The 121,630-nt window shown below is 40.8% G+C and overlaps 1 protein-coding gene across 1 annotated transcript; it reads left to right on the top strand.

The window, feature by feature from the left end:
• The first annotated feature begins 30,238 nt into the window (after positions 1-30,238).
• TES (testin LIM domain protein) lies at positions 30,239-69,965 on the top strand. Its single transcript, XM_020789700.3, has 7 exons — positions 30,239-30,561; positions 44,683-44,768; positions 53,191-53,443; positions 54,881-55,216; positions 59,238-59,453; positions 61,269-61,427; positions 67,646-69,965. The coding sequence occupies exons 1-7, from the start codon at positions 30,535-30,537 to the stop codon at positions 67,835-67,837; spliced, it is 1,269 nt and encodes a 422-aa protein (XP_020645359.2). The 5' UTR covers positions 30,239-30,534; the 3' UTR covers positions 67,838-69,965.
• The last annotated feature ends 51,665 nt before the right edge of the window (positions 69,966-121,630 follow it).

Genomic DNA, 121,630 nt, shown 5'->3' with positions numbered 1-121,630 from the left:
GGAATAATTTCCAGCACATACACTCTATCCAAACAGCTCATACGCTTTATGTGGCAGGCCAGCAGAGCTTAAATAAACTTCTAATTTTTGCTGCATGCTTTGCACTGCAAAACAGACGAGTTAGTAAGTCCCTAAGATAGTAATCATTTGGCTATCCAGATGTTTTCATTTTCACAACTTCAAAAGGGTGCTGGTCCCAAACACCTGGGGAGCCAAAGGTTTCCAGTCTATGCCCTAAGACTCCACAACACCCAAGCAGTCACAAACCATTCACAAATCATTCACATATTCTGAACTGGTTAAGACAGCTGCAGCCTGGTACCCACTTTCGTGGGAGGGAGCCTCACTGAAGTAAATAAGCCTAGCTTCTCAATGGACATGTCTAGACTTTTACGAAGAGGAGGCACTCTGCCAAGAACCATGATCTCTTGTTTCCTTTTCCTATTAAGCTATCCACAGGGAGGCTGGGGGAGGGGGAAAAATCTGGCCCATCTCATAGTCTTCCTTGGTTTTGTGTCCTCAGTAAGGACTTCATTTTGTACCGTGGCAACAGCAGTCATTTTGTTTTATTTATAATCCCCTTTAGTGTAAATGAACATAAAGACATAGATGGATTTTAAATGACTAGCTCTGTCACATACATTTGCAGAGGACGCTAAATCTCCAGAGAGTTAGATCTGTGTTAATTAAATCTACCAAAAAAAAGAGTCTCCATAAGGTCCAAAGCATGCTTAATGAATTAACATGGAAGCCCTGTTGAGCAGCAGCCTTTTAAACTATAGTGAAACAAATCAACTCACACTTTATTACTACCCACTTAACAAATTAAATCTGTCACTTTATATCATAGGAAACCAGCATTTTTCATAAATGCTAATTAAAGCCATTAAAAATGGAAATCTTCCACGCAGCTTATGCAAAGCATGCCTATTGATGCAAAGAGATAGGTCCTGTTTGTTCTTATGAATGAGAGCTAGAGCTTCGACTCCGACAAGCTAGACTTGAAAAAACAGAGAGAGAGAGAGAAAGAGAGATACTTGTGGGAATAAGCATACAAGTCTAATAAAATGGATAAAGAAATAAAAGGGGATTAGGAAAGCATTAACATGAATGACTAAGAACCATCCTTTAAAGATGTTATGGATTTCTTCTCCCCCCCCCAAAAAAACATGCACTCTATATAGGTGATTGGGCAGACCACATTTAAAGAGACAGGTTTACCACAATGACTATGGCTCATTTAGTCTCCCCACCTTTGGCATCCCTACAGTCTACTGATTTTGTTCTGATCATATAAAGCAAAAGCTCATACTCAGAATAAATGTACATACGGGTCTCTGTTACTTGTAGCTTCCCCATCCTTCCTTCCTTCCTTCCTTCCTTCCTTCCTTCCTTCCTTCCTTCCTTCCTTCCTTCCTTCCTTCCTTCCTTCCTTCCTTCCTTCCACTCACGTTAGGGTTGCTGGACCTCAGAGAGAGGTTTGCTATAAGAATTTACAAAATTTCACACATTCCTTCATATTCAGTAGGTAAATAGCTGGGGACTTTTAAAAAATAAATGGGAAAGAAACGAAAATTGAAATTCATGCAGAACTTCAAGTTTTTTTCCTTAAGTCTTACAAGTTTGGACCATCGTGCTTACTTAACCTCTGTCTTACAACCCAGGAGTGCCAACATCAGCATGTAGATTGTTCTTGGCATTCTCCAGTTTCTACAAAGGGATCTGATGTGAAGCAAGAAGTTTTGTGGTTACAAGAATGTTTGCTGTATATTTTTTAGATTAAAATGTCCAGGATATACAAGTTGGCCCTTGTGCCAAAAATCAGTGGAACAACATGGACAGTTAAAACCTTCTAAGGCTGCAATGTAATGCATCCCTTATTAAGAGTAATCCCAGTTGAACTCAGTGAGGAAGCATGTATAGGCGTGCACTATCAAATCCACAAATACCAAAGAAACACATGCATACCTTGCCACTACTGGCTGCTACACACTGAAATATTCAGAATGTTGTAAGGCTAAGCTCGTAACATTTTTTGAACTAAAAATATCCAAGTGACATTTAAAAACCAGGAAGTATGTTTGGATGTCAAAAAAGGATTTCAGCATTGTCATGCTACATTGTTAAAATACTGGACAAAATAGCAGAACAATAATTGTCGATGATTAACAATCTGCAGCAAACCATTTAAATGACATTATGCATATCCACTATATAAAATATCTAAAGTTCATGCAAAACAATGTTTCTGCGTATTCATGCAAAGGTGTTATTCACTTTCTAAGAGTCTCAAATGGGGCAAAAAAATATATGGCTATTTCATATATGCCTATTGAGTGCTTGACTACAATATCTGTTAATAGCTTTAGTGTACAAGTGTATTTTCACAGATATAAATCCTCAGACATAATTTGTGCATCACTAAACGACATCTCGAATTGACCTGTACGCTGTACACGCCAGGTAGAGAACTGATGCAGAAAAGCATGTTTTCCACAAGTATCTAATTAAAAAGATTACTTCCTTAATTAAACCAGTAGCTGTTATATTGAAACCTAAACTTAGTATAATGTGCCAAAATAGTGTGGACCTATGTATGCCTCACTCCACGTGCATTTCTCTTGGCAGCCGGCCATCCCATTTCCCTTGACAGTCAGAAGCTTGAGAGGTTCCTGGTATTATTTGCTCCAGTTTGTATTCTGACATCCAATGCTACAGCTTTAAACTATTCACTGACTTCCAAAACATTATTTTAACACATTTTAAAAGCAATTAATTGAATTAATTGCTTTTAAAATTAAAATTAGTATGCTGGAATCTGAAGGGTAGGTGGGACTCGTCAGCCCTGGAAGGCAGCCCATCTAGGAGAAGGAAAACTCCAATTTCAAACCCCCACTGAGGTGCCACCATAGTCTTTCATGCAATGAGGGAGCAGGCTGGGTAGGTGGGACTCGTCAGCCCTGGAATTCAGCCCATCTAGGGGAAGGTAAATTCCGACTTCAAACCTCCACTGCCTTGTGGCTATATCCACCGATGGAAAAGGCTTCAGGAGTTAACCTCGAGGCAAAATCCGGAGCCAGATTCCCAGAGGCAGTTCGTGTTATTCTGTCAACTCCTGCAACATCCCTGAAACTAGTTGTATTGGCTCTTGCCTTTCCATTGGACTATTTCAGTGACGTGGAGAGGGGGGATTTGCTGCTTGGGTAATAGCCTATCCTCCATATTATTTTACCCAGGCTTCGTGCCCTGGAGAGGACACTCCAGCTTCGCATACAGCATCAAAACACTAGACGCTGTTCCAAGTCCTCCATACAGAGCATGTTACCATAGTCTCTCAAGACTGAAGGATGCTTATTGATTGATTGATTGATTGATTGATTGATTGATTGATTGATTGATTGATTGATTGATTGATTGATTGATTGATTGATTGATTGATTGATTGATTGATTGATTGATTCAGTTTTTACCCTGCCCCTCTAGACAATGTCTACTCGGGGTGGCTATGATGATTATTTGGATTCAAGCTTTATACAGGTGTTCCCCTGTTCAGCTATATGGCTATATTCCTTTTGGGAAGGGAATGCGTGCATTTTGTGTACTAGTTATTTTATATTCAGAGACTCGGTCTTTTCTTTCTCTGATGTTTTACTGGATCATTATTGTAGCTTTATTCTATGTCCCATGATATTATAAGCTGCCCAGAGTAGTGGCCTGGCCACTATATGGGTGAGGTAAAATTTAAATGAATAAAATACACCCTTCTGCCAGATGTCCCCACCACTTGTACGTGCGTTGGATCTTCATATAATCTCTGTAATTGCATTCAGTCAAATCTTTGTACAGAGTCATCTTCCAATTTTCACATTCAGTATATGAAGGTTTAAAATGTTGCCATGTGCATGGGGATGTTCCAGGCAAGGCTTTCATCCCCAGTATGAATATCGGCCTACATGAATTCTGTGAACTGAATGGTGCTTCAGATTCCAGCATACTAAAAGTTGGGCAAGAAAATGAGTTAGCATTGTTAGAGGTTGACTACACTGGTGTTTAGCCCACTGTAAGGAGTACTGAAGGGATGGGCTGGTGCACTCTTAAAAGATGGCAATCAGATGATGTCTTTACTAGAGCACACCATTCCATCCCAAGAGTATTCCTACCCACACCTTTATGGCTCCTCTCGAGGGGCTTCTACTTTTTTGGTGTGCATAGGATTACTCTGGTTTAAATCAGTTCTAGTGCATGTGAACACACCATTTAAACACAGCTAGAGAGCAAAGCTTAGGCAAGTTGGTTAGCTAGTTCATCAGTCATTTTGGACTATTATTCCCAGAATCCCTGGTAAATTCTGGTGGCTGTAGTCCAAAAAATTATTTATCTAAGCTGTGCTGGAGATACTACACAAACACTCCTACAAGCACCAGATCTCTTGCTTCACAACAGATCCCCAATTGCTCAACAAATCCAAGATATTTTTAGCCTCCAGCTCGCTTGCTCTCTTTTGCCTTGAGGCTCTCTTCAAAAGGCTGAGAACTGTTTCCCTGTCCTCAAAACTGTTTCCATTAGCGCACACAGACCTCAAGAGCCAACCCAGCCTCTTGCTGTGTACGGAGAGAGGACAAATGAGTCACCTTCTCCCAATGGCTCTCATCTTCCAGAGAAATCAACAACACTTTAGTAGCCATTAGTTCCATTGAAGCGCATCCCTGAGTCTTTCAAGAACATCAACTAGTCATTTTAACTTTAAAAAGGTTGACATTAGAGTTGGGTCTATTTGTGGTGCTGGTGGTGGGTTTTGGACTAGGGCCCATGGTTCCTTGGGAATTCTGGGAGTTGTCCAAATAAAACATAAATATGCACATCTCAAACTCCAGTACAACTAGGCTTTAAATACCACTGAATTCATTTGGCTTTCTTCTAAGTAAAAACACATAGGATTGCCCTGAAAGGGTATGGCCAGCCCAGCATTGATAATACCTACTTTAAATTCTTTATCTTTTTTTCCCTTAATCATATGCTTGGAACACACACACACACACACACACACACACACACACACGCACGCACGCACGCACACACACACACACACACACACACACACACAAATACTTACTATATGAATGAACTCTCATATATTGACTCTGACCTGAGTCACACTATTCCTATCTGCATATGAACAGAAACAAGAAAAAGGACTCTATCATATCATAGTTTGTCTGCGTATTACACTCACAATAAATAGACACTGCACCTTTTTCTTTTTGGCAATTTGTTGTAAGAGCTCTCATAGCTTCTGTTCACCCATGTCAATCACAAACATCACTATGACATCTGGCCTTTTTCAGGCGAGTGGGTTTAAAAGGGTGATTGTTTTGTGGGTGCAGGTTTGAGGAGTATGAATTTCAGAAGGAAGAAGAGACTGACTGTATCGGACATATTGAGGAAAAGACTGTCTTCTCCTCTGAGGCAATCTAATGTAAACCCTGGGGAAACACCTCCTCTGCCTAGACCAGTGGTTCCCAATGTTGGGTAACCCAGGCTTTTTTGGACTGCAGCTCCCAAAAGCCTTCACTGCTAGTTGTGCTGGCCCAGATTTCTGGGAGTGGCAGTCCAAGAACACTTGGGTTACCCAAGATCGGGAACCACTGCCAAACTAGACCACACGCTTGCAGCAGAGATTAGGAATCTTTAGTACTCCCAATGCTTTGGATTTCAACTCCCATAGTGAACGGAATTGGGGTAGTAGGATTTTGTTCAAAACTCTTCAAAGGCTACAGGTTCTGTGTTCTTGCTGTTCAATGAAATAATCCCCAGTCATTAAGATCAATGAGATTCTTGTGCCAAATTCCTGGTTATCATTACAAGACACTTTAAGATAGTGATGTCACAATATTCCAAAAATGTCTTGTTCTCTGCAATTTTCTAAGACTCTCAAAAGCAAAGCAAAGCAAAGCATGCTGCTTATATACCGCCCCATAGTGCTTCAAGCACTCTCTGGGCGATTTACAAGTTAATTATGCAGGCTACACATTGCCCCCCCCCCAGCAAGCTGGGTACTCATTTTACCGACCTCGGAAGGATAGAAGGCTGAGTCAACCTTGAGCCGCTACCTGGGACTGAACCCCAGGTCGTGAGCACAGTTTTGGCTGCAGTACAGCGGTTTAACCACTGCGCCACGAGGCTTCATCTCCACTGAGACTTCCTCTTGCACCGGTGAACTTTCTTAGTTTCTTGTGAATATAAGACTCCCCATTCTTTTGCACAAGATACTGCAAAATCCTGCACAACTTTACATCCTTTCCTTGGAATCTCGCAAAGGAAAGTTGCCATTTTGCTCAGGAATTCTGTGCAGATTGGTGTTTTATCTGGAAAAATATAACCATAAAACATCTGAGAAATCATACCAGATTTCTCAAAGAACAACCTCATACAGAGAAATCTTACTGCAAAGAGAAAGAAGGGTTCCACCCCCCCCCCCAAGAAATCATGACAGCCCAAACCCACAGCAGTGTTTCCCCCAGCCTTATACAGTACATTTAACCTAGATGGAATATTTCCAAATTACTGTAGGTGCCATCCAAGAATCACACACACTCACACACAAACACTTACCCTAAAGCAGAGGTATGTGATCAGCCAGGCATTACTGAACTACAGCTCCCATTATCCCTCACTATTGGCTCTGCCAACTAGGGTGATGAAAGCTGCAATTCAGCAAGATCTGGAGGCCATATTTTGCCCACCCATGCCATAAAAAATGAAGTTTTTAAAGTGGTTAAAACTTATATGCACAATTACATTCATTACTTAATTTTTACACCACAGACCTCTGTAACTTAAGAAGTATGTGCACATGTTAAGATCTTATTTCAATCCGTTGTGACAAACCACACATCTACTATATTTTACTCTACTATAATTTAGCCAACAGCTTTATACATATGTATCTAAGTACAAGCTTCACTGAACTCTACGGTATTTGCTTCCAAACAAACATGCATAGATCACGCTGTTAGTCTTTGCTGCAAAATGACAGCACTTGTAATTCTGCTGTGCATTAGTATCACAATAAACAGCTGGCTAAAAACATCCTAACAAGCTTCACGAACCACAGGAGGTGAATTGTAATTTGCACCCTGCTGGATTTGCTTCCTGCAAGATGCTCGAGCAATGATAAAAAAAAAAATTAAGTTACCTGCATAGTTACGCCTCTAGTGTCAGGTTCAATGCAGTTGTTTTCTTTGTTTGCTCCACACATACAGTGCACACCACAGTTTTAAATGAACATGAGGAGGTTATGCTGTTATCTCCCAGAGAGCAACTTCCTCTTTCCCACGTCATGCTGATTTTTCTAGTAGGGTTGAGCTAAAATATTAACAAAAAGGATGACTAAAGCTGAGTGTCACAAGGCTACTTGATTATATCAACCTTTCTCTCTATGGAGAACACAACATGTTAAATATTGCTCCTTGGAAGAAGTGTCATGGTTTAGAACTACCAAAAATGTGAATATGAATTAATGTGTCTTTATTGCAGTGCGAAAATACTTGATAAGACTTAAGTGCATAAAAGATAATGGAACAAGAATATAATTCACCAATACATCAGAAATGAATAGTGGGGTCCTATATATGTCTACTTATCTGACTGTGTTTAGCAGGTCTTACTGCCACCTAAGCGAGTATAGCCCATAAGGCTACAGCTAAACTTTGTGGGTTATACTTGTCAGTCAATTATTACTGTCATGCTGTAAAACCTATTAACTCACTGTTCATAATTTGTGAATTAGTGAAAATAATGGCCCTAATCCAATATAAAGAAAGTTGGAAAACCACCTGCTAGTGGAGTTCTCTTGTTTTTCTTCCAGTTGTGCAAGTCATAGTGCATTTGTCCTTAGAGTTCCTAGGCACGCTGCCACTTCTGCAATTCATTGCACAACCACTCACATAACTGAATTTCCCCCTCATGAACTAGGCCAAAATAGGCCCGTCAATGCAACACTCTTTCCACTAGTGGAATGACACAGCTGGATAGAGAGCCAGCACAGCTTTTCAAGTTGCCTTCTTATTCTACTTGATGTTACTGTGAATAAAGTTCCTCTCCCCCATTTGGACCATTTTGTTAGAGTAGATCTGCATGTATGAGTGAAGCTGGAATCTGTGGCTCTGTTAGTCGACATCACAACCATTGACTCTCTTTCCACCACTGCTTGTCCACACAGAGGGAAGAATAACTTCAGGAGCCTCAAAGCTCACACCCACACACCAGTGGCATTCAGTTTACACACCTCCAGCTGAACCCAGCCTGGCATCAAATGAAACATACATAGGAGGATAACATCTGACAAAATGTGAAAATGTTTAAGCCACTCATAAATTCAAACAAACTAATTTTTTTAAAAAAATCTGAAAACTCCACTCCAGCCTTCTTCAATCTACTGCCCAAGTAAAGTGTTGGCTTGTGACTGTGGGTAATGCTTACTGGAGTACCACACCTCTGCAATTTATCAACTCAGGGCAGACTATCTAGTACAGTATATGTGCGTCTTCACTTCCTATAGATTTTTAGCTGAGCAATATGTTGTCATCCTTGAACTTATTCCAAAGACTTTTTGTACATTATTTTTCAACACAAACGCCGGTGGGGCATTGATATTTGGGGTACAGTGTGTGGCCAACTCATTCATTTTACTCAGTGAGGAAATATTGCTACAACCAATTAAACAGGCCTTCATACTAGACGGGTTTGCCAAAGGACTTCCAAATCAGAACTTGGGATAACCTGGTTATAGGTCTGGTAGTTGCTTGTAACAACTTGGTTTGGACTTAGCAAATAATGTACTTATAACATTGCAGTAAACGCAATGTAAGAAATTATTGCAAAGTTATACACCTAAAAGTAACTTTGTAGAAGCTTTCTAGTTACTCTAAGGTCATTTTAAAGGCATTGTGGCATACCTTTTCAGGTTTTATGACATTATTTTCTCAATTCCATTTTTTCAATTCTAAGTGGCAAGGAAAGCATTCTTCTGTTTTATCATTTCTGTTCTGGCAAATATTTCCAAGGTGCGATATCAGAATTGGCCGCTAGAAGAATCAACGGGTATTGCCTTTTGTTCTTTTGGTCTGGCTACAAAAGAACACCTCAGCTATACTTGTTTGGGCAACAATAATGAAAATGGCAACCTGGCTCTGCACCAGCCCAGACTTGTGGGCAAAGAGAGGGTTGGGGGGGGCGGAGAGGCCAGAGAAGGCAATGGTGCCAAGTGATTACCTCTTTACTGAGTGCAAGCTGTGCATCACCAGGGAAGATAAAATGGATCACTACCAAGGAAATAGCATTCTTCATACTATCAATACTCTCTCTAAACACATTTGTTTGGCATACTCATTAATAGCATTTACACATCATACTACTCTTGCGTGTACCTACCAACCTCAGGCACCCACCACATCCTTTACTATGCTGCCACCAGCTGATCTCTTTACCAACTATGTTTACTGTGAAAGACTGAGGTCCATTCAGGACTTAACTTTGAAATAAGAACAGGTTTATTGGTTACAATTTTTTCATGAATAGTTCTTATGCACATTCTTAAAGTTACACAAAGCGTTCAGTATATTCCTTTAACATCTTCTAGACTTAACTAATACAGATAACGTTTTTTCCCCTCTTATCTACCCCTCTCTCTGCTTCAGCCCCCCTTTTATGTAGCTGGCTCCGCCTCCCAACAGCTCCCTATTGTTTCATGCAAATGCACTACTGAATACACATGACAGGGTGACTGCTACACTAAATACTGGCTACTGTACATTGTAAACAAAAAATCAAAAATTGAAAATAGCCAATATAAAATATAAAGAGGGACTTGTTTCTTTTAAAAAAATCTAAACAAATAAACCAGGTTTCTTATTATAAACTGACAAGTACAGATGTCAGGACTTGTAACTCCATCCACCACACACTCTCTGGGTGGTCTCTGCTGGCCCCTCTTCCTGAAGACATGGTAGGTATTCACACTTCTGCCCCCCCCCGGCAGGTGCTCCAACCCACCAAGCTATACCAGTTCCCTAGAATCTTGGTTACTATATGTATAAACTGTCAAGATCATGACTATATGAATTGATCACTACTATCCGGTCCAATTCACAACTAGTCTTTTAGGCATGACCATGGCAGAACAACAATGAGCCTTTGATCCATGCAGCGAATCAGTCCAGCAGCCATAGTAGCTTTCAGGCAATTTCCAAAGAGGTAGCTACGCTACGAGTATATATCTCAGCATGCTGGCAAAATGAAAGTGGAAAGAAAAAAGGGGGAAGAAAGAAAGGGAAAAAAACACAAAATATCGTGGCATTTTAAAGACTTACAGATTCACACTGAAATAAATCTGTTAATTAAAGTGCCAGACCCGCAATATTCCCCCCATCTTTTCCTTTTCGTTTCCCTTTAATTTTGCCAAATAGCATCAAGGGTTCTTTTTCCTGTGGACTCCCAATGCCGAGATGAAGTATCTCCTGCTATCCATTAGGTGGCAGCATATGCTTTCTCTTCAGATCTTGGGCACTGGCAATATTTGTGGACGATATTTTTCTCAAAAAGTGTTGCAACTCGATCTGGTCCAATCTGCAACAAAAAAAAGAGAAGAAGGGTTGAAGTTTCTTACAAGGACTATATGGTCCCTTAAAGGTACAATGCTATACACATTAAACTGGGCATGATTCCCATTAAAAGTTGCATGTAATTCCTTACTCTAAATATACATACACTTAAAAATGAAGGAGTTTTTCAAAACCTACCAACTTGCATCAAAAGCATGCTTAGAAAAAATGTCCAAAAGAGAACAGGTTAAGAGTCCCCTCATCTCTGTATATTGTAAAAATGGCAGGGTGAGGGAACAACTGCAGGAAAGGGGTTGAAACAAGGGTGCAAGAGTTAAGACCCTTCAGATTTTGTTAAACTACAGCTCTGGTCATTTTTTCACCATTGGTTAAATAGGGTTGATAGGATTTACCATCCGACAACATGTAGAAGGCCACAGTTGCCCACCTATTGGATTTCTACCACCATTTGTGCCGCCCAACCTGCATATAATGATTCTGGGTCACCCACAAGCACACATGCATTTGGGGTTCAAAAACTGCGGGACTTGCAAGACAAGAGACATATATAAAAATGTTGCAAATTGTCCAGAGTGGCTTTTGGTCAGATGGGCGGTAAAGAAAGAAAGAAAGAAAGAAAGAAAGAAAGAAAGAAAGAAAGAAAGAAAGAAAGAAAGAAAGAAAGAAAGAAAGAAAGAAAATGTTGTACATGCTACAAGGACTGCTGCAAACATGACACTGTTTCTACATAGGTAGGACCCTTAGCAGTTCAGCTTCTCAGTCTGTCTTCTTGCAGCAAAATAACTATTCAACACACAGTTTCAAAATGGTGGTTTGCGTTTACTGGATCCCAAAATGGCAGGGGGAATATATATTATGTGTGAACCGGGAAAAGAATAAAAGGGATGTGGTGGCGCTGCAGGTTAAACCGCAGAAGCCTCTGTGCTGCAAGGTCAGAAGACCAGATGTCGTAAGTTCCAATCCACATGGCAGAGTGAGCTCCTGTCACTTGTCCCAGCAACTGCCAACCTAGTAGTTCGACAGCATGTAAATGCAAGTAGATAAATAGGAACCACCACAGTGAGAAGGTAACAGGGTTCCGTGTCTAGTCACGCTGGCGGTAGGCCTTTGGATCATTCCCATTTGCCCCCTTTTTGATTAATTACACTCCCCTTCCCCACCTTTTCCCATAGCTGTCATTCAGTGGGCCACAACAAGTTTTCTTTCTCTTTTTTGGTTAAATAAAGGCAATGACATAGCGAAACATCAGTGCATCTACCTAACATGACACACATAATACCATCAATGTATCTCGTTTATCGAGAATAGAGTTGCAATAGTAAAATATGTATTTCAACCCTTTCAATTCCACAGCCTACCAAATACATTGCAGGGGTGTCACCTCAGATAATATTGTCCACAACTGTGAACTAACCATCCACATGCGCTACAGAACGAACTAATTAGGGGCACCCCGGAGCACACCAGAAAAACTGTAGCCCTAGCACTGTGCCAAAAAGGAGCAGGACAGCTCTAAAAAGGGGTGGGGTGTATCATGCAATATTTTATTTGAACCATACAGCAAAAAGTAATCCAAAGAGCAAGCTATATGCCCATCCAGACATGCCCTCAGTACATTATCTCCACAGAGGACAAAATTGTAGCTTTCTAATTTTAATGCAGATGTTTCCAACACTTGGATTTCTACTGATTTCCTGTTATGTACCACAGAACACATGCTTTTGACACACTCCTTTTCACTGAACAGTATTCACAGTCTCCTCAGGAGGTTAAGGTGTGAGGAACTACGTGTAGAAAATACAAGAAAAAAACAAGAATGCTTCCTCCAACTCAAGGTAAATTTGTTTCTGGTAAGTAATATTTAAGTCATCTGTTTTTACTCTGCTTGTTTGTGCTACAATAATCTTTTTTTTTAACCTTGCCATGCACAAAAGACCAATATAAAATAAGATTATTCACATCTGTTCAACTACCTAATTTGGTAGTCAAAAACTAATTTACTGTTTCTGGAAAACATTATCACTGAGGATACTTTTTAAATCATACATGTGTGCCTATCCACACAAACCTACAAAAATTCAGACACTCTTTACATTGGATTTTTTTTTTTTTTTGCTATCCAAGAACTGAGTTAGCATTGTGTTTTGCAGAAGAGTTGAGTATATATGAAGTCCTTAACAACCATTATGAAGTTCAAGTTATTTTAAGGGTTTCTTTCCACATTCCTAATTATGGTCTTGCTGCCAACACAACAGAAACATAGTTCAAAAGACAGGAAGTACTACCTCTTTGTTCTTTCGTTCCCATCAGCAGAAAACAAATTGGATCTCAAGCAATAGATTTCTAGTTCAGTCCTCTGCATGTTTTCTAGGACATTCAATAGCACCAATTCCTTATTAACTTTAATTAAGACTGCATCCTGACATGCAAATTCCAGAACAAAAATGGAGATGTTGTGATCTTTTGGATGTTGCTGGACTGCTGAAATTCCTATCAGCCCTAGCTAGCATAATCAACTACAGGGGATGGTAGGTATCATATTTCTAAAACTGGAGAGGCACATGTTTCCCACTGTCCTGCTGCAGGCTGTAATTCCTATCTCCTGAAGGATAGATCCCATGAGCTTTTAAACTCCATCCTAACCTTATCTAATTGGGAGCATGTCCCAGTAATTAAGAAAGTGTAGTGGATAGAGGCCTGGGTTCTAATCCCCACTTGTCCATGGAAACTCACTGTGGGTGTGGAACTGGTAAAACCACTCCTTAAATAGCTCACTAAACTTTAAAAGCCCTGTGAAGGTGAACATAAGTCATTTCCGACTTGATGGCACATAACAATACATGGGTGATTCCAGCCTGAGGAGTTAAGAACCAGTTTTTTCAATGGGAAAAAAGAACTCAGACAAACACTGCTTATGTGAATGCTGGAGAGTGTTTAAATTCATTCATCTGCACACAAAAGCAAATGAAAATATCTTCCAAAACGACACGGATAGACTAAAGCACAGCCAGATAAGCAGCTTAGGCAGCTCACTGTGGAGAAATGTATCCTCTCTGGAGCCCCAAGAGAAGCTTAATAGAACTCTAAGAATTCAATATTTCACCAAGTTGGAGAGTGCATTAAAGGAGCTTATACTGTCTGGAATAAAAAGCCTCTGCCTTCAAGCATCATTTCAGGAGAGATGTCTTTATTGCAGGGGCCAGCAGGCAATATCCTTGCTGTCTTGCAGTGTCATCCCGCCAGACACTGCCTCACTTTCTGTTATGTCTACACAGAGATATTTCCAAGGATGCCCGGAGAGCGTTTCTTTCTCACACTACTATTTGAAGCAAAGGTTTGCATACTGTGTCAGGGAAACCACTGGCAACCCTTGTTGAAATGTGCTTTTAATCACTCTTATTAAGCAACTCTTATTTTAGCACAATACCAAAAAAAAAAAGAATAAATAAAAATGCAAATAGTTTCATGTTGTCAAAAGCAACAAATCTTTGATGGTATAAGGTTTCATGGACTACAACCAGATCAGAACTGCTGCACCAAATATTATTTTCACAGGACCTCACTACACAACACACTGACACAGATGACTTCCTTTCAGCACTACAGAAAGCTGTAACCTGTGTGGGAGCATGTCCCAGTGATTGAAAAGGTGCAGTGGATAGAGTGATCCTCTAGGATTCAGGAGGCCTGCATTTGAATCCCCATTCAGCCCCTCCAGGCAATTTTAATATTTGACTTCTTTCAGTATACACTTAAAGAACTTGAAAACAAATAGGTTGGTTGTTATAGGGCTTTCGGGCTGTTTGGCCATGTTCTTGAGGTTTTTCTTCCTAATGTTTCGCCAGTGTCTGTGGCCGGCATCTTCAGAGGACAGGAGTCAGACCTCTGTCTGTGCTCTGGTGCACTGGTTCTTAACCTTGGGTTACTCAGGAGTTTTGGACTGCAACTCCCAGAAGCCTTCACCGCCAGCTGTCCTGACTGGGGTTTGTGGGAGTTGCAGTTCAAAAGCATCCGAGTAACAAAGGTTAAGAACCACTGCTCTGGTGTAGTGTGTGTGTGAAGTGCGTGACTCCTGAAAAACCTACAACAACCATCGGATCCCGGCTGTGAAAGCCTGCGAGAAGACATAGTTATAATTAGCTACTTAGTTTCTTTTCCAAATAACTATATTAGACAGAATCACATTACATTTTCATTGTTAATAAACAAGAGATAATTACTACTTTTACAATTAAAATTATAGTTACTGTAGTCTGATATAATGGCATTTGTTGTTTTCTTTCATAGTTGTGTGATCTCACTACATGGTGGTGGAGATATATCATATGATTCAAGGGCCTTGTCTTATGCTGCTGCTTCATGAGGTGTTGTGGGTGTTGAGGTGAATAGATATATGACAGGAAAGTATGTGTGTGGCACCAGTAAAGAAGGCCAACTCCATGCTAGGTATCATTAAAAAGAGGATTGAAAACAAAACAGCCAACATTAGAATGCCATTGTACAAAATGCTGGTAAGGCGGTACTATTGCGTACAGTTCTCATTGCTGCACCTCAAAAAAGACATAGTGGAACTGGAAAAGGTGCAGAAGAGAGCGACTAAAATGATGACTGGGCTGGGACACCTCCCTTATGAGGAAAGGCTACAGTCTTTGGGGCTCTTTGGTCTAGAGAAAAGGAGCCTGAGGGGGAACATGATTGAGATGTATAAAATTATGCAGAGGATGGGTAAAGTGGATAGAGGGAAGCTCTTTTCCCTCCCACACAATACCAGAACCAGGGGACATCCACTCAAATTGAGGGTGCTCCCAGAGGCATCTGGTGGGACAACTGTGAGATACAGGAAGCTGGACTAGATGTTCCCTTGGCCTGATCCAGCAGGGCTCTTATGTTCTTATGTATGTTTTGCACCATAGATCAAACAGTTGTAGCTACTGATTTCTCAAAAAAAAAAAAATTAAAAGTAACTTTTAGTTCCTACTGAGAAATGACAAAGAGTTTCTTTTAGAATATACCTATAATTGTAATGACATATTTTGGGAAGCCTTGAAACAAGTACTGTAGTTTGCTTTTTAGAAGTGACTTTCCAAGCTGTGAATGATTCCATCACAGTATTCATCGTGGGGTAATCAGTGAACAGCATCATATAATACCATAAAATCTCAGCCATGACAACATGATGCCATTTACAGCTTAAGAAACAATACTGACATAATTAATGAGGGTAACAAAGGGTTGTCATAATGAACAAATTGGACAAGATCAGTGGTTACCAAACTTTTCAATGCCACACCCCCTTATCAAGTTTTGAAAAAACGTTATGCCTCCTCGCCTCTCCTTTTCCAATTATCTCCTTCACTAACACCCCTAGCAGAAAACAGAATGAATTTAATTCAAAGGATGATAAAGAATTTCACAGACTTGCTCATCCCCCTTCTTTATGCCCTCCCCAAGTTGGGGAACTAATAGACTACATACATGACACTGAAAAGCAAGTCCCCATACCATATTCAGTTCTTCAAAACACCTCCACTTTATGAATATGGGAAACTGTGCTTCTATATCCATGATTAAAAACATCAGGGAACAGCCCAATATTGCTGCACAATATTGTGCCTGCATTGCTAGCAAGAAAAAGGATGCCAGGCTTTACATAGCAAATGACACCAATGACAGCAGGCAAGATGGTCTGATACCCTCTTGGGCTCAGTACTATTCACAAACACCATACAAGAGAAAATCCCAGAAGCTGACTCCTTTTTTTTTTCATCTGTTAACCACTTCTGACCCAAACACAAAGCAATTGTGTGAATGATAGCTTAACATGGCTATTTAGGAACCCGCTGGATTCTAGCTACTTGGACGTAGCAGGAGTGGACTCACTGGACGTAGGTGGGGAACATATTATACATTGGATGACACAGTGTTGAACGACCAGATGAGACCAAATTCAGGATGAGGAGATGCAATGAAGGATTGTGCTTATAATAAGATGAATTAGGAATTAGGCAGACTACCTGTTCAATCGAATTCATTTGACCATAACCTTAACAAGCTAGTATTAACTCTCAAGAGTTAACACTTTCATATGGAAGTGTCTTGATACTAAGTCAGACCAAGGCCCAACTTCTGTATTATCTTCCCCAGCCGATGGCATCTCTCAACTTTCAATAGAAGTATTTCCAATCCTCCGTGAAGATGTCGGGGGTTTGTGGAGCAATTTCTGATTCTGTATATGGAAGCTGGTCCCACAGTGACCACAATAACTTACCTTCTGCATGTACAAACCTGCTGAATATGTGCTTGACAGTGTGCTGATCATTTATGTAATTTAATATAACTGCATACTATAGACCAAATTAAATAATATGCTCAACACAAGGAAAGCTTTCTGTTGGTTTCTGAGGAGGATCCTCTCTGTGCAAATGTTTTGCTCCCTGCCTGGGCATCGCAATGTCCTTCTGCCCCCTTGCCCATCTTCAAAGTACTTTGCCTTTTCTTCTCCCTTGCTTTAACCTCTCCCAGCCTGTTTCTTCCCCAGTTTTGAAGTGGTGGTAGTGGAGTCAGTGACAGATGCAGTAGAAGAGTGAGCAGCAGCACCAATGGCGCCGCCATGTTGGGGAACAACTATGAGGACAGCCCTGGTGGATCTCACTACATGGCAGAGTTCATGCCTCCACCTAAGTGCTCCATCTTTGAGCCCAGTTGGGAGAAGTTCAGCAACCCCCTTAGCAATCCAACCTTGGCCACAAAAATCAGCATCTGCAAGATCAGGCTGCCCAAGGTACTCTGTGAACAAGGCTCTGGGTTATGAATAGACTTTCTGAGCTTACAGAAGAAGAAGCTGCATGAAATCTATTCTCTGTTTTCCTGAATGCAGCCAGCATCTCTGATGACGTACAGGATGTATTCCTGGATCTGCAGCACAAATCCATGGCAAATAATTAGTTCAGGTATGCTATGTATCAGTCATAGACAAATGTCACCATGCTTGCCTTTTAGACTGTTACTTCCATTTGCCTTCACATATCTCTGCAAGAGTGGATTTTCAATGCTACTTCACATCAAAATAAAAGCAAGAAACAGACTGAATGTTGAGAATGATGTGAGATTGGTTTCAGCAAACACTCAGCTGCAAATTTTAAAGCTGGTTGCCCATATGCAAGTATAACCAACACATTAAATGTTAGGTTATAATTATATTCTGAAAAAATGTATTTTTAATGTATTTTCTTTACCTCCATTAAGAATGCCTTTTTATGCAAACATAAGCATAGGAGTCGCAGGTTACTTGGCTATTATAAAAGGGGGTTGTGACTCAAACAAGGTTGGGAACCACTGCTGAGCAGTGCTAAACATGTCTATTTCTCATAGCATACTTGGCTCTGTGTTTGATCATTAGAAGGCAAACAGTACCTTAATTTGCATGCCTCACTGTTGTGACACTTGCTTCTGAGAGAATCCTATTCTTGGAAGGAAAACAAGGAGAAAGGCAGGGTAGAAATGTTTTAAATAAATATACAAACAAATAAATAAATCAGAGGCAAAACCACATTCCACTTAATATGTATTCTGGGTCTTCATAAGGGCCAGGATGGTGCTTAGCACTCAGATACTCTATATAGTCCTCAAGATGTTGTCCTCCCATCAGCATGAGCTGATGTAGACAAAAATAAGGGATGGTGGGACTTGCAGTGCAAGAATATCAACCCTAGACAGAAGGGATGGTGGAAATCCAGCCTCACAACTTGGAGACCACAAGTTGTCCATTCTCACTTGAAAGGAATCTTACTTTCTAGTGGTTATGTTCTAGAGATTTGCAGTTGCCTGGATTTAGAATGTGAACTGGTACTTCTTTTCTTGCTCTGCATGTGTGTATGTGTACACACTTTGCTTCTCAAAAGATATATATTTGCTTCTCAAAAGATATATATTTAGATATATTTTATGCAAATTAAGAAATGAGATCTTGCTTGTCTTCTTTGGGCTAAAGGTGAGGAATGAGAAGAGCTTCAATGACATAGGCGGCACTTTATTTTCTGTCTGAAATGGTAGGAGATCTCAGGTTGCCCAGAGTATGACCATGGCATGGTTCAAACAGCAGTGCAACTAACAACCCAAACTGTAGCTTCTCTCATTTCTTCCTAACCTGATTTAAATTTTACTCCTAGTTGGGGCAATTTAAAAAAGGTGGTAAACCTAATTTGGGCAGATATACAGGAATTGATAGCCAGACTTTGAAGAGTGAAGCACCCACACCCCTGGATGAAGTCAGCTGTCAGTTCTGAAGCAAGAACTCCATCCACATGACCATATCCAGTGCGAGGGTGGCAATGTATGTAAAAAGAACCACAGGGATCAGACCATCAGCTTGCAGGGAAGGAGTGGCAATGTAGGAAGGGACCACATATTTTACAACTTGGGAAGGGACATATGTGATGGGTATTGAGTAGGAACACAGTTGCCTGAACATATCCTACAAATAGCTGCATCTCCAGAAGAGACGTGAAAATGCTTACTCCCACATTCAGGTTTTTGTTTTTCATTTTAAGATCTCACGTTCTCACAAATTCCATGAATGAAATCATTTGCACAATTTGGTAAATTCTTATAAAAGGGCAAACCCACCCATCTATAGACTTTAGCAGGATCTAGTCTCAACAGAGTAAACTGGTCATGGATAAATTACCTGAAATATGTCAGAGTGTCTGGTGGTAATATCCCCAAGAGGCATTTTTCATTGCTCATTCTTAAGCCCTGTTTGAAGACTGTACAACCCTACTAAGAAAGTAAGAAGACAGTGACAGAAACAAGAGAAATAACAACGTGCCATGCTTGCTTTTATGAATACTGGCTTTCTTCTTTGCCTAGATTTTACAATTTTCAATGGCAGTTGCTTTCTTTAAAGGTGCAAAAGAACGCAGTATGATGACATCATGTTACTCAATTCTTCACAGAGCCAATAAATGTGTCTGACCTTATTTGGTACAATTTTGCTTGCCCAAGCCATTATGCATTTAAGGCTGTTTTTTGTGGATAACTTGGATTTACTGATTTTGCTCTTGAGATTGAACACAACAGTCTAAATAAATGGATTAAAATAGTGTTATATGGTATGTCATTCTACAGCACTAAAAGACATTGCATGAACTGTCATACAAAGCAGCAAGTGTAATCCCCTTTTTTGGGTCTGAGTTGCTTTCTAAAACCTTAAATGTGGTTTTTAATCAGCCATGAAGCAGAACAGGCTTCTGTACTTAAAATATACTTATTACTCCTTGGGGGAAAAGCACTGTAGTGGCAATGTTGTGCTCTTAAAACTATAAGATAGTTATAAACAATATTACCAAGGGAATTTTGTTCCAAATGCACAAGACACTTGATGTAACCAATGAAAGATCAGCACATTAATCAACATAATCTTAGTTGGAAAGGCAAATTAAACTTGGCACGGTTGGCATGCTTTTTCTAGACTTGGGACTCTTGGATCCATAAACACTTCTGTAAGATCTTATCATTCTCATCTGTCAGTTGCTAACAGGATACTAATCACTGGCATATCAGAATTCACCTACCATAATGATAAAAGAGATGTGAATTATTTTAAAGCTATGCAGTTGACAGCTGCACTCAATATCCGTAACATTTTTAAACTCTATTTAGATTGCTACATGTTCCCTGTTTTCCCAAGCCACAAGAAGTTTTGGAGCAGCATTTACAAAAATTACTGAAATCTTATTCTTATGTAATTGGGTTTCCCTGAAAAAGTTCATGCCAAGCATGAGTGATAAGAGACATCACAGTACTCCACAAGCAGAACAGCGATTATTCCATAACAAATGCAGCCAAGAAGCACCTTTAAGCTGGACCCCCCCACACACTGTTAACTTAATTCTGACTACAAGAACGTAGGTAGAAGTAGTGCCAGATGCTTCTACAATTCAAAACCCACATTGTATTCAAATTAATCAGTGAGGATGATAGATTAACAGTTAGCCAGGTTGACTTGAGTGACTGCTCAGTAACCACTTACGCTTTGGTTAATTTCCTCCTTCTTTCAAGAAATAGTTTCTTCTCTCTCCTCCTTTGCTTGAAACAGTCAGATAGCTAAAAGGGTGCTTCCATGATGGTTTTCAGCATGTTTTCGCACCTTGAAGCTCCAGCTCTTGTTTCATCCAAGAAGCTGGCTGGATAGCTTAGTGGTTTAGGTATCTTCCCCACTATGCCTCCTGTGAGTAGTTAGCCTGTGCAATTATGAGCAAGCTGCACAGTCTCAGGGTGCCCCCAGAAGAAGAAAAAGATAAGCTACTATTATCTACCTAGAAAATACTTACACCACAGAGATGATCCACATGAAGATTACCAGCTTTTCAGACTGTCCTTCAAGAGAAGACAATGACAAGCAAGGAGTTTCTCCCTGTTCATGTTTTCCAGGAAACTCTTTTATGAACCCCTGAAAAGGGCTGAAGGAACTGTTAGCAGGCATTCTGTCTTATTAACCTGTTCAAATTCTTCATGGGTACTTCTACAACTAGAGAAAATCTTAGGAACATGTTGTTGTTGTAAGGAGCTTCTGTTCAATTCAGATGCGTTTTAACTTACAAAACTTAAGTACCAATTAGAGCTCTTGACTTTAGGGAAACCCTGGTGGGCATCTGAAAATTTCTTTGTAAACTCCCTCCCAAACCACCTGCTTCCCTTCTTTCATACATACCACTTTCCCTTTGCTCAGACCATGGGCTGCCTATAGTAGGAACTGTAGCTATGTGATCTGTAGCTATCAGGCATATAAGAGAATCCAGCTCTAAAAAGCTTCAGACCAGGATGGACAGTCTTTTGATTTGAGAAACCTTCACACCTTTCCCATCCCACCATCCAACCGGCTTTTAGTGGCTGAAATCCGGCAACATAAAGTCAGGCTGCATAAGCCTGACAATGTTATCAATCACTGCCATCTTTGGTTAATAAGTTTCCTATCCTCCCTTCCAAGCTCCTGGTCTCTCTTAGGATTCCTTTGGTCTTAGGGAAGCATTTGGGAGCAGTGGGATAGGGGGAGGAGTCTTAAATTTCTGAAAATGGCCACTGCTACAACAGTGGTTTTCAGACATTTAAAGCCTTTTCAGGATCAAAGGGATCCTAAAGACGCCTAGCAACAGGTGAGGAAAGAGGAGAGGAAACTGTTTATTATTAAAATACAGGCATGGCTGATGACATCAGGTATAGGGAGTGTAACTTTACTGGATTTCAGCTAGTAGTTTAGATTAGAAATAAAAAAATAGGTTTTTTCTTGAGAAATTCTAAATTCTAGTGACAATAACTATAACAGAATTCTTTTTTTTTCCAAGCTGGTAAGAATACTCTTTTCTTTATTGAAAAGCATGCTTTTTCATTTTTAAAAATTCTTTAATTTTATATTATAACAAACAGACACAAAAAATGGAAAAAATTCTAACATAAACTACAATATACTCCTTAAATTCACTATTCTTATTCTTTGAACACCTATGTTGGAGGTGGTAGGGGGACTCAAAATACTCTGTTCTGACATTTACATCTCCTGCACTAGTGATATACTAGCAATGTTTTTATCTTGAAGCTCTACTAGCTAAATATTATCATTATTAATCCCTTCAGTACATTTTATTAATGCTGTATTTTCTCATCAATCATCAGTACATGAAGCCTACAGTGACCATATAAAATTGGCTTAGTAATACTTTATGCTATTCCTTGGAACACTATTTGCAGACTTGGCAATCACAGCTTTCCCCACTTTGATGTTCATAAATACAGCCTGCTCTGGTTATTGTCCTGTTAAAATGCCACTAATGCAGTTAAGATTTGGCTTCTCTGTACATTTTATTACTACCCCTTCTTTGCGTGGAGTAGCTCACCTATCAACAGGACTTATCAAACAATCTAGCAGCAAACCTTCTTGGATCACAAAATTAGCATCCAATCCTCCTGCTATGTTCATCCATAATTAAATTTCCCCAAGTAATTTCTACAGAACGTCTTGCCAGCTGAGAAATCAGAATCATGTTGGGCTACTGCTTTCAGGAAATTTGTTCAGGATCAGGCTGAGACTTAAGGCCAAAACTAAATCACAAACAATGACCAGAGACTCGAGACTTTTAAATTAAAAAACATTAAATGGCTTCTCAGATTTAATTTTTATTCATTTTCAATAGGGATAGGAGGCTGGGGGGCTGGGGGAGTGGACATAGGTAGAGGAAGGGTAAAATTTCAGAGAGTGCAAAGGTACTTTTACATCCACTTATAAAATTCTATTACATTAAAAAACAAACAAAAACCAAAAAACACAACTTAACAGGTTTTATGAGAATTACTATAGTTACTAATCTCTTCATTCCCTGATTGGACCTTCACGTTCTTCTTTTATCTATGCTTTCCAGTCTATATTTCAAATACAACTATAAAATCATTTCAGATTTTTGCATCCTTTTAAAGATAACCTTGTTTCTGTTTTCTTCTAATGTTTCCTGTATTATAGCTACAGTAATTACATGTATTATCAAATGTTTCATTTTTTTGTCTACAAACTCAGAAATAGCTTCTCTATAACACAATGAGAAAAGTGCAAACTTAAATGATTATATAAGAACATCAGAGAAAAATCACCGAATCATTGCCCTATAAGGAACATTCTCATAATAAAATATGAGAATATATAATTCTGATATTTCATTATGAGAATCAACTAGCAATGAGGGAACATAAATAAAGAACAAGCAGCAATTTACATAAGAATAATTGAATAAACCAGCTTACTTGGACTGGATAGTTATTTGGTCTGAACCTACTCTTTCTATCATGCACTTATTTCATATTATTTTTCAGAATAAAACCAAGTATTTTGTGGTTTCTTCTTCTGTTGCTACCACCTAATAATGTTTTGCCTTGACCTCTCATTACAAACATCTTCTTTATCCTTGCTCTTAATTTCTCACACTTACTATATACTTCATCTGAACAAAATGAACAAGCATCTTATATACAGCCGGACTGTTCCATGGCTGCAATCCATTTTAGTCCAACATGGTTGCTTTCAACCTTGCTGTGTCCTATGGCTTCATGGTCTTCCTGAAGCCATTTCCATAAGGCAGGCGTGAATATAACAATAACTCAATGCCATGAGGCCCAATGAGATCAGACGACTTCATGGCATGAAATGGGCTTTGGGCCCATTAAGTTCAGGCTTCTAATGAGCACGGAATGTTTTGACAAAATTGATGCTTTAGCCAAGCAAAGATTAGTCGTCTTAATGTCATAACATCAAGTAGCTACGTGTGGACTAAAACAATTGGTGTTATATAATTTATCATATTAAATCATTTCTGGCCTCTAAAATGTTGACTGTTACAGATGACATGTTTTTATTATGCAAGAATAATTCTGCAAGATACATGGCAAGGAAAGCTTCATCCCTTATAGCATGAGCTTGAAACCAAAGGTCTCGTTTGTTTAAAATCATGAATTTAACATCCACAACAGATAGCTGGATCAGTTGAAAACTTGTAAAACAAAACCTGGTTCAAAAAATATGTCAACATTAATTTGGTTCTCTCTTATGGTGGAGTCCAAAAATACTTGCTCAGAAGTAAGCCCTCTAACTGTGTCCCAAGGATTTTATTCCCTACTGTATTTAAGGAAGTGGCTTTCATCCCTGGGGCAAACAGGATACCTAACTAGATGTACTAACATTCCACTGGGGGGAAAAAGTTGTAATGTAAGTATGAGAGTAACTAATATAGTAGTCATAACCATTGTTTCAACATATTTAAAGGTAAAGGTAAAGGTTCCCCTTGACAATTTTTGTCCAGTCATGTTCGACTCTAGGGGGCGGTGCTCATCCCCGTTTCCAAGCCATAGAGCCAGCGTTTTGTCCGAAGACAATCTTCCATGGTCACATGGCCAGTGCGACTTAGACACGGAACGCTGTTACCTTCCCACCAAGGTGGTCCCTATTGATCTACTCGCATTTGCATGCTTTCGAACCGCTAGGTTGGCGGGAGCTGGGACAAGCGATGGGCGCTCACTCCCTCGCATGGATTCGATTTTACAACTGCTTGGTCTTCTGACCCTGCAGCACAGGCTTCTGCGGTTTAGCCCGCAGTGCCAACACGTCCCCACCAACATATTTAAAGGAAGGTAAATAAACTCAAACTCACTGGAATTAGGTCTTTGGCTACGGAACCAGACATTGGCAGTTTGATTCCCACTGTGCGTCCTAGAGGAAGAGCCAGTCTCTGCAACCTTGAGCCAGCAGTACTGTCCTCATGTTACCCCCAGAAGGAAGGAATGATTATTTGCTACCTGGGAAACCCTGAAAAGGGTCACCATAAGTCAGAATTGACTTGATGCCACATGAAGATGATTATTAAAAGATTCAGCTTTGCTTCATAAAGAAATAACAGACATGAAACTCTACACTGAAAGAAAGTATTGCAGACTCTTAACAGAGCCTTTCATATTTTTAATTTCTAGGCATCAACAATATATTTCTATGTGACAAGACACTAATATATGAGATATGTATGTAGACTCCCTTTAAGAAAATGATGTAAATCTAAAAGAACTTTTGTTCAAGTGACTTTCCTCTAACCATTCCCAAGCTGGTGCTCTAAAGATTTTCAAACTACAACTCCCATCATCCCCATCCAAAATGTGCAGAGGTTGATCACAATGAAATGTGGAGTCCAAAATGCCTGGGAGAGTAAAAGGTTGCTTTACTCATTAAGCGGTGTGGCGTTCACCCTTATTATGTTAAATAAGTCATGCATTATTCATGTTTCATGCTGATGTGGTTGAGAGGTGGGTCCACTAGGGATGTTAAAAGGCGGAGCCAGAGAGGAGGAGTTTAGTTTACAGTCTGGATCTGAGTTTGAAGGGAGAGAGAGAGAGAGTTAGTTTCGGAATCTGAGGAGATTAGTCTGAGGAGTGAATATACCTGTAAGATAATATAGAAGATTGTTATTGATGCTTTATGAACCTGAAGAAGATACTTATGAATTATTATAGAAACATCTGTAATCAATAAACCTGTTTTATTCAAAAGACAGTGATGAATGGACCTTTGTCTTTCCTAAGTAAAATACGTTGATAAAGAAATCAACTGGTGGCAGCATGTGAAAAGGTGTTTTATTTATTTATTTTTGGTTTGCCTTTGTGAGCTCTCTGTTTTGAGGAGACAAACAGGGGCCATGAGGGGCAAATGTCTCAAGCAGATATAAACAGTCAGCACAATGGCTAAAAAAGATCTGAATATACTGGAAAAATAATACTGTATTGAAAGTGGGGTTATTGATCCTGACACAGACAATTGTGTGGAGAAATTTTCATCTGGAAAGAACACAATGGGCATTCAGAATTGGTCAATCTCACTTATAACAAACTATAGTAATGATTAAATGTTGAGTGCCTGAGTCCAAAATATAGCTATCAAAGAATAAATGGGAGACATCAGAATGGTTGGAAGGAGTTTACAAAAGCCAGTTATAACCAGATGACCACCCCCAAAAAATTCAATTTGAAATGAGCGTGCGTGATATTGGAGTTATAGAATGTTATACAGAATGGAAGCAGGCATGTTTTTCTCATTGGAACCCTAAATTCAATGGTACGTATTTTCAATGCCTGTCTGCATTTCTTAGAGATTCTTCCTGTCATTTGGGAACCATATATCCTTCGCCACCTACTACACAGCTGATTATTTAAATGGCCTAGAGCCAAAATAGAGGATTCATAGCACACATTTATGAGATCTGCTCTCTTAAGTGAAGCCTCATGGCACAGTGTTTAAACTGTGGTGCTGCCACCAAAATTCTGCTCATTACACAGATTCAATCCTAAACAGCCAGCTCAAGGTTCACTCAGCCTTCCATCCTTCCAAGGTCAGTAAATTGAGTACCCAGCTTGCTGGGGGGGGGTGTAGCCTGCATAATTAAATTGTAAACCTCCCAGAGAGTGCTTTAAATGCTATGGGGTGGTATGTACTGTATAAGCTGCAAGCTTTGCTTTAAGCGCTGAAAGGCCATTTGTTTATCAGAGCACATTATTATCCTCATCCACATACCTTGCATTCAGCATGCTTTGCAATTGGTCCTTGGAAGGAAAGGACCAATTGCAAAGGATTACTAAGGCAAGTGTCTCCAAAGAAATCCCTTTGGGGAAAAGAGAGCAAATCCTTAGAAATATATATTCCCTTAACACCTCATTTGAAAACCACCACCCCCAACATGCAGGTAATAACCAATTGTATCATTTTCTGACATCTCTTCATAAGGCAGAGTTCTATTTCTGTGGGATAGAATCAGACAAACAGTACCCACTTGGTTGCATCTTTTAAACATTCTACAAGCTGGGCAGAAGTTGCTCAGTTATAAGTACTTACCAGAGAATAAGGAACAACTGTTTTCTCAAGTTCAAATTTTACAACACTTTTTTGAGACATCTGGACCTGCCTTCCTACAATTCCAATCTCCTCACTGCAATATTAAGTACTGTAGTGTTATTATTCTAAACCTTCTTTTCCTCATTTCTTCATCTTAACTCTCTAATCTCTCTGCTCTTTCCTTTATCCATACTCTTCCTTCAAATCACCTCTCTCTCTCTCTCTCTCTCTCTCTCTCTCTCTCTCTCTCTCTCTGTCTTAGACTGAAATCTTGACCACTGCCCTGGCTCAGTGCCCAGATGTTAAAACAGAGCTCATGCACTTATAAAGTGTCTGCAAGAGAAGACATTTCAGGAGGGGTAACACATCTTCCGGATCTGGCTATTCTACACAATTCTATGAATGCTTATTTTGACCCAAGCTTTCCCAGAGTGTGCCCTGTGTGTCTTATGTGCCATCAGGTTGCTTTCAACTTGCAGCAACTCTGAAGAAACATCTCCTTATACTCACCAGGTAAAAATATTATTTTAAGTTTTAAGACACAATTAGCTATCTTTGGTGGATAAACCAAATTATAACTTGCGCTAAAGGCTGCTATGCCTGTTTCCCCCACTCCCATAGTCAATAAGAACCATAGTCTTATTGACTATGGAAGAACCTGGGGTTTCAAAGCAGACACTGTGAGGAGGGAGCAATCGCAGAGTAATTGGCAGCCTTTTGGTCCTAGGAAAGGGGTGTAAAAATTCCAAACCCTGCCGTGATGCAATGAGACTTGAGACTGCAGTCTCAAAGGACTTACATCAACTCTCACAGACATGTACTATCAATTTTTGAATTGTTGTGTGCAATTTTTTCTGTACTACCTACGAAGGGGTTGTGCTAAGCCTGAAGAAGTGGGATTTTCTCCACGCAAGCTTGCAATTTGTTTGATTTTCAGTGCTCCAATAAAAGGTATCACCCATTCTTACATCTGTGTAATCTTATGAATCGACATTCCAAAAGATTCTGCCATGAACAGCCCTGTACACCTCTTGCAGGCTAAGAGCCATAGCTTTCTTAAGTAAATCAGTCCATCTCATGGTAAGGGAGGGGTGTTTGTTTTTTTCCTGCAGCAACCATACACAGTGAGGGCAGCCTAAAGCAAACAATGTATAGTTGGGATTAACCTCCTCTGAGTCATTGGAATTTATCTCCAAAGAAGCATTCATGGGATGCAGTTGAGTAACCTGAGTGAGAAAAAAAGAGTCACAAACCTAATGTTGCTGCCTGAGGCAGAGTAGCAAACAGTGCAATCCCAGGAGTAACACTTCCTGAACTCAGGGCTCATGCAGTGTTACTGGATCATTGATGAGCAGTGCTGGCAAATCAAGTTGTGCGGACATGTTAGTTGGCCCTTGAGACAGAAAAACCCACAACCAACTCTCCTTCATCTACAGCAGGGGTCTCAAACATGCGGCCCGCTGGCCATTTGCGGCCCACCAGATGATAATTTGTGGCCCCCACCTTGCCTGCCCTCCCCTGGCTGGCAGGCTGCAGTTCCAGATGGAGAGTACAAGAGGTGCTGTCTTGGGGGAGAGCCGGTGAGCTAGGCATACTGCCAACCTTTTCGCCCTGAGCGCCCGAGCCGCTGCCGAGCGATGCCTGAGAGCGGAGCTCACTCTCGGCCCATCCTCGAAGAGCGCTTCCAAGCCGCCAACAGCAGCTGCTGCCACCGCTTCTTCCAGGAAAGCAGCTGACTCTCTTTCTCTCTCGGCACCCACAGCACCAGCCTGGCCAGCGGACGCCTCAGCACGATGCTTCCTCCTCCTTCTTGTCCTGCTTCAGACACCTCGGCTCTGGAGGCTGCCTGGGCTTGCCTCGCAGTTTGCTCCTCTGTTGTAGTGGTGGGTAGCTGCTGCTGCTGAGTGCACCTTTTTTTGAGGCGGGCCCTCAGAGGAAGGTTGCCAGACCTCCGTGTGTGTGTGTCTGCTTGTGTGCATGCCCCATTCTGTTTAAATTCGCAGGTACCAGTGAGGGCTTTTCTCCTTTGGCAAGGCGAATTATGTGAGGGATTTTTTTAAATTTTATATCGTGCCCCACCCCGCTAGGTCGTCGCCGGCGCTCCCTCCCTTCTCCATTTCTTCGTCCTGCTGCTGGTGGTGTTGGTAGTGAAGAAGGAGCCAGAAGGGGTCATGGCCAGTGACAAGGGCTCACGACCCCCCCTCCTCGAAGCCCCAGCTGAGCTAAGGAAACTCCCCGGCAGCTTCCTCTCTTGCCCCGCTTGGAGGAAAATCTGATCCGGCCCAGCCTCACCCAGACTCTGCCTTCAGCGGCCCCCAGGTAAATTGAGTTTGAAACCCCTGCTCTACAGTGTGCTGACATGTTAGTTGCTGCTCTATAGTGTGGCAGTAACAAACACTGAGTAACAAAGCAAGCACTGTACCAATTTTCTACTACTGTATTTGTTAATATTCAAACTCTTCCGCCTGAGACCGCTGCCTCATTCTCCGAAATGACAAGGCTGGCCCTGGAAAGGGATGCATTGATACAGCTGGCTGGCTTTCCAATGCGTCCATTTTGCTCCAGTTCATGGAAGTGATGCAAAGGAGCAAACAAAATAAAAGGGAATACAGTATATAAAAGAATGATATCATAAAAATGCGGCGGGTGAGGGAGTCATTCGCTATAAATCACGGGACGTACCGAAGCACTTTTTTGAATCGAAGGGATTATCTTCTCATCGGCCACTGACTCATAATAATTGTAAATGCGCTCACTCGTTTAAAAAAAAAAAACCGGAAAAGAGAAAGAACGTATTGAGTCAAATCTGCCAGAAGCAACAGGCCGAACCGGGCGGCTGCGTCAGCAAATACCTTCGCCATGACCTTATCAGACGCCTCATTCACACATTCATTCATTCAGGGGCTCCGCCGGAGATGCGGGGAAAGGGGGTGGGGGGTGGACAGAGGCGCCCGCTAAAAGGTCCCGTTTGAAAATGCAGACCCCGCCGCCTGTGGGCCCACTCGCTTGCCCAAGAGAAATCCCCTCCGTGTGCGCGCTTTCCTCGACACGCGTGTACGCAGCCCGCGCTTTGCTATATAACCCACCGCGGGGGGGGCGGCCAGGAGAGAGAAAAGCACCCTCTGCGGCGCCTTCTCCCCGTTCGAGGGAGCCCCGGGTGGTTAAGCAAAGGTATTCGGAAGGCGTCGTGATTGGCTGTCCGACCCGCGGGCTGCTGAGCCCCGATTGGCTGCAGCGCTTCCTTTGTTCCCTTTCTCCCCTGCCGCAGGGAGAGCGGAAGTTTCACTCGGCTTATGCCACGGCGGCCAAGGCAAAGCGGCAGAAGCGCCGCCCGCGGGCAGAGGAACCTCCCGACACTCGTGGGCAGGGGAACCTCCCGACACTCACTTCCTTTCGAACCCGCGTCTAGCTTGTCAGGAGGGGGCGGAGGAGGAAGGAGACGGAAAGGAAAGCGCTTCTGCTCGCCGCCTGGGATCTCCCGCGTCTGCTGGAGGAGCCAACATGGATTTGGAGAGCAAAATCAAGAAGGTGAGGAGGGGAAAGAGACGCGCCCTTCACCGGCGCAGGGTTACCTGGCTGGGGTGGACAACGCCCCTGCCGTTCCCATTGTTCTCTTCCCACCTTTGGAAAAATCTCAGACCTGCCCTTTCCTTATCGATGACAGATAGTCCAGTGCCTCGCCTGCTTTCCTGGTGTTGACGACTTTTCAGTTTTCGCTTATCGAGCGTCCGGTTGATTGTGGGTCGGTATTTGTGTTGAGGCAGGAGTCTGGATTGATCTCATCTGGGCTGTGATTGTCACTTAATAGCTGGTTTTGATATTCGGACAACGGCACCGGGGCTTACTCCCAAAGAAGCATCCCCCCCCCCAAAAAAAATTGTATTGCTCAGATTTATTCATTTGCTTATTTATTGTTGGTCTCAGCCCTCTTCCTGAAAAAACTGGTTTGCTAACAAGAAGAAAAATGTGTATGATGGAGCCAGATCCACAGGGGTGAAGCAGTGGTACTTCAGGACTAGTTGTAATCCTGACAGTACAGGACAGAGTTTTCTTATACAGTAATATAAGATGGCCATTGGTACATGGCATTGTGAAACACTTTGTTCTTGAACTGGCAATTAAGACCCCTTAGCTTTACAAAAGATCAGCTCCTAGTGGTGATGGAAATTGCTAGAATCTTGCGCTTATTATGGGTTTTAATATGACATTTAATACTTTTTAATATTGTAATAATTAATTGTGTGGTTTTTAACTTTGTTTCTTTTAGTATTAAGAGTTGCTTTAGTTCCTCTAGGAAAAAGGCAGAATATAAATATTTTAAATAAATAAATAAATAGAATTGGTTTGTGGTGTCTGTTCTTGGCCATGGGGGTGTGGCTGTTGGAACTTCCACCCTAACCACCTCTTCCTCAGAACTTACCACTACACTGCTGCTTTTGCGGAAGCAAAACAAAACACATTCAACTGGCTTAGGCTGTCATGATTAAAATAAGATATTAGAGAGAATTTTAAAAGTTCTAGCCTGAAATTATCCAAGGCGCTGCCCCAGCACATCAGTTATTAAGTCATGTCCAACTCTTAGTGACTCCATGGACCAGAGCAAGCCAGGCCCTCCTGTCCTCCACCACCTCCCGGAGTTGGGTCAAAGTTGGTAGCTTCGATGACACTGTCCAACTATCTCATCCTCTGTCATCCCCTTCTCCTCCTGCCTTCATACTTTCCCAACATCAGGGTCCACACAGTCAAAGGCTTTTGCATAGTCAATGAAGCAGAAGTAGATGTTTTTCTGGAACTCTCTGGCTTTCTCCATAATCCAGCGCATGTTAGCAATTTGGTCTCTAGTTCCTCTGCCACTTCGAAATCCAGCTTGTACTTCTGGGAGTTCTCAGTCCACATACTGCTGAAGCCTATCTTGTAGGATTTTGAGCATAACCTTGCTAGCATGTGAAATGAGTAATCTGTGCTGCCTGGGGTAAGTTCTCTGCCTCTATCCTTGTAGAAAGTATACAAAAACTTGTTGACCTCTTATAGATTCATCCTAGTTCAGTTATGTTTGGAACACACCATCAAGCCATTTCTAAATTATGAGAACCCTTTTGAGGTTTTTCTAGGTATATGGTACTTCCAAGTAGTCTAGTGTTCTTTTCTTCTGGAGGTACTCTAGAATTGCTCAGGTTGCCCAAGGCTACACAAGCTGGCTTATCTCCTTGGAGGCAGAGTGGGGAATTGAATTCCTGACTTCTGACAATACAGCCACTCATTGAGCTATCTAGTCAGACTTTGAATAATGTTATTAAGCTTAAAAAAAAAAACAAGAATTAAAAGGAATTTAAAATTAAAAGGTATTCCTGGCGAAACGTCAGGAAGAACAACCTTCAGAACATGGCCAAAAGCCCGAAAAACCCACAACAACCAATTAAAAGGTATTTTTGTTTGTTCTTCACTCTAGTATTGTTGTCTTTTTATGCTATATATTTTTATCTTACTCTTTGTGCAGGTGCAGTTTCTATGTGGAGTACAATAGAGGAGTGGAGAGTACTTATTTATAGAATCTGCTTCTTGAGCAGCGGGAGTGGGAGCAGGTCAGGAAGCACTGGGGCAGGAAATACTACTAGCAGTATGCCCACCAATGATACAGAAGGGATTAAAAATGGAGTATTACTGGAGTACCAACAGTTTTGGAACTGCTGAATCCAAAGCCCCACAGATCTATCAAAGGGGCACAGTCCTTGAACCCCTCAGATATAGGGTTGCTGTTAGTGGCACAACAACAACAAAACATGGGGGATTCTCATCCAGCCACTCTGTTTTCTGTCCTGGCTAGTCTGAGCTGACTCGGCCTGAGATTTGGGGCCATTCCCCGCTCCACCCCCACTCCAATCCGATTGTGTGTAAGGTTGCCTTGGAAGCCATTTGTAATAAAATGCAACATTTTGAGATAAAATGCAAGGTATTTGAGATACTCTGAGATATTGCTTGCTTGCACTTTTTATTTGTTTTTAAAGATCCACTTATAAGATCCCAAGTTACTGAGCAGCCCTTCTCCAAAATCAGTATGGTCTGGTACTATCATGTTCATGAAGTTTTTGTTTCTTAATCCATGTGGCACATTAATACAGATTTCCATGCAGCAATTCATACCTGCTTTAGGGCTTATACCATCATCCTGCTTCTAGGATGATTATGTTATGGATGGCTGTTCGGCATGCCACTAGATTCATTCATTTTAATCACGACTTTCTTTTCTGAGGCGGGAGATGTGAAACTGGAGAGCTTTCTGCTCTAGACAGGCACAAGGTGTTAACGACCAGAATTTATCTCTGTCTGGTTGCTATGATGCTTCTGCCTGGGTGGCATAAGGAGAAAGGAGAGTGCATATAGACCAGATGGCCTCCTAGTTCTGTGATGCTATCAAAATTAATAGCACTGCAGCTACACTTTGACTTCCTGCAACATTGCTATTATCTTCTTAATCCACAGACTTAACTTTGTTCTTACTATGCTTCGAAGTCTCTTGATGGGCGACTTTATTTTAATGGGCCACTTAGTGCATGTCTGAGATCCCTGAGGCCTTTCAGAGGCTTTTTGGTCCCCAGTGGCTAGCCTTTAAAAAAGGATCATAGATCATCAGGATCTAGAGGCCCACAAGTTTCCCGTTCCTGATTTAGTGTCTTCATTGACTGGTGGACTGTCACATATTTTTGGTCTATAACTCTCATCATCCCTAGCCCATCAGAGCCATTCATAAGTATTGCAGTCAGAGATCATCTGGCATTGCAGTAGAAGAATATCTAGAGAGCAGTAATTACCCTGTCCAGACCATGTATTTTATGCCCCTCTGGAGGCAGGAGTGGGCAATTGGTACCTTTCCTTGGTGCTGCTTCATTGTGACTTCCATCATCCTTCACCTTTGACTGTGCTAGCAGGACCATTGGAAGTTTCAGCCCAACAGTATCTGGAGTGCCACTGGCTGGTCATCCCTGGTATAAGGGGCGATCAAATTCTTGCCAATAGGTTATCTAAGAAAGAATATTGACAGTACTTCTGTTGACAGTGATAGCTCAGTAACATCATTATGTCAACATCCTTGTATTTCTCCCGGATGTTTTACATGGAATGTTGAGTCTGTTGATGAATAAACGCTTGATTTCTTGTGGTTGTGCAACTAAAAACCATCAGGCAGAAGGAAACAATGCATTTTCTAGCTTGTATTACCTTTGACTTACCCGTTGATGAGCTTAGTAGAACAAAGGCTATAAAAAAATGAAATTTCTAAAAACTGTTCCCCAAAGAAAGAAATACTTGAGTATCAGGGATATTAGAATGTGGCAAGCAAGATTGTGTATTTATCATGTAAATGTATCCATGGAGACTGCGAAAAATGGTACCATGTCAATAACTTCAGATACCGTTGTCTCCAGAAATGTATCCATGGTTAGACAGATGTTTGGGAAGCTTCGAATAGAAATTTGTGAATGATGTTTTCATTCTTCTACCCAGCCTTCCAGAGTCTCTTTGTTTAGAAATAAGTAGAAATAAATGTTTATGAAAGATCTAAGAGAGCCAGCTCTCCAAGAATATCAAACCCCATAAAGGTAAATAATATGGCAATGTGAGCATAAACAACTGAGCAACTGTAAAAGAAACATAATAATCTCAAAACATCAAGCCAGAAAAGATTATGAAAGTATAGACAAGGAAAAAAAAATGACATTCTTAAAATTGTGGAGTGGGAGAGGGATTGTAGCACCAGTGTATTATGGGGCTGCCACTTTCATCACTTAGCAAAGTCAGTGGTGAAGGACAATGGGAGTTGCCATCCCACAAGACTGGCATTGTTGGTTCTAAATTTGAAGACTTGAGGTCAGATGGAAAAATCCATCCCAGGTTTAGCACAAGAACACTTACTAATATTCCTAATATGGTTTAAGCAGCAGTGGCTGAGGTGGGGGTAGAGAAACTCTGACTCCATTAACTGAGGCTTGATAGAAAACTTTGATGCTCTATGACTTCCAGGCTGTCGGATGCTATGATGTACATAAATCTCAGGCTTGAGGTGGCTTCCGATGACTTGACCTTATTTAAAATTAGAAGACCCATGGAAAAGTACATTTGGAAAACAAGTATCTGTAGTCTTCCCTCCTCCCATTTCCTCCCTCAGCTGTTAAAACACACATTATTGTGTGGTTGTCTGCCTAAAGTAATAATTGGGTCTTTATTCTTGAATAGGTCTATTAATTTTATGCACTGCTATATGTAGTGAAACTGTACTTGCTTAAAAACATGTTTTTAAACTGCTTTTTTTGTATAATGATTAGAGTGTGAACCAGACATGTTGTTTCTCAACATAATTTGCCTCACAAAGTTGTCATGTTATTAAAGTGGAGAAGAAGAGCAACAAGTACGGTAGTTTGAGCTTACTGTCAGCAGGCATGATTGAAATGAAACAAATGAAAATGTGTACATTTCAGGAAAAGTCATCACAGTCTAATTCTGCAATACTAATTATTTATACATTGTATTCTGGCATACATCATACTTTTTGATGCATTTTAGTACAGTATTGGCAAAATGGGAGAATTGAGCTTCCGTTTTCTCATTCACAGAAATCAGACAGTACTATTTTCTTATGAGATAAATCATGATATTACAGCACTTAATCATCATCATCACCATCATCATCTTAGAACTGCAGAGCTGGAAGTGACCTGATGAGTCCGGCCTTCATCAAGGAGGCATAGTGGGGAACCAACCATACTGAAGCCACTGAGCTTCAGTCTAACCTAGTATGTCAGAAATACTAGGAGTAGTTGAAGCATCCCAGCACTGAGCTTAATCTGCAAATGGAAGTATTAGCAGGTTCTTGGGTGTTGGAGATTCCAAACCATCTATTTAACAACTTTGTTTTTTAATTTTGTCTGCTTGGAAATAACTCCCCGTTATGAAGCTTTTTGTCCAGATAAGAAGGTACAAGATTGCAGTTTTATGTTTCTTAAATGTCTAATATTTAAGGGTTAATTGGAAGCAGGCTAGAAAAGAGCCACTAGATGATAATAGTTTGTTGAGTTTCATTTATTTTGATGGGTAGGTTTTATATGACAGTAAAGCCAATGTCTTAGACATGTGGAGAATAGAATGATCCAGAAAGGTAAGATATTCACCACTGCCATGGGGTTTTAAATAATGTAAAAATTGGGTTGGATTTGATTTAAATCACAACACAAATCAACTCATTTAAATAATGTGATTTTCCCAAGTCACGTGTACTTTTGCTTGCTGTAACTTTAATATGTATTTTTCCATAATCACCGTGCTCATATTGACTCCACCTCCAGTAATCCTCTATTCGTTCACATTTCTGATTCTGAAAGCATGTATTTTCATAAAGAGAAGTTAGGGCCTAAGAGAAGTAAGGGCTTTGTCTACACAATCTTGCAAAGAAACAAAAACTGAAGACATTGAAAGAATCTGAGGAAAGCAATCCTGGAAATATTAATAGGGTTTCCAAGGATTGTCAACATTGTGTTACGCGGAGAAGGAAAACAGGCTCCAGGAATAACTTCAATTGTAAAACAGGGCTGGTCACATCTGTTATTTCTCAATTCAGTATGATGTTGTCTAGAAGTATATATCTCTACAGACATAAACCAACTTAGATAATTGCAGTTTTTTTCCGGATTGTATTTACTAGACTGGATACCCAGTGTGGTGTAGTAGACAGAGTGATGGGCTTGGACTCAGGAGGCCTGGGTTCATATCCTCACTCAACCATGGTATGTCACTGGGAATGTGGAAATGGTAAAACCACTCCTTAAATATCTCACCTTGAAAGCCCTATTAGGGTTGCTATTAACAAGTTGGTTCCAACTTGACAGCACAGAATAACATCAAATAGATGAATGCTAGGAGTGGTAGAAGGCTTGGGGTCCCAGTCCAAGAATCGGTGAGCCCTATTTTTATTTTAAAAAACGAAAGGGTTATATGAATACATAACTTCATTATGCAGAACTAGATTTTATTACCTCCATTCCAGAATGAGATATTTTAAAATTTAAAAGATAATAGGAATTTTTTTACAAAAACATTTTAACCCGGAGTATGAGAAACAAACAAGAAGAATTGGACATTTTAGTTCAGGAATGTGACTTGATAGGACTAACTGAAACTTGGTGGGAGGGCAACAAGGATTATCAGGGGGCTGGAAACCAAGCCCTATGAGAAAAGATTGAAATAATTGGGCATGTTTAGCCTTGAGAAAAGAAGGCAGAGGGTGATATGATAATACTTTTCAAATACTTGAAAGGCTGTCAGAGGAGGGGGCAGGAACTGTTCTCGATCATCCCAGAGTGCAGGTCACGCAACAATGGACTCAAGTTACAGGAAGCCAAATTTTGGTTAAAGACCTCCTAACTGTTAGAGCAGTATGATAGTGGCGAGTGCTCCAGCGCTGGAGGCATTCAAGAGAAATTTAGACAACCACCTGGCAGGTATCCTTTGATTTGTATTCCTGCTTCAAGCAGGGGGTTGGACTACATTGCCATATAGGCCCGTTCCAACTTCACTATTTATTTATTCTATGATTCTATGAACCACAAAAATAAAGAACTCCAATTTAAATTTTGAAATCTGACCTTTTTTAATTTTGAAGAAAATCATTAATATTTACTCTTTAAAGAGGGCTCATAGATGATTGCGGACAATAAAACTAAACAACAGCTTCTCGGAAAAATGCTTTATATGTCCTGGAAAGAAATAGTTTTTAATTAGCTTGATTCTTGGTAATTATGATTACATTACTCATTTATTCCATCCTACAGTAGTTTTCCCACTGTATTAACACACTTGGAAAGTACTTAAACATGGGGCACAGCTTTCACCCAGATGAAATTTCATATTCATTAAAATCTTCATCTTTTAAAAGCTCAGATGCAGAACCCGTATATAGAAAATAATGTACCATATATGTGTTTGACAGAGGTTGATTTCCTCTGTGTCTGTGTTTCCCATTAATTTCACCATGGAAATTCTGAGAGTGAGACAGTTGGTGCTTTATGAAACCTTGGCGAGTGAAGCCTTTGTTCTGAGCTAGAATTCGCTTTGCCCTGTCTGTGACATTGGTGAACTCCATAAAATGTGTCAGTAGGTCACAGACGTGCTTCACATTTGCACGCTGTGATCAGATCATTTGCTGCCGGAAAGGAGGAACTGGCACTGAATTGGTGTAGGAATTCACTGTACAGGCTTTGTGGCTTTTGGAAGTAAGATGATACATTCAGATAATCACAATTTAAAAGGGGAATAAGTTCTGCTTTTCAATGAAAACATGTACTAAATGGATGATAAAATTTGGGATGCCCTTGAACAGAGAAAATGGAGGAATGAAAGGCAACCTGATTTTAAAAAAAAAACCAAATGTGTTGTAAGTAATATTCACTTAACATGCTGAAGTGAAGTTTCGGCTCCATCTGTTTACAACTAAATGCCTTTAGCCCTTGTTCTTGTTGTGCATTTCTTAATACTTGTTGTTTAGTGGCTGCTACCTTGGAAACCAGCTCCAAAGGAACATGGAAGTCCAGTCACAGTTTCACTAAATCTTTTTATGTCGGATTCAGTGTCTCTTGAACAGCAGAGCTCAAGTGAGACTTAACTGGAAAACTCTTGTTCTTAAGAAACTTTAGCATTCTTTACTATACAGGCAGTTTTATTGGTGGGGTGTGTGGAATTTGTAATGGTCAGGATTGCCAGATTGACAAGGTAGACCTAAATTTATTTGTTCACATGGGAATTTAATGAAGCAAGTTTGAACGACAATGTGAGGTTTCTGGGTGGTGGGCAAGGAGACATGGTAGTAAAATGATGTCATTAAAAATGTAAAACAATAAAGTCAAATAGCAAGTTTGCTTTCAGTTTGCAAGTTAAATAATCATGGTTTCTGCCCCATTTAAACCCCTGTAGTTTTAAAGAAACCTGTCTGTGTTATTTTATTTATATTGAGTGTAATTGCCATAGACTTTTAATACATCTGTAAAAGCTTTATATATATCCTCTAAAGCAGTGGTTCCCAACCATGGGTCCCCAGATGTTCTTGGACTAAATCTCCCAGAAGCCTTCACCACCAGCTGTGCTGGCCAGAATTTCTGGGAGTTGTAGTCAAATAACATCTGGGGACCCAAGATCAGGAACCACTGTTCTGAAGTAATCCTCATAGCACCCCTGTGACATTGACCAATACTATTACCTCATATTACAGCTAAATCAGAAAGTAGATGATCTGCTGAAGGCTGGGGTCTGGCAACCTGTGCTTTTAGTTGCCTTGGCCTACAGATCCCATTGGCCACAGCCAGCGTGGTTGATGACCAGAGAGTATAGGAGGTACAGACCCAAACTGCTATAATTTTTGTCACTATGGTGTTAATTGCCAATATGATGTACGGGCCCAGTGCTAGATTAAATGAATGCAAGTTCCATCTTTCCTTTTCTAGACTTCTAAGTAAGTGGCCTTCCTCCTAGTTCTTCATTGGTAGAGGGAGGGAGTATCATCTTATGGGTTAAAGAAGGAGCTGCTGCTCTTCCTGTGCAAAGGGAAGATGTTGGAGGTTGTCTGTTGGAGGCCTCTGTGAGCTTCATTTAGGCCAAAAGCACTTGCCTCTTCTGACATCACAAATGGAATGGAAGCATCTCCTTATATGTACCTGACTACATGTTTGTAAGCCATGAGGCACGGCTGGATTCCATAGTGATTGCAGTCTCAACTATAGTTAAATATGTGATCTTATTAGGATGCCAATGTATTTTCATCACTATGTGTTTCTGCAGCAGAACATGTGACTATGGAAGTGAGAATTTCTCTTGAGATTTTCTTTTCCCATGTACTATGAGAAAAGCAGTATAGAAAAATAAATAAGTAATGGCTGAAATCCTGGTGGCATGACTGCCTGCAGAAGGGGAATTTTTTTTCATAATGAAAGACTTCCCTCTTCTCTCTGCAATCACTTTGTCACATGGAAGCTGTGTGATCTGTGTGACAAATAAGTAATGTACGCTCACATGTTAAGTATAGCTGCCTGAATTTTATTGTTTTCCTTTTGCCATCCCTTTTTACTTCTGGGTATGCATTTGTAAACATACAAACTTTATAAACTGAAGGACAAGAATGGTCTTCATTAATGTTCCATAAGCTGCTATTTCAGACTGTGAAGTGGAATATACAGGTTTTAGAGAAATAAGAATGTGCCACTAATGAATAAGTTGTTTAAGACAGAGCTACATCAAGTATCTTGGGAATGACAAATACAACTCCCATCATTCTGTGCTATTGGGATGTGCAGGCTGAGGTTCATGAGAACTGGAATCTGACAGCATTAGAGCACCACAAGTTTCCTTACTCATGGGGTGCGTTGTCCAGAGAAAGGGATAATATTCAGCTTTTATTTCCCTAGACAACTGAATGGTAACAGACAAAGGCTGCGGTTTGGGCAGTGCTCTTTAATATAAAAAAAGAAAAAGCTTTGATTCTCCAGAAACATTCCAAGTTGATTAAAGCAAGCTTTCTTTTTCAAACATAAGGCTGGTCTGCAACCATTTATAACATTTGGCTCTGCAGTAATATTTTAGTTGAGAAGGCACCGTGCAACAGATGACTTCAATCAGTATACTTGTAATGCTTTTCATACATAGACTGCCTTGAAATCAGGCGGGGCGTGTTTGAAATACCAGATGTTTTTTAGAATTTTTAGCAACTGACATACAGGAACCTCTTTTGGCAAAATTTCAAATGACCTTTGCCTCTTGCATTCTTCCATGACTCCATTTATGGAGAAATTGATTCCATCCTGTTCTAAAAACATCTGCAGGCCAATCTATTATAGTTTTCAAATACGTAGAATGAACGGCAAATTTGGCGTTTAGTTAGAGATCCACACTTGTCCAGCATAATTTTTTTTACCAATCACAACATAAGCATTTGGCAGTGATCATTAAAAATATAACCATGTCTGTAAACTAGTCATCCTAAAGCTTGTTTAGAAGTTCAGAGCTGGCATCACATGCACAATGGTAAAATCCATGGAGTGACTTCAGTGGGACTTATTTGTGAGACAGGCTCGTATACCGTTCCTCATTTCCAGGGAGATTGTCAATTTCTACTTGCTGAGACACTGCCATGGAATGGAAGTTGCTCATGGACATTTCATATCATAAAGTCAATTTTTTTAATTTTTTTTTATTTTAACAGTTCCTGTCTTTGATTTTTCTACATCTCTCCTGACAATCATCATGCTACTTCTAACAAAAAATCAATTTGTATTTTTTTTTGAAAAACAGACATGAAAACTTCTTAAAAATTACTTTAAATGGAAAAAAGTAGGAGTAGTTTTTTTCTCTCTTGAGCTTCCAAATTTTATTACCGATGCCTATGACAAATTTGTTTAAGCTGGTAAAAATTACTTTTTTCCTGTATGAAAATCTTCATTTTGCTTCCTTCGGAATCTCTTCATAGCCTCCTGCGGATTGCAACACGAGTTTGGGAACTTTAGGTCTTAATATGTGCTTGTATTGCATAAGACTGTGAATTCTGTATATTATTGTCAAAGTAGCTCTTGATGTGACAAAAGCAATTACAGTAAAGAAACATTCACAAGGTTATAATATACAATGTAGTGCTGTTTTCTTGAAAACATAGTACAGTATAGCAGTCCAAACTAACCATATTCCATTTCAGTTGGGTTAAGATTGCAACATTTTAAATTCAGTGTGTAATAGGTAGTTCCCATCATTGGCTGGATCCAGTGTGCAGAACAAAGTGGGTGCTCCCATAAATGGAAATAGGAAGTCTTTTAATCAGATTTTAGCACCCATCCTTGTAATCCCTCCTCTGAAAATCTGTTCTGAAGAGTTGGAAGCCCTTCAGAACCAAAAATTGTAAGAGGAAGGTTGGGACTGGCGGCAGCAGGCCCGACCTGGAGAAGAGAAAATGTGTGATGATTTCTTCCTCCAGCATGGAGACTGTTGGGTCTTGGGGTCTCTCAGTTTATGGAGGGGCAATGCTGAATTCAACCCAATCATCAACAGCTATTGTCTATGCATTAATAAAATGCGTAAGCTAGCATCAGATATGGTAAAAAAAAATCCAGTGCAATGAGATGTTAATAAATGCTATAAGCCACAGCTAGTTTCTTAGAAGTGTCAAGCACAGGGAATGGTACTTTTCCTGATCTGTGTCTTCTGGATTCCAAAGAAACCAGGATAATTTTCTTTGCTGTGTTGCTAAATATTTAAAAACTTTCATGCCATATTGCTGTAGATTATAACTATCCTATTACATCTTTTGAAAACCTGTAATATGGGAGAATAAGTAATATCGCAGTGAGAAATGATTAAGGATATGGTGTTATTTTAAAGCCTTTAATCATGGAGTCAGAAGATTTATTGCAATGTTGAAATATCATGGTTTTGATCTGTCACTGCTGTACAGATTATGTTTTGGCCTGACTTTTCTTGTTTCATACCTCTGGCCAGTGGCACAGGAAAGATGAAATGAACATGCAAGCCTAAAATATGCATGAAGAGCTGCAATGAATGTACAGTCTTACCAACAGGGTTGTGAGGTAGAAAAGGTTGTATGTATAAACAGGTTGTTACAGAAAAACAAAATCTACATTGTATTGTATGATGCATAAAGCTGCAGTCCCTAAACTCTTGGTGATAGGGAACCTATGATTACTTGAAATTTCTTAGCATTTGAACCGGGTTACAAGAATTAGAAAAACATACTTAATTTGGAGTTCTTGTTATCATTTCCATTGCAGACAGAAGCAATTTTCTGTCTGCAATGATAGGGCTAAAATCAGTGACATCCTGAGCCCTCCATCCTCTGTCCTCCTCATCTTTTGTAGGGCTGAGGCTGCCTCTCAATCCTCTCTTGTGTCTCCATGCCTCTAACTTCCCTTCCCCCCACAAAAAAGCACCAATTGCAGCCACTTCGTGAGACCAGTGCCTCTCTTCTGGGAGGACAGCTAAGGAGGAAAGCAAGGGGGAAGGCAGGCAGAGATGAAAGTGTGAGGAGGGAGAGAGTTGAGGCAAAGTAACCGGATTGAGATACGGCAGTGAAATTGAAGCACAAGGCTTGAAGAGTTGAGGAGGAGAGTAGTAGAAGTGTGCTGATTCTGGTATCCTACCAACTGTGGTAGCTGCTTCACTAAGTTACATAACAATAAGCTTTTTGTCACCAATAGGTGGACTCCACAGATAGTAGCACTACAGTTCTCTTGTAACTTTTTCAAAGTTACTTCATGTGGATTAGGAAGGAAAGTCCTATTTAATTTTTTTTTAAGTCATCTTGAACACACTCACTAGGAAGTGAGACCTCTGATTCACCATATATAATAGGGGGTTTCTTCTGAGAAAATGTGCATAGGTGGCATTGTAAATAAATATACTGTATTCTAGATCCTTAAACTATTGGTCCAGTTATATACAGAATATGTGTGAGATGCTAAAACAGGCCAATGGAAGCAATGTAATTCTTATATTTATGACAGAACTTTCAAATACTTGAAAGGTAGTCATCGTGTCTTCTCTGATTACACAACTGCAAACAAATCAACACATCATTGTTATACAAGGAAATATGAATGAATGCTATGAAGGCCACCTATGTACACCTTTGTAAATATCTTGGGAGGAAAAGACGGTCCAAAGGGCTGTGCTTTGTATTGGAAATGCATAGATCAGTGAGCAAAGTGGAGATAATGTCTGGAAGAGGGGTAAATCAGAATACCGAGTTAAATCTCCAGGAGATCTAATGAGACTTGGAAGTTGCCAGGGCAGAGAGACTCCCAAGATGGACCAAAAAGTCTTCATCCTGAATATTCTTCTGACAAACCGATTCACCCCTTTAAGTCCAGAATTTCATTGCCTAGCCAGCTTTATTCGGCACAGTGAAGTATGTAGAATACAGCCCTTGACATCTCTGAGATGATATCACTGGCTGTATCACTCCTACCTCCAACAGGCAAGCAGTGGCTTGAAGTATTCTGGGAAGCTTTTCTCAATTGTTAGATTTTGAGGAGAGAATTGGAAAAAAAAACCTTGAGGTTTTGAGTGGCTGTCCCAAACTGTGCTGAGAATCAGTTATGTTCACTAAAGGGTAAGAAGAAAGTAATAGGAAGCAAGCTAAAAGCAAAAAAAAATTTTTTTCAAATAAAAGAAGCTGAAATTGAATGAATAGAAAGACTGAAGTAAGAGTGCTATTGAGAGGTAAGAAAGAGCCTTTCAGAATGTAGGTAAGAACCAACTGGCCTACAGAGGGTTATCCTCCCACTCAGGGGCTGATCAGCCAAAGTCTCTTTGGTGAATTCTAGATATGTTAGAGTTTAATAAGGAGGGGGAAATAAAGCTTGCAGAAAGAAACTTGTTCTGTAATCCTTCTACCTCCTTACCTAGGAGTATGTACCGCTGAGGTCAGCAGAGCTTACTTCTGGATAGACTTGTATAGGATTGCACTATTGGTATGATTTATCTTTGTGCAGGGAATGAAGTGATAGATTTTTAAAAAAAGTTTTCAGTATTTTTCACAACTCTTAGAAAATGTTATGCGTTCTGGAAAAAAGTTGTTCTAAAACTGTTCTTTTCCTTTCTGTCCCTCTCTAGATGGGCTTAGGACATGAAGAAGGATTTGGAGCACCCTGTTTAAAATGCAAAGATAAATGTGAAGGATTTGAGTTGCATTTCTGGAGGTAAGAAGAGGGCCTTCATTTTTATGTTGCAAGTAAACTTTGGCCAATCTAAACATTAAGCATGTACCGTATTTTTCGCTCCATAAGACGCACCTTTCAATAAGACGCACCAATTTTTTAGGAGAAGAAAACAGGAAAATATAATCTGTTTTCTTCGCTCCATAAGACGCACAGACTTTCCACCCCCCTGTTTTGTGGGAAAAAAGTGCGTCTTATGGTGCGAAAAATACGGTATGTGAAGACATAGACCTTGTTCAGATGCAGCACTAAATGATACGCATAAGGGTACAAATTTGGAACAGATTGCAGTGGAAAAACTGAGGAACTTGATGTCTTGCATGTTCATGTACGTCTGTGAAGCTCAAGTGAAAGTTCAAAATCAGAAGCTGCAACTTGCTCTGATTAGAAAAATAAACTTGAATTATGCTAGAATTCTCAAGGGAGATGAAGCAGGATATAAATAATGGGGCCAGACCACAATGTCTGCAGTTATTCAGAATGAGTTCTCAGACATTCTGTGGACCTGGCTCACAACTAAAGCTAAGTATAGTATCAGTTTTGCTCTACATTTTGATAAAACAATGTTTGACAGTGCTATGAATTTCATTCATCCAAATAATTAAGTGTATCAATGCTTTATAGTTAGCAATGTGGTCAAATTGTATGTTTTTTCTTCTTAACAGGGGCACTTGCTTTTTTCTGCACATCACACTCAGAACTAGAAACTCGTAATGGCTAAACAAGTTTTCAGAAACCTTGCACCTTCCTGTTGTATTGAATGCCATGTCACATTGCCCCAGGTAGTTGTGTGATCATACTAGTTAGGAACAAGGTGCAATCCAGTATGGGGATTGGGGAGAATGTTGAGGTAAACCAGCGTTTAGCTATTGGCTTACAGTTTCCCCCTTACTTTACCCTCTCCTATTTTTCATGTTTTGGTTGCCTTTTGGGCTTCTTGATTTAGGTAAACTATAGTTGATTTTTACATCCAGATTGGGCAAAGTACAGCTACACAAATCAGAGTGCAGAAACAGAATTGAAACAGAATTACTGTACTTACAGAAACTGGAGATGACATGCACCATCATAAGAAGATCCTCACTTTGGTTTTTCCCATGACAGACTGGCTCTTCAAAGATTTCTCTCTCTCTCTCTCTCTCTCTCTCTCTCTCTCTCTCTCTCTCTCTCTCACACACACACACACACACACACACACACACACACACACACACACACACACACACACACACACACACACACACACACCTTAAATAACAAAATATGCTTGTTGCTTCAGGGCAATGTTTTTACATAACACAATTTTAGTCTGTTAATTGAATGCATGACTAAAATTGTGTAGGCTTGCTAAGATTTCTGTAATAAAATAATGACCCTTTCTTTAAGGAAGGACTGGGCAGAGTACAGTGGTGCCCCGCATAGCAACGTTAATCTGTTCCGGATTAATCGTTGCTATGCAGAAACATCGCTAAACGGAACGGTAAAAGCCATAGGAATGCATTAAACTTCGTTTAATGCATTCCTGTGGCTCCCAAACTCACCGTTCAGCGATGTTCCTCCATAGCACTGCCATTTTCGTGCCCTCGGTAAGCGAGGGCAGGGCGTGAAAACACTTGCGGTGGCCATTTTGGGCACCCGGTGGCCATTTTGGAACCGCCGATCAGCTGTTTAAAAAAACATCGCAATGCAAAGATCGGTAAGCGAACGCTTACCGATCATCGCAATGTGATGTTTTACCTATTCAGAACATCGCAATGCGATCGCATTAGCAATCTAAAAAAATAGATCACTATGCGGATTCGTCGTTAAACGGTGCGCTCATTAAGTGAGGCACCACTGTATAGCCCTCTGAGATGGTGTTTCAAGCAGCCCTAGCCAACACAGCTGGTAGTAGGCATTTGAGACTTGAAATCCAGTAACATCAGGAGGGACACAAGTTGTCCATCTCTGCTTTAATTTTACAAATAAATCAGGCATTGTTGAGGACACTGTGCATTTGGTTATGCAGATGACCAGGTCTTGGTGCCAGACATGAGGTATAGGATCTCACTTAGCTCTAACATAACTCCTTCTTCAACACAAGTACAGCTCAAGGAAACCTAGGGAACTTCAGTGTGTATAAATGTATTGTTGTTGTTTAGTCATTTAGTCGTGTCCGACTCTTCGTGACCCCATGGACCAGAGCATGTCAGACCCTAACGTTTTCCACTTCCTCCTGGAGTTGGTCAAATTCATGTGGGTAGCTTCGGTGACACTGTCCAACCATCTCATCCTCTGTCGTCCCCTTCTCCTCTTGCCTTCACACTCTCCTAACATCAGGGTCTTTTCCAGGGAGTCTTCTCTTCTCATGAGATGGCCAAAGTATTGAAGCCTCAGCTTCAGGATATGGCCTTCCAGTGAGCACTCAGGGTTGATTTCCTTCAACATGGATAGGTTTGTTCTCTTTGCAGTCCAGGGGACTCTCAAGAGCCTCCTCCAGCACCACAGTTCAAAAGCATCAATTCTTCGGCAGTCAGCTTTCTTTATGGTCCAGCTCTCACTTCCATACATTGCTACTGGAAAAACCATAGCTTTGACTATTCGGACTTTTGTTGGCAATGTGATGTCTCTGCTTTTTAAGATGCTGTTGAGGTTTGTCATTGTTTTCCTCCCAAGAAGCAGTAGTCTTTTAATTTTGTGGCTACTTTCACCATCTGCACTGATCATGGAGCCCAAGGAAAAAAAATCTGTCACTGCCTCCGTATCTTCCCCTTCTATTTGCCAGGAGGTGATGGGACCAGTGACCATGATCTTAGTTTTTTGATGTTGAGCTCCAGACCATTTTTTGCACTCTCCTCTTTCATCCTCATTACAAGGTTCTTTAATTCCTCCTCACTTTATGCCATCAGAGTGGTATCATCTGGTTGTTGATATTTCTTCCGGCAATCTTGATTCCGGTTTGGGATTCCTCCAGTCCAGCCTTTCGCATGATGTATGCTGCCTATAAGTTAAATAAGCAGGGGGACAAAATACAGCCTTGTCGTACCCCTTTCCCAATTTTGAACCAATCAGTGTTTCCATATCCAGTTCTAACTGTTGCTTCCTGTCCCATGTATAGGTTTCTCAGGAGAGTATAAATGTATAGTATTGGTTAAACAGCACATTAGCTTCTGCACGTTAGAAAAGGAGAGAAAGAGAACATAAATCTTGAGACATTAATCTCTCCAGAAATTATACAAAGAAAGAGAAGGATGGATAAGTAGCCAAATATTTGTGTGCCTTGTACCCAAGGCGGGTACTCGGCCATATCACTAGTTTTAACATGCTGTTTCTGCTTATAATGTACATGGTTTCAATGAGTATTTAAAAAAACAAACAGAAACAACTACAATAACATTTAAAATTTCAAAAGAAAAACTATACACCAGAACTCCTGTGACTGCAGGGGATCAGTTCTACCATCTACCATGGATGCTTGAAACTGCAAATTGGAGGGAACCCTATACTGTATACAGTATATAAGGGGGCTTGACAGAGGACAAAAAGAGACCGGACAAATGCAAGAGGGGCCCGTGTATGTTGCATATAGGGCTGCAACAAGTCATGGATAAGCGATACCATGGATATCAGTCTTGCGGATACAGGGGACCTACTGTATAAAACTGACTTTCCTCAAAATATTTTTAGGCTCCTGAATCCCAGTCTGGAGTGTTTTTAGACTCCAGTCATTCTGAACTACCATAATCACTGGCTGGAGATGGTGGAAGTAGTAGACCAACTATGTCTCAGGATCTAAACCAAGGAAAGGCCTACCAAGCAATTATATCCTAGAATCAAGGCTGGAGAGGCAGTTACCTGAGGTGGCAAATGCTGGTTGATATGAAGGAGGAAACTCCAAGTGTTCTCTGATAGTTGCGGGGAAGAACTGTGTGTTGTGGGTAGCCTGGCCTGCACCCTCTTAGCTAGAAAATGCTGTTTAATCATCTATGTTAAAGTAAGCTTCCCCTGATAGTCCATTTGGCCACTGTAAATGATGTGGAGCATGGCATTCCTCACCTCAGCCATAAAAATTTCTTGGGTTAACCTTTTTAGCTTGTTAAAGAATAAGGGCAAGCAAGGCAACCAAGACAGTACTTTTTCTGCTTTTTTGTAATTCTAAATTATGAAATATACTATTTTCAGATTCTTGGCACTGGATTCAGTTTTGCATCTCCTATTCTATTCTGTTCCCACGCCTTGGGACGTGGTGGTGCTGCGGGTTAAACCACAGAAGCCTCTGTGCTGTAAGGTCTAATTCACGTGACAGAGTGAGCGCCCATCGCTTGTCCCAGCTCCTGCCAACCTAGCGGTTCGAAAGCATGCAAATGCGAGTAGATAAATAGGGACCACCTTGGTGGGAAGGTAACAGTGTTCCGTGTCTAAGTCGCACTGGCCATGTGACCATGGAGGATTGTCTTCGGACAAACGCTGGCTCTATGGCTTGGAAACGGGGATGAACACTGACCCCTAGAGTCGAACATGACTGGACAAAAATTGTCAAGGGGAACCTTTACCTATTCTAGCCGCTGCAATAATTTACTGAAATTTTTGAGTTTGCACAGAGCAGATTAAGTATAAGCATGAGTATAAAAAAAACAAACAGCTCAGATTCATGAATAATATACCCCCTTGATACATATGTGTGTGTGCCAGCAAATAAAAGAATAATCATTCAGTTATAGTAAACTTTAAGAATGTTTACTGGAAAAATGTTGAAAAATAAACTGACAGTAATTAAACATTTGACTTGGTATAGATTTGGTTTGTGCTTGACAAACCTATAACAGTTTCATAACGTACATTTATTCAGGCAGCCCTAGCATCATCTTTAGTAACATACTGAACAGTGGGCACCTAGCAACTAACAGTCCTAACTGAACACTAACATACCAACAGACATATTAACAGACAAGTCTCAGATTAACTGTCACTTTTTCTTATATCTGAGAGTTAAACATCTAAGCACCTATTGACTGACACTAGACACAATCTAATTGGTTTTCTTTTGCAAATAACACATTCATTCTTATATACACATATATACACATATACATGCTGGGTTGCATACTATTTATAGCATAACTTTCCCTTTTTACCTGTCATTAATAATAACTGCATACTGTCAAGTAAATTCCAACTTATGGCAACACTTTCCAGGGTATTCTAGGTAGAGAATACACAGAAGTTATTTACCATTCCCTTCTTCTCGGGTTGCCCTGGGACTATGCAGCTTGTCCAAGACCACACAGGCTGATTCTTCTCTTGTGAGATGTAGTACGGAATTGAAGTCCCAACCTTTGGCTTAGCATCCAGGTACCTAAACCACTGAGCTATTACATGTCCTCAAATATATATATATTAATATGACAGTTCTGGAGTGAATAATCACTTTTCCTTTTATTGGTCAATATTAGTACAGTACTTGTTTCCCGCTGGAAATGGAATCTAGGACCTGCTTTCTCTCGCAAAAAGGCTCCTTTGATAATACATCCTTCAGCTGGAGGATCCTCGCCTCCACCCCACATCACAGCTGACCCCATTCAGTTGGATTGTACTGTTCACCTAGATAACATTTTGGGGGATTTGGAAGGGTTGTTGTGGAATGGAGGAGAGAAAATTCTGCTTCCGCAAGGCCAGCTGCATATACCTGACTTTAGATCCCACAGAGTATCTCAGCCTCTTTCACTTGCTGCTAGCAGCGGTTATAATCACACCAACACCACACCAGTTAAATTTCAGAGTGGTTTGTCAATGATAGCAGTTAATATTCTCTGCTGAGTTTGAAACTAGTCTTTCATGCACACTGGGATGACCTAACCTGGATTTCTTCTGCCTGCAACATAGTTCTTTTGCAGCCTATTTATGTGTCCCAGTGAATATATATGTCTTTGCAAACGCTCTCTGCAAAATTCTCTTTAGGGAAATAAGACAGGCAAACTGTTGCTTAAGGGCCTCCAGTACAGTAATGTTATTTCCCACTAGATGGGAGTATAACATTTCTGACAGTAAAAAGCCAGCTAATATATCAGCGAAAACCAGCGATAACTCTCTTAAGCTACAGGGAATGTTCTTAGCATACCAGCTGAGGAATTCATATTACTAATAGATGAAATCAACAAGATAATAATCTCTTACTACAAATGACCTTGATGTGTCTGATGCAAAGCTCTGGATCAAATTCTGATGAAGTGCATATAATACAGCTCAGAGAGGCATCCTTGGTGCCAGCCCAGTCTGGAGGGGAGTGGGGGGGAAAGCATCCAGTTTTTAAAGACTAAATGTGTTTGTGCTCAGTAGTTATCCCCATTCCTTCAATTAGGCCCCATTTTGCTGCCTGAAGTGAAAAACAAGTGATGTTACACACCCCTCAGGTCCAGCAAAAACTTGCCAGGCTGGCAATTAAGATTTTTTGCAGCGTGACAATAGGCTACCATCTTCTGCCATGCCAAGCCAAGCCAACTTTGTGGCACCCAGCGCTACCATCCGTCGCAGGTCATTCTCCACCAACCACATCACTGTTGTTGCACAGTTGTGCAAATGTTATAGCTTTTGGAAGTGACTTGCTATAACTTCCACAGGCATTCTCTATTGCGTTCTGAGTTGTGTGACTCAGCGTGCAACAAGTAATATCTACATAAATGTTTTATTCAATGGCAATTCACTTCTAAAGATTACACCTTTTGCATAACTGTGCCACAGACTTTGAGCCTCTGTCTAACAGCAGTGCTGACTTTCTCTACAAACTAGGTCTGAAGTGGTATTTCTTCACACAATATTTCAAAATTGGGGATATACCCTCTTGAAGATCACAAAGAAGCATGTCCCTCCCAGTGCAAATTCCTCCCTCAAAAAACAAGTGGAAACTGAAAGAACAATAACTTTATTCTTGAGAGTACAGTATTCTGTGTTTCAGTCAGTTTTGTATTGAAACAAAATAAGATCTGGAGACATCATCACTTCAGTGTTTTGACAATAATTTTTTTGTACTTCATATTTAGCCTGTTCTAGGTATAATTTGTAGTGGTTTTGTATTTAATTGCCGCAATACTGCACCATCATATTTTATTATTATTAATCATCTCGGTTTCCATTGGTTCCTTCTCTGCTTTTGAGGTGGTTGCGTGGGGCACAGTGTTGTGATTTTGTTCTCTCATATACTCCCTAAATTATAACTGCATTTTAATTTAATTATTTCCAAAAGAGAAAAATAACCTTTAGTTCAAAGCAAAAGATTATTACAGAATCTGTATGCTGGCTCTAGAAAATCAGACTACAGATAATTCCCCCCTCCCAGTTTCTCACTTAAAACATGGGCATGTTGATGCAACTTTGTTGTGCTGACATCTTATTTCACAAGAAAGGAACTCCATTCTATTTTTTCCCACCCAGGAAGAATCTCTACTTACTTAGAAATGAGGTAATTACGTAACTCTGCATAGAACTGCGATGAGGATTGGCTGTTTGCAAATGATGATGCTAGCAAAGCCTGTGCTTCATTTCAGCTCCTCTGCACCAGTAAGGATGTGTTTAGATAGGCAATGGAGTGGCTGGGATTATGCTATAGTATTTTCCTGAAGTGGCTGAAGTACAAAAAAGCTAAATCAATGTGGCCATGTTTTGAGTGAGGGAAAAGGGTTGATCCATGGGCTGGATTTCCTTACTTAGGGTGGGTATATCTTCGGCAATAATGTTTTGCTTTATACCAGAGAGTTGGTTCCTTTGATGAACCTCCCTGTTTTTGAAAATATAGAAAGACATATAGGTCAATGTTGGTGGTGGAGAACTATTTTTACTAAACAGATAGAAGACGTTTTTTAAAACCCTCTGTGCAAATTCTATAAATAATAAAGCAAAATGTATAAATAAGGAAAGCTTTAAAAGCTTTTGGACTTAATTTTTCTGAACAAGCTAGATCTGTGAGGAAACTCACAAAGGAGAGGAAGTCGTCATTATCTTCCAATGGCAGGGCCTCTCTGTTCTGCAAGGTACTTCTTACTGATATCCACCCCATATGAACAGTTGGTACACAGTGCAAAGTTCCTCCCGGGAAACTCACTCCATAATCATATATGCTCCATCAAAAGCTAATCCAGCCCAAGGAAGAGTAGAAAGTCACAATTTTCACGCCATAATTGCTACTCTAAATTGCCAACTTTGGTAACAGACACAAACAGAGGTTTGAGTTTTTCAGAATGTGGTAGAGCTACAGAATCATTGAATAACAGCCATAATTAAAAGGATGTCAAAAAGAAAGCAAAGTACAATCTCCATTATTAGTTTCTTTAGGGAATAGAAATATGGAAACCAGTCATCAGCCTTATAGAGGGACTGATACCACCATCCAATGTGACACCAGCCAAATTGTGCATTTCTTTTGAACCACTAGAAAAATATGTCGAAACTGCAAGTGTGGGCAAGAGGAGCATGATGTTCCCACAAGCAATGAGGATGACCGTAAAGTGGGGAAACTCTTTGAGGATACAAAATATACCACTCTTATTGCCAAGCTGAAGACGGATGGTATCCCTATGTATAAGCGCAACGTGATGATATTGACCAATCCTGTGGCGGCAAAGAAGAATGTGTCCATCAATACTGTAACTTACGAATGGGCACCTCCTGTTCAAAATCAAACTCTGGTAAGATACCATGATATAAAAGGTTGTGTTTTCTTTAATGAAAATGAGAAGGAATAAAACTTCATCATGAAGAAGTGAAGTGCACAGGTCATTGAGAATGCATGTATTATTTTGTTCTGGATCACTGCCTTGTTTTGTTTTGGTGCAAAAGAACTTTCCTGAATTTGATACTCTCCAGATGTTTTGGGCTTCAGTTCTCGTCAGCCACAGCCAGCATAGCCCACGGCCAGGACTGTTGGGAACTGCAGTCCATAGTATCTTTGAGGCACCAAATTGGAGAAGACTGATATAAAATGAATTGAAAGTGTAAGTGCTCATCACAATAGCTAGAAGTCATGGATCCTACTGAAAATGTAAATTTGGTGGAATTTGGTTTGGTCATCCTTTTCTCTTGCCGGTCTCTGCTAAAGCAGGTGAATTCTGAACAACGAAGTACTTAACTAGCCCTGTGCAAGGGACAGAAGGGAAATAGGTGTGTTTGGTTATACATGGTAAGTGCGGTGAGGGAGAGACATTGTGTTAATGGCAAGGATTAAAAACTGCATTAGAGACCTTTACTACCACTTAGGGTGATTTATGAATTCCCAAGTGAAGCATTTTAAAAGGGCTTCCAGAAATGAGACGTAGCATTGGAAAACTGGCTTAGTTTATGTCATTGTTTAAAAGCTGAGAAAAACACTCAAGGCTCCACATTTCTTTTACTGTATATGGTCAGAACGAATTTGGAGTTGTCATCCAAAAAGACAAGCTCTCTTGGTATTATTAACAGTTCCTCTAGATGAGATAGTTGGATAGCCTTGTTGGGTATTTTTTTTAAAAAAAAAGTTAATCCTGAGTCAAGTTTATGTAGTGTCACATTGTGTGATCTAAAGCAGGAGGCTAGAGATCTGTGTAATCATACGGGAGCTTTAGGGAGTTTTAAGAAAAAAAATGTTTGCATGCAGGTATTAGTTTTTATTACTGTACATCTTTGAATTTTAATATCAGCTTGTTTAAACAAGCTAAGCAGCTGGAGATCACGTGCTCCTCATCCCATCCTACAAACATATAACGTCTCCTTTATGGAAGAAAAATTGGTTGCAATTACTCTGAAATCTAATGCACTCTAACTGCCTGAAGATACTCAGTGTTAACTAAACATTGTTAGAGCCGTTACTGCGCTGAAATAAACACTGGGTTTTATGTTATGAAACCTCTAAATGCAGCTTTACTTGTCATTGGCTTCTACTGTCTCAGTAATTCAGCGTGGCTTAATGTCCCTGCACTTTCACCACCACTCTACACCTTGGTATCCATTCCCAGCAAACAGTCCATCGCCACTGTGCTTAAATGCTACTAAATCTCCCTTTGGTTGCCTTCCCTTTTTGTCTGTTTAAAAAGCTGGGATCCCCCAGGCATCTGATCCCTAATGGTGGCAATTCTCTCCTGACTTTTTAGGCGAGACATTACATGCAGATGCTTCCAAAAGAGAAGCAACCCGTGGCTGGCTCTGAAGGGGCTCAGTATAGAAAGAAGCAGTTGGCGAAGCAGCTGCCTGCTCACGATCAGGATCCATCCAAATGCCACGAGCTCACTCCTAATGAGGTGAAGCAGATGGAGCAGTTTGTGAAGAAATACAAGAGTGAAGCGCTTGGGGTGGGAGACGTCAAGCTCCCGAGCGAAGTCGAAGGCAAGGCTGGAGAGAAGCATGTCCCGAATAATGGAGAGAAGGGCACCTCAGCCACTGTAGGAGCCATGGAAGACAAGCGGGCAGCTCAGAAGGGGTCCCAATATGTAAGTCTCTCTCTCTCTCTCTCTCTCTCTCTCTCTCTGTACATGTTCATGCATGCATCATGCAGATAAATGGTAGTAAAGCATCATATTTTTCTTTTTTTAATTTTGAATATCCTGCTGTATTCTTCCTGTATGCACTGCTCTGTTTATTGAAAATTGCTAGTGTTTTATTATTGGGGGTTACCGTGTTTCCCCCCCCCCCCACAAGCTCAAATAAAGAAGCTAAGAGTAAATGCCCCTGCCAGTCTTCTCTCACCATAGCTGCAAGTGTTCTGAAATTGTCATGTTGGGGAGATGAGAGGTAATGGCTAGCAAACAGAAACATGACATCTACAATTTTTCCCTGTTGCTCATATTTAACATGACAGGCTTTAATGTGAAGAGCATTCCTATCTGGAGAACAACCCTTGAATTAGTGGGATTAATGCAACTGCTGACCCCGTCCAATAACTGATTGGGTCTACTCTAGTCAGGATGTCTTGTTGGCCATACAATTTGTGAATTCTAGGTGATCCTTAAGGTTATCTAGTCTAGCCCTGGGAATCTTGCAGTTACAGCATCCCTCACAGGTGGCTGTGTGACTATCTACTTCAATTTCTCTATCAGACAAGAGGCGGCCACCTCCCATAGCAGTCCACTCTGAAACAGTGTTTACCCTTAAGGCGTTTTCCCCAAGGTTTAGCCAAAGTCCACTTCATTGCCATTTCCCCTGGTTCAGTTCCTACTCCTGCTTTCTGGAGCAATAAACAACAATTCTGCCACACCTCCTACGTGACAATCACTCAGCTGCTACCCCAGGACCTTGACATAATGTGCCGCACTCCATTCCTGCATAGAGATCAATATTTAGATTCTTGAGAAATGTTTTGCTATATTTAAACAGGAGCCATTACATTTCCAGAAAAAATAGTGTGGTGACGGTGTTTCCTTTTCAAGGTAAAAAGCCATTAAACCTTGCAGGAAAATAAACCTCCTTTGATGAAGAGGAAGGCAGCTGGATGCTGAGCAAAAGCTAGGGAAGACATGCAGGTTTTTTTCTCTTCCTTCACATAGTGTATGCCAGTGGAGAATGGCCATTAGTTTAATTTACTGTGAAGTCTCATGGCTTGACTCTCATGGCTTCATTTACTGCACACTAAAAGTAATAGGTGTGGAGTTAGCAGGGAATCTGGACAATAAGTTCTGAACGTACTAAGGGCTCAGTTAAGAGATAAGGCTGAACTATACTGTAGTTTAGGGCTATGAGATATTGTCTGGGAAAGCTTTGTCTTGCACACTTTCCCTTTCCTCTCTTCTTCCAGAGGCAACTTTAAAATGTCTGCTTCTTGCCTTAAACTGATGTTTCCCCTTAGGTTTGAATTGTGGGGCCTGGTGAGTTTAAACCATGGTCTCCGGAAACAAGCCAGAATGAGAAACCATGGTCTATCTGTGACTTGTTTCAATAAATTGCATTTTGTACTAACTGCTCTGCCGCCTTCTGGCATCCAGTGACAAACTACAGTCAGTGTAAAAATAGGTGTGGATGCATCCAATCTCTTCCCACCACCTTACACTAGGAAAACATTAGCATTACATCTGAATATTGCCTGTATAAAGAGTTTTCAGTGGGTAGAGTCCAAAGCAGTATCAGGTTAACTCCATCAGCCTCTGGGATCCTTTGGGCAAAACCCAGTATTTGAACAGCTAGAACAGATCCTTTTGAATCAGTGGATGTGTGTTGTTTGTGATTAACAAACATTATTTGTTTCAGTAGTTCTGTTCCAAGGGACGTGGTGGCGCTGTGGGCTAAACCGCAGAAGCCTGTGCTGCAGGGTCAGAAGATCCGGCAGTCGTAAGATCGAATCCACGCAACGGAATGAGCACCCGTCGCTTGTCCCAGCTCCCGCCAACCTAGCGGTTCGAAAGCATGCAAATGCGAGTAGATAAATAGGGACCACCTCGGTGGGAAGGTAAACAGCGTTCCGTGTCTAAATCACACTGGCCATGTGACCACGGAAAGATTGTCTTCGGACAAACGCTGGCTCTATGGCTTGAAGAGCGGGATGAGCGCCGCCCCCTAGAGTCGGACACGACTGGACAAAAATTGTCAAGGGGAACCTTTACCTTTACCTTTACTAGTTCTGTTCCAGTTAGATTTAGATCCTAGGCTTGAAAGAAAATGCACAATCTTGCTAGTTCCCACCTCTACCCATCATCCTACATAACAAGCTGCTTTAAAAACCGAGGGAATTATTGCTAAGCTCAGCAGTTTAGGTATCTGGCTGTGGAGCCGGATGTTGAGAGTTCAGTTCCCCGCTGTGCCTCCTTAACAGGGGCTGGACTTGATGCTCCATAGGGTACCTTCCAGTTCTATAGCTCTCAGATGAGTATTATAATGCTGATGAAGATTATGAGGTCATAAACTGGTTCATGGCCATGACCTGGCCTTAGGGATACAGACTGATAAACTGTGTAGTAACTTCTATAGCAGAAAGCATGCAGCATCACTGTGAAACAACAGTTCCGCCTATGTTGTCCACACCTAGTGGATCCTCCATGTTATGAATTATTTTGTTTGGTTGACTTCTGTTATCTTCCGTTCCTCCTCTCCTAGTTTATAATCTCTCTGCAGGAATCCAACTTGTGGAAATTCATAGTTCCTAAGGAAGATTCTTATCTTCTCTGGCTTTTCAATTTTTTTTAAAATCAGGCATGGATCTTTCCTCCCTTCCCCCAATCATATGATTAGAGCTAGTGTCAAGGGAATCTTGACATTCTTCAACCATGAATTGTCTGTGGTGTTAGTGGAATAAAATGTTGCTCTGTTTGAGATGTGGGGATTTTTATCTCTTTCTTGGTTATTTTTTTAATTATTTCTGTAAGCCTTTGGAACACAGTGAAAGATTTCTCAGAGAGATGCTTAAGCTTGAGTGCCTCTATTTGGGCCTTAACCTTTCTTTTCAACCATGAAGCTTCGTTTTCTAAAGCATTTTCTAAACCTCAGGCCCTGAGGTCCAGTCTAGCCCTCCTGGAGTTTCCCGCATGGTCATATTCCTTTCCCCATGATACCTTTGTTTGGTGGTTTCCTAGCTTCTGTGTGGTTTTTCCCTATTCTATAATGCCTGTGTTAAGGCTTATTTACTGTCTGTAGGAGCTTTGAGCTAAAATACGCTGTGAGTTTGGGGTCCTACAATTTTTCCTTTGGTCACATGAGCAGCTGGAACATAGGGCCTGACAACTTCCCTGAAGCTAAATTTGGCAGTGGCCTACAAGAGTTTTATCTCCCCCTCCCCTAAAATAAATGTCCTTTATGTCTTGTTATATAAACTACGTCAGTTCTTATGGATTAGTATGTAGTAATTACCATCGAGCAGACTTCTACAGTCTCTGTCTTGAGAATCTGGTAATGTCTCTTAAGAGCGTGGGACCCGAGAATAGAAGAGGATGGAGTCCATTTCTTGACCTGGATCAGATGTTGGAACCTCCAATTTCAGCATCCATTAGCTTATAGCAATACAGTGGTATCTCACTTGACGATGTTAATTCGTTCCAGCGAAATCGCTGTAGAGCGAAAACATCATCAAATGAAACGAAAAAACCCATTGAAACGCACTGAAAACCGTTCAATGCGTTCCAGTGGGCTGAATACCTGCTTGTCCAGCGAAGATCCTCCATACGGCGGCCATTTTCGGTGCCTGTAGAGCGAGGAATCTGTCCTAGAAAACAGCGGGGGGGCATTTTCTTCAGCTGGTTGCCATTTTGAAACCCGATGATCAGCTGTTTACTGATCGTCGTAAAGCGAAAATTGGTTCCCGAAGCAGGGAACCAATCATCGTTATACGAAAAAGTCCCATTTTAAAACATGGTTTTGCGATCGCAAAAGCGATCGGAAGAAACCTAATCGTATAGCGATTTCCTCATTAAGCGAGGCAATCGTTAAATGAGGCACGACTGTACCCTCTTTTTTTTTTTTTCTTTTTCTTTTTGGCATGCAGAAGTGTCTTTCTGATAGCTCTGAATAACTCTTATGGTTTCCTTGCAGTTCTGTTTCCGATGCAAACAAAGCATGAAAGAAGGTGACCCAGCTGTCTATGCTGAGCGGGCCGGGTATGACAAACTCTGGCATCCAGCTTGTTTTGTCTGCTGCACCTGCAGTGAACTTCTGGTAGACATGATCTACTTCTGGAAGAATGGGAAACTCTACTGTGGCCGACACTACTGCGACAGTGAGAAACCCCGCTGTGCTGGATGTGATGAGGTAAGCAAGGTTCGCTTCTGCTGTTTCCACTAGAGCAGTGGTTCCCAACCTTAGGTAACCCACATGTTCTTGGACTGCAACTCCCATAAATGCTGGTGCGCACAGGTGGTGTTGAAGCCTTCTGGGAATTGCAGTCCAACAGCACCTGGGATATCCAAGGCTGGGAACTACTGCTCTAGAGCTTGAAAAGGCTGTTTCTTTGGACTGAATGTTTGACAAGCACTCAGGAGACTTGGGTTCAAATTTCCACTTGGCAGTAAAGCTCACTGGAACACCTCCGGCCACACATACTCAGATTGACCTGCCTCACATGGTCGTTGTGAGGGTGAATTGGGCGGGATAGTCTTGTATTCTACCTTTCGACTCACTGAAAGAAAGGCAGGATGTACATGTAGCAAATAAATAAAGTAATAGTTCCCAAAAGTTTTCTAAATTTGGTCCTTCACGAAAGAAGCCATAGAAAATATGTGCCTGCAAGAATTGGCTTAATCAGTCCTATAGGGGATCTGCTTTTTTTTCTAGCACTGACCAATCAGATACCACTAACGGGCAGAACATAATGATGATTGCAATCTGCTTGCATCTACACTTGTGCTGGAAGCTAAGCATAGTCTGAGCACAGAGGTTCTGTTTAGATTTTACCGCTAGTAGACATTCATAAATGTCCAAACTTGGGCCCATCTCTATATCCCTGGTAATGAATGTCACAAGCTATTCTTATGTTGTGTGAAGAATTATTTCATTCCCTGCTCCCTTCCTGAATATACCATAATTTCTGCTAATCAGCTTCCAAGGATATTCCGACTGCCACCTTGTGACATACTTTAAGTAGACAGTGCGGCATTTGAGGAAAGGGGGCAGTATTCTGTTAGATATTACAAAGAATGGGGCAGCTTCATTCAGCGGCACTTCTAAAATGGAAGGACCTATTTCGCTGGTTTTCCCTGCAGGCCCCCAGGACCCCCTCCAATAATCTGAAAATTCCACCAGCTCCCCAAAGCAGAATTTCAAGAGCTCCTGAAAATGCTTGGGGTGGCCTCCCTCTTTTTCTCAGATTTTGTCTCGCCATCTTCTTGTTTGTTTGTTTGTTTGTTTGTTTATAGGGTCAAAAAACTGAGGAGGGGGAGCCAATTTCTAGACTGGTCTCTTGTTTTGATCTCTCTTGGACTTTACTTTCCCTTTGATTGGGTGTAATGGACCAATTTTGGTTACCATAAGCAGAAGAAAATTAAAGGATAGGCCGTCCTGCAGTTCTTCTCATGGTTAGGTTTTAAGCCAAGGAGGAGAGGGATTTGATGGTTTGTAGCATTCACTTGTTCTATCAATGTGGGCTTCAAGGAAGCCTGGGATTTCTTTCTTCAGTGTGGCTTGGGTGAACATCATAAATAACTCTAGGTTCTGGTGTATACAGCAGTGAAGGTGGGACTTGTTTTGCCCCTAGACAGGCTGCTTGAAATCCCTACTTCATCTTGGGGTGTCACATACTCCTCTAACATCTGTTACATCATAAGTACCATGTAAAGCACACTATCCCATTTTGCTGAACAGGAGGCATGACTCACAAATATAGCAGCAACTTCCATCAAGTAAATCTGTATCACATTTTCTCTTTGGGGGAGGCAGAGGTCCGCCGTTTCTACTGACTGCTTTCAGCAGAAATCTCCGGAATGCTCTGCTGGGGGCAATGAGCTCAATTCATAACAGAACTGGGCCGTTTATTAAATGGGAAATGGACCTCAGTTGATAAGACATTCTAGAAGAAAATAATTGTGCAGTTAAGAGTGTTGTGTCTCTGATATCCTTGTCTTTCTGCAGCTTATATTCAGCAATGAGTACACCCAGGCAGAAGGTCAAAGCTGGCATCTGAAACATTTTTGCTGTTTTGATTGTGACTCTGTCCTGGCCGGAGAGATCTATGTTATGGTGAACGAAAAGCCTGTCTGCAAACCTTGCTATGTGAAGAACCATGCCGTGGTAAGAGAACCAAAACCTGCCTGATACTTACAACTCCCATATCCAGTTATGCGCATAATTGCACTTTCTCATACTTTACATAGAGTAATACATTTGATGATGGTGGTGGTGATGAAAACAGGGATGTGGGCTGGGAAGATGAAATTGCCAAGATTATTCAACACTATTCATATCCAGTCAGAAGCAACTTCTATTAAGTTTTATGGAGTGTACTTCAAGGTCAGATTGCAGCCATACCACAGCACTCCCAGTGCAAATAAACTCCATCTTGTAAATGTTAAAATCCAAGACTTCATAATAGTATAAATTGGTGACTCTTGGTGTCGCAGTTATAGAGGCAGCAAATGTTGTGGTGATAGAAAAGGTAGCTTTTGTGGACTAGTCGTATTATAGAAAATGGTCATTAAGTGATAGAAACAATTCCATTTATTTTTCAATCAAGCAATTCTACCTTACAATATTATAATTTTATGCTGGTGAGTTCTGGCTTCTGCCTACTTTTCCAGGGTTCTCTAGGCATAGAGCCATCAGAAGTGGTTTACCATTCTTTTCTTCTGGGGTAACCCTGGGGCTGTGTGTCACTTTCCCGGGGGTTACAACAGCTGAAGTCCGATAAGCCAGTCCAGGGTCAAGAATACCAAGAATGCAAAGCCAATGTCCATAAATCAACTCACAGAATGAAGTCCAGTGTCAAAGTCCAGAGTCCGATACACAGCGTAGTCCAGGGTCAGAGTCCGAAATCCAATACCAGCGTAGTCCAAGGGCAGAGTCCAGAGTTCAAGGTCAGGAACACGGTACAAGAAGCGTGGATGCAAGCCAAGGTTTTGACTCTTTGCTTCCACAGAATTTCTGGCTTTACTGGGAGCTGTTTTATAGTAAAACAGCTCCTTGAGCTGCTGGAAAGCTTTCTATCCTGTTAATACTCAGGACTAGATGATCGTAGGTTTCTGTGGACAGCCTTTGAGCGATCCTCTGATCTTCTTGTCCTAAGTCTTTCCCGAAGCCTGGCCCGAAGCTTGTCTGCCATGGAAGGAGAATCTGGAGGCGGTTCAAGTGTTTCCGATCTCTCAGCATTCTCTTCAGCCTCAGTTAACCCATCTGGTTCCAGGTCTTCGGATGCACTCATGACACTGTGCAGTTTGCCCAAGGCCACACAGGCTGGCTCTACTCTCAGGAGGGACTCTCTTATAATGGTGGGGTATCCAACTCCCAACCCCTGGCTCTGTAGCCAGATACCCAACTTGCTGAGCTGTCCAGCCAGCTCTCTAGTCAACATAATTGTATATATATTAACAGATTAACTGACATGTGAAACTCAATATGTGTCACACTTGAGTGTCTATCATTTGAGTCCTGAGTATTCTTATAAAGGATTTCTCTGAGCTTCCAGGGTGGGGCATCTTGCAACCTAAGAAGCAGCATCCCTCCTGGGTCAGGTAACTAGTAGTTTTTGGCTTTCAATGTTCTGATTGAAGTACTCCTCCGGTGTTGCTTTGGTGACTCTGTCCTATGCTTTTTGACAAAACATGGTCAGAACAGGAAACTTCCATGGATAAATTGTTGAAATAGGCACAGCACACCTGAGAAATGAAATGTCTCCTCAGGATGATTCTCCATGTTTACTCTTTTTTATAAGATAGTCCCTCTTGTGTACTCCATGTGCAGCAACACTTTTCTATTTCTGCTAACTGGTCACACAGCTCAGTGAGTTGGAGTACCTGGTTGTAGAGCCAGGGGTTGTGAATTGACTGAGCTACGCAGTCCCAGAGTACTTGGAGAAGAAGGGAATGGTAAACTATTTCTGAGTAATATATATCTAGAAAACTCTGGAAAAGGTTTGCCATAAGTTTGAATTGACTTGATGGCATGTATTTACAGTGGTACCTCGACTTAAGAACTTAATCGGTATTGGGACTGCGTTCTTCAGTCGAAACGTTCCTCAGTTGAAGCACCATTTCCCGTAGGAATGCATTGAAAACCATTTAATCCGTACCTGCTGTTTTTCGTTCTTAAGTCGAGGCGCTGTTCTTAAGTCGAAGCATTAGTTCCCATAGGAACTAATGCAAAGCCGGTTAATCCATATCTACCACTAGGGGGTGAATTTTTCTTCTTCTTTTGACCTAAGGTGAACTTAGGTCAACAAAGGGCAGGAAAGGTTTTTCTTTTCTTTTTTCTTTTGGTTCTTTAGGCTCCATTCTCAAGTGAAAGCAACTTTTTGCGAACGGAGCCGTTCTGAACTCAAATCGTTCTTATGTAGGGACATTCTTAAGTCAAGGTACCACTGTATATTATTTCACTGAGCAGAATTGTTTGACTGAAATATAAATGAGAAGAGTCACTATAAGGTAGAATTGACTTCAACCACACATAATTTATTTCTACTAAAGTCCCATGAACACTTCTTTGAAATTGTTTCTGTATGCATGTTACCCCTGCTCTTATCAGGGTAAAACAGAGGTGGAGAAACATGTGCCTATCCAAATGTTGAATTTCAACCCCTATCATCATCACTCCAACATCTACAGGCCCACAGATTCCCACCTAAAAGATCAAGTGCATATTTATGAGAATATTTTCTAGACTCCACATCAGTTTGTCCAGTTAATGACTTCCCCAGGATGTTCTTTGATCTACCTACACTATTGTTTTAGCAGGTAGTATGCATTTTTTAAAAGGATGTTTATTAGCAAGGTTCAATATGTTGCTACTGTTTAGTTTTCCTCCTCTTAATGGGCTTTTTTTTTTTTGGTCTGCTTTGCTGTTTGGGATTTTTTTAATCTATAAATTATAGTTTCCCATCAACAGAACCTACTGTTCATAGGAGTATTTGATACTCCCATCCCACCCCAGTTCTGTTAATTATTTGAAATGAGCTGGCTTAACAACATTTCCTTGTGTCCTTCAGTACATTGTTTTCTAAAGAACTTGCTGGTGCATGACACCTCATTACTGCAGAGGTGAAGGGGTGGGGAGCACAGTCTTTAAGCTACTACAAGAGGCATTTCAGTGGCCTACTTCTTTCAGACAGTGGATGGTGTGATAAAGATTGTGAGTTGACTGTACCAATGTGCATCTCTCTTTCTTTCATTGCTTATTTAATCTAATGTTGTTTTTATGATGTTGCTGTGGACTTGCAGCAATCTATGAACTAGTGGCCTTGAAAATTTCCTGTCACGAAGAGCCCTGCTTAAGTTTGCACTCAAGGCTATGGCTTCCTTTATTGAGTCAATTTTCACCTCATATTTGGTCTTCCTCTTTTCTTGCTGCCTTCAACTTTTGCCAGCATTATCTCTTCTGGTGTACCTTGTTTTCTCATGATGTGCCCAAACTATGATAGCCATAATAAAATGATATAAACACAGAATCTCTGTATTTTTTTTTAAAAAAACCCAGCCTATTAGGAAATAGGATTCATTGTCAAGCATCCTCGCCACATAATTGAGGCTGCCATGCTATATCTAGGAGTAAGTTGCACAGAACTCATAATCAGTGGAGCTTACTTCTGGGTGAACATGTGTTGGATGATTGAAACTGTATGGAGAGGGAGAAGAGGGCCACAACTCGTGATCTCATAGAGCTCCCAGTTGCAGAGAGAGCCTATGCATATACAACAGGCTTCTCTATATGTAGATGGCGGAGGATGCATTCCTAATTGTGTAGAGTGATTACCTGGCAAGAGCTAGAATGTGACCTAACATTCTCCAAAGTGCTGATCAGATTTATAGGGGAGAATTAGGAGAGGGCCATGGCTAAACAGCCAAAGGGGGTAGGCTCTGCATGGACAAAGCTACATAACCTGCCCCTCGTATCTCCAAGTAGAATGGGGAAAACTGCTACTCAAAACTGTGGAAAGCTTCTACCAAGCAGTGATGATGACAGCATGTGGACAGACCTACCAAGGATCTTAATTGGGGAAAAAGCAGCTTCCTATGTTCCAAACCCTTTTTTTCTGTGTATAAGTAAATTTGTTTTATAGAAGATAGTTTATTCTGAGTCTTTATGGTACCAGGCTCCTGGTTTGTTGATGGAAAGCAGGGGGTGTTGAAGAAGCCTTGGCAGTTGACAAAATATTTTAGCTGCCATCCTATGCCTATGTACTTATTTTCGTTAAGCTGTGTGGGACCTCTTTCTGAGCAAATGAAGTATAAGGTCACAATCATCACTTAATAAATTGTGGCATTAGTCGTGGTGTCTGGGGAGAAAGGGAGAATGTGGAGGAACTGAAGTATGAAAGATAATATCATTATTATACTGGTAATGATATTAATAGTAGACATTTAACTGTTGCTGGTCAGTGACAAGGAACTCTTGGGTACAGGAGAGAGGGCCTTCTCTGATGCTGCTCCCAGACTTTGGAACTCTCTCCCACAGGAGGCCAGGCTGATGCCACCTTTACTGTCCTTCCGCAAGCAGGTGAAGACCTTTCTCTTCAGACTGACTTTCCTTTAGTGATTGGCTCTCCTGAGAGGGGTTGTTTTTAATGGAGTGTTGTACTTTACTGCCTGTAAATGTGTTTTGCTGTTGCTTTTGTATACCATTTCTAATCTGTTATTTGTTTGATCCTTTTAAATATTTGTATACTCACAGTTGTTAGCTTTAAATACTGTCTTTTAATGATGTAAGCCGTCTTGGGTCCTTTTTAAGGAGAAAGGTGGGATAAAAATATTTAAAATAAATAAATTGCCCTTATTCTTAATGTGAGTACTAGGCTGGTATCTTCAGCAATTTGGTAAGTGTGGTGTTTCCACTTTGCACAACATTGCCACCCAGTGGAGGCCTCTTCAAAGCATTCAACGTAGCGGTCAATAGATGCAGGACGAGAAAGCTGGTAGGAGGGCAAGACAGTACTTTTTGCCTGTCCCACCTATAGCGTCTCCCTGAATAGGATGGATCCTTATCAAGGAGGCAAAATTGTCCATTGCCACGACTGTTCCCCTCTTCAGAATGACTTCAGAGGGAAATTCAGAGCAAGGATATACTTGATTGCTCGTTTGTTGACATTTATTTCCACCTTCCCCCCACTGAGCTGAAGGCAACATACTTGGCCTCCTTCCTCATCCCAGCAGCCTGTGAGGTAAGACAAAGGGGAACAAAGGCCAGCATCATTTGGCAGGCAAATCTTAGGTTTTGCTAGAAGAATAATCAAATAATCAAATACAAGCTGCAAATGTATTGCCATACAAACTATAAATACAGGTGGTGACCCTATAGTCTTGTGATCTCTTTTGAATGGTATGAAGTCTTATTGTGTGTTTAGATGCAAATAATGTTACAATCTATTGATTCCATGAGCTACCAAGTGCTTGGACTAGAGCAGACATTTTCGACTTTTTTTTTGTTGGTTGGTTGTTGTTTTTTGTCATAACGTAAAGATAATATGAGAGAAATATAGGGCGAATCAGAACTGTGTGTGTCACATAACAAATCTCATAAGGGTATGTGTGAAGAATTGTCTCCAGTCTGTGTCTCTGTTCAGATGTGCGGGGGAGGCATATGGCCCCCTTTGCGAATAGCTGGACTAGAGAACTGCATAGCTATTTCCACATGCACAGGCATAATCTGGCTGGCATAATCAACTGAATGAAATTTGCAATGTGGATTGTCATTTAAAAAGCTTTTTCTAACATGAGATTTAAATTTCAGCTAAACATAAGCACGCATGTGTGTGTACATGCACACACACACACTTGGGAGAACTTCAAGTAGCAAAAGAGGGTTAGGAAAGACCCTTCACTTATTTTGCAATCTGAATCAGGGGAAATTGGCTGTCAGTTCTTGAAATCTATCTTTCTGTTCTTTCATTCCCCATCTTGATCACACTATATTATTGTTTAAATGTTTTATGATTGTGATGTTTTATTGTATTTAATGATATTTTATGATATTTGTAAGCCGCCCTGAGTAGACACTGCCTAGGGGGCGGGGTAGAAAATGGATGGATGGATGGATGGATGGATGGATGGATGGATGGATGGATGGATGGATGGATGGATGAATGAATGAATAAATAAATAAATAAATAAATAAATAAATAAATAAATAAATAAAAGTGATGATAATACAGTACTTATCACCATGATAGGTATTATCATCACTTATCATAGTGATAAGCGATGTGGCTGCAACTGTTAACACCATCCTGCCCTTAACGCACAGGGCTTTGTTGTCTTCTAAAACTTGAAAATAATGCATGCTGTTTTTTCTTCTTAACTCCCTAGGTCTGCCAAGGTTGCCACAATGCTATTGACCCTGAAGTTCAGCGTGTGAGTTACAACAGCTTCAACTGGCATGCTACCACAGAATGCTTCTTGTGCTCCTGCTGTAGCAAGTGTCTCATTGGGCAGAAGTTTATGCCAGTAGAAGGAATGGTCTTCTGCTCAGTGGAATGCAAGAAAAAAATGATGTCCTAATGGGGAGGCGATCAAATTGAAACCAAGCCTAGCCTTTATTTCAGAATCCTCTGCATTTCTACTGTACTGGGGCTTTTTTAGCAAAATAAAAAATGTTACATGGCGAATTCCAAAGATTTTATATTACTAACTTGATTACTTGTAATTAAGTCCCTGTGCCCTTCTGTGTTCGTAGTGCTTTTGATTAATTGTCTTAAGCTCAAAGCAGAGTCAAAATGTGAATCTGATTCAGGGCAAGATCGTTGTGGTCTGCAAGAAAGGGCTCAGTCTTTAGCAGTTCCTTAAAATAAAAGGAAAAAAGCTTTCTAAACAATATGTAACATATGAGAGGGAATGCTGAAATGAAAACTTTTTATTCTGATGTGCTGTTTTTATCAATGCTGAAAAATTTCACAATGGAAAGTCACATTTGAAACCCTGGTCTTCTGAAATAGCTGGTGCTGATTCGGTGCAGCCTCAATTATGCTGCTGTGATTTTTAAAACTATCCAGTTGTCTTTTATCATTTTGATCAGGCACCAAAGTCTCAAAGACGTGAGTTTCAAGGTACATAGTGAAATGTTTTTCTTCCCTAGATCAGAACTTAATTTTTTTAAAACTGAAATTCATATGGGACTTACGAGTGTAACTAGATGCTTGTTGAAATGAAGTTTTGCAAAAATGCAGAGCCCCCTGACTTTTTAAAAATCCCTGTACAGTATATATATATATTTCCTGTCATGTTTGTTGGCCTCTGTCAAATGTTTCACCCACCAAAAGAGGCAATAAGCAATATTTCTCTCTGTTGAAGCTCAATTACATGAATGAATGTGCTAGTGCAGGCCAACACTTCTCTTCTGCTTCCTAGATTGTCAAGCTTATTTTCATTACTTCAGGTATTATTTTTCTCAACAATTTTTAAAATGTAATAGTAAAGTGAGGCAGCCTTTTGTGGATGGCAGAACATGACCTCTGTAATAAATAAATAAATAAACAATCCCTAGTGACTGCAGAAATTATCTGGGGAGCAAACACACTACACAGTACATTGTGTAGCCCGCCCCTGCACCCCAGTTGGCTGTTTAAATGGAGAGACATTTTATTTGGTGGTAAGATCACATTAGTGCTATACTTGTGGGTGCCACCCTTCTCTATGGCATCTTTGTTGCCCATTTGATACGCTCCTCAGAGCCCTGATTTCTGAGAGTGTATGTAGTTACGTGACACAATTGCAGCAGTTTGATACTACTTTAATCATTATAGCTCAACTCTATGGAATCCTAGGTGGTGAGGGACTGTGAATTCTGTGTTGTAGTTCAAGGGAGCATACTGGAGATCTCTAGCAGAAAGTTCTAAATACCTAATCAAATGACAAGTTCCAAGAGTCCATAGGAAGAGCCACGACAGTAAACGCAGTATCTCATTTCTGTACCTAACCTTCAGAAGTTTGTAAAGGATTCTCTTCGAGTACACCTGGTTTCCACTATAGTGTTTGTTTGGTTTTTTGCCAAGCAGCATAAAGAATGGTGAACAAAGATGCAGTCATGATCTCGCAGGCGGCGGGGAATGTAACTAATGTGCCCTCCCACATTTCTCTTTCACCTTCTGCAGTGCCTAAGCTTAAATTACTAAAGCAAGCTTAAATTATATTGCTGGTGAAATACATCCCCAGGAGCTGTCTCTACCATTGAAAATGAAGATGGTAGATTTTTTTGACAAGGGTGGCTCTAAATCAGTTGGAACCCAAGTCTATTTTTGCATAAAATACCTCCCAATCTGCAGCCTTAGGAGGCCAAACAAAGTGTAAGAGAACATTAGAGAAGGTTGCAGGTCATTTGTGGAATGTGTACAGTATATGCCAAAGGTCCCAATTCAGCCTTCCTGTCTCCATGTAAGCTGGTGAAGGTATCTTGGCGGCAACCCCATTCAATCCTGGCCAGTCACTGTAACGGTAATTTTGAGCTAGATGAACCAACAAAAGCATGCTGGTCCTTCTTTACCATGAATGTAAGAAACTACGTAGCAAACGAATAGAGTAGGGCTGTTGACTTTGTTACCTATGCAAACTATTTCAGCTCAGCAGTTCTAACATTAAGGGGATCAATATACCTGTAATTAAAATTCTAAAATAAAATTCTTCTCTTGGATCATTTCTGAGTTTTTAATACTGTATGTTTTGTTTTGCCTTCTGATCATTGCAATTACTCTGCTAATCCAGCAGGGGGGGACAGCTTCAAAGATAAAACCAGCTTTCTGAATTTTCAGCATAGAGATGGAAAGAAAAATGAGGTCTTCACTTTCCTAGTTTGAGCTACTGACATTGGGGCTTCCATTTATTTAAAATAAATTGAAATTTATTTTCAGCCTTTGCCTAAAAAGGACCTAAATTGGCTTGTAGGAGCTGATATTTAAAACCTGAAGGTCAGAAATCCTCCATTACTGTTCTGTGGCGTCCTGCATGATTAGAGTATATAAATGCTGTCTTGTTATTAAAACCATAACCGTTAGGTTCTGCTTTGTTACTTAAATTATTGTTTGCATATTATCCCATGACTCAAGTCACCATTTTACCCAGCTCTGTGATGTTCTTAAGGTGAGGGAGAGTGACCTGCGTAAAACCATCTAATGAACTTGGCGACCCAGGGCATTTTAAAATCTTGATCTCCGAGGGTACAGTTTAGCAACCAGAATGCTTCCCCATACTGGATTTTTCAAAAGTGGTTTGGTTTTTTGTTATTTCATTCTGTAAGCATACTTCACTTTCCTCCCCTCCCTTTTTGGCAGGGGGGGTATTTAAAGCATCCTTGTTAGAAATTCTTTGTGCTGGTTATCATAGTTGGCATTTAATGTATTTATTACAGTTTTTTTGTTCGTTGTTGAAATGTTTTCCAGGTGCTTCTAAAATTCCTGCTTTCATAGATTTAACAATTCATATCAGGGTTAAAATTAGTACAGTATTCTAAACTTTCTTCCCTAACAAATACCAGCTTTTCAGACTATAAACATTTGTCTTCCTATGTTATTCTGCATGCTTTCAAACTTTCTTATCCTGTTTGGGAAACTCAAGATGATTTTCAGACTTTTGTCTGTCTGGATATTACTTCTGTCACTCTTTTTGTATGCATGGACTGCTTAAAATGGGTTCTTTGTTCATCTGGTTTCTTTCCACGGGATTTAATAAGCTTTTCTTGCCTTTTTTTCTTTTCTTGCTCACCTGTCCTGTAAAAGAGTACAATCGCCGTATATTCTATGTGTTGAATACTTTGAATATCTGACATGCAGCATAGGAGTATTTGATTTATACGTTTCCATTTGCTTTTTCTTTCTTAACCTGAAATAAATCCTGTGCAGTTAAGACTGCACTTGTGGTCTTAATTTCTTTTCTTTTTTTAATTAACAGTTAACAATAATTCATGCACCATTTTTATCTGTTTGAGAGAAAACTTAATCGCCTGTCCTTTTTCTACATTTTATAAACTGTTACTTTGTTTTTTCAATACATTGAAAATCCTGCTAAGAAGATAATTTTATGCATTACCTTGATAATTATAGTGATGTAGCAGAGTTACCATTGAGATAATAACAATCTTGCATGCTTTCTAACACTGGTATCAGTGGAAGAGAGGTTTTAGGAGCTAATAGGATTTTTCTTTCCTGCTGATCTATTGGCAAAGTTATTTTCCTCACCTCTGGCTTGCCCTTTACCTCTTCCTATTTATTTGTTTATTTCTTTTCCTTTGTTTATTAGTCTAGCTCTCCTTTTCCCAACCCCTGAGGATGCAGGAAGCATGTGGAGACCCCATTTTTCATATCTTACTACTGAGGGTAACTATAGACAACAACTGTAAGCAAATTTACCTCTTGTTTTTCACATAAAATGCTTCCTGCATGATTTTTAACATATAAAGTGCTAGCCATTGTGAAAAGGAGTGGGCTACTGAGCCTTGTGGCGCAGTGGTTAAACCGCTGTACTGCAGCTAAAACTGTGCTCACGACCTGGGGTTCAAATCCCAGGTAGCCGGCTCAAGGTTGACTCAGCCTTCTATCCTTCCGAGGTCGGTAAAATGAATACCCAGCTTGCTGGGGGGGGGGGCAATGTGTAGCCTGCATAATTAAATTGTAAACCGCCCAGAGAGTGCTTGAAGTGCTATGGGGCGGTATATAAGCAGCACGCTTTTGCTTTACTTAAGCTGTTCTCTCACACCTTCTCTGTGCAATTGTTGTTTGTACATGATACTCTCCTAACTAAAAAGAATCAACCAAATTTTCCAATAATTACATCTGAGGAAAAAAATGAACTGTAATAATGCCAAATGAAGCCAGTTGGTCTTGAAGGTGCCACAAGACTAATTTTGTTGCAACAAACACACATGGTTCCCCGTTGAGAAAGAAAGTGTAGCATTTACATTTTCTCCTTAAGAGTCTATAGTTAGCTGTCAGTATCCTGTTCAATATTTACACATCCAGAACTTCCAACTGTCTTACAATGTGCCATGGCTGCATGAGATTGGCACCTCCTCAAACTGCTGCAGTAGCTTCACTATTGGCGTGATACATCTGCATAAATATTGAACAGGATACTAGCCAATATATTTTTAAAAGTTAACGAATTAATGATGGAGGAAGATGGAGCTAGACTTCTTTTGCCATATTTAGTGGCCTTGGTGATGATTGGTTGACGCATGCAAGTTATTGTCTCCTGATTCTAAAAAAAAAAAGACTTCAAGTGAAACTTTCAGTGTTGTAACTTTGCTCTCAAATAACTAGTACCCTATGATCTAGATACCATAGTATATAAATGTTTTGAAACATATGTCTGTACAGAAGAATGAATCTTTAAAATAGACACTGTTGGCTGCTGGATGTAACAAGGTACAATTATATTTCTGAATACTAAACGCTACAAAAATAGCTCATATTCCTTCATGATCATGGAAGATACATTTGAAAGCACTGGAATTAGAAGCTAACAATAATATACAAGGAATTAGAAGCTGAGAATACAATTAGTCCCATACTTTAAGCCAATGTTAAAGAAGCTTAGTTCAAAGAAGGAAAACATCTGATGTGACTTATCAAAATGCAAGTATGGTTCACTTATTTGAGTTACAGTACGTTCATTTCTGTCCTTCTTATTGGACTGTGCACTCTCCCAAAGAGTCTTGCAGATAAATTAACAAACTACACTTTACTGAAATTGCAGGCTATGAACACTATGAAAAAACCTAGAATAATACTGAAACTGATCCTAGCCTTGCTTCCCTGGGAATTAATCCCATTGAATTCAGTGCAGCTTAGTTCTAAGAATGAAAAACCATGCATAAGACTGCACTGTTAAAAGCATTACAGATAGTTTCAGATAAAAACCATTACTCAAAAACATCTTCCAAAGCAAACTGAGATAAAGTTTTTAGTTCTCTAAAAGCCAGCAAAAGAATGTTTGCCATAAGTGTTTTTGCCTAGAAACGTACTTGACATGAGAGGCCGAGATGCTAAAATACGTTGGATTGGCAAAAGACCCTGTTCTGTTTCAAGAGTTCTGTTTAAAGGAGAGTTTTGCCAGGGTCTATATAGCCCTCAGCATAAACAGAAAACCAATCTGCTCTAAAAGGAAAGGAGCTGCTGATTGGTTGGTTTTCCCCTTTCCTCTGTAGTCCATTGTACCATACTGTATCTTAGTCCAGTCCCCAGCCTTCATGAAAATGTGTTGCGGGGGGGGGGGGAGACCGAAAGGTTTGTGGCATTTTGCTGTTTCTTTACCTATTCGTTTATCCTTTAATACAGTGGTTCCCAACCTTAGGTCCCCAGATGTTCTTGGACTACAACTCCCAGAGATCCTGGCCAACAAAAGTAATAGTGAGACCTTCTCTAAGTTTTAGTCCAAGATCATCTGGGGATGAAGAATTGGGAACCACTGCTTTGACCTATAAGGGAACATGTCTCATGAGAACTTACATAAGGCACGGCAGTTCCTGTCCTCAAATTGTAAGTCCAAAAAAACGTGATACATAAAGGAAAGGGGAAGGCAATGGGAAGGAAAATAAGAGTTTCAAGCACAACTTTTCGGTGCTGTGAGATTTCTTAGCATTGTGAAATGGCTATTGGATTTTCACATCAGTGAGAAATTCTTTGCACATTGATAAACTGTTGTGGGGAATGGAGCTTACCTTTGCAGTGTGGGAGGCTGTTGTAGCAAACAGAATTGTGGTTTGCAACCTGGGATTCTATTACATTGCCATTTACGTATGAATAACATACAGAGCTCTGTTTTGCAGTCCAGGAAGGTACTGTATCCCATTTCTGCTAGGTATTATTCCTGGTAGATGTACCTAGAGTTTGGCTTGCTTTATATGTTTGGTGGGGAAATGCCCCAAACAGTAAGAATTGTATCTGTTTCCGCCCCTTTAATTTGGCTATGTTGAATACCCTGTATCTCTCACACTTCTAGACTGTGACCCTCAAGATCTTTTCCAAATTGGAATTCAGCCCCTCCAGTGGAAGAAGAGAACATACCCCTGCCTTATATGAAAAAAATATATTACCTTTCCACCCTCCTTCCAACCTATTCTGATCACCATAGAGAATTCCCATCTCTTTTTAAATATTTTGTTGAATTTCGGAAGAGAATGACAAAACAGAATGTGTCTATTTACAAAGCTTTGTCATCATTCCACGAAGGTCAAGATGTTTGGCAGTGCTCTGGAAATCTTCGGAGGCAATAGGTTACCAGCCAAAATGCAGAGCTGCCTTGTATGGTAAGAGAGTGTATACTACTATATACAGCCGTAATATACTATGCACCTTCTATCATGGGCTAGGCCTTAGTTATGTAGTGCTAAGTGTTTAGGAGACACCACAAAATGTAAATAATATTTCTTTAATAAGAAAAGATGAAACAGTCATGAAGGAAAACCTACAAAACTTAAAATGTGGGAAAGGTTTTTTCTATTTGCTAAATTCATTGCCTAGAGTCCAGATCTCAACAGATGCAGTTTCAGATCCACAAATATTGGAAATCAGAAGATCTGGGAGACTCCCTCATCTGCCTCAAGCCCTATCTACCGTTTTCATTATTGTCCATCTGAAGTGTCTAATATGGAAGATGGGGACATACAATAAGTCTTAATTATTACTAGCATCCAAACACTGAAGCTCTTTAGCCATTATAAGGCTATTGTATCAATTGTCAGTTGAGTCCAGGCAACATGATTTGTTCCCATTCACTGTCATTATTGGGATTAGAATACAGCACAAAACCACTGATCCAATAATAAATCACCAGAGAAAAAAATTTAATTACTTTATTTCATTATCTTTGCAATGCCTCTCAGACATTCCATTATAGGATTTGCAGCAGATCTTGGGCTTTGCATTGGCTCTTGAACAGTCTCCTTCTGCTATAGTCTTCTTGGTTTCTGTTAAAGTATTGCTTTCATTTTCCATGCAAAACTTGATAGTGCCAAGTTTTTTTCTTTTTTCAAAATGTTCAGCTTTTCAAGCCTTCAAAGTGCCAGATCAATATTGGACTTTTTGGAGTGTCCTGAGTCAATCCAAGCGACAATTCAGGCTTCCATAATTCAGTTCAGATCAGCTGAAAAACAGACAAATACTCCCACTTTGCTTGATTTTCTGAATATATTCTGAATCCAAGGCAAATCCATCATAGAAATTGTTTGGAGAGTTCTTATTTCAGGCTAAGGGACTTCAAAACACTAATCAGGTTAATTTTTATAAATGCTTTGATTGTGTATGTGTACACTTATATATGTGTGTCTGTCTGTGAGAGAAAGAGAGCATTATATTAATGGAAGAATTATACAAAAGATGACTGAAGAGTGAAAGAAAACTGGTGTCTCTCATACTTAACGGTACATACTCAGGAGTAAGTCCCACTACATTTAACAAAGCTAACTTACAATTAAGTGAATATGATTTTTCAGGTGCAATTCTGACTAGCCAAGATGGCTGAGGGCCAGTTGAAGCTGTGGTGAATTCAAACCCCTGACAGCCTGATGAAATTGGAAACTATTTAAACTATTTTCACCTTGGCCTAACTTTCTGTTGTGCCCTTTGGCTGGAGGTGGTTTGAATCTGGTACAGCTGCTTCCTTGCTTCCACTTTCATGGCTCTTCTGACTGAGCTACCAAGAATAGCCATTGTGTTGGGACACTCTTCTGCTGGCAGATCTTGTGAGAAGTTCTAGACCCACTATATGCAGCACATCTTTGAGTTAGGATTATACTGTCAATATATTATGGGGTGACAAATCTGAGGGAAGACATGGCTTATCTGAGTTCAGAAGGGAAAACCTTTGTACAGAACCCTACGCCCCACCCCGATACTCTCAAAACCCTGGCCAGCATTTTTCTTAGTTTTGTTTGCCTAAATCTAATCTTTCTTTTGCTAAAACTTCAATGGTGGAGTCTCAACAAACCAACCTGTTTCCCCTTGATAGACACCAATTCCAATCACACCCTTCCCTTCAGTATTTGTCTAGGCAGCGGATGATGGGGATGACTCATTTGTAGCTTCCAATCTACAGACTGCTCCCCAACAATTTGAGAAATCTTAGACTAAACATCTCAGTGTAATCTTGGGTATTTGAGGAGAATAATTCTTTTTTAGAAAGGGGTGCCTTCTGTTGGAAGGATTTGGAATTTTTGGTTATTTTCTTTTGGTGGACCGATTTGCTCAGCCTTATCCTTTCTCTTGGGAAAGGGAAAATGATCAGTCTGAATACATTGTCATTAAAGGAAACAAAAATCCACTTTTACTTATAATACATGGCTTTGTTCTTTTATATGTGTAGTGTCGAGCTACACCTCCAGAGATCAATCTCTGAAAAGCAAAAAATGGAGAAAAGAAGAAAGGCAGCCAGCAAAGGAACAAAAGGAAGAAAGGGGCAGCCTCAAGGAGTCTGAAACCAATGGTGAAAAACTCTCTATTATTAAGTTTGGGCTTGGGTACACAGCAGAATACTCCTGTTTTTACATCAAGTTTATCATTCTTGAAATCAGTTTTAAAAATCTGGAAGTATGGTGGTTTTTTTGTCAGAAAGTGTGTTTTTTAAACACCCACAAGGGGGCTGTTTATTTTGAGTCTATTCTGATTGTGATTCTTAAAAAATTATTTTGGCACGTGTGCATGCTCTGAGTAAATTCTGTCTGTGAGATTTTTCCAGTATTTGGATGGCAGGATCATGGGTTTCAGACTACAGGATACCCTTTTCTTCTATCTGTTTCTTTTTTACTGTTACCATTGATCTATCACTGTGCCCCTTCAAAACTGCTAGTGGGAATCTTGCCCTCAGCTTCTGCAATGGGGAGAGGGAGGAGGAACCTCCACAGGACCCAAAGTTGGACAAATGTTCACAGAAGGCAGGACAATACTCAGAAAGTTCTCTCCTTTATATGACAGTGAACAGGGAGAGAGCAAGAAAGAAGGAAGGAATAAGGCTGCTGCTACTACTTTCTCCCCTGCTCCCAAGTGAGGTGATCCTACAATCCATCCAGGGTTGGTTGGTTTTCCCCTTTAGGAGGGAGGTTGTCTTTCTCTTCAAGGGGCTTTGTCACATTCTTTCGCTTGCTTGCTCTCTTTGCTCCGCCAGTCCTCTGTCCCAGTCCCTCTCTCTCTTGTTTCTGCCAAGAGAGTTGACGAGCTGTGCTTATAAATGCAACAGTTTTAAAGCCCATGTAGTTCCCTGGACCAATATACTACGCAGCTTACATCCAGAATAAAAGTTGACCCAAGAGGACACACACGTTGACCCAAAAACCATATGACTAGAGATGGGCACAAACCGGCAATTCAGCTGTCCATGCCTGTTTGGCCATTGGCCCAACAGGTATCCTGTGGTTCCAAGCCCCACCTCCTCCAGCAGGCACCCACTTGGAGGCAGTACTCTTGAGGAGCCAGAGCAGGGAAGCTGGGGCACCCCATAGGAGGTGGGGCTCAGAACCATGTTAGAACCACAGAACACCTGTTGGGCTGACAGCCAAATTGGCGAACTGCCAGTTTGTGTCCATCTCTACACATGACTTTAAATTGATTTCAAAAACCCCAATTAAGCTCACAATTCATTTGAACAGTGTATCTGCACCCTTAGTCTCATGTAGTACCTGGGAACTAGAAACAAAATGGCACATTCCCTCTTATACCGAGTGTTGATGGAGTAGTATGCAAGATGGTACTTTCCAACACCTACTTTTCTCCCCACTCCCTAAAAGTCCCAAAAGGTGTTCATAACTTAAGAGAGGCAAATGGGTTCTTGCATAGTAAAGGAGTGTGCCCTGTCCCTCCTTGTAAGTTTGATATGCCACGTGTATGGAGTATATTGTTTGTGGCTAAATTCATGTGTGTAAAAGTGTAGTAACATCTGATGCCTTGACTTATAATACAGTGGTGCCTTGACTTATGAACTTGATCCATAACTGAATGGTGTTCGTAAGTCAAATCAGCATTTCCCATTGAAATGCATGGGAACAGGATTAATCCGTTCCAGCATTTCAAAAAAATACCACCACCAAAAAAATAAACAGAGCAAGTCCCATGCTGGGACTGCAAACACGCACGCACACACACACATACATACAAATCCAAAAACAAAACAACACAGCACAGAAACATAACCCCCCCAGTCCAAACCCACCCTCCAAAACCCACCCAGAACAGTTTTTTAAAAAGGAAAAAGCAGCACCTTACCAGTCCGAAATCTCCTCAGCCTCCTGGGCTTCCACTGCCGCTGCCGGGAGGCCTCCGGGAGGCCTTTTCTCCTGCATTTTTTTTAAATTGTAAGTCAAAGCTCCATTCGCAAGTCAAAACAAAATTTTGCGAACAGCTGTTTGTAAGTCAAAATGTTCGTAGGTCAAGGCATTTGTAAGACAAGGCACCACTGTACGTGTACAGGCACTACCCTGTGCATCTTTCCCCAATGAGTGGCAGAGGGACCTTGGCTGATACTGCCCCATATTATGCATGATAATGCTGTCTTTATGGAAGCTGCTACCATCTCCAGGCTCCCCTCCATCTCTCCTTTGGATTGATTGATTGATTGATTGATTGATTTATTTATTTATTTATTTATTTATTTAATATCCCGCCTATCTGGTCAGTTAAGACCACTCCAGGCGGCTGGGTATACAATGTGAGCAATGTATTTCAGGGTCCAGCACACTCATTTTTGTTTTGAGATTGTTTGGTAGGGGCAGAAAAAGTGACAGGTACAGTGGTGCCTCGCTTGACGATGTTAATTCGTTCCAGCGAAATTGCTGTAGAGCGAAAACATCGTCAAACGAAAATTTAAAAACCATTGGAATGCATTAAAACCCAGTAAATGCGTTCCAATGGGCTGAATACCTGCTCGTCCAGTGAAGATCCTCCATACAGCGGCCATTTTCAGTGCCTGTAAAGCAAGGAATCCGTCCTAGAAAACAGCGAGGGGCCATTTTGAAAGCCGGCAGCCATTTTGAAACCCGATGATCAGCTGTTTGCTGATCATCGTAAAGTGAAACATCGGTTCCTAAAACAGGGAACCAATCAACGTTAAGCAAAATTCCCCCATTTAAAACATTGTTTTGCGATCGCAAAAGTGATCGCAAAAACATCAACGTAATGCGGATTCATCGTAGAGCGGGGTAATCGTCCAGCAGGGCACCACTGTACTTGGCACTCCATTCTATAGTCCTGTCTTTCCTTCCATCATCTCTGACCATAACAGGCCCTTCCCTGCCTACTTTGTATGATGCCCTGTAACCTTACAGCCCTTTATAATTGTGTGGTTGATACTTTCCAACTGTGGCAGATCTCTATCACCAGTGAACATATTCAGGCATCCCCTGGGCAATGTCAGCCCCTTGTTAGCAGATCCTTCAACTCCGGAAGCAACACTGGATTGTTTCTGACATGATCTAAAAAGAAAAAGAATACCATCCTTACCAACTTGTGCTTTTCTATGTTCACAGTTCTCAGGTCACAGTAGTGTATATGTGTTTAGTTACATGCCCTTTTCTGCATGTAACATATGTAATGCAGAACCATTACACTTTTCTCTTCAAGGTGAAGCAGCATTCAACGCCCCCCTCACTCAAGTCAAGGTTTGTAACACCTCAAACCATCCATGTTATTTTGGTACACAAAACTCACCAGTATCTCTTCCATGTCCGGCAATAAATATACTAGAACCAGCAAAGAAAGCAGGACTTGCTCTTAGAAAAACAATTAGAATTCTAATAAAACACTCTCTGGTGAAGGGGGATTTGGTCGATGAAAACTTACCCTACAGTATATGCGTTAATCCTTGATGTTTCATATGAGTCTCCATTTTCTTCCCCTAAAGAAGTATAACTCACTAAAATTAGACAAATCTGATTCCTCCTCACCCTTGACATCACTCTTCACCCGGTTTTGACTATGTGTTGATGTAGCTTCCGACAGGGCAGTGGCAACATGATGACAAGACAGTATTTGTCGGTGTGCAGTTAATGAACCATTTCCAGTGAGTAGCAGTCTTGTAGCACTCCGCTGAACAGCTGCCAAGAGCATTAGAAGCAGCCCTGTCCACATACAAAGCATAGCAGGCCAATAGGATTTGTATGTTTGCTGACAGCAACTATGCTCACATTACAAACTGTAACAGAGCCCCTGAGTTACCAGATGATTCTTCTTCTGGTGAATTCACTCTAAAACAATGCAAATGGCCTTTTTGAAAAGTCAACTATCAAGTAGCAAAATCTGCAGGCGCTTTGCATTACAAAGGAACTGGACACATAATAGGGAGTCACACTTTGCAGCTTGTACATTATTTTTTTAAAAAAATCAAAAAGTTCGTTTTCCCCCTTTTCTCATCTTCACGAGCTACCAAAAATGACAACCAATAACAAAATGCAATAAAATGCCCAGAGACTGACCATGTCATAAAAACAAGCAGGGACTTCAGATTAATGATGGTGGGTGTTAGTCCCTCAGATAATAATCTAACTGCTACAATACAAACCTTTAAAAAACTGTAGAAATTCTTATTTCCGTATGACTGGGAAATGGCCCCTCACCCATGCAATGTACTGAAAGATCTATCTGTCAAGGTTAAAAATGCAATATGCTACTTTAATTTCTTAAATCAAATCTTATCCACTAAAATAATTTCCCAATCCAAACTCCAAAGATCTTGCATTCAAAGAAGCCGTGATTAAATAATTGCGTTTTTGAAATTGCAAAATGATGCTGGGAACTTTGGTAAGTGGCAGCCAGAAATCACTGGTGTAGGCTCTGTGGGAAAAGGTGGAGTGTGAATCCTCCAGGTAGATAGATTATTGGTGTCTTAATTAACAGATTCATGTAGGTCTGATTCACACTGAGAAAGAGCTCCGTGGGAAGCCACTTTGATACAGTGACCAAGACATGACTAGTTGCTTGTGTGGGATTGCTGTCCACTCATTCCAGACACGTTTCTGTACCCCAACATTCTACATGACAAACAATACTGAAACTGGAGAGGGTGTCCCTCGCCCATAGCCATAGGAAAGAAACTAACCCTGCTTCTCTGCTGTTTGTCAAGAACAGCAGTTAGGTACAGTACTAGTGGTTGCTACTAGAGATGGGCACGGATTTAAAAATGAATCGCAAAATTCATTCAAAAATTGCTAATTTGTCAATTTCTATTGTACAAATCAATGTCCCCAACAAATACAGATCAATGATTTTTACTGATTTTTGATTCACTGATTAATTTCACTATAAAATGCCCCCATCAGGCGCCTAGAGACACCACAATTGCAGGGAGGCTTCCTCTAACTCTCCTCTACAATCCCTCCAGGTCTGGTGAAGATCAGGTTTCAGATGTCCAAGGTATACGCCCACAAAGAGGTCCCCCCACAGGAAAGTTTCCCCAGGCACCAAAAGACACCAAATCTACTGAGTCTCTTCTACAGTCCCTCCAAAATTGGTGAAGATTTGTAAATTCATAATCAAAATGAATCACCATTTTTCTGATTCATGCACCCTCTCTAGTTGCTACAGACAGTGTGTAGCTATGGTAGCCCTTCTTCTGATTTCTGATCCTTCTCTTTCCCTGCTTGGCTCAAGGATTTTTCCTCCCCCTCCCCCAATGGATCTCGAAAATGCCTCAAGGTGGCCTGTGTGTCCTCAATACAGTCCTCCTGCCAAGGAACTCATGTGGTACACGCCCTCTCATCCTGTCCTCACGTGCATTGTGCTCCACAGTGCTGCTTGTATTGAATAAGTAGACTTGAGTTCCTACTTGGGAATTTATGGCTGCTGATGTGTGTGCCATAGGAGCTTACAGGATGGGGGAAAATGCTGTGGTGTCAATGTGTGTGTGTTAGGTTATGTAGGGAATATAGGCTTTGTTGGCCTTCCTCCTAGCATTACAGAAACGTCTCTCTCCCCAGTGTAACTGCTGTATAACTAGGAGAAGAACTGTGGTCCTCCGAATGTTTTGATTGTACAATTCCCATTAGACTTCATGATCGGCCATTTGAGCTGGGGCTCATGGGAGTTGTAATCCAAGTGTGACACATTTTACACCCTGACATATAGGATTACATTGCTCATGAAATTTTGTTTGCAACATGTAAGATTAAATATAAGTATCTTAGGTATAGATAGATATTTTTGCACATGTATATACATACTCTGAATGTGTTTGTGCACACACATACATACGTAAATATGAGAACATGCTCAGTAAATTACAGAAAGAGAAAGTAATTCTTTTTCATGTAAAAATGCAGTAAACTCTTGGTGGAACTGGTATGTATGGAATGGCATAATGAAGCCAGCAAGATGCCACAGAGTTACACTACAGTGGACCCTTGACTTACAGACGGCTTGACTTACAGACTTTTTGAGTTACAGACTTCTCTGGCCGCAAAATTTAGGTTTGACTTGCAGACTGAGATTTGACTTACAGACCAGAAAAAACCAAAATGGAACAAAAACGGCCTGTTACGGGATTAATCAGTTTTCAATGCACTGTGGGTCAATGGAGACTTGACTTACAGACTTTTTGACTTGAGAACTGCCTTCCAATATGGATTAAGTTCTCAAGGCAAGACCCCACTGTATGTCCAAGATTTTACTGACATTCAGTGCATACTTAGGGTTTACAGTGGTGCCTCGCTTAACGAGTGCCTCGCTGAGCGATGAAATCGCTTAACGAGGCGCTCTGGGCCATCGCTGGAGCATTCGCTCAGCGATGGCCCCTGTGGGGATTTTTCGCTTTGCGATATTCGCTAAGCGTTTCGCTTAGCGAATATCGCATAACGAAGCCAGGAGAACAGCTGATCGGTGGTTCCAAAATGGCCGCCGGAAGGTCCGCACCGCATTTTTGCGCCCTGCCCTCGCTTACCGAGGGCACGAAAATGGCGGCGCTATGGGACAACATCGCTTAATGGTGAGTTTTAAAGCCATAGGAACTTTAAAACGTTTCTATGGCTTTTTTATTCTCGTTTAGCGATGTTTTCGCGTAGCGAAGGTTAATCCGGAACGGATTAACCTCGCTATGCGAGGCACCACTGTATATTTGAGAACAGATTTGTACCTATTTGCATGGACTGCAAACAGAGATAATACTCATATGGAAATATGGGTTCTTTTGTGATTTAAAAGTTTGCTTTCCAAAAAGAGTATTTATTTAGGGATTTTTTTTTAAGTTGGTGCAACTCAACCCAGCCAGTCTGGCCCTTTCTTACATAACACCCCCAGCCTGTATATGCTAAATTACAGACGAATGATTTACAGCCTGATATTGCTGAAGTTTCACATAATTTGTAACACTGACAGATACAAGTCTGAAGGGAGAATCTTTGGGAATTTCCTTGGAGGGCAAAGAGCTAACTTGGGCATTTTTCCTGAAGGCCATTGGGGCATAGCCTGCTTGTGACAGCACCTTTCTCTAAAGCAAGTGAGGACTATAACTTCCTTAGATGTATTATTTATTTATATACTAAATACAGGATACAGAAGTAAGGAAAATCATGTCATATCTGATAAAACTGGAGAAACATCTTGCAATAAATCTCAACTGATTTTTATTATAACTGTTTTCCTTAAAAAATATGTACTTCCCATCTTTCTGGAGAGGATTATAACTAGTAGCTTTTTGTGTCCTGGAAAGACCCCAGCTTCACTTTCCCACAAAAATTAAAATGCAAAGGATCCAATATTAAGCAGCACATGCTAATTAAAGACAGATTTCAACCACCCACTAGTTTCCTCTCATTTGGTTAAAAAGCTCTGAGGAATAAAAAATTTCTAAGCAATTTAATTTTAGCCACTTCTTGTAACTCCTTTCTTATAAAGCAATCTGTTTGTAATCCCTGGATGATTCTTCATCCTGTCATTCACTCTTGCTTCTTGGCCCCAGTCAGTGGCTGTCCTTAAAGCGATTTCAGCATTCCTCTCACATTCCCTGTGACTATTTTTTGCACGAGGAACACTGAGAACAACATGCTGCCAGGTTGATTCCAATATATGCCAACCCTTTCCAGCATTACCATTGCCTTCTCCTACGGGCACTCTGGGACTATGCAGTGCCTAAGGCTAAACTCCCAACCACTAGCTCCACAGCTAGGTAGCTAACTCACTGAGCAATTTAGCCAAATGCATTGGTATAATAGCATGATTATTTTTGTCATGTGAGGTGCTAAAGCGTTTCTCATGATCAACAAGGGCTTTAATGGTGGACATGTTTGAAGGACCAGAATAGACAGAATCAGGGTCTACCTAGATGTCATGCTGAGCACGTTTTAAGAATGGGTGCCTCTTAGATGTCTGTGTATCCTGTCACATGATTTTCCTCACCTCCATATCTTGCATATAGTATGTTTTTGTTTTGTGACTGGTCACTGGAAGACAAGCAGAGGTTTAATGTGCACATATGACTCCTGATGCATGAATCTTTGAAGAAACTGAAGGATCATGGAAGGTCTAGCTCTGCCTATTGCTAGTGTCATAGTAAGACTCAACTTTCAGTATGGTTACTGCTTCATGTGGAATTGAACAGGCAACACTGCAGTAAATTGTTTTATGCTAGCCCTGTGAAGGACTTATGGAGTCCCATTTAAGGGACAGCAGATGCAAGCCAGAATGACTGTAACATGGGAAATGTCCTTATGAGGCAGATCAGATAAGGCTGTCAAAACTGTTTAGTAATGAGGACAGCCTCTGCAGACCAGCTCAAAATATGTGCCCTGCAACCATGCCCAGCGCAGATGGAGCAGTCTCTCTTATGTGTACATTTTTGCATCATTGTGTTCAGTTTTCTGATGCCAATAAAAGCCAGTTGTTCCCTTTTGCCAGCTGAAAAGGTCACAAAACAGACAGTTCCTTCTGATTACACTAAATATTTTTAACAGTCTGATTCAAAGAGAGGAAATGAACATTTGCCATCTGTCATGATCAGTGAGGGGGAAAAATCTGATTTTCCCAGCCACAGATAGATGAATCATTGCAATTGAAATTAAGACTAGTAAGAACTAAAACTGACTCTGATCATACAGCTCTTTGTATTACTAAAATAAGAAAATACCACTCTTTAGTTTAGCAGGTGTGATGGTCACAACTAGCCAAAATATTCAAGTCAGAAATGTAAATCCCCTACTATTGTGGAAAAAAAATTACAAAATCTTCATATATTTAGATTATAATTATTGATGTGATAGCTGGATACTGGATCTCCCACCTCTGATGTTAAGGATAAGAAAATGCATCACTTCTCACCCTCACTCAGTCCAGGGCGAATGGTTCAACACCATCCCCAGAAAACCAGCATTCAGAAAATTTTTCCAGGGACTTTTTAACTTGGGGGTGAGACTTTTTTTGGACTTCAACTCCGGCAACCACCCAGTTAATGTAAGCAGTGGCCATGTTGCCTGAGGGATTTTGGGAGTTGTAGTCCAAAAGGAAGTTTAAGTCATCTTTTCTCACTACTTTGACCTGAGGGCCAGGGTTGCTCACAGGTCTGATAGAAGGAACTTTGTTTCTATATTGATTATTCCCAGTTTCTGCATTTTCTCCAGTAGCTTTGAAATCAGAGCTGCTCAACAAGAGATACTGATGATGTAGAGCTGGTCAACAAGATATATTTTTTAAAAACAAGAGTATTATATGAAATAACATCATTTGTTCCTCTCTTCATTATTTAGAGCATCTTATCAAATAGGCTTGGCTTTATGCAGTGTGACTGTGGGTATGATCACATTGACATACAGCTTACATTTTAGATTGCTTGTGATGTGGTCTGGTGTAAACTATGTCCCAGTGATCATATGACACAAGGGTAATAGTGCTCTAGCCTGACCTCAATCCATGCCCAAACTGAACCTTTTTGGTCCAGCCATAGGGCTACTAATTTTTGGCAGAAGCAATTCCCTGATGGAATGAAGGGTCACTTTAATAGAGGTTAGAGATGGAGTTATTCATATTCGAATACCCCCGCACAGCAGGACATAACGAGGGTCTGCCCCCTGCCACCAGCAATTCTCTCCCTTCCAATCGCTCTGGAGCTCGTGGTCGACTAGCCACTCCTGGCAGAAGAAGGAAAGATGAGTCTCCCTGCCAGGCTGACTTGTGGATAGCCGACCGCAAGCTCCGGAGCAATTGGAAGGGAGAGTGGAGCCGACAGCAGCAGTGGACACATGAGTAGACGGTCCAGCCCCAGGGAGCCAGACCCTCATTACATCCAGCTGTGCAGGGCTATTCATATACAAATACCCCCATCTCTATTAGAGATTGCTCCTGGCAAAGCAACCTTTTCTAGTGTGATCAGATGCAGACCTTTCTCACCAACTGATTGTACCCTCTATTTCAAAGCATCGTACCTTAAAGCTGTAGCATCTGAGTGTAGCGACTAAGTATATAGGAAACACCTACAGTAGTGACATCAATGCCAATTGTCAGAATCAAGGAAAGGTAAGCACATAAGAGGAGTAGTTCTGTCCCGCCTTACACATTTCCACCACTCTTCTCTGCAAAGATGAGCTTCCTTTTGACTGTGGAGTCCCGCCACACAATTTTAGCATTCTGAAACATAGACAGAGGAGGCTTTCTTCAGTTGCTCTGCACACATAGATGGCTATCAAAATGCAGGAGAAGGGGGGGAAACTCCCCTTCCTTGCTTATTTATGTGGTTTCCAAATATCCCAATAGAGCTTCGCAATAAGACAAAACTTGATAATGAGTGGTAATAATTGTTGATTATCTTTCACTTTTCTCAAGAGGTGAGGATGAGGATCTCGCAGTACACATAGAGACACATGTACAAACAGGCAGTCCTTCAGATTTTGAAATGGTAAAGTCTACTCAATCACCTCATGATTTGTCATCTTGTTCTGCTGCATGCACAGACATTCTTCACATTGTAAAGCCTGTCTTAAACAAGGAGCTTGTCAGAGGGGATAAACAATGAGCTGTTTTATTAAGGAAATGCATACAAAAGGTCTCCTGTCCTTTTTCATTTTGGCCCAACCTCCTAACCCAGCCTGGAAAGATGCCCTTGAACCAGAAGGTATAATCACTCTTGCCTTTACATACAATGCATCCACTACTTTGTCTGCAGGCCACATTGGGTTGCCTGTCCCTCTTTCACTGTGCTTTCATGTCCCTCTAATGTTTCCAAGCAGCCTAAAAATGGACCCTGAAGCTTCTCCACCTAGCACTTCAACTGAGAACCGGGCTTCCCTGAATTTCTCTCTTTTCCACTGGGCAGGTAGGACAGAGGAGCCAACAGTCTCGGCCAGGTAACTTTTTTTTTATAGAGAAGCAGGTTAGTGTTTTGGAGGGACACTGGGAAATTGATAGCCACACAAACGGGGAGAGGAAGATTTCCAGCTATGTGGCTCTCTGCCACTGGGTCTTGCGGTTTAGAGCAGGCCTCAAAGTGGACAATATGGGGGTGAGTGTATTACAGTAGAGCTGGAAAGTGGACTGGAGAAGACAGACATTATCTATGGCTATTCAGATATTTTCAGAAATAAACTTCATTATAATGCCATGTTTGAGAATGTCTGATCTATACATAGGCGTCTTGTTTCATGAGTAGAAGACTGAGAGTGGTGATCAGACAAGCATATAGCTTGTTATTTGTTTTTGGTTCACCGTATTTTCCAGCAATCACGTGTGCTTTAAATAAGAGCAATCCATTCCATGTTTTCTGTTAGAATCCTGAGAATTCAGCAGCCATAGTCTGGAGTCAAAGACTTAAATTAAAATCAATGCATTCAGAGCCCAGGAATGTGTTCTGAGCATCATATTATTCAGATGTCACTCAGCATTGGCTCTGTTGGGTGTGGCTGACAGGAACTGCAATCCAGTTCCTCATCCCTGCTGTAAGACAAACACTATATGCTCTGTAAGGAACAGGTGACACATAATGGCTGACAACGAGACTTGACAGGCAAGGAGGCAGCAATGTTCGAAAAAGCCTTGCTCCAGTAGAAATGAGAATCCCTGGTTTAGCTCTACAGGATGACTTCCACAGACATGTGCAACATTATATTTCTCATCATTTGATTATATGAAATTTCTGTCCTGGACACAGAAAGCTAAGGAAGGGTAAAAGATGTATCCTTAATTTCAGAAAAAGATGTCTGTTTTTTCCATACAGACAAGACTTGGCTTTCAAACTACATATTTTTTAAATGCCAGTGTGGAGAAGCGGAAACCAGGCTACAGGTGATATATTTGATAAGTGCTAGATCTAAATGAACAATTCCCTAATTTGAAATGCCAGGAAAATATTTCAGGGGTGAGCAATGTGTCTTAGAATCTAGCGATAAATTCTTTGTGCATTTTAGAAACAAATCTTGATTGGACTGCCCTCTGCTCTTCTGTGTTCTAGCTTGCTCTCTTACTTAATCTTCACTTGCCCTGTTTTCCTAATTCTACAATGCTGTTGATTCTACATGTCTTATAAACTAGACAGATCTTCATTTTTGGCATATAGAATATAGCATATATAAAGCTACAGAACACACAAGGAGCACACAGAATAATTTGTTTATGTTTTAGACCCCTATTAAAAGAAATATGTTGCTTTCTGATGGAGTTATTTTCAATATAAAACTTTAAATACATTCAGATTCTGCAAGACAAAACAGGCTATTCTAAACTAAAAACAAAGAATCTTGTGATACCTTACAGACAGACAATTTTATTTCATGGACTAGAGTTTATTTCATCAGATTTCCATCAGACCTTTTTTAGTCTTTTTCAACTTTTGTTGCTGTGACAAAGTTACATAGCTACTCCCTGGAAATTCCTTTAAAAATATGAATACCTTTTTCACTTGCACCTTTATAATACAGTCACAGAAATTTGCTTTCTTTTGCACAGTCCTCATCTAGTGCTAAACCGTTGGATTGAGAAGCAGTCACTTTTTGAATACTAGGCATCTCACAAGAGATATAAATTAATCAAAATGAACTTAAGTCCTATTAGTTTCTTTGGGTCCACTCTATATACAGTGTGGGTAGCTCTGGATCCAACCAGAAGTATCCTGTTTTACCAAAAGCTTCATGAGGTATATATTCCAGCTGAAATAACCAAATTGTTAAGCATTTAAGGATTCACTGAGATGAGACACTCCCCTTACATTTAGAAGGCAATAGGCCTTATTTCCTCCTATACTGTTTGGCAACCTGCGTTCATTTGTCAATGACCAATGACAAAACCAAGTTCACTGGAATAGAAGCTATGGAGCTCAGGCAAAGCATGCATTATGACAATCTGATGCAAAGGTCTTCTGAGCATTCTTCTACTCTTTCCCATCTCAGTGATTTTTTTCATATAATGCCATCATATAATGCTTCCCATGGTGCCACCAGTGGTGCCACCTGGTAGCCCTGAATGCATGTTAGTGTAGGGAACTATGAGTGATGGTATTACGAGTATCATAATTTATTGTAATAGCAATCCAGACAGTTGAAGGAAAAGCTGGTGCAGCTGGAGCAAAAACGGTGAGCTCTGTCATGCCACCATTGCTCCCTAACTGTGGACCAGAGAAAAAGGGATGATAAGGAAGAACAATACCAGCATGAGCCGAGGAGTCGTTGGCTATGGGGTCCCATACAGACTTGTGGGCCTCAGCAACTGTTCAACCACAATTGGTAATTCCTTTTTAATTAGCAGACTTTAAAGTACAAACAAGAAGCACACAGAGAAAGTGTAAGAGAATAGCTCAAGTGTCAGAGCCCCTCTTCATAGCAGCACTTTGTAAAATAAAAATCACTCTAAAAGTGGCTGGAGTAGAAAATGCATCTTTACTTACAGTTGTGATCTTCAGTTATAGTTTTAAGTATAAAAGAAGAAAGAAATTGCTATCTCAACTGTGTGGGAGACTGTCTACTATGCAGCCACATGGAGGAAGGTCAGGAACAGAGAGTTATAGGTCTGCTGTTGTCAGAAGTTTCAGAAGAAGAGAGCAAACAAACAATAAAAGTATAAAAAACAAAAAACAGAAAGAGACAAGTGGCAAGCCAGAGGCAGGAACAAGAGCTTTGCTAATTGGTTAGTTGCAATGCATAGGCTATGAACCCCCCTTCCCACAGAAACCCAGTGTTAAGTTGCATGCAAGATTCTTAGTTTTCTCCATCACTTCTAACATTTAGCCCGAGAGTGGTGTGTTTAAATAACCAGTTTTTATGATCTGGAGCCATACACTCAGTATATCTTTTCCATTTGTTTGTTCTTGGCTTGTCACTGGCACCGGTAATTTAGCAGTAGAGCATATGCGACCTCAGAAGGGAAAATAGTGGAGGTTCTTTGAAGTTATAGATATATCTTGATCAAACTTACTTCAAACCCAGGAACCCTCTCAGTTTTGGCCTTCTATGGCTGCCTCTACTAGTCCTTCTGATCTAGTGGGCCTCTCCTCATCTAGATTGTAATCTGAGTTGCTGGCCGCAGACACGGGTCATGAAAACTACATATGGACTGTTATACATTCCTGCTCTTTCATTTATCCAAGAATTATTGACGGAAAAAGCATATACTGTACATTTATGAAGACTTGCTATCTTTTGTAATTCTCGGGGGGGGGGTATTCGTGTATTTTTAATTGCCACATGCTATAAATCTTTTCTCTGTCCTTTCTTGTCCTACTAATTTTTACTGTTGCATAATTAATATATAAATAAATAAAAAGAACCTCATCTATCCTCTCAAACTGGAAATTAATATTCAAGATTATATTTATTGGAGGATGGAAAAAAGTTGGTGTAATATATCATTTTTGGTTTAATTTTATGGCAAGTTAGTGGCAGAGTACAGCATTTACCTTTCTACGGTTATTTTGTAGGCACGACAAACAGTTTTTCCAAAGAAAACTGGCAAAGTTTCATGCCAGGCCACATTTCCTCTCTAGCCACCAATATTTGTAAGTAAGATCTTTTGATCTAATTTTAAGTTTTAACCATGGGTGTTCTCTCAATTTTTTTTTTCTGTTTGGCCTAAATGTGTAGTGGGTTTCATTTCATCACTTTTGAAAGAAACATCATCATACTGAGTCTGTGATAGAATAGGAAACATTTTCCAAGGTAAATATACAAACAAAAAAAGACATTAGAGAAAACCCATGATTTAATAAATAAATAAATAAATAAATAAATTGGGAGAAGGAATGTCTTAACTACTGTGTCTCAGAGACACAGACTGAGTTCCTCTCACTTCTGGGCTTATGCAGTCTGCTTGGATTATGCAGCCACTGGATGGGAAGTAAGCAAACGATTACTTCCAGATCTGATTTTTCAAACATGGAAAAGCTGCTGCCATCATCTCTCTTTAACACTAATGTGTTTTTAACTTGAGTTCCAGGCTGCCCCTAACATCTGCTTCTGTCCTCCAAAGTACCTACCAATCTCTCAGGTTAGCTCTTGTGAAGACTAATAATTGTGATTTGTTTCATGCATGTTGGGCAAAAAGAGGAACTGTTGTTGTTGTCATCACACCTAGACTGGCTCAGTACAGTACACTTGAACCAAACACAGCAAAAATTGTAACTCTTAAATCTGAAATCAACTCTTTTGTGTTTATTAGCCTTCAAACAGTGTGTCCCATAAACTGTCAACTGTTAAATACTAATTTCCTTCGCATGTTATCTGTCATGGCAGAAAATACAAATTGGCTATCAAATGCTCGTAATATTAAATATGCTGGATCCCACCCATGAGTTCCAAGGAAATATCAGTCAGTTGTTCAGTCCATCATACCTATGAGTCCTCCATTTCCACAAACTTTCAACTCCGTCTACCCATACCTAATCCATTACAAATAGTCTCAAACTACCTATGCCACTTTCACTGCTTACTAGGGAAAGGCTAGACCTGGTGTAGGCACTGTTGTAGGAATACTGAGGAGAAAATTTAGTTCAGAATTGCAAAGAGATGAAGTGGTTGTCAAAACAGTGGCCAGGTATTTGAAACGAACTATGAATTTCAAGTTAAGGCTACCAGCAAGCACCAACCCAAAGTTTGTAAGGCACACAGAGGCAAGCAGGGCAGAGGATCGCGCAAATTAGAAATCTGCTAGTGGGTTCCTGTCCATACATGGAAATGGTCCTGTCTCATAGATGAGCCATACAAGATGTAGCTTTTGTCTCCACCAAATTAGAGTACATTACTTCAGCAGAAGCATACAGAACAATATTGTGGCTGCAGAAGCTCCTAAAGGAATTTGGAATAGATGAAGAAATTCCAGTTCAGAAGATGTAAGATAATGAGAGCTGTGTCAAACTGTCACAAAGCCAGAACATGAATGCACATACCAAACACATTCGTGTGAGGTAACACTTGGTGCATGACCCAGCTGAGAAAGAGGTCACCCAGATGATCTGTTGTCATACTACAGACATAACAGCAGGCATTCTGATGCAGTTTGAGAACCTGTGAATCAAAAGAAGGGACTTAAGGGTTCTTGGGTGCAAGCTTGAGAAGGCCTATTGGAAAAATACAATGTTGCATGCTTCTCCTTTAATACTGAGTGTCAGTTCCCTGTTCCCGGATACCGCCTGTTACTAAGGGTGTGATCCCACAGAGAAATAGATCGTAATTTGGACGACTAGTGGAGTGATCTAGTGCAATTTATTTCCCAGCACTCACACAACATGTGAGAAAATGTGCTCCAGCTTGATCTCAATCCATGCCAATGCTGGTTCTTTTTTGGTCCATCTGTAGTGCTTCTGCTTTTGGAAGATGGCCTGGAGCACTTCCCCAGCAGGCAGCAGGAGTGCTTTAAAAGAGATCATTCCTTGCAAAGCAACCCTTTCCAGTACAATCAAGTATGTATGTGTCTTTGAAGCCATCTGACTGTACACTAACTTAACTAGAGAGGGTTTTTTCCCATGCATTGGAGTTCTTGAGACCTCCTCTTCATTCCTGTTTTTAATTTGCTAGCCATCTTTATCTTCGCCTCCATTTTCTTCTTTCTCAAGATAGACATGGAGATACAGTATATCTCCACACTGTATAATGAAAAGGACAAAAGCATATACTGTAAGTGAAATTTATTTGTTCCCTTTAATGAAGAAGCAGTCAGACTAATTATTTGTCTTCTGCTGTTTGTACAGAATGATGTACAAATTTTAAAACAAGTTTTTAAAAATTCAGTGCTTAAAGAAACTTTAGAAAAAATTTAACACTGAATTTTTTAAAGTTGCATTTAAGTACTTACATCATTCTGGGATCCCAGTTTAGGCTAAATTACAACTCAGCTCCTACATCAATTAATTAATTAAGCCACTGGATGGGATGTTTTGTTCCAGCCAAATGATGATGACATCTTCACCAGCTGACCACCTTATTACTAACCACTTTAGTTAAAATGTTAGTGAATACCCCATGATACTTGTTTATTCGAATTTCTAAACTACTCTGTAAGGAGGCTGGATAGCAAAAGATGACAATGAAGGGGAGTAAAATTTCATCACAGCAAAATACCCAATAATCAGAGAGCATGAATAAAGAAGCAACAGATGGCAGGTTGCTAGTGTATTGCTATGTGTTCCATCTGAAAATCCAGATATAGTTCCATCAAAAGCTGCAAATTCTTAATTGGTAAGGTTTGCTTCTATATGATGATTCGGCTCTAATTAATCTGCTGTTTTAAATATAGCCACAGGGATTAAATCTGACTCATAATTGATTACTGGCCTTCTATATTACAAGTCCAACTGGACATGGCTGTTAACTCCCAAAATGAGTTTCTTGATGGCTGTTTAGATTACTCTTCTCTCTAACCTCTCAAATATTTTAGCTGAGAAGATTATAAAGAGCTTTACAATCATGTCCCCTTAGGATACAGCAAGGACAGCCTGTGCAGTGAATCAGTGCCATGCGTCAAGCAGTGTTTGTATATGCTTCAATGTATCTAGGCAAAGCCTTTTAACTTTCCATCCTACAGCCGGAGCTGTACTTTCCTGAATGTCAGCCAGGAAAAAATTTGTGCATTTGGCAGTGAGACTGTGGGAAGCCTGGATTTCAGGACTAGCCCAACTGCTGCAGCAGAGACTTTATTTCTTTTAATACGAAGGGCAGAGGATCCAAACACCTTCCTTTGTTTCTCTCTAAAAGCAGCGTAACTGGAGACACAAGATCCTAATCAGCTTCCATTGTATAAGCTCCAGGCTTTCGATGAGCGCACCAGCTTTTTGGCAAGTCAACTTTTTTTTAATCTTTCAGAAGGAAAACCAATTAGAATGGATTCATTTTTATCAGCGTGCTAATGCTTCGGCACTCAAGCATTCTGCTTGGCACTCAACCACATATAGGGTTGTTGCGGAAGCTTGGTTCTTTAGGCAATGCCTGAGAAATTAAGATAAAGTCATTATTTGAATGCACTCTTCCTAAGTGTAAACTAAAATGGTGTCCTTGCCTCATTAATTGTATGAAGGCCATTTCCATTCTGTTGTTTTTAATTTAAACAAAAACCTTAGTACTGTACTTCTACACATGCAGCTGTTATCAGATCACACCCTGGAGGTTCCTTAGCAGGGATGTAAAATGGAGAAGAACCTGGCTTTGAGGTTTTACCTCAGCTTATTGGGATTCTCAGGAACATCCAAATGGCAAACAAGAGACATGTGCCAAGTGCACGATGTTTCTCTGAGGAACTCCCTCTAAAGAGCTGGAATGTGGAGGTGGAGCAGGAAGAAGGGTGGAGGAATTTCAGAGCAAAGTTACCTTGAAAGAACACCCTAAATACTCATTCCAGCCATTACAAATAGATTAGTCAGCAGCAGCACTGTGGAATAGGTGTGTTGACCCAGAGAACTCCATGGAAAGTGCAAACTCTTGCCATGTTTTCCCTAAAGTGCAGGCTACTCAAGTTCAAGCAGTCAGTGGTTGTATCAAGCTATGTTTTCCTCATAGTGCTTCAAGCACGAAAGGACCATAATGGTATGTGGAGTTCCTCTCCCTAACCCAGCCTTACAAATCTTTTCCTGTTACAAACAACCTATGCCATAGCAACAAATCACCACCCCCGTTAAAGAGAATGTGAGCCTTGAGTGAGTAAATAGAAGAGGCAAACCACAGCAATGGGAACATCTCCAAGAAACCACTGAAAGCCCTGAAGGGAAATTTGAAAGAAAGGATAGCAATGCATCTGCAATAGGAGAGCAATTGTTTAGATCCTCTGCTAGCTTCTAGGAGATCAAACAGGCAGCTGGTTACTACAGTGGCCCATAAGACGTGTTTCTTCTGTTTTTGGTGCCATAAAAGGAAGTCTCCATATTCCCAGCAAGACAGTGATTAAAAGGCTTGCTGCTGTACACGCTGGACATGCTTCTAAACATTTTTCCCTAGCTAGTTATTTGTTATACATGTATTTCAGTATTTCTGCTTCTTGTTGTTATTTTCAATCTTTACAGAACAGCTTGGGCTACAAAGCTGCTCACATTCCAAAGGTGACTGAACTTCATTATCAGACACAAATTCAGTTCTCATATTTAGCATACCTACAGCATTATAGCTATTAGCCTTTATATCATTAGAGCAACTCAAGTGTCCTCCGTTTGTTCACCATGGAAATGACAAGAGTTATATTATTACTCACTCTCCTCCTTTCCTGCCTGTTGTTCTTTCAAATAGCTTTTAAATTGTTTTAAGTAGAGACTTGTTTTAATACAGCTTGTTGTTGTTTAGTCCTTAAGTCATGTCCAACTTTTCATGACCCCATGGACCAGAGCACACCAGGCCCTTCCACTGCCTCCATAAAATAAAGCTTACTGGTATTTTAATCTCAAGGTCAAAATTCCATTAGTTATGCCCATCAATATAAAGCAATTGGCACATATCTCATTGATGAATTACATGTCAAGAAGTTGGTGTAGGCATTTCTCACACAACAGTGAGTGCCTATGCTAACTTCTTAATTTGCAGCAATTCACCAGTGAGATTTCCACCAATTCCACTGTAGCCATGTGAGAAGAGAAGAGCATTTTAGTCATAATTTATTGTGTTTTTAGCTGCATTTTTAAAAAGTATATTTAAACTGTGGACCTTTGGCCCCAGCACTGAGAGAAAAGTAGGATCTAAACAAATTAAACTAGCATACAGTTGCCCTCTAGCAAGTGTGATGGGAAACAAGCATGGTGTCATACTCTGTGTGTGTGTGTGTGTGTGTGTGTTCCTGGGTAAAATACCTTTCGGTGCCACTCCAGCTTCATCCTGGTGGGCCCCCGTACACACTGGGGGGAAGGGACAGCTGGAAATAGGATGCAGCAGCAAGCAGCAGCAAGAGACAGAAGTACCAAAAAGCAAGGTAATTCCAGGTTGCCTTTGTATATGTTTCATTTTTTGCTGTTCTACTGATTAGTTTTTATTACCCTGTTTTACTTATATTTATCATTTATTTATTGCTTTTACCTAATTATTAGCTGTGCTTGGAGTCCAGAGGAGTAGAAGATCAGGATATCAAGTTATAGAAATCAGTAAAGAGAAACTTGAGAAATTTGTCTTTGAAGATCTCATGAACCAAATGGGTGGGCCAGACATTTTCTAAATGGACACACTGGTCTCGAAAGAAGTCATCTCCAGATAATCCACTCATATCAGTGTAGCATACAATCACCCCGTGTCATGTTTCAAGTTTAATGAACTAAGAACATAATTTCAGTCATGCTGGATGAAACCAAACGCCTATCTAATCCAGTTTACTCTGCCATTTCCCTATGGGCCATGGGTACGATAGCACTCTCCCGCTCATATTCCACATTAAATGATATAGACAATAAAGTATGGGTGCATATACTGGGATTAACACATTTCCCTCCATTAGCAGAATTTCTACAAAGATGTATGCCTCAACAATCGGAATCATATTTTTTAAAAACATCTAGTGTTTGTCAAGACAAGACAAAATCCAAGACAGACAGATAAGAGAAAGCACTTGAGGAAGCACTGCTTCTAAACAGGTACTAAGTGTATTATGTAGTTTGACCCTGGTACTACAGGAAGTATATAAACATGATGGCTATTAGCCACCAATAGGCCCATTTTTTTCATGGATTTGCTTAATGCTCTTTTATGCTCATCACTGTGTCATATGGTAACAAATTCCACAGTTTAATTATGTGTTAAGCACAGAAGTATTTCCTCTATAATATTGACAGTTTTCTTTTAATTTCCTTTTTTGACTGTGCTCAATATTTAATTTATCCTTTTCATGGCAGTAATGTTCTGGGTCAATATTTTCACTGAGTTATCCTCCACAAGTATGAGTTCTCATTCTTGGTTATTCACCCCACACTCAGGTTCCATTAGTTTATATTTGAAGATGGAGTGTACTTTGTACCTGCATACACTGAACTGCATTTGGTATTTTAATGCCAGTTCCCTCATTTTACAGAGACCCTGTTTCCCTCACTCCATCTTTCACAGAGTACTTCTGTTGAACCTAGTGGCACTAGCAAACACTGTAATAGTAGACTTGAATATAAAATGCAATACTATTTGGTTTTCAGCTTCTCAGTTCTAAGATGATGATGATAATTCTCAAAAATCAGACATTCCATATGTGAACTTTTAATGAAATAAAAGCTGAAGATTCCATAGTGCAACTGTTCAGATCTGAATTTTACCAGCTCTCCTAACTACAGACCCAACTGCCAAATATCAAAAGGAATTACAAAACCTTCTGAAAGACTTCCTCGAAAATATATGTGAATAAATCTTGACTGATACACAAGAACTTCCACCAGCCACCTTCTACCTGCTACTAAAAATACACAAAACAGGAACCTCACAGACCTATTGTATCAAGCATCAATACCGTCACTGTTAGGGTATCTGGATATGTGGACCCCATCCTCAAACCATATGCCACCAGTGCACCTAGCTACATAAGAGATACCACAGACTTTCTAAGGAAACTTCAATCTACTCACAACCACCCTGACACCACCATCTTAGCTACAAAAGACATAGGAGCCCTCAACGCTAACATCTGACACAGAAGAGGACAACAGGCTGTCAGGAATACTATTCAAAATAAGGATGAAGCCCACATTGTTGAAAATGTTGGTTAAATATTTATTTTTGGGACATAAGCAGAGCTAGGAGATATCAGGTTGCAAAGACACTATAACACTGAGAGAGTAAAATACCAACTTAGTCTATTAACATATATAGAAAGAGAACAGACATTCATCTGGCAGCATAACATGATATGGTACAATACATAGCATAGAAAAAGGTGATCCGACTTACAGCAGATAAAATGTCCCCGTTACACATGACTCATTCATTCTTGGGACCAATCAGAAAATACATTATTTCATTTTCTACTTAGATAAGGTTACATCATGTACAACAGCTGTACAATAAGTCTCAAACCTTGGTACCCACACCTGAATACAATCAGTATATGACTCAGGTAAAAATCAGCCATTTTACTTTCACTATACAACATTTATATTTAATACATATTCCCATCAAAATCCCTATGGAAAGAAAGCCCAAGAGAAATTCCACTGGAATTTAAATTACTTTCATACAAATATCAACCCCAGCCTGGAACAATCTACACAACAATTGCATTTGCTAGACACCACTATGAAACTCCAACATCTTAGCACCACCACTGTTTCAAAAACCCACCAATCTGCATGCCTTCCACTTCCATCATGAACATACCACTAAAACTACTGTTTACAGCCAAGCCCTCAAGTATAATTGCATCTTCCAAACTCAAGAATCTACAAAATGCATTTATCAGACTACGATACCTATCCAGTATAGTTAAAGAACAAATTAGCTGGGCAAGGTGAATACCCAGAAGCAACCTACTGCAAGACAGACCCAGAAGAGAAAATGACCAAACACTGCTAGTCGTTATTTTCAGCTCACAATTGGGACCACTCACACACATCATAAATTGTTTCTGACCCATCCTTGGCAAGAATACTTCACTCTCCCAAGCTCTTAGTGGCAGGCCTATACTTGCTCACAGATAAACCCCTGAATCTCAAGCAACTATTATTTTTTTTTATTTTTTTATTTATTTTATTTATATCCCGCCTATCTAGTCGCGAAGACTACTCTAGGCGGCTTACAGCAAAGTTAAAATACAATAAGAATAAAACAACAAATTACAAAAACAGGTAAAAGAAAAAAGACAATAAAGAAATAAGAAAATCAAAAATAGTCTTATGAGAAGGCCTGCCGAAACATCCAGGTCTTTAATAGATTCTTAAAAGTGCCCAGCGAGGGAGCTCCGCGAATGTCAGGAGGTAAGTTATTCCACAGGCGAGGAGCCACCGCCGAGAAGGCCCTATTTCTTGTTTTCTCTTTCCGGGCCTCCCTCGGCGTTAGGCTCCTCAGCCTCACCTCCTGGCTCGCCCGTGTGACCCGGGTAGAACTTGGTGGGAGAAGGCGCTCCGCCAGGTATCGAGGCCCTAAACCGTTTAGGGCTTTATACGTAAGCATTAGCACTTTGAAGTCGATGCGGAACCTGATGGGCAGCCAATGCAATGCGGCCAGAGTGGGCGAAATATGTTGGAATTTTTTCACTCCACTAAGTAGTCTGGCCGCCGCATTCTGCACCACCTGTAATTTCCGCAGCAGCCTCAAAGGAAGCCCCACGTAGAGCGCATTACAGTGGTCTAATCTTGAGATTACGAGCGCATGTACTAAGGTGGTGAGCGCCCCCACTTCCAGGTAGGGCCGCAGCTGGGCTATCCGCCTAAGGTGAAAAAAGGCGGTGCGGACCACCGATGCCACCTGTGACTCCATGGAGAGCACCGGGTCCAGATGGATCCCCAAGCTGCGTACCCCATCCCTAGCAGGGAGAGTCACCCCCCCAAAAGAGAGGGGGTTACCCAAATCCCCGACTGTGATTTGGGTAACTATTGACACACAACAGACTACACAATACTAATATAGAGATGGAGACTTAACAATGCTACAATTCCAGATGACAACTCTGCTGCCCCCACTTTTACTCCAGCAACACAATTACAGGACCCAGCAATGTCACACACATCAAGGGCACTTTTACTTGCCCCTCTGTACTCTACATAGGACAAATGGGACAAACTCTGTGCAAAAGAATTAATGGAATAAATCAAACATCAGGAACGGCAATATACAGAAAGCTGTTCTAAATCATTTCAAACTAATAAAATACTCTTCATGGGATCTGAGAGTTGCCATTCTGGAGAAGAAAAATTACAGGACAACAATCTAGAGGGAGACAGCTCCGATAAAATATATGCATATATTTGATACTGATCTCAAAAGATTAAATACAGTATTAATAAAGGGTTCTTAAGCCATTACTAAATGTAAAACATTACCATATTTATATTGTTCTGTGCTGCTATTTTCCATAGCCCAGGTTCCTTCCCAACTAGCTTGTTCTTTGCACTACAAGCTTCAAAGATAAAGTCAGAGATTCCTAACTATATGTGTAATACCACAACAAATATGTTGTTTCTGTTTTTGTTATCTATAGTCTGTGGTTCCTTCATCCACTAACATTTTCACTTTTTACACAACAAAACTTCAAAGGAAAAGAATAACAAAGAGGAAACTTAAGTCTTCCTAATCCACGCACTCACTGAAGTTAGCAGAAGGGGCATGCCACTGACCATATAAGGCAGATAGATAAAGATTGGAGGCTTACAAGTGAGCCCAAATCACAGTCCTAACAGCCCCTCTCTTTCAGTTTCATTCAACAAGTTGCATGAATCAGGTGTGCTTGATCAGCCATAGCAATCTCCACGGGGCAGAACTTTATGTGGCATCCATTGGCTGGGGACACCACCTGGGATTGGATGACGCTACATACATCACTTGGTTCGGATGGACAGGCATGTAATGGGTCTAGCTAATGCCCTTCTTGTGGCAGTGGCTCAAGCAGAAAGGACCACCAGATATTTTACTCTTCCAGCTTGGAGAAAACGATTTGCCAGCATCCAAAAGACTAAACCAAACATTGTCTATCAAAGGAGACTTGGAACTGATCCACTGCTGCTACCCACCATCACAATCACATGGTCGGGCCTCCTCAGACGTGTCATGGGACCCGCAGAAGGTGGATATTGCAATGCAGAAGGTGACCAGAGTAGTTGGTCAGTTGGTTACATTGTGGGGTGGCAGCTGGATTAGACATCTGGACATTTCCTTTAAACTGACAGCCCTCTCTTGTGCAGATGGGATCCACATTGGACTGGGAGCATGACTATGACTGAGGAACATCAATGTGGCCACAACAGATTGGTTGCAGCTCCTGTTCTCTGGCAGGAGCTATGCAATGCCCAGTTCTTATTTATGGTGGTTTGGGGCTCTGGGGCCAGATCCAGGCAGTATGGGACATGAAGCAAGAGTCTGCTCACCCACATTTTTAGGGGAATCCTCATAAGTGGAGGTGGAGGAAGGATTATGGTTTGGCCTAGATCATGGGCCATTGGCCCAGCCTTGCCATCAGCTGACAGGGAGCCATGGAATGGCATACGCCCATGGGGTCTCTAAAGGACTGCCAGTCCTGGTAGAATCTTCAGGTGCTTTTGAAGGTATGAGTGGTAGGCATCAGGAGCAGTCGGGTCTTCCAATGCACTGGATCCATTCCAATGCTGGACCAGGGGAACTGATGCCATAACCAATAAACTTGTGCATTTATTTTTCCTTCCAAAGAATTGCCTGTGGTATCCTTGGTAATGTCAGGTTTATAGGCGGCCCAGGCCTGCTCAGATACCGGACAACAAATGGCATTCTATCAAGTAATTAAATACCAAAGGATAAGAGATGGGTGTAAAAGCTTAGTCAGAAAATGCCATCATCTTCCCCATGTCCAACTAGTATAATGACTTTGGGCACAATCTGAAACAGTTCTGATAAAATGTCCAGAACCTGCATTTTGAATTTGTATCTGTCAAATATAAAAAAATAACCTATATCAATATCAGTCTGACTGCTCCTTATGATTATGTTTCAGCTTGTAATGTTCAGCATATTAAATTGAGTAGTTGCTGTCCCGCCCTGTACATTTCATTGGGATGCTACATGCATATGTCAAACTAATGCTGCCTGCCTACAACCAATGATCGGTATTGCTGACTTCCAGACAAGTTAACTAGAGACATGGTAGAAGGGCTCTTGGGTTTTAGAGAGCTGTTTGTTAATTGCTTTGTGGGGAGGAGCAAAAATTAGATTATATACCCTTGTAAATTTCAGGAAATAAAAGATACAGTAATATACTCTAACTTGTTCAAAAGGTAACATCATAGCTGTCTGGAGCCAAAAGAGAATTATTAAGGTAATGTTTTGCTTTTAGCTTTAGCAGGCAGCTTCTTATCGTAGGCAGAGGTTTTCCTGCGATAGGAACTCATTAGAAGATTTATTGGTGCCAATTACATACACAGCTGAGGAAGAGATAAAGTGTTCTTTTGTTGTTCTCTTTGGGCAGTCATGCACCTAGCATGAAATGAAGTATTACCTGGATTCCTGTGGTGAATCTCAGACTTCTGCCCATGCACTACATTGTAATACATCCTTATGTTCAGAGTGGTTTAGCCTTGCAGAACTATGGCCAAAATCCTGCAGAAGGGTTCTTCTTATGCTCTTATGTTCTTATTTCCTAGATAAACATTTCTGCTGACCGGAGATTAATTTCCCAGGTACAGGAACATAATTTAAAGGCACGAGCAGATCCTGAGACTGTAACAACATAATATAAGTGCATATGTAAATCTATATTACTATTGTAACAACATTCCTTTTGCAATATAACTGTAACTTTGGCTATTTTTATAGTTATAGGAACAGGGCTTCTCTAAATGGTGGAGAAGAAATATTACATGGCTCAAGAGCTACCTCTCACTGGATTCTGTGCTGCTGAATGAAAAATAGCTAGATTTATAGAAAGTAATTAAAAATAAATACTTTTCAAAAGTAAATACATATGATGATTATTCTTATTACATACTACTATAGGGGCCATGGAAGTACTACGGTTACCTAATTATTTTTTATTATAATTTTCCAAAGTCTCGGTAATTCCAACATCTGTAATGGGCAGAAGAAGAAACCGAAACATTCAAAGTGGATATTGTAGCTCATCCAGCACTAAGCTCCGTGAGCTCATGAAACCTCGCTATGCATGAGATTTGGGAGTGTCATCTTAGACACTCAAGAAAGAAGAATAAGCTGTTTGTGAATTATTGTTTTCCCCCAGATTCTACAGCATATTTGACATCTTGTGATAGACGGATATCCTACTGAAGGGTTAGAATTCTCCAAATGAACTCCATAGAGATAAGGTTGTTTTAATAATAATAATAACATAAATAGATCATCACTGGTGGTGACCATAGCAACTGCTGATGAGAAGCAAGGAAAGAATGTTTCTACTTCAGAGAATCTCTGGGGCCATGCTATTTCTTGCAGCATATTTGTGCTATAAACTGGGGATGAAGGGTAATTCCATTTCTAATTAGTCTTTCCTAATACTCCCGTAAGGGAATGACACCTTGAGAGCAGTATGTTAGGATTGTGAGAGTACTGGTGAAACTATGACATTACCTGTCTTTGCTCCATTAACAACAGTAAGCAATCTCCAAAGGATCGCTGTAACGTCTTTTGGGTTAATCAGGATCTCCCAATATCAGAAAACATGAAGTAAAAATATTTTTTCTTAGGGCTGTCTGGCATGGTTGAGCAATCACAAGAACAGATGGTGCTGCCCTTATAGATTCTGCTCCCAAACTTGTGGAACAGTGGCAAAGCGGACAATAACTTGGTTATTTGTGTACAATAAATTCTGAGCAAAAGATACTGGGTTTTCAAATAACATAGGAACCAAATGTGATCTTGATAAATTTTATAAGAGTCTATGTGTGTCTGCTTCTAATATATAATATAACTATTAGGATAGTTAACCTCATATATCATTATTTTTTTCGGGGGGGGGGACTATGTTGATCCATAGGAGTAAAACCCACAAGTAAGCAATAATGTTATCATGTATATAAAGTGTGCAAGTTTTTGAGTTCTCCAGACTTTTTAATCATTCCAGGTGTTCAAAATAATAATAATAATTTTAAAAGGATTTTTTTAAAGCCTCAGTTTAAAAAGCTTCAGAATTTATGAGTGATCTCTCTAATCTGATACAAGCAAAAGCCAAAATTTCAAAATCAGCTAGCTTATTTATTTATTTATTATTTATTATTTATTTTTTATTTTATTTTATTTTATCTTTTATGCCACCCACACTACCCAGAGGTCTCTGGGCAGCTTACAACAATTAAAATACAATAAAAAATTAAAAAATTAAAATACAATTAAAATATATACTCTAAAAATTGCCATCAGGACCCACAGTTGATATTATTTCAATTAAAAGCCTTCTGTCATCAGCATCAGTGCCAAACGAATCTCATTTGGGAAGGCGTTCCATAGTCTGGGGGGCAGCTGCCGAAAAGGCCCTTTGTCTATAAGCCATCCCTCTGACCTCCTTGAGGGACATCTCTTTCAAAAGGGCCCCCTGGCTAGATCTTAACTGCCGGGTAGGTTCATATGGAAGGAGGCGGTCCTTCAGGTATTCAGGGCCCAAGCCATTTATAATTTCTAAAATTAACTTTCCAGCTTTTATCTTCATGAGGCATATTCTTAAGAGGGTGCCGATCTTATGAACGTTTGAAATGTTCCTGTGCACACAAAGTCAAAATGAAGAGACAGTATGAGAACAGATGCCACCTCTAAATGCGTTTTGAGCAGCACACTAACACAATACTACAAGCCAGAGATCTTTAATAATCCAAATTTGTCATGTAGGAGTAGTGTGCTCCTGCTTGCAGGGATTGCAAGTGAAATACTATGACATGTCCCTCCATAGACAACACAATAGACCAACTGCAGATCACAGCTTCTCATACATAATAATCTAGAATTCTTGCCTTGACATGCCATGCGTATATGTCCCATGTCTAAACTGACTTCTGGATTTTATTTTGGATGAATAAACCGGCACACCTCTCTGTAAATCTCTGTGTGTGCCCTAAAACACAAGGCAATGTCACGTCACTGAGGTGTCTGTTGTGTTACCTGTATTTGAGGAGCTTCATGTACACTGGGTCTATCTGAGGACATAAAAGCTGAAGAACACATCCTATAAATAATGGTCAACGCTACTTGCATTCTCAGGCTAAATGATGACTTTTCCTTTTCTCCAGCACTTTCTCTAGGTAGCCTTGTTCTCTGGATTGCTGCCCACACTGAAATTTACTAATAATATATGGTTAGGAAAGTGGAGAATCCCTCTTGTGCTTTAGGAATTGGAGCAACAATTTATCAAGCTATCATTTCCTCCAGAATTGTCTACAATAAGACTTGGCAGAACATGGTTTCCACCTGTTGCACATTTACCAATCAAGCGGTATTTCTTCATGTTGAAGAAGTCTCATAAAGAGCTAGTCTTTGCCTTATTTGGATTAACTTTGCACCACACTGGACAGGACCTCTTTTTTTTAACATTTGAAAGTTTATTCATTTCATTCCGTTACATTTATTGGATCCATATGTCCAATAAATTAATATAAACACTGTATACTTAATTAATATAAATACTGAGTGCTGGGAGAGGTGCAGGTAGCTCGTTTTGTCAGCGGCCACTTGACATGGGATAATCAAAAGGATGATAAAGTAGTTTCCTTTGAGCGAGTAGAAAAACTAGGCTTCAAATTCACATGGCCTTTGCGTGTTTTTTCCCTCCATGCCTCAAGATCTGCTAACAAAATAGAGCTCCAAAAAGAGGGGCAAACTGCAGCTTTATTCTGGCACTCAAAACAAGACTAAATTGAACATATGAAAAGGGGGAGCATGCTAGGCCTGCCCCTTTTGTGTTGCTGTCTTAAGATGGAACGCAAAAGTCCAAAGAGAAAAAACACTCCTGCATGTTCCAGAATCCTGAAGAAGAAAAAGAGTTCTTTGTGGCCTTTGTTACTCACACCTATGAGTCTTAGCCTGTGCAGAGCAGCAAACATTAGAAGCATTCTAGAAGTCTATAGCTTTAACAATCTCTCCTCCCCCTCCCACAGAGCATGCTCCATTCCCCCAATGGCCATTTTCATCCACTGCACTAAAAGGAGATTCTCTTCAGTGTTCTACTACAACTTTACCTGAAAAATTTTTTTTTAAAAGTTCAAAATACCCTTACTCATTGTTCTCCTTTGTTGCCATTGGCTTTTGCCCTTGTCTTCAACAAAAAATAATTTTAATTAAAAAAAAACCATATATGTTGTTAAACTGGCTTTTTTGTGATTTTGTGTAGTCTGTTGGAGGAGGGCAATCCTTCAGGCAGACATGCACTCTAAATCCCTTTATTGTCTTGGAGAGACAGATTGTGCAGGAAAGTGTGTCATCTGCCAAAGTTTCACCAGAGTCACTCCACACTCCAAGAATAGACAATGATGAAATATTATTTGCTGCAAAAAATCACTGAAGGCATTGCATAAATTCAGAAATAAGTTTTGATATAATCTTTGGGGAAAATATTGTTGCTGTTATTTAACAGCCAAGAGTTAGTGATCCTTGGAGATCTACTGCAAACCACCCAGTCTATCTTCTGCCTATCCTGATCAACTTTTGAACACCATTCTATGATACCCTCCTGTTTCCTTAGGATCTGAAATATTTCTTCCATCATGAACTTTATAGACGAGGCACAAAACTTTCTTGCTGAACAAGGGTTAATTGAACTTGGATCAAAGGGATTAACAACTATGGTACTTAACTATTGCTACTAGCAGAAGAACTCTTATTCACCTTATGTAAACCTACTCTAGCTTCTTCTTGATTCCCTACAATATTACTCTTGTCCCTGGTTAATGTGACCAGTCAAGGATCTAAGGCTGGGATTAACAGAAGTAACCGCAACAATAGCTTGTAAACCCATAGCTGTATACCTCTGACAATCCTTGGATTCCTTTGGCCTCTGGCAGTCCTCTTGAAGGTGTCTGGTTCCTTTTTCATCTCTCTTGTGCCAGGTTTTACTCCTCCCCCCCCCTTAGTTCCTTCCTTAGAGGTTCCTTTCGGTGTCTTATGCCACCTTTCCCTCCTTTCTCTCTCCTCCTAGTACAACAGTTTATACAGGGGTTTGGGGTTGAAGTGTCTTTCAGCTTCTTCCTGTGGAATTCTCTACCAAACCCAACACACACACCCAGTCCATGGATCTTCTTTACATGCATATTCCCATTGCCCAAGGGGTAGTGGTTTCTAGGGGACTTCAAGTTCTGCTTCATAAACCTCAGTCCCCTGTTCTTCCAAGACATCATCCCAAATCTTTTTCCCTCTCGCCTGTCTGGACTGTTCTCTCCCTCTCCCTCTCCCTCTCCATTCCTCCTTTATATCCTCTAACCCCCTCCACCCTTAGACCACTGGTCCTCCAATTCCTGGTCATTATGCTTCATTTCCACTCTTTTTTAACCATTTCTGGACTCTCCCCAGTTCTTTAGTCTTCTGGATCCACTCTGGCTTCTACCTCCCCCTGATGGTCATGTAGCATCATCGCTTCCCTCAGATCCACCCAGGGAACTTGAGGTATGGACCTGGGTAGGGTATCTACAGTACCTATCTGGTTTAGTATCCTAAGCCACTAGCAGGGGTTTAGGATAGCCCCATTTGGAATGCCAGGATTGGGCTAATTGAAAACATATTGTTAGATCAGTACTACAACAGAACCAATTACCTTGGGAGGGAATGAATTTTCCAACAGTAGTGGCATTCAAGAGAAAATTGGACAACCATCTGTCAGATCTGTTTTGTTTGGATTTCTGCATTGAGCAGCGGGTTGGACTCAATGACCATATCGGTTCCTTCCAACTCCATTATTCTATGATTCCAAAACTTCAGTCCTCAAATTTATTTTCCTACCAGAGCTCAACTAGTGGTCCTCTGACCCAAAAAATCAAGTACTGGTATTCTCCCACTTTCTCTGCTTCATCAGCCTAATTTTCGGAGAAACATTGCCATTATTATTGATCAACTAAGAGTTAGAAATCCTTGGAGATCTACTGTAAACTGCCCAATCTATTTTTTGCCTATCCTTACCAACTTTTGAATGTCACCCTTTTCTTACTGGTAACTTACAGCTTATCTACATGGTGTGTGTGGCTCAGACTGCTGTTGAATGGAGTCTTATTATCTCCCCCCCCCAAAAAAAAATAGATCCAGAAAGGCTAATTCCAAGCTTCCATACCTGTTTTGCTTGGGGGGGGGGGTTATCCAGTTTGAGTTTCTACACTGTAACAGTCCCCTCCCTTCCTCCTCTAACTCTCCCCGTCCTTCCCTCTACGTTCTCTCCATTCTCTGGCCTGTCTCTATCCTTTAGAAGACATACACACAACCCCTGGCCTTTTATGGATAATTAGGAAAGGAAGAATCCCTTCCAGAACTGGAAGGGAAGGAAGTGGAAGGAAAAGTGCAGGAAATACAGAAGGATAGCTTAATCCCATTAACTCTTTTCTGTGCCTAAAAAGCAATGAGATACCGGTGCTGGTGCTGGGATATATTTAAGAAAATCACTGCTATGAAACTGTGACTTTAGACTGTTGCAAACTCAGCTTTCTTTGGAGTGACTGTCAGCTCAAGCCCAACTGAACACGTAACTGAGAACTTGAACTTTGCAAAATCTGGAACAAAGAGACTTGATCTGCATTTATTATGCAGACCAGAATACAGTCATTCTCCCAATCCCACTTCTTTTTTGTTAAAATACTCAGAAAAGCTCCATGAAACTTCTAGGAGGCACATGGAGGAATTTCAACATAATGTCTTTGCAAAGTGTTTTAGGCGACAAGTGGCCTTCTTTCATATCAGAAGTGAGGCATCCTGGAGATGGATGGGGATGGTTTGGGAACTTCATGACCTGCATTCCCCTTATTCATTCAACGTGCCCTCCACACTGACATATAGTTATGATATATGTCTCTCCACACAGACATATAGTTATGATATATAGTTCCCTGGTGGCACTGTTCTGCTTGGGGAAAAAAGACCTTGTCCACTTGTGTTTCTACTTACAACAATCCATCCCTCCCCTTTAAGAGCTGGCCTGTATCTTTCTGGCACAGTGTGAAGGCAGGCAATATTTTGGGGACAACTGACTGAGATGCAAAATAACTCTTTGTTCTGCCTTTGCGGGCAGGAACCAAGAGTTAAATCCATTGCACTGAAGGTAAGGACCTTTTAAGCACTGTCCAGATCGTATCAAATTTCACAGTGTGGACAGGCCCTATAGACTCATTCATGTTACAATAAGTAGTTGATTAAAACCAAAGCCACAATTCCCAAAATACCCAAGAGCCTATAACAAACTCGCACAATGAATGTAATTACCTTGAATTAATTTATATTGCTTCAAGTGCTATCTACCCTAAGACTTCAAGATAGAACATTTACTTTCCTCACCAAATCTAATTCTAAAAAACCACACCCACACAACCCACAAAGTCATATCTCTGTCAATTAAGTTCAAAAATTGGTTTGTCCAAACAAGAGCGAATGTTCCTTCTTAGTTCAAGATAAAGGAGGCTCAATAGATATGATCATGTTCCACCGCCTTTGTGGAAAGTCACTTTCCTGTTTAACAAATGTTGCTGTGTAAGTGTACGTTCTGCTAATTAGCTCAACCGGGTGCTGAAGCCAGACATACATTCTTAAATTACCGCTGGCAAAAGGTACTAGATTGACATCACTGGAAAACAAGCTCCTTTGTTTGTCCCTCGAAGAACAGGGAGTGGCTATGCCTCCTGCTGCCTTATGCCATCTTGAAGGAATTTTTGCACCCATACAGCTCTTGGCATGGCTGCTGCTGACTGTTCTAACAAGAGTGCCAATTAGTACCAACTGTGATGGCAGTTTTCATATGTGGGCCTGAACATGCGAACAGCTGGACCCAAGAGCTGTGATTTCACAGATTTTTCAGGCATGATGGAATATTTGTTTGCATGATTTACTAAAGTTTACTATTCTGGCACAATGTTCATATATTCCATTTAAATACAATATGACATTGCTCCGTTCCTGAAGGCATTATCCTTGTGTGTTGCAGAAAAGAAATTCAATTAGCTAAACATTAAAATTGTGAAAACACATTAGGCTACAAAGTCTGTTATATCAAAGAGGAAGCAGAACCTAAACCCTCATATTCAGACAGAGAGCCTGCCCAAGATATTTTGCAGTCTGAGGTGGAGCTTAAAAATAGTTTCCCTCCTAAGATGCTCAAATCTCAGGGGTCTGACAACCCTAGTTTGAACTTTCAGGGAAATTGTCATGCTGCCTTGCTTCTTCAGGAAGGAAGACAAATCTCATTGCAAGCAGTACAGCAAGAGGAGATAGCTGGATTTCTGTGTGACAGGTGGCTTTAAGCCTGAGCATCCCTCTCACTCATTCCCAACTTGGGACAAAACTCACTAGCTCAACATGAAGATATTTGTGCACATGTAACTCCAAATTCCTGAAGAGTCCAAATGCATATACCTACCATCTTTGTCCCTGGTCTCTTCATTTTATTCCATGGTTTTTGATATGCCGACTTTGAACCCATCATGCCTTTTGAAGCCAGACAGGAAATGCTGCAGCAGCAGCAGCACGATTCTTGAGCCTTCTTACACAAACCTTGACTCAAAGCCTGGAGAAAACCTCCTGCTTCCATCCTTTCCTACTTCACCATGGTGGCATTGCAGGGGTTGGCCTCCTGGTCTCTAGGTTTGGCCTTGACGTTGCAGGCAATGGGATGCTGTTGATCTGGCAGCCCCATCTTCATCCATCTGTCTCAATGTAAATAATAATCAAAGCCAACCGAGTTACCCTGGCAAGCAGGAATACAAAACAGCACAATCAAAAATTTAAATCATTTAACAATTTATTGCCATTTCACAATAATCAGTATTCAGTGTCCTAGGCCAGTGGTTCCCAACCTTAGGTAACCCATGTGTTCTCGGACTTCAACACCCAGAAACCCGGGCAAGCACAGTTAGTGGTGAATGTCTCCGGGAGCTGCAGCCCAAGAACACCTGGGTTACATAAGGCTGGGCACCACTGGTAGGGCTAGCTACCATTAAGGAAGGAGAGTTGCCTGTGGAGAGAAAAAGTGCAGAAGAAAAGTTGACTATTTCACTGTGCTTTCTTCTGTTCTCTTCGTCCTGTTTGTAGCCTGCATTTGTGGAAGTGGAAAAGCAGATGTGGAAAGAAATATGTAGGAGCTGTGTAACCCAACCCAACTGCAGCCTTCCTCAACTGGATGCACCTCAGTGTAAATCGGGGGCAGTTCTAGAGATTCAGAGATTGCAGAAGATGATGATGCTAGTCAGTAAATATGTACAAATGCACACATGTACTTCCAATACAACACTTTCGTGTCCATCACAACATAGAGGCTGTTGCAGTCTGAATTATTTTAGACCACATCTGAGGTAGGTAAATGTAGGACCAGCAAGGGTCCTCCCTAGTCATGAGAGTGGGCTCTCCACTTCTCAAAGAACAACAACTGGATTTCCTACCCACAGCTCACCTGTGGACTACGGCATTTGGTAAGGTGGATGATGCCCTCAAGGCCACAAGTGTGGCCATGGTGGGACTTGAACATAAGGAGGAAGGAGAAACAGGAGAGGAGAACATCACGGACTGGGAGGCATGCCAGGCCCAGAGGTGGTGCCATTGCTGCAGATACTGAAGGCTGGATGGGAGATGGTCTGCAGATGTGTTCCTAAGACCAGCTACTGGGTTGAACTGCTCATGCCCCTAGAGGAAGCCACCTGGGTCTGTCGGGTCCAGGTACGGCACCAAGAGGCTCAGAGGAACCATTCGCGAGCTTGCTGACAGCAGAGGAAGCATCAAGGGCAAACCGCCTCACCAGACAAGCCCCACAGTCAGCCTCTCGTTCCTCCCCTCCCTACAACCCACTATGGGGGCGACACCAGCCAGGTCTGCATGGAGTTTGGCCGTGTCTCTCAGGAGGACTACTGCACCTAGGGGCCAGTGGGGACTACAGGGGAGTGGCTGTGGAGGGATCCTTTGCCATCTGCCTCCAGAGACCCTTGATGGTATGCATCCGACACCTTTGTTCTGGAACCCTAGGCCTGGCCCATTGTGAGGGGTCCTAGCTTTAGAAGACAAAGCAGGGCTCTGCTTCTCCCAGTAAAAGATTATACAGGGACACTGCCCCAAAGACTAAGAAAGTGAAGTCAACTCCCTGGCACCATGAGTTACCAGTTTTATGTTAGTGGTCCTGTCAGTGCTTTAAAAGTTCTGTTGCTCAATAAAGGAGACAAATCCAGCAACTACTGTACTTTCAGTGTCGCCATGGAAAGGGGCAAAGAGGGCTGCTCACAGTAAACAACACTGCTCTTGAGGTCAGGGCTGAGCACGGGCGAATTCCAGTCAGGTGCCTTAGTAACATAAAAAGCACCCATTCCCTCCAGTAAAAGATTTAAGCTGCTTTTCCTTCCAAAGGCAATGCTTGTCTTCACTTTATTTTTAGCTTTGGGTTTTTTTTCCAGTGCTCTGCCTAGTCTTTATTTATTTTCAGTTTTCCATTTTGTGAGAGAGGCACTGACCCCACTTGGAAGAACATCTAGTTATTGAAACATAACTGCCATTGTAGGCCTGTGCTAGCTTTGAAAAAAAAAGAACTCATATTCGCTTTACTCAAAGCCAGAGTTCCATGAATAATTCCGAAGAAGCATTTAATAAACATTTGGCTTACTGAGTGGAGACTTTAGAGGTAAAGGCCATGCCAGACAGAAACAACTTGGGTAAACTGACATACCACTGGAGGGTGTGTCTCTTTCTCTCTCTCTCTCTCTCTCTCTCTCTCTCTCTCTCCCTCTCCCTCTCCCTCTCCCTCTCTTAGCAGATCATTTCCAATGCTCCTGGAAAACCCAGTTTGATTTGATTGAGCTTATTTTTCTTGATAAGGCTATGTACAATGAAATAACAAAATTTCTACAGATAAGTCCATTTATTGTAACAAGGACTGCCTAACGCTAGGACATTCCTTTTATTACGTTGGCAATCACACATACAGTTTCATTTCTATTTATAATAGGAGTGTTTAACACAGAGGGATATGGATGGACAAACACACCATGGAGTGGCTCACACTTGCATCATTTCATTTATAAGCCTAAAGCATTTTTTTTCACCTTAAGGACTAGGTTGTGCGCTGCTCTTCCTTCAAAATTTCCCAGCATCCAGACAGCATTCCTATTAAAAATTTTGTATTTTAAAAAATTCAACTTCCCTTTGTGTCAGAACAGAGTTTTGCACGATGGTGCTTTCCATTTGCTGCAGATGTCCATGATGGGCATTTGTGGGGGGGGGGGTTTGTTTGTACAAGGAGCATTTTGAAAAGGCAGGCTAGTGATAGCCAACCACATCCTTGCAAATAAAAACTGCATGCTGCACCTCAGCTACTACAGTCTCCACAAGACTCACTTATGTTGGCATGGGACTAATGGAAACAGAGAAGAAAATGCTAGGTATTCTGGCCTGCAGAACAAGAAAAACACTTAGTGCCATCAGGGTCCTCTTTGGTGCTCTTGGCGTGCCAGTTGCCAACCAGCCAGCAGACTACTTTGGTGATCAAGTTGACGAAGAAGCTGTGGCGTTTGCTAACTTGTTGCTACAGCATCCTCCCCACCTTCAAACAGCCCACTCTTTTCAGACAAGTCCATGAATCCTCCAAGTCAACAAATCAGATGTCCCCCAGTATCAGTGTTCGATATCTGCAGCTCTGCAACGGCAGAGACGCCATTCAGTCTCCCATACCAACAGTTTAGGATGCCAGCGCTACTTCAGGCAGGCAGCAGAATCAAATTTTAACTGGGGATTCCTGATGAGGGCTCCTTGACTTTTAGGGGCCGTTTCTCTTTCCATCAGCCAGGGCAGGGAGGGAATGCTGAAAAATGCATGTCAACGTGCAAACAGGAAACAACGAACATCAACTACTGTGGTGCAGAATGGCAGAAAAGGAGCAAAGTAAAGTGTGATGTGTGACATTTCAGGAAGACCCCTGACTCAACATGCATTAAGTCCAGAGGGGTTAAAATATGGCTAACTTAGTTTGGATCCAGCCCAATGGGGTCTAGAGGATTATACTGACAGACAAATCACCTACCTTGAACAATGTACAGTCTGTTTAATGTACAGTACCAATAACTCTATTCTTGCTCAATGTTTTAAAAAACACAAGAACTAGAGAAAGCATGACATTTTATCCGTGTTGAAAGAGAGCCCTAAGAACTAGAAACCCGTGTAGTACAAATTGTTTACTGCTTTGAGTTGGAAGCATTTTTAAAACCAGCTTTTACAAGCAAGAGCCTCTTTTGGACTATGTATTGGCAAGCTATGATAGGAGAAACTGCAGAGCAAACTGGTAAATTATATGTTCTTAACAAGCAGTCTGGGGGCTGTATGTTGCTAGCAATGATTTACGCTCGGGGGTAGATATAAAGCCTTGGGAATGCACACATTGCAAGCCCTTCAGCTCTAAATCAAAACAGTCTTTTCAGGGTTCCCTTATCCAGCATTCAGCTTCTGGGCCTAAGGTTTAAAAAAGAATAAGACAAATCCATGCCAGCCAGAATGAAATCTGGCAGGCTCTGTGAATTCTCTCTTTCCCTAAGACTTCCTAATACTTTCCAAAAGCCTCCCTCCCTAAACTTCTCGTCATCCTATCACAGAAGATATAAGGTGCTGACCTATTTAACAAGCCATTCCATTCTCCCACACCTTTTTTCTCCCACTCACATAGATCTCTCTCTCTTCCCCCCCATGCCTTCCAGAGATTCCCAGTTCACCTGAGGAAAATTATCAAGGCCTGCCCCAGGTGTTCCTCATCAGAGTCTCTCACACCCACACAAGCCACACACAGAGAAGAAATTAGTAAACACTCTCAGGGGAAAACGAAGAGAGCTGCTCCACAGTCTCCAGAAACATCTTCAAAGGATTTACAAATGCAAACATTCTTCCCAGTTGCTATGTATTAGCAATACAGTATATAACTGAGTGAGAAATAATAACTTCTCATTTCAATGGACCAGTAGTTCTCAGCCTTGGGTAACGCGGATGTTCTTGAACTGCAATTCCCAGAAATCCTGGCTAGCACAGTTAGTGGTGAAGGTTTCTGGGAACTGTAGTCAAAGAACACCTAGGTTACTCAAGTCTGGGAACCACTGGTATAGACAAGCAGAGAACAAACTATAATAGAATAACACTTTATTGTCATTGCATGTGCAATTAAATCACCAGAGTGCAACAAAGTACATTCACTTGCAAACCTACAATAAATCTTAACTGAATTTAGCAAGGACATCATCCTTGAATATAACTGTTTTTAAATCTATTTGTCCTTGTTTTAATAGATCGATATCATCTTCCTGATGGCAGTAGTTCAAGCAAAGGGTGTCCAGGGTGGGAGGTGTCCCTTATAACAGCAGTCCCCAACCTTTTTGGGACCACGGACCAGCTGAGTCTCTGAGGAAGGCGGGGCACCCACACACACTCTCTTGGGTGCATGCGTGCAAGCTCTCAGGCACATGCGCAAAGTGGTGGGTGAGCGCACGCGTGCCTGCCAGCACTAGCATGAGCGCTCCCTCACCCCTTCACACATGCACAGGAGCACCTACACGCACATGCGCAAGCAGCTCTGGGGAGTGGAGTGTGTGCGGGGGGCACGCCCGGTCCGGCTCAGGCCATGGACCGGCACCAAGCTGTGGACCAGGGGTGGACGACCTCTGCTTTATAATATTTTGTGCTATTAAGTGGGTTCCAAAGAATGCCCAAAATAATATTGCACTGACCTGACCAGCCCAGTTTTTTTACTCAAGATGGCTCTTCCATTCTACATAGAAAATCAGCTGGACTAGCAGTTGAGCCTGTCTTCAGCATAGGCGATGCAAGAGCGTTATTTACCCACAGCAAGAAAGTAATTTGTTTTTTCCAATTACCTTAGGAATGAGTTACTGTACATTCTTCTGGTACAATTAATCTGAACCAGATTAATTGTATTTTAATCATTTTATCTTTTATTGTATTTTAATTGATGAAATTAACAGATGAAATTATAGGGCTATAATTTGATCTTAGTTTATGGCAATACTTATCTGCATGCCATGAAAAGATTTACTTGTTCATTCTTGCGTACCAGTTGTTCTTAAAAGTACAAGAGCAGGCCAGGTCATGTTTTCCTTTCTTTCTGGCCAAATGGAAACTCTACACAACATCCATGTGTTCAAATCCTGTTTTCTCTGACTCAGCTTCCTCATACTCACCATTCCTATCCATCCAATTCCAGAGCTATCTCCTCATTTTTCTGTCAGGCTGCTTGCAACCAAATTGAAATCAGATGCAGCAAAGAGCCCTCTTAACTAGGGACAGAGGGCTCCAATTCTGGGATTATGAGTTAATATGAATTACAAAATGTATGGAAGGAATCCTGTGGCATACACCCCTTCCCCACTGGCCAATGTGCACATTGAGCACTGGAATCTTCTAATAAATTGTTGCTGACCTGTCTCCATGCTGTAATACTATTCTGTCTAACTTTATTGTATGTTCAGGCAGATATATTTTGGCAACATCTTGTCATCTTATTTATTGGCGGAATTCTTCTTTAGTTGTTCCTTGGTTTATTTGTGGAGATTCTAAATATATTCTAGGATAAGAACAGAATGTCTCATTTATGCAGCCATGATCTGTGAGTGCACAAGTTTTATTACATCATACCCAGCCTGCATGTTTCCCACAGCTACAGTCTGGTGATAGTTGGAAACAGATCTCTGGGCTAGACCAACCTCTCAGGCCAGATTCAGTGAGATAGAGGAGGAGGGGGTTGTAATGAGATCAGCAACAGAGATAGAGAGTGCCAAAAAGTATAGAGTCGTAAGAGGTGAAGGAGAATGCTGAAATATCTGTGTGGGAAAAGAACATTCCAGCAACATAGAGATGAGAAGAACAATCTTGTCTGACAGGATGCACCCCTCTATGCTGGGTTCTTGTCTGTTAAAGACACTCAGCTAAAAGATACTGTAACGTGGCTGTGGCCCACTCTGATGTCACTGTCCTCTCGGACTTCTCAGAATGGCCACCACGCTACCACACACTCTTGCTGCCACCAACCTTTCCTTTAAATAAAAAGGACAAGGGTTTCTTTCAAAAACAAAAACTGGTTTATTGATTACAAAATAAAATAAGTAAATCACTGGAAGATAATCACGTTGTAAATCACTTTCTTCAATTAATTAAACACATAGACTTTCCTTCACTGACACTCAGGCACGCAGGCCTCTAACACACCAGATCTCTCCAGATCTCACTCTCTCTCCCTAGCTCTGACTCAGTCTCTTCACCCCCCTTTTTTTATACCAGCTCCTCCCCTTCATTTCCACCCTCCGTCACACCATTGGCTGATGATTCACTGCCCAGCTGTGACGGACAGGTGAGGTCATGGCTGCCGGTTACAGATACCTACCCAAATTCCTTTCTTTAATTTCTCAACACCCTAACCCTAACCCGGCCTGCTCCCTAATAGTGCAAAGATGAGAACACAGGCCTTTTAAAAAAGTTTTCTAAGCAGGCAATACTCAGAAGTAGTTTACCACTTTCTTCTTCTTCTTCTTCTTCTTCTTCTTCTTCTTCTTCTTCTTCTTCTTCTGGGAGAGGCTCTGGGGCCATGCCGCTTGCCCAAGGCCACACAGGCTAGCCTTTCTCCTACAAGACTCAGTGAGGAATACTTAGTGAATGGTAACAGTTTCACATGATGCACGGAACAGCAAAGAAGCTGCAAAAGTGACTCCCCACAAATAATTACTTGTATTTTTTTTCCCAGCCTACATAATTTCTGAGCAGAAAGTGGGAAATTTCTGACCCATGCTATCTAGGGGACTTCACAGTGCTGCACTTTCAAATCTCAGCAGAACAGATTCCTGAGCACAGTTCACAAATGTCACTAAGGAACTCATTAACAGAATTTAGATTTTTTTAAAAAAAAAAATATGAAGATGGTCTCTTTCATTTTTAAAAATATATTCACTACAACTCGCCACCCCTTGCCATGCTACCTGTATAAGTTCAATACAAATTATTTGCGTCTGCAGTGGAACGAAAAGAAAACCCAACACAGAGAGAGCTTTCAGCTAATTATACCTTAAACTGGCAGTTAGCTATGGTGGAATCCCTGAGTCACTTGAAGCCAAACAAAATCTTCCATTTGCATTCATTTCAACTGATGTTGGTTAATCACATAGTGTGTATATTTGTAACCTTCTCTTCAGGACACACATGGGGCTGCAGGTTGGTGAGGGGAGAATTTATATTCTATAATCTCCATATAGAATCAAATGCAGCTGCCCTGTTTCCTCTAATCCGGTGTTTCTTAACCTTTTTGAAAGAGCCATTGGGGAAGCTATCATGCCCCCCCTCCCCGTGGCAGTGGCACCGGATCTGCTGCCAGCACCACGGCTGCAGCCACCTTCTCAGGTTTGGCTCACTCCATCGCCCCTATATCGCCCCCTTCTGTTCCTTCACCCTCGCGTCGCCCCTTTTCATTTCATCGTCCCCCTGAAAAATGAAATCGCCCCCTGGGGGGTGATATTGCCCAGGTTAAGAACCACTGCAATCTAATCCACATCGGTGGCATTTAAAACTTAAGAAAAAAGAGGAAACTAGCTTGTTGTGTGTATATCCTTTCAAGGCATAAAGTTCTTTCTTGAACCATTTTGTAAGAAAAATGAGGTAGATGGTTAACATCTACCCTTTTTATGATGCAATTCTGAGCAAGTTGTGTGCATGCGTGCACACACATATACTGTACATGCCTGCATGTGCATGTGGGACTGGAAGTAAAATGGTTTTCTTGTGCTCAAGCAAAATGATAAATTGATCAGAAGGACTGACAGAAAACAAACATGTTACAGAACTGTCAGGGGCATCCTCTGTGGGATACGCTCTGTGAATGCAGAGGTCTGTCAGAATTGGAGCACAGCAGGGGAGGGCTCCACTCCAAGCCACAGTGGCTTCCTTGGGTCAGAGAAACTCTAGGCTGTGCCAGACATGCATAAAGCCGACACATTAGTCAGCAACAGCTCTCCGGGGTGAACTATTTTAATTGCTGTTAATAATTCATGTACACAAAATTGATGCAGGTAACGATTCAGCTGTCTACAGCTGCCATCCCCAAACCATTTATTATGAAAGAATCCAAAACTGAAAGGAACCAAGAGATTCACTGTTTGTCACTATCAGCCTCCCCTTTAACCTACTATGTTTCTCTTTTTAAAAAACTGCCTTCTTTATGGCATCTTTGGTAAGCTCCCACATAGTTTAATGTTGAATATGGAATATGCAGTGCAAATAAAACTTTGCTATACTAAGTATAAGTAGCATATTTGGCCAATAAGCCAATTCTTCTAGCCCTACTAAACAAGAGTTGTTTTCAGCACTTGAGGGATGAGTCCAAAGTCCATGATCTCTGTTTCTTCGGTGTTATTTGTAACATTCTACTTAAAATCAGGTTAAAAAGTCATCAGAGAATGAGTTTATAATAGGTTCTGTGAAGATACAGTTCTGTACACACATAACTGAGAGTAAATCCTATCAAACATAATGAGGCTTCCTTCTGAGTAGACATGCATAAGGCTGCACAGCATTCATCACGTGAGAAGATCAGCTCGGTATACATCTAGCCTCCAAGACTACACTCTAAAGCAGTGGTCCCCAACCTTGGGCCTCCAGATGTTCTTGGACTACAACTCCCAGAAGCCTTCACCACCACCTCTGCTGGCCAGGATTTCTGGGAGTTGAAGTCCAAGAACATCTGGAGGCCCAAGGTTGGGGACCACTGCTCTAAAGAACAGATTGGACACTGAGAAAAGAGTCATTGGCTTGTTCTTGTTACATCCCATCAGGTCATCGCTGACCTATGGCAGCCCTATGAATAAAATATCTCCAAACTGTCTTGTCCTCAGCAACCCTGCTTAGCTCAAAGCTGTAGCTTTCCTTATACCAACTATACATTTTTTATATCAAACGTAGCCACAAAAATCTTTTCAAAACAAAAAATGTTCTTAATTTGTGGTTTGGCACTGCCAAATCAGCTCTTGGCACTGAGAACAGCTGTTTACATGCACTGGCTGTTGAAACTTGCAACAGATGCCTAGGATTTGCTTCATACATTAGCATCTGTTTCCATGGGAACTAGATCCATGCCACCGACAACATTTGTGGAAATGAATACTGTTGCTAATGAACTGTATGGTTTCTTAATATTCACTTCTAGCTTGGAGTGATCCAGTTTTTTAAAAAAATAATTTATTTTCACCACTAAAACCTGAAGCTATATCCAAGATATCTACCTAAAGAAGATCCACTGACTGACATTACTAGAACTTAAGTTCCATTCCTCTCAATTACTCTACTCTAGGTAAAGGCAATGTTGGATTTAGGCCTTAAAGTGTTTGATTACTCATTCATTAAAATGATATTTGCTTCATTGTGATGTTTATCTGTATAAAGCATATCTGTTTTCACTATGTTTCATTCATTTTGTCAGTTTCTTAATTGTGGTGCTATTTTATTCTATTTTATGCACGCTGCATCATTCTGGATCATCAGTGGAGGCATAGCAGCTGCCATCTTCTCCAAAATGGCCAATACAACACAATGACAAGAACATTTGGGGCACATACAATAGCTTTATTTATTTATTTATTTATTTATTTATTTATTTATTTATTTATTTATTTATTTATTTATTTATTTATTTATTTATTTATTTATTTATTTATTTATTTATTTATTTATACCCCACCCATCTAGTCAATAGACTACTCTGGGTGCTTCCAACATATATAACAAACAATTTAAAAACATAACAACATTATTAGTGATCATATTATTCAAGATGGAAAGAGGGGAAAAGAAGATAATCAAATAATAGCTGGAGGGAAGGCCTGCTTAAACAGCCAGGTTTTTAATTGGCTTTTGAAGATGCCCAGTGAAGGGGCTGCACGGCTCGCAGGAGGAAGATTATTCCAGAGGCGAGGAGCTACTTCTGAGAAGGCCCGGTTTCTTGTTTTTTCCTTCCAGACTTCCCTTGGCGTCAAGCTCCTCAGCCTCACCTCCTGACTGGATTGGGTGATACTGGCAGATTTTGGTGGGAGTAGGCGTTCTACCAAATACTGAGCCCCTAAACCATTTAGGGCTTTATATGTAAGCATTAGAACGCTGAAGTCAATGCGGAATCGAAAGGGCAGCCAATGCAAAGCAGCCAGAGTGGGAGAGATATGATCATATTTCCTCACTCCACTGAG

The sequence above is a fragment of the Pogona vitticeps genome, chromosome 5 (genome assembly GCF_051106095.1).
Source record: "Pogona vitticeps strain Pit_001003342236 chromosome 5, PviZW2.1, whole genome shotgun sequence".
Classification (NCBI taxonomy): domain Eukaryota; kingdom Metazoa; phylum Chordata; class Lepidosauria; order Squamata; family Agamidae; genus Pogona; species Pogona vitticeps.
Note: the sequence above shows the minus strand (reverse complement) of the source record. Positions and strands in the feature narration are given on the sequence as shown.

Bases quoted from the DNA above. Each gene is read 5' to 3' on its own strand.
- TES (XM_020789700.3), top strand. From the start codon at position 30,535: ATGGATTTGGAGAGCAAAATCAAGAAG. The intron at 30,562-44,682 runs GTGAGGAGGGGA...GTCCCTCTCTAG, and splicing joins TGGAGAGCAAAATCAAGAAG to ATGGGCTTAGGACATGAAGA. The intron at 59,454-61,268 runs GTAAGCAAGGTT...GTCTTTCTGCAG, and splicing joins GCTGTGCTGGATGTGATGAG to CTTATATTCAGCAATGAGTA.